We start from the raw sequence: 144179 nt of genomic DNA, 5'->3' as shown, positions 1-144179 counted from the left end.
TACCTTTTTGACATACAAATTGCATGCGACTGTAGCACAAAATGTTAGACCATTTTCCACCAGGTATCATTTCTGTACAGTCTCCTCTCCCTCCTGGACGATCAAACATCCAGTTGGTGTAACTCACAATATCTCCCCTGACCCACGAAAAATTGACATTACTTCTTTTCATTCCTATCCACGCCTCTTGGTACAATGTTTCGTTGGCAATAAGTCTGTTAAGAAAAAGGTTTTCCTCTTCATTGAGCACGGAAGCTAGATCACCATGATATCTTTGGCATGTCTCTTGAGCTGTATTAAAGTATTCAAAATTTTTGAAAACTCGGTAGCAATGAGAGCCATATGCTTTCCAAGTGTCACATTCTAAAAAAAATACAATCTTATGATAGTCGAAAAAGCAATTTTAAGTATCTATATTATAATACCCGTATACGTCTGTCCGTCCGTCCGTCAAATGGTAGCTTAGCTGCGCAGGTAGCGAGACGCACGCAATGCGGTATAAAAAGGACGGGCGAACGTGTAGATTTTTCCACGGGCTAACGACTAGTTATCCTCTATTGCGATAAAGGGTGTGAACTCATAACATACCGAAGTTTTTAAAGCAAGAGGAAAATTCACAACAACGTATTTTTTTCAAACAGACAGGCACTTCACAAATTACACAATAAATTACTATTTGGCAATTACCAGTTGCTTTACTGATGTCAAAAAAGCTTTTAATTCACAATCTGACACTCATAAATCTTGACTAGTTTTGGTAAAAAATGTTTTGTATATATTTCACTATAGAATTGTTTAAACACAATGTGAGTAAACGTCTCAGAAAAAATGTTAGTAGAAACATAATGTAATTAATTATCTGAGGACAGAGAAATAATTGTAAGAAATATTACTTTCTATGAACATAGGGTTGTTTGCGCTTGCTTTTTTTTCATTAGAACGTACAGAATATTAGACTTACCAATATGTGACGATGGTGTTGATTCTGACGAAGAAGATGTTGCATGTATTAAGTTCACTAACAACTTCCAACAGAATACCAGTAACAGAAAATTTCGCTTCTTCATGAGAACACTTTGTTTAACAATCTGTTGTGACTGAAATAAAAGTAGAAAGGTTTTTGAAAGAATAACAGAGGAGTAGTGATTTTCGTCATGTATAAAATATGGAGTTTAGACTATTTCTCCGTTAAAGCGAAATCAACATACGTCAGTAATTCAATAATTTAAAAAAATCCATGAAACGAAAGATAAACAAGCTAGGCTTTGCATGAAATGAGCATTTGAATTCATTTAAACATGTAAATTCATACCAATATTACATCATTTAACTACGAGGCTATGTTTTTGCTTGCTAACAACAATGTTTTCTAATGTAGCGAAATTACATTCAAAACATTATAACGATATGATAAACGATTCCATAAAATCATAAAATACAATATTCCACACAATATCGATGATAAAGAAAGTCATAACTTTATCTTCATCTATACTTTCACAATTTTTATTCTATAAATTTCAGCATAGGTTGCTAAAATCGTGTAGAGAAAAAAATGTTATACGAAGACGAAGAATTTTTTCACATTAATTATTTAAAAATATTCTAAATAATTTTTTCTTATCTTTTCCTCTAAACATAAAAATGCAAATTTTGTTTTTCATTAAAAGCTCTGCGTGTTTTTGTTTTGTTTTGTTTGTTTTTTCACTTAGCTATTTTCATCCCTTTTTTCATTTCATTTATCAAACTTGAAGAAAAATTAGCTATACTCCTTAATTATAATTTCTTTTATTTTTTATTCAAGCGCTGTAACGTTCAATCGAACTATTAACTAGTAAGTCTTCGTAAATAAAATCAAACGCTTTCTATTGCTGTGTTGATATCCTTTTGATAAGAAAGTTTAGGAATAAAATTCGTGCATATCCATACCTATATTTAAGTTAATATTTATCCACCCACATAAAATACACTTAAAAAATGTTTCAAAGAATGAAAAGGAAAGAACCGCTACTGCATCTGTGGGTGAAGAAGGAAGAAAGTGAAAACGATAAGAAATACACTGTATGTGCTACTATGCGTACCCTGCCCATGAGCGTTTTTATGCATGCATCTTTACTTAATTAAAAATGTTAATTTTTCAAAATATGACAACTGTTAAAAAGACAACGCAATAAAACTATTGTAGTTGTCAATAATTCTTTTCTAATCTAGTCACATAAAAATGTCGCTGAGTTGAATTTATTATATAGGAAGCTATAACACCCTTCTGCATTTATTGACATGCTGGGTTCTAAACGAAAAAGTTAATACATTGTCTCATCTGTTGGTGTTCTGTGGTCAGTTGTTCAACCAACTACAATCAAACCTCACCACCTGTATGAGATGGCCACCTGTCTTCGACGACCATATTTGGGACCCCCCTCCTCAAATGTGTTTTATGGTCATTTTGTTAGTCTATAAGACGACCACCTGTCTAACGCCACACGCCGTTGTTTTTAAGTCCCCAGAGTTCCTGTTTGACACAGATCTGACTGTAGATTCTACATCAGAATCCGACAGCCTATCGCTAGGCCATTGGTCAGTGATGGCAATACATAGTAACTTTTCAAAATATCACGTTTAATTAATTATTAACATGCTCAGTATTGCTGCTGACTAAAAATTTAGGGTATTAACATACAGTTCTTGCAGGCGCAAATTATTTTTCTGTGATGGAATATGATTTGTCGAAAAGTGTGATAGTTAAAAGTCGATTAAGCTCATTTACATCAATAGTTAGATCCAAAATATTATTACAATTTCATTATCTTTTGTTATTTATTCCCCTAAAAAATATTTGTTATTCTATTTGTAACTTTTTCTTGTTTTGTGTTTAATTTTGGATTTAGCTAGCTTATGCAGTAAACTTGAAACACTATTAAAGCGACTTACCATTTGAAAAATAGTATGACAACGTAGAGGTTGCAAACATCAATTGGTGTGATAATACACTGTTTTTAAAAGCATATTAATAAACAAGAAAGTAATTTTTATCAGTTAATTTTTTTCTTCAACACTGTGATTTTGTGAGATGGTAAAAAATTGTTTATTTTTACGTGGAATTAATTGGTTTAATAAATAAGACCGCAGCTGTTTTAGAAGATTTTTTTTATGTGTTATTCTATTTTATGCAGAACAGGATTTTGTAAAAATAAAGTCAAATGTGAACTTTCTTTACTTTTTTGAACTGCAGTTTAGGAATGATAATCATAATACTAGTTGAAGCTGAATTGAACCATAAGCTTGGCTTGAGCTATTCACTTAAATCAAGCAATACTGAAAATTATCTAATTGAAAAAATATGAAATGGATGTTCTAACTATATTTTATCATACAGTTAAATTTCTGATTTAGATGACTATATATGAAGTTAAGATTCTCATCAAAAATACCTGACATTTTTTAGACACAAAATGTTACATATATATAAATAATTATTTCTTCACACCTTTTCTCTATTTAATGTAGTATTACTTAATCTTTAGCATGAAGGTAAAAGACTTTACATCATAAACTTTGTTGATAGGGATGTCTAAATTTTAACCGAGGTTGTATACGCCTATTTTTTTTAAAGGAACTGAGTTAAATTTGCGCTCGTATTTAGCATGTTCTAACTTTTCGCAAAATCAGAACCTAAATATTCTTGTAAACAAAATTGCTACTAAGACAATATGTAAATACAAATTCTGACTGAACAATGAATTTTGGGTTGATTTATTGTCATAATTGTGTGAAAAAAATGAACAAAAAAATGACTTACATGATACCTTTAACATAGATGTTTTTTAACATCACATGTAGCTATATTTTCTAACAGATTACAGTAGTTGTAAATTGTTTAACAATTCACAAAACGACAACACAAAATGGCTATTGTTTGAAACCAATTTGAAAAAAGATGTTATATTACAAGCTTAATTTTCAAACGGGAATTCAACAATTTAGATCACTGCCGCATTGTAACTGAAGCAATTTCGTCTGTTCACTTGAAAATTTTTATTCTTTAAATGTTTGTTGAACGTCCATAATTATATATTTTTTATAAGAATATTTTTGCAAGATTATGCTTAAAACTTACAGTAAGGAATAAGTTTTAAACTTCACCAAAAGAGTATAGAAATTAATTTTCTTCAAGTTTTTACAGTTCGTTTAATTCTTTTTCACATGCTTACTCAAAACAGGTGCAATTTTCACATGTAATTGCTAGAATGACACTTATGATATGGCAAAACAAACAAGAATGGAAAAAGCAACATATTACATATTTTAACTACGTGTTAACAAAACAACCTTGTTTATGGAATTAGTTCCTCTACCTCACTCAGACCTCAGAGAAGGTTATTCCAACTTTGCGTTGTATGAGGATAAATTATGACATACACGCTTTTGATAATATAAGAAGTAAGTTTTGTATTTATTACACGTATAGGTTAGTTGATGAGTACCAATTGTTTTTTAAAAAAATTAATCGATATTTTTGTAGGAACATATATCACTGTGGTCAATAATTCTTTCTTAGGACAACTGAAGAACGTCCCAAAAATCTTATGCAGTGTCTTTTATCCTTTCTTCTTAGAACCACAAAATTAGGACATCAGCTGTATCTCCAATACGGTTACAAACGGCGAGTTATAACGTACTTTGGAAGTTTAACATGTCACCTCGAAGACTCGAGTCGACATGTGAAGCGGAGTCATTGTTATGTTCTAATCTGATTTTTACAACACGTATTAATTTAAAGGGGTAAACTTTCGTTCTATTTCCACATAATCTACTGAATAATCTACTACAATTTTTGCGTACCGACAAAACATAAACATTTGCACAGGATTCACTTTTGCGCTAAAATTTGATACGCCAATCTTAACGTCGATGATGTTACTAGATTAGAAAGTTAAGTACATCACAATTTTTTGAATTACCGTCTCCAATTTTTCCGTCTTTTTAAAAAGTAGTACAGACACAATGCCATCCTTTTCAACATCACACCAACTACGCAGGACAGAGTACAGCATTTAAAAGAGCGTAAAATGTTTGGAGCAAGATGGAGCATTAACACTCATCTGGTTTCTTGCCAGAGAGCTGGCAATTAAAATATTTATCTTGAAAAGACATTTTGACATTATGTGTGTTTAGCCAGTATCAATTAAGCTACCCACAGGTGACAAAAATGCAACTACTGCGTAGCGCTGATTTGGGATGCAAGAAAATTAAACCAGATCTGAAAGGTGATGCTTATTTCGTGATACTGTCAACTTATGGTTTTCCACGTATGGAGATGTGGCGGCTTTATTTTTGCATTTTACTGCTAACAACAATTAGTCGTTCAGTGCTAGACTGGTATCGGACAAAAGAAACATTCGTTCATTTCAAAATCTTTATCTACCAGACTATAAGTAGATAATGGCACACATAATGCTATACACCAATTCGACATAACGGCTACCATTTTTATCTGAAGAATTGAGCCGAGTTTAGGGTAAACAAACTGCTAGCTAGCTAGCCGCCAAGTAATGTTATTGTGATCTTAGGTAAGAACTTTGCTAATTGTGGTTACTGTTAAGTGTGCGAGCAAAGAGCATAATAAGCAACCTTAAGGCAAAGAAAATTTTGCTTCCTGTCAACTACCGCCATTGCATGTTTTGTGTTTCTTGTACCAATCGTTACTTAGCTTGGAATGCATAAAGAGAGTTAAACGTGAAATGATTTGTATTGAGCTCTTTAAAGATGGAGAACCAACCTGTAGTTATCCATTTCCATCATCAAAGTTTGGATATGATTTTAAGAAACCTATTCCTCAAAGGGAACAGTTTTGACAGAAGATTTGTGTTGAACGAGCAATCTATTCGCATATTAACCTTTCGCATTTATAAGTATGTTTTGCCTATCACCATACTTCAACATACAGTTCATATTGTTCGAATTCGACGTCATACCTTCTTTTTCCTATCACAACGAAATCGGAATAGTTAAGGTGGGAAAAATTACGCTGATTCCCAAACGATTTTTCTGTGGTCAGAATATCGACCGCGCTTTTTGGAAATCCTTGTTTTGAGCGCAAAAGGGCTACACTTACCCAACAGATTTGTGAAAAAAAGCTTTTTTTACCTCAATATTGTTTTCACCAAATAAAATGTAAACATTTATAATAATACATGTGTACTCACCTCCTTATTTATGTAACAATCTTAACCAAATAATATTTTTAACAAATGTGTGACCATAAATATAACCACCTTTTAATAATTTTTTCTATACCATTCATTATGAGAATGTGTGCACTAGATATTGCACATAGCAAATTAAATACTCAGGATCAAACTGAACCTTTCTATCCAAAAACCAAACAAAATGTAACAAACCAGTAATTCCCATCTGCATTTTAAAATTTGGTAAAATACTGATGATTTTGACTTAGGACAACACGGGCATGAAATGTCTGTCCAGGCTAGCGCCTATTATTGGAAACACCCTGTTTAAAATAAACCACACTTATTAACTTCAACATTTCTATGGTTTTTAAAAAATACACAAAAACTGATTTACTGCCTTAACTTTTATTGATCGTCCATATTTTAATGCTGGAATACTTGAACTGATGAAGCGAGGAACAGAAATCTTTTAAAACAACTGTCAAAACTTTATTTCACTTCATGATGCAGATGCAACACCTTTTTGGTCAGAGCCACTCAGAAGAAAAGTACTCAAGAGGTCCAATACCAGATTTACCGACTGTAAACCTAGTCTGATAATCTTTATGTAAGCTATAGCTATGTACCTCTTCTGTTATTTTAATAACTAGAACGTTTTGCGAGCTGTAAACAACCTAGCTTGTACTTTAACTCGTCTACCTTTTTTACGCGCCTATCCTCTCCATCATTTTATACTTCATGGCTACCTAACGACACTAACTACGTATTTAAATTCTTGTCAAAACGAACTTCGCTTTGTTTTATTTACCCTAAACTCGTCCTAGTCTTCTTTATTTACGCCTTCCGCTCTATGTTGGTGTATTCTGTTAAAAATATGTTTTTGGGAACAATAATCAGAGTTCAACGTTGTGATAATTCATATCTTGCTATGATCTGAAACTTGGATGATTAACCTTTAAGTAGCCACCATCTTTTTCATGGACATATTTAGGAGAATAGACGCCAATTGGTAGGTGGCAGGGAGGACTAGTGCAAATTATTACTAACTTTATGATAAAGATTCATTTCATTAGGATGCCCTAAAATAAAAATAGAAAATAGCTTTTTCCACTACTTCGTGAAATCAAAGAAGATTATTTTGAAAATTGGATGATGAATAGCTTTTAAATTGTGCATTTATCCTTATTATATATCTTAATTGGACAATAATTATCAGGAGAGACATTTAATCCATCCCTGATTATAATTTTTATAATAGGAGATCAAATGACGGTAACATACTTTATATCAGACAGATCTTTCAATAATAGGAATCGCTTTAAAGTCCTAATTTCTTTACCTCCCTAGAAGCATAGAAGTATAATTTATACCTCTATGCCATTTTTGAATGAAATGTCCAAAACCAACCCACACTCTTATATCCTTACACCCCATAGCAGGTTTTGAAGCAATACAAGCCATCTTGAGAAGAACCTCTACTCTCCATAGCGAGTAACTTTGTGAGATTCAGATGGTGTTCTGTATGAAGAGGTTTTACTGTGTTACAAAATGGTATTATCCCAACTTTTCGGGTCAAGATTTAATAGTGAAGTTATTCTTGGCGATAAAAGTGTTTGTGATGAGATAGTCAATTGTTACGTAAAGAAATGGTCACCTTCCTGGTATCATACAAAACATGATAATATATATTTTACAAAACGAATCAACTTTTTGAATCAGGAGTGACATTTTCGAATGGTTTTACTACTATAACGCAGGTGATAAAATATACTCTCTAACGAAAAAAAAAACTATATAATTTATAAAATTTATTTTATGCCATGGGTTAAAGTTTTCAGTATTCTTTGTAATTACTCGCGCAAATCAACACACAAGATGACTTGTGCAACTTTTAAGCCTAATTCCCATAAAGGAACAAATGAAACGTAGAAACTATGTTATTGTGGCCATCAGTTCAGCTTCGATTTTGTTCTCAAGTTGGAATTGCGTTCTTACTTGTGAGAAAGGTGTATGGTGCTGCACCATACACCTTCCTCGCAGTGCTGCACCATACACCTACCTCGCAGTGCTGCACCATACACCTTCCTCGCAGTGCTGCACCATACATCTTCCTCGTAGTGCAGCACCATACACCTACCTCGCAGTGCTGCACCATACACCTACCTCGCAGTGCTGCACCATACATCTTCTCGCAGTGCAGCACCGGTTACTTTTCTCTACTTACATCAAATACTCTGATAAACTGTTGAGTGTCGAAGTTCTGTTATATATTATTATGTAAACCAAAAGTTTGATACAAACTTACATATCAATACATAGCTCTAAAATTCTTTGCTTGTTTATGTTTTGTTAAGGAAAAACAGCAACCTGTACTTTCTTTGCATAATTATAAGGAAAACAACAGTTGACATATTTACAGGTGCAATAATATCATTTTGTTTTACTTAAAACGTCCTTTTTTAAAAAAACCTACCAATATTAAATGGATGACAAATTTTATTTAGCTTCTAACATCATTTTGATTTACCACGGTATACCAGATCTCTTTTGTACATCCATGAGAAAATATACCAGCTATAGATACTTAGATTGAAACAATTTTTAAGTAGAAAGACATGAATTAATCGAATATTGAGAATGTTATTTGTAACGAAATATAAAATATATCACGAAGCTTTTATAAAAGGAATTGTTAATACTTCATAGAATATTTTCATTGTAATGTAACATATGTAAAATTGTAAAATAATTCTCATAATGAACGGCTAAGTTACTTGGATACAAAATTACAAAATTTGATATTCTTTTTTTAAACCGGTTCTTCCCCAAAATTATTTTATAGCTGCTAGAGATGAGTAAGAAGATACTACCACTTTATATATGCTGGGAAAAATGTTTAAAACAATCTTTTACATTCCTCTTGTGCAAAAAAATTGAGAGATTGGACCTGTTAGCGAGAAAAAGCGATAGATTTCGCAGAACTTATTTCAAATATCTGTGTCGGTTGATTTACGATCTCACAGCTCCATAGCTACCTTTTTAATTTGAACTCCTAAAATTCACGCATAAAATATTGAAAAATTCATGCCCTAAAAAGGTTAATAAAACTTCTTGCATGCATTTAATTTCTCTTAAGTAAGAAAAGAACTCCTCCTACCTTGAATATGGAAATCCCCTCGTGAATTCACTTAATCCACACTAAGGTATCAACGTAACTTTTAAAACATTTTAACAGTGTCAAAGCAAAATGCCAAGAATTCCATCTCATAATATCAACCTATCGAAACTTTTGTAAACTTTTTTAAATTGCCGGCAATTACATAAAAATCGATTCTTCGCAAAAGTAAAAGAAATCACGAAAAAAATAAAACCTATTAAAAACTTACTTAAAAGGGTAAGTAAATCGCATCCAAATAAAGAAAATAACTTTTAAAAGTAATAAAAAGCCCCCATTGATTTATAGGGAAGGAACACACACTATGATGTCCTTCAGCAAAACATCATATTTGTATAACCGTAAAGAAAAAATAGAAACAAATTTAAATGCAAAAAAAAGCATGAAACAAACTCGTGAGAAAAGCTAAAACGCTATGTTTCAACAAAAATGTTAAGTTGATAAAAGAGAACAAAGAAAGAGCCACTATAGCGTGCAAATCATATCAACCCTACTAAAGGCTATGTTCCACTCCAGAAAATGTTCCTCCGAACGGAACGGACAGGAACAGAAAAGCTTCTGAGCATGCGTAGACCACGTGATTGGAAAGTTAGAATAGATTTTAATATTTTCTTTGCGTTGTGTGCGGAAACTTTCTTTAAAGGTATTAAAGCGTTTAAAAGACTGTGCACGCAGTTAGCGGCGTTGACGCAAAAGAAAACGACTTGGTACGTCCAATGGTAACCCGCCTAAGAGCGTTGAAACACTTGATTAAGGTGTAAGCCCTTATAAGGCTGTAACAGACCATACAACCTTAAGAAGCCTGTACACGCAGTTGACTGTGTTGTAAGGGCCTGGAGCAAAGGAGCGGCATGGTACGCTGTAGTCGACTAAGACTGGAAAGACAACACTGATGGCAATCTGCCTGAGCACGTGAAACCAAGTGATTTAGGTGTAAGACCCCCGGTCCTATCCCGTGGAAGAGAGAGGGGGGTTGCATAGCTCTGACACTTACTGAGTTTTCATATGTATCTATTGGACACCTGCCTCCCAAATTTTCTGCCTCTCAGAGCCTTAGATATTGGCTACTATTCAAAATTACCCCTCAAATTTCAATGAGATTTTTATAGGTGGTTAAATATACTAACTTCTCATAGGAACACGCTTAGAACTTTAAACTTACACTGTACGTTTTATTAAAAGGAATCGTTCTAGAAAATTTTGAGCAGAATTTTAAGACGTTATTTGGACAATTTTTAGGCTTCTGATGACCTCACAGAAACGTGATTCCATTTGGGAAAAGCATTTGACTGTATAAATAATATTATTTTTATTTTTCGCTGAAGTTTAACCGTATGGTTCAGTACAATCGGCCAATGGATATAAAAACAAAAAGCAAGATAATTGCTGTAATGCATGGGCCCAAACTTCAATGTCAGAACCACTTCTTTTTTTCTTTTCCTTTTAAATTACTTTTAAACAGCACCGTTTTAAATTTTGGAAAGACAACTGAAATAATTTTCTCTGAGCTTGACAAGAACAGGGCTTTTTCTTTTTAGCTCGGTGCGAAAAAGCTTAAGTTGATACTTTTCAGGTCCTGAAAAGCCTTAGGGAGGGGAGGAACGAATTAACCAAAAAAACTTCGTACATTTCTTTACTCGTGTCGCAATTTGAAAAAAGTAGCTACAATCCTAAACATAAATTGTTTTTGTCTATTTCTCAGAATGTTCAAACGGCATCACTTGACCAATACTCGACGGCCGGTAGACGACAGAAGTTTTACTTTTGCAGAGGTGTAGGCCGAGTAACTAACAACGAAAATGCGCTAGCTGCACTTTCCACAATGCCTGCATTATGGAACAATCCGCTGGAGAGCACGGAAGAATTAGAGTTAAGTGCCTAGTTGTTAAATGTTTAAAATATATAAAACTTGAGAAAAAGTTTAGTATTTTATTTATAAATTCGGCGGACTATTGTGTTTTATGGGTACTCAGAATGGGTGCAAAACATTAATGACAATTCAGAAATATTTGGAAAATTATTTCAAAATGTTATTCCTTGGTTGATGCGAGAGATCAGTTCTGAACGCGGTCCAAACTATTCTCTGGCGTATATTATTGTAGGCCAAAGGTTTTTGTCACCCTCTAACAATTTCGTCGCTTTGGGACTGACAACGTTTGGATCAATAAGGTATGTTTGCCGCTTTGTTAAGGTGACCCTAAGCAAGAAGCTCTGCGACGGAAAGCATTATTTTAAAAATCATCCTTCAAAGTTTAATAGAAAATATGAAATTTTACAAGCTCCTGACTTTGTAAAAAATGCGCTGGATCCAAAAAATTCGGATTTTAGTTAATAAATCAAAAGCAAAGGGGGTGGAGAGGTGGTGCGAGGGGGTGACGGCTACTTGAGCAAGATAGGTAATTAAAATCACTTTTCAATTTTATTAACTAATCTTTCTATTTTCAGCAATTTAAACATCAAATTTACATATTTCTAAATAACTCAACTAGCTACCAGCATGGATATACTTTTAGTATATCTACACTACCAGTCAAGTAACAGAAAAATAATTTTTTCTTTACAAGAATAAAATAACACGTAATTTCCCTAAAAGCAAACCAGCCACGTTCGCTTGCTGGTGCAATGATGGCTAAAGTAGGGGGGAGGGAGTTGAAAGAATTTCACCAATGCGTAGAAATTGTGTAATAGGGATATCCATGAACCACGAGTGCACAGTTTTTGTGCTTTTTAGGGCTTTTGCTCTGTACTTCATCTCCTTTAAGATTTTTGGATGTCTCAAATGTTGAAGTAAATCAGACAAGAATCACTAGCCTAAAATAAATAGAACAAAATGGGAACTCTGTTCTAAAAAATAAATTGTGCACCGAATCTACAATTAAACAACAATAACAAAAATAGCTAAATAGCTAAAAAATGGTTTTTTTTGGAACCAAAACAGCTTGCAAAGTTTTTAGCATGGTCATTTTCCAAACCAATCTTTATTACTGCCAAACTTCTTTCACTTTAACATTGAGATGCGAGGAAAACTTGTTTTGACTTTTCCCATAAATAATCTTTCTTTAAAATATATATATTTATATATGTACACAATTAATTCAGCTTATTAGATAAACGAATTCATTAAATGAGGCATTAATTGAAATTGACTTGTCGTCGGCGGCGTAGACGGCGTGTCGTTGGTTACTGACGGTAAATGAAACCCGTTGCCATACGACGTATGAGTATTATTAACATTACTGCTGTTGTCCAACAAACCTGTTTGCAGTCGTGTGTACGGGTTGTATGGGGTTCGTATTGAATAGTCGGTATTATGCTGACTCAGCAGATTATTGTGATTATTATTAAGCGTTTCTGCTTCATAATACGGAGCTGTGTTGGTGAAGTTGCCAAAAGAGAACGGGAATGACGATGTTGATGAAACAGGCAGAGTAAAATTATTGGAACCTTCCGATGATTTTGTGGATCCAGTTGCTATTAAAAAAAATGGTAATGATTATTTTTTGTTTTATTTAACAAAAATAAGAGAGGTTTGTATGAAAGTATTACCCACATTTTGATCTTTTTTTCTTTCCTATTTTTCCTTGATTGTTTGCCTTCCTTATTTTATCTGTATCACCACCTTCTTCGCTTCTTTTTTGTATTTTTTTCAGCTAAACGAAATTAATTTACTTTAGAGAGGTTTGTTCCGCTTTTATGAAGCTTAGACGACATGTAAAAATTTTTGTCACCTTTGCTCTCTGATTTTGAAACCACACTTGCACCACTCGCACGCTTAGTCCTGTTTCATTTGAAAGTTGCTCCCTCACCTAAATCAAAAAGTTGAGAATATATATCTATAAATATTTTCGATTACCTACGATTGGTATAAGCGAGGCATTTTTTGACTTGTTTACCTTTCTGCATGGCTTCGGAGTTACTTCAAAAGCTGCTTTAAAATCTTCTCTTTGCTGCGCTGTGAGAATCGTTCTTGGTCGTTTACAACCGTTCGCCGTGTCGAAATTTTTGTCGTCATATTTTGGACTTTTAGGACTTGTTGTCGACATGCTGTCAATTTCGTCACTGCTAAATACTTCAACTAAAACGTAAGGGATTAAAGTCAAGTATATTTTTTAGACATGGAGGAATTTTGTCGTCCGATCTATTAATCAGAAAAAAATTTCCAGATGTATACCTCTTTTTAATGTATTTGATTAAGAGGCTTACCGTTGCCATAGAGATGAATCCTGACTTTTTAGCAAAACAATATATTTGCTTTCATATAAACAGCAAAATCACAGCTTTATCAGCTTGTAATAGGTTTCGTCACAGTGGTTGATTTTTTTAGAAAGTAGATCATATTTTTTAGACATGCTGTCTGAAATATGTCATTGAATACAAACATAAGAGACATTTGGCTTAATAATTACACTGCGTGCTATCATTTATTTTCTAACATTGTAAAATTACCAGTTAATATTTTCATAGTCCTATCACGGGTCTCTACTAAAATATTTAGTGGGTAAACAACGCATAATAACTCCTATTATTATCGAGGCGTCCTATGGTGTTGATGGTGCAGTCTTATCGCATTTCTGTCGTCTTATCGGGTTAATCGTTTCATCCTATCGTGTTTTTTCGTGTTTGTCGCAATGCAAATTCAGGAATTTCATTGTCTTTTTGTATATACATTTTTTTTAATGAGAAACTAGGTAAAATAACTGTTTTATTATTTATTATAAAATTTAAGAGCTTTTGGAATTCATGACCAGTCATTTGTTAACAACAAATTTTAAAGCAATCAAAAACAATATTCGAAACAGTTTTAACCACTTCGACTAACACAAAATACACATTACCATCAAATTTTACCTAAATTCAAAAACATTTTCCCCACTTATACGAATCAATCAATCAATCAAGGCGATGATTAGCTTAGTCAGAGGCTTTCTTACATCAATACTTCATCAAAAACCCGACTCTGGGCGGGGTGGGGAGGATTATTAAATGAGGGCGCTAATAGGAAGTTATGCAATTTTAAATGGTGTTTTTAGCGTTCGAATGAAAACAAAAGCAAAAACGAAAATAAGAAATGATTGTGTAAGGAAAAAAAGTTTGTGTTTCTTATATTACCGAAAGCGGAAATAAGAATTCTTTAATTGTAGCATAATGATAGCGACCATGGAAAACTTCCCAAACACCGGAATTCCAAAAACCTTATTTGCTTTCAAAACGTATACGATCAAATTTTCATCATTTTGGTTCGATGAAGTTCAGTTCGGTGTGTTATATATGGGTATATGTTCAAGTAAGTACTTTGGAACACATTTTTCTTGTTTAAAAATCGAACGTAGAAGACGGTTAACAAACAACGAAAACAAGTAAATACACGCAAAACAAACAAACCATTGAAGAAGCAAATAAAAAATAAAAAATAAATAAGAAAATAAATACAAAAATAGATAAACATTTGTCGTAGAAGTGGAGCCAACTTACCGTCAGATTTTTGCTCAGCAACATTGAAATCCGCACTGCAGTATAATTTGTCTTCTTTTAAAATAAATTCGTCGCCTCTCTCTAAGCGATCACCACATTCGTCGCATTTAAAACAATTAACATGGTAGACGTTCTCAAGAGCTTTCATAACAAGCTCGTTCGGCGAAATGAGCTCTTGACAACCGCTGCATTTGCAACCATACAACCTAAATGAAAGTAAATGTGGTAGACGGACACATCTTGTCAACAATAATAAAATAAACAACAGCGACAAGGAAAACAACGCAACAATAGCAACAACAACAACGACAAACTAGCATCAACAATGAAAACAAAAACAACAATAACAACAAAAATGATGACGACGACAATAAACAACAAAAACAACAATAACAACAGCAAAAATGACAGCAAAAACAACATCAACAATAACAACAACAATAACAACAACAACAACAAATTTTACACTACAACTTCTTACTCTTCTGATGAGCAGTGAGACAAACGCATCTTCATCACACTCTACTAACAAATACAGTCTGGTTTGTCTTGAAACAGCTCAAACAAACTGATTTACACTTAGTCAATCTGTAAACATTTCTTCTTAAGTCTTAGTTCACACCTAAGTGATAATTTTCTTCGTTTTTTAACTTCTTAATGTGCAAAAAAAACAAGCCACATATAGCATATCTCAATCTTGTATTATCCAAAAACAAATAAACGTCGAGTTTTATTTGACAACACAAAAACAAAAAACGGCGGACGGATATGATGACGGAAGTGATTACCTGCCGTGTTCCGAAAAAGCGCCCTTCATGAAACGTATCAAGTTTTTTCCTGTACTTAAAACTGATGTCTGGATAAATAAATGTTCTATCCTCTTGGGTTTGGTTCATAATAAAAATGGTGTTGTGTCCCTTACAACCCACAAATATATTTGTATCTATATACAACTTCTTTCTCTATCTGTTTCTTTTTGTTTTCTTTCTTTTTTTCAAGTGCCTTTTTATGATAAATTTGCAAACTTCCATTTTTAAATAAAAAGGTTTTTCACAGAGCAAAAAAATTTTGAAGTTGTTTTTTATTTTATTTTATCGTTTTTAAAAAAGATATTTAAAATCTCTGTAAAAAACAAACTGACTGGTGGAAGTTTACGAAACCCTCCCAGTTAAAATGTTATAGCATGTTTACAGAACATTTCATAAACTGATTTAAAAACAATAACAATATAATATTCTTTTCATATGAAATCGGTTAATATGAAACATTCTTGCATTTGATTACCCAAAATTAATCTTGTAAAACCAGGAAAAAGTGGATACTTTAATGATGAAAAAACTTTAAAGAAAAAAAAAACAATAACATTAATAGTTGACTGGTATATTTTTAATAATTATTTCTCTTTTTTTATAAACTGATATAAAAATGAACACCAAAATGGAAACTGACGAATTTTTGTATAATTTTTTGTAGATTTTTTTGAGATTTTTTGTATAAAGTTTTTTATCACCAAAGTATTCACTTTCTCCTGCTTTGAAAATATTACTTTTGGGTAATCTAATGCAAGCAGATTTCCTATAAACCGATTTCATACACGAAAGCATAAAATAAAACAAAGTGTTTGATGCAGCTTTTCTTAGGACTTTCAAATACATGCTCAATCAGACAGACATACCTATTGTCTTAACTAAACTTAATTTAGTTCAGGATCCAATTAGGAAATTTTTTGAAATCAAGAAGGTGGGAGTTAAAACACTTTTGGCGGCAAATAGGATAATTAGAATGAATTCCAAGTTTCGCTTCCTCTTAATCAAGATATGTCATGACATTGCTTTTGTTATAGGCACATAAAATTTGGAAACAGTAAAGATATGCTAAACATAATTTTGCTAAACAACTTGTTATAACCTACGTATGGTTAATTAATAAATATTATGTACTTCTGGCAAAAGAAAAAGTCCCACACGTTATTAATGCAAGTACTGACTTTTTTAACGATCTCTCAGAAAATTTTTTTTTAAAGTTAAGGAAATAATCTGACATAATGTGAAAAAAATTTCAGTTTATAGAAGGAAATTAAACCGAACAATTATTTAGTTTATTTTTTAATGAATTTGAGCCTTAAAAATTATAAGTGTTATTTTTATATAAAAAAAGTGTAATGAAAAAATTCGGTACTTAGTCCTTGCAAGATTGTATCATTACCTGGACTCATGATCCATTCCCTAACACCAACGATTCTTTTGTTAACGCGACTGCTTTACCCAGGAAGGTATGAGCGAATGGCATATCGTGACTCAAAATATCTATCCAGTGAGCTGAGGCAGCTGTGATTGGTTAGTTTTTGTGTACTTAGGGCAACCGAAATTCTTTGTATATAAACAATTCAAGAGGCACATTAGGTATTTGCCCAGATTGACAATTTGTGTGTATTTTTATTGAACTGCGAACAAAAAGTTTTAGTCCTTGAAAGTGTTTAGAAAATTTCTTACCAGGGAAAAGCTCTCTGACTTCCTTGCTTGATTGAATAAAAAATTTTAGATAGATTTTCTTTCTTTTTTTCCTCTTTTTCTTTTTATACATTAAAACAAGAAGTGCAAAAAATAGATGAAAAGAAGTAAAAAGCTGTCAAACGAACATGTTAGATCAGTTGAGAAAAACTAAAAACAAACTCGATCTTCTCTGCTTAGATAAATAGCGGTGTCTAACAAAAGCTGCAATTGAAAAGAAAAACGAATAAATATTATACACTTCTCTACAGCTGAATTAATTGTTGGAAAGATTTTCTTTCAAGCTAGTTTTTAAAAATAGGTAAATAAAAGATCTTTGAAGCGTTGTTCGCTACCGATGTTTGTGTCTGACTGTTGACACAGTAGCAGATCGTAGGTCAACCAACTCAAACTGTTCAATGGCGGTGCGTCAAATACATAGCCAGATACTCGTATCTCTCCGTTGCTTAGCAATGGCAAACTAACAAAATAGATTTAAGCAAGAAAAATCGAGTTTGCTGTACTATTTATCGAGGTAAATGTATTTCCCATCAGGGGTCAAACTAAAAAAATAAAAACGGAATTTTGTTCGAAGATATTTTTTGGTTTCAAACTAACTTCAATATATCTGTTTTATCTATACCATAGATCCTATATTTTTTTCTTCTCCAAACCTTCTACAACTATATTTGGCACAAATTCGAAATTCTTCGATAGAAAGAAGGAGTTATGAGATGCCTTCGTAGAAATGTATAGGTATGGATCTAGACAAGTGAAATAGATTGTTTTTCAAACATCCTTACTGCGACAATAAAAAACAAATTTGTTTACGGAAACGCAAACAAGATGTTAACGGTCACTGGTAGTTGTTTTTCAAGTGGCGAGAAACATTTCCGATTTCGTCGGATAAATTGTGACTACGGCATTTATTAATTCCGTTGCTAATCGGTTGCGGTCAAGTCAATTTGATGCGGTGTTGTCCGGAAAAATAACATCGTTATGCTCATTAGGTGTAAGAGAACCAACGTAGAGAAACTTTATCTCGTAGAAACTTCGATAACTCACTCTTGCAAACACTAACGTTCTCAGGATTAATTAGTATTTAATACAAAACCAATTACACTCTTTTCAATTCGTTTTATACTGACAAACTTGATTATGCAGTTCACCAACGTAAAAAATTCTTAAAGCAGTTATCAGCGCGCACAGACAATACAGCCTCGTAATTGTGGTTTATCTTTTAGACAAGCTCGCAGACGATGAGTAATGCTGATGTCGGCAAAAAAATCATGGAGAAAAAGTTATTAGTGGTTAGTTATAAATAGAAATTTCCGCTTTCAAAAGTTTTAGCGTAACATGTAACCTAAAGAGTATTTAAATACAGGGTTTTCTAAGTACAGTGTTTTAAACAAGAGATAGGTCTTTCTGTATCATGCCAAAACTGTCTAAAGATAAAATGATAACATTGGTTTTCTTATTTCCAAGTTAATCTGACATAGAACTAGATTAAACAACCTCTGCTGATTAGGGTCTAATAAAATTAATTAAATTATATTAAATAATTAAATCGAATTAAGTCCCCAAAACTTAAAACATAAAATATTGTGTTGTTTTTTTTCGTTTGTTTTTCAAGATTGAATTTTGCTGTTTTTTAAACAGCAAATCTATAAATTTCTAGCAGGTCACAAGGAAATCAATTAAACGATTTTTAAATGTTCATAACAACGCATACAATACCAAGTAATTTATTGAAATTAGTATGTAGGAATTAACCAAAGTCGATAATTACTAAATTAATTCGTCACTTTTAGCAGTCAGGCCACGTGCAAAAAACAGTTTGCACTTGACCCACCGTAGAGTTTCATTGACAACTCAGTTTTTCCATCAGTTGGTTGAATTTTAGTTTATTTTGGTATTTTTAATCCGTGATAATATCTTTTTGTCAACCTAATTAGAATTGCGGTTTTAAAACTTTTTGTTTCCACACAGTGTAAACAGGAAAATTCTGCGTTATTTGTGTGGCCCAAAACAAACGTACATATTATTTAGGTTAAAGTTTTATCCTTATATTCACATCGTTTTTTTCTTGTTTGTTTTTCACTAGTTGTTTCAGTTCGTATTACGTGTTTATATACTATAGAATATACAGTGTGTTCTTCACATCTTCTCGTGATCTGTCCCTCTGTTCGTGTTTTACTTGGCTGTATATTTCTTTTCATACTTGGCTTTCCACCTGATTAAATAGACGAGTAGCAATTTTGCATTCAACTTTAATTCGATTTATTAACCGTTCTTACAAAAACTCTGAAAGTTTAGTTTGTTCTAAAAAAGTATTGTTAGCTTCGAGTTGATTTTACAGTCGTATAATATTTACTTGATATTTAAATGTTCCATGTAAACAAAACATGAATATTTACTCAAAATAAAGTGATCGAGAAAGTCACACATGAAAAAGTTTGTGTTTTGTCTTTTATACAAATATTGTCTTGCTTATTGCATGTCTGGTAAAACTGCCCGCTCTCTTTAAAAGAATATACATCTCCATGATAGATTCTTTTTTTAAACACGCACTTTTTCAAAGTTAGGACAAAAACATACATTTCTCGCACGCAAAGCAAATACCACATATTAGCAATGAGAACCATTGGAACCAATAGAAACCATAAACAGCCCCGCCCATTTATCACGTGATTGGTGTGTTTATTATTAAAATAACGCTTTTTAAAACAAGCCCTGTGAAAATAAAATCGTTCAACTTCCACCTGGAAGCAAATAGCTATAAAATGACGGCTTGATTGTTGGAGGATCCTGTTTTTACGTAGAATATGTTATTATTATCATTCGAACATAGGCTTATGATATCAACATGTGAAAGAAAACATAATCTATTTAGGCCATAAAAATAGATGATAAGTGATCTAACTTTTTGACTATTCTTTGAAGATTTTGTTTTTGATGAAAATTTGTTTAATCAGACAGCTTATCTGCATATTGTTCATTTATACTTTTGTTTGTTTGAAAGAAAAAAAACTGTGTTTTATTTTCCGACTGTAGAAATCGTTATACAGCAATCTTCTCAAACATTTGACCGCAAAACATCTGGTACTCTATCTAGTTCAAAATCTCTCATCATGCACTGCTGTAAGATTTTTGATCTAACATCCTATCAAAACATGCCTATCAAATTATTGTTTTTCCCACACTGCAAAAGCGCGAAATAACTCACCGCCTGTAATCATCTTTACAGTAATACTTCTTGTCTTTGGTAAAACAACCACCTATCAATTTTACAGCGCAGATGCAACATTTTAGACAATCCTCGTGCCAGTACTGCTCTCTGATTTTCAACAAGAACTTTTCAGTAATGTGTTTTTCGCATGCGTTGCATATCCGTGGTTTCACGTCCCCATAACCCTTTGAACTTGAATTCTCTTGATTCCCTTTAAAATGTAAGGTGAATAAAAAGCGATAAATGGAAAAGAAAGAGTAAAGAACTTATTTGCGTTACATTCTATATACTTTATATATACCTTAAATATACTTAATATATTTTTCACGCTGTAATGGTGAGCAAGCCTTACTCAGAAAACAGAAAGAACAAAGAGTGGAAAATAACACTTGCAAATAATAAAAACAAACAAAACGTGACGTCAGCATTTTACCTGATGGTTCCATCAAATTTAAAGCAGTTTCTTCTCTTTCCACAACCACTTCACCATTCATAATGACCTTGCTCTTTCCTGATGGTGATTTTTTTCTCTTCAAATTAAAACGTTAAAGGTTAAACAGTTTCTTTTACTTCTAATTACATGTGCATTCATTTCTCGTTCGTTTTTTTTTTGGTACTAATATAAAAATAATTGTAAAGTTGGTTTTGTTTTACTCTACGAAGTGATATACTAGGTAGTGTTGCAATATTCTGCTCAACTTAGGTGTTGCATTTTGCAACAAAAATTATACAATTGTGTTTTATTTATAATAATATTTAACATAGAGTCAACTTAAAGGTCTTTAGAAACTTGAAATTGTCAAAGCTGAAATAGATATAAAAAACAACAACAATAAAACAAAATCTAATTTCTTTGTGCTCTGAAAAACATTACAGAAAATTGTTTCGTGTGTTTTCACCAACTAAATATAGATTCTTTGTTTTCATCACTTTTCAAAAAAAAAAGTTTCCATAAGTATAATAAAAAAGAAGAAACGAAAAGATAGATTATGCAATAAACAGTTCAACTCTGTAACGTTTGTTTGCTAACAACATTAATGTCTGTATCATAACTTTTAGATCAAACAAAAATATAAATAGCTAACAGACACCACATCAACTAACAATTTCGAAACACATTTTCTGCTTCTTGTTTTTCTGCTTGCGGGATGTTAAGCTTCGCCATTGGACTAAACACTATAGGTGGTAATAACATTGATGACATCATAGCCTGATTAAAGAAGGGTGCAGGTAAAAATGTAAGATTTCTGATAGAGCTTTGTAAGTCGTCATCTCTGCACCTCGTCGCTGGATAAAGTATGCAGCACGAGGCTACACGTGGAAAACTATTAATAGCACGAAGATTAATACAACATAATTAAAAAAATCAAAAGATAAATATATATCATTAGAAAATAATCACAACAAAAAAGTCATTAGTCAATAATAAAATAAATGCTTAGAATTAAACTTAAAGAATAGTTGCATAAGAATCCACCCATAGCTGACCCAGTGTGACCCACCCCTAATAAGGAAAACCAACGTTTCATATTTTGGTATTAGATTAGAAATACTCAGCGTTGTATGTATTTTTTTTTTCATGTATTTTTCTTTAAACAGATCTTCAGCAAACAGTTTCATCCAGTTTTTCTCTCCAGTGTGCATTTCTCAAATGACTTTGCACAGACTAAATTGTTCAGTGACATACCACATTGTTTACGTCGATTCACTCTTTGTGGAGATAAATAACCTAACATCACATACCGTTTTTAATTGGATCGATATTTTAATCGCCAGATTAAGAAGTGCATTGTTTCCTGATTCCTGATCGATTAGGCTCGTTATAGACGAGTGCGCTCAATTTAAATAATAAGGATGTGCATTTACATATTTACTTATTTAAGCGACTGCAAACATTCACAAGATGGTACCTGAAGTAATGTAGTTATGTGAACGGCTGAACATCATACAAAATGTTCTTCCAATGACATTTGTTTTTGCATACGCCAATCAAAAAGAAGCAAAATTATCACCATGGTGAGGAAAATAAACAAAAGAATATAATTCACATTCGGATGTCTATCGCTTTGTTCTATTGTCTGAAAACTACAATGTATGATTAACACAAAGTGTTGCCGAAGTAACCTGATACTTTGGTGTATGACTTTTAATCAGATCATGTTACGCGCGAAAAGGCAGATAACAATCTTGGCAAACGTTATTTTTGCGATGAAAAAAAGAAATCTAAAAATGCTAATTAAGAAAATAAAAACATTTTATTACTGGTATTATTGTTTTATTAGATATGCACTGCAACCTCTACAATGTAATACACAAATAATAATGCTACTTCGTAAGGACATATCAACATTCCGTGACTTCACGATGGCACCCTTCTTTGCAGAGAATGAAAAAAATAATCTTAGACAGACGGTATGTAAAACAAATATAAGTAGCTATCAAAAGCAGGAGAATGAACGAATAATTTATGGATAACATTTTATGCAAGCTATCAGCGGGTGACTGATGCGTGATATTTCGTAACATCGTAATTACCAGATCATGACCACGATTAAGTAGGCGTTCTGATACGCAGTAATCGTCATAAAGAGTTTTATTTTACGCTTTGTATGATAACGGTGATAGATTGCGTAGGATTGTCTGACCTCGTCTGTTTGTTTGTCTCACATCAAAACAAATTAAATCAGATTTCTACTGCTTGTTTACTTGTGAGGAATCTGCGTTGATGGTCTTTAATGAAAAAAAACATGTTTAGCGAGATTTGAGTAATTTAATTTTTTGGATAAAACTGAATTAAGTCTTAGTTAATAAAAAATAAAACTCTCCATGACCGATGGCCACCTTCCTTTAACGTGGCGTTCTAAATCTCTTTTTTTCTTACTCGCGCGGATGCCCCACACACGAAACTCTACAAGTTTTTAACAAGTTTAAATATGTGATTATAGAATGTTGCTAAAAAATTAGCTACCAGTCAAAAAAACAAATAATCATTTTTCTGGAAAATAATCTTTTCTTTTCTTCCTGTGAGATCCAAATGCTGTGTTTCCAGGCCAGGTCGTTGACTAACTGCCTAACAATCTGGGCAGAAACAGGCTAAATAAGTCTTACAAGTAGTGAGGAAAGGAGGGCTCACCAAAAAAAAGAAAAAGAAAAGAAAATATTTAGAAATGAAAAAAAAAACACAAAATACATTTTTTTGATAAATTAAAACTGACGATCTTGAAGGCTTGCATGTCTTTTAAACGGCAACCATATATTATTGAAGGCAGCCAAGTGAGAACTTACCTCCCTCTAACAATTTGATTTCATATGAATGTATTTTTTTGAAAAACTTTTATTGGTTTTGAAGATTCCAAATTTAAAGTTTCCATTAAGTATGCAAAAATTATGATATCTCCCTGATGCTGAAAAGCAATTGCTGTTTTTAATGATAATTGCAATGATATTAGATATTAACATTCATTTCATTAAACCCCATATATCACATAAATGGCTAAAAACATATATACGTCATCATATCTTAGTAAAGCCATTTAATACAACACTTCACTTAGATCTGGGAGATGATGTCTGTCATGCATAAAGAAATTCGCTTTCGTTTTTAAATTATTTCTTTGAGTCTATTATGTTATAAAGAGGGCTAAGAATTTAATAAATGCATCTTGAAGGCGTTTATTGATAGCTATTATTATTATTGGAGCTAAAGAAAACATTTTAACCCATTTTCCAATATTTATAATATTAAAAATGTATGGACTACTGTATTTATTCTAAAAAATGCTGGCTAATAATACTTTTTTTCCTGTAAAATAATTTAAGAATGATTAATTACGTACAACTTTGAAAGGAACTGAGAACTGAACTGAAACTAAAATCTTACATATTTCGGCAAGCACCGAACTTTCGTATTGCCCCAACAAATTTAGAAGATATCTTTTTGAATTGCTCTAAATTAGAAGTACAAACCTGTTTTTCGATTTTTCGACCACATCCTACTTTGTTGAACGCTTTCACGTGTCCACGTGATTTAGCTGTCAATTTTCCGAAACGCTCAACCTCGATTAAACGACCTCCTTCAAATTGAAATTTAAGTAACCTCCCGGGCGCTTATATCGATTTTGGAATATTAAGCAGTTTTAAGATATTATATTATTGTATTGAATATTGTTTGAATTTTTTATAGTATGATTTTTATTGTTTACAAAAAGCATCTTGGTCCCCAGTGTGTGTTGCCTATGTCAAAGCCGCTAGCGCTTACTTTACGGCTAAACATGTCAATGTCAAAAAGGCAAAAGCCCCTGGGGACGAGGTTGTACAAAAAACGCATCTCTTGACCCCAACTCTTTATTTTATTTTTATTCATTTATAAATTCATTGAGATGACGAACAAAGTATTTAATTTATAAAACATCCAGTCAAATAACCTTTGCTTGTAATTAAATTGTTCCACCTCCCTCCTACATTTTCTAAACCACTACCACACCCAGCCGTTATTCCACTCCTGTTGTTTTCCTAGAATACACGCCGGCTGTAACGCTCAAGTATGCAGACACTTTTGAAGTTAAAATTAAATTTGATCGATGAACGACATAGTAGGGGAAATCGATGCAAAATATTTGTGACTTAAGCCGTGCAAAAATATAAAGCCTAGCAAGTCCTGGGGACGGGATTGCAATTTGTGCTAAATGCGTGAATCTTCGCATGCTTATTAATAATACTTTACTAAATATTTAAAGCTTTAGTTCCACTCCCCTGCTCAAGGGGACATAGCAACCAGATAAACATAGTTTCCAAAAATGGTAACATTATGCTATTTGTTGTTTTTCTTACTCTTTTCAAAAATAAAACAAAATTATTTACGAAATACTTACAATTTTGACACAAAAAAATGAAGAAAGAGGATGGCCAGCAAAATTTAATCATGAAACTCGTCGTTCACAATTCCAAAACAGCAACAACGAATCTAGTTTATTTCACATTTTCGATACTTCTGGCGTATTTATGATCTTTTTCAAAATTCCAACCCCAGTGGATCGGTTAAAGAAGGATCTTTCAATGATTGGACTAGGAGTATATAGGCCGTCCGTATCTCAACAGGATTTTGACCTTTTTTTTAAAAAAACAAGAAAATTCATCTTTATGAAAAAAATATTCTCTGTATTTATTAAAAATCGAACGAAATTATTAAAATGATCAATTTTACAATTAATGCTTTCGAAAAATCCTTGCAAATTTGCGTTTAACATTATAAAATTAATCGGGATATTTTTTATACATTCTTTTATATCTTGTGGAGAGTTTTTGAACTAGTTTTGTCATCTCAGATGCGATCTTTATTGCTTGTGGCTCACTAATTTTGAGATTTCCTAAAATTTTCCTCCTACAGTTTTCTATTTAAAAAATTTATGTTTGCCCTCTGAATTGGTGAAACTTTAAAACCTCGTAGCTCTGTACCAGTTTATATTATTATACTACATGTACTATTCCAACCTCGACCCCAGGCTCTTTGTCTCTTTTTTTATCTTGCCATTGGATAGATCTGAAGGGAGTCTGAGGCCTAAAATGTTTAGTATAGTATTATTAGTGTTATTAGTGAGTATTCTAAGATTTTTGTCACTGATTTTACCCCACTATATGGTGTGCGTGACAGAATATTTTTAAGTTAGAATAAAAGAAAATTGCTTGGCATTCAGATTTTACATCATTCATATATTAGTTGTTATATCATTTAATACGCATCAGATGTCATTGTATAGATCGTAGTGACTAAGCTGTTGGATTTTACAATATTTCAGTCATTCAAAAAATTCGCAAAAGAAAAAAAAGATCACAAAAAAAACAAAAGCAAACTTAGGGATAGAAACCAATGATCATCTCCCACAATAATTTACCTAGTGTCCATAACGTGCATCTATTTTTTGTTTTTCCATCCTGTTTTCCGCAATCTCAGAAAAAGGTCTGGGATCGAGTTTAAGATTTCCGCCTGTGATTTGCAAGTTTCTGTTTACCTGAAAACCAGCGTTTTCTGTCGAAACTAACTTTTCCTGTTAAGCTTGGTTTCCATTTGGCGTTAAATCGCGTTAAGTTTTTTAATGTTGACCTTAGATTTAATCATATTGAGTATTTAGTAGCGCGAGGAAGTTTCCATTACAAGTAAAATCAACGCTTTTTTAATTCATTACGTTGGTAAAGTGCGTCTAACAACATTTTATGAATTTTTATGAAGCGAAATAAAAAATAGGAAAAAAAAAAAATTGTCGAGATTTTAGGACCGTGCATTTTTTGCACAACGAGGGCAATATGGAGAATCTTCCAGAAGAATTAATATATAATCTTTTAAATATAAACTTTTTTGTCAGCCATTGTGAAAAAAATGTTTGTAGAAATGGCTTTTGCACACATAATATGCTTCATCCTTTAAAATTGTGTTCGCGCGAATTCGTGTAAATACTTTAATTGAAGAAACTTTCGCGAGAGAAACTTTCATTTTCGCGAAAGTTTATCTCGCGAAAATGTGCAAGTTTCTTCATTCGCGAAACTTTATCTCGCGAAAGTTTCCGAATTTCTTCATTCGCGAAAGTTTATCCAAAAAACTTCGCGAATTTTTTTAATTTCGCGAATTTTTTTTCTCGCGAAAGTTTCTCCAATTAAAGTAATAACTCCAAAAGCGCACCTTTTAAACGCAAATTAACATCAGATGGAAACCAAGCTTTAATAAGCTACGACATTTCTCCTTTGTAACGTAGGATATGGAAAAAACCTAACCCTATATTTAACCTTAGACCTTTTTGTCTCCTCTGACATAGCTGACTATTTAAACCAGCTGGAATCTTGAAGACAATTACAGCCTAATACTCACCTCAATTCGATGTAACAAAAACATGGTACCATCGATATAAGTGAGACAAATTTTGGATTAGCAAGAGCAAATCTTTGTAATTTCAGAAATATCGAACAGTATGTGGTCCCATTAAATTTAGTCATCTGATTCGCTTACCTTGAGAGTGCTAATTTCCTTGCAGGGGAGGGGTTAAATGTTAAATTTATATTGGAGTATTGTGTCCCACACAAATAGTTACGTTATATAATTAAGTCACAAAAATAAAATCCACAAAAGTAAGAATACATAGTGATAGCATCGAAAGCAGATTTTTTTTAGCGGGCTCCATACATTTACAGGTGTTTTTTATAAGAACCTATGAATTCGCCAAACGTTAAGAACATATTTAGCTACACTGTATTATGCCTGTCTTTTTAAATACGAAAAATTTATTCATTCTTCCAAAAAAATTATTCTCAGAAATGAATATCCTACAAACATGGGTAAAGCACAAAAAAAGTATCCGATAAAAAATGATTGCACACGATACCTACCTTCCAGTTCATGTCTGGTATTTTGTAAATCATACTACACTGTCTTTGAGGGTAATTTTGTATTGACGTCAATAATTGTCGTTACCAATAGTTACAGTAATTGTAATCATCATGGGGTATTTTGTTTTCATGGTAACATGTAATCGTGTCAACAAAGACGATGGTATTGCAGAGAGAAAACAAACGCAGCGGGATAGTCACGTGGTCATATAACGAGTTCCATTAGGAAACCACAGATTAAGAATTTGTAGGTCGTGACAACCCACTATGAAGAGAACACTCGTTAGTCTGAAAAAACAAACCCGTTACATCATTGGTTACACGCATAAGTTCCGCACCATGCTAGCTTAAAGTAATCAATTGCTCTGGGAAAAGGGGTCCGAGGGAAAACTGCGCAGAGCAATTTTAAGCACACAGACCACAAGTAATAACATAGAGAAGGTCAAAACATTAACATCTTGCAAATAAGGTGTCATAACAAACATAAAACAGCCTGCATATAGTGTGAGTGATGTCTGGACTAAAAAATAAAGAATAAAAACCCTATATAGGATATGTACAAAGGATCATATGAACAAAGGTTCTAAACTAAATTAACATTAAATATATTGCATCATTTCCTAAGTAAGAAATATTTGATTAAAAGTAATGTGACTCTCATGTCCAACTGGACTCGATTACTTTTGCAACCATCCAAGATTTGTTTTCACCTGGGATACATTTTTTTAGTCAGGATGGCATCTTGGCAAAAGTTACGACATATTTAAACCGAGAGTCTTGTACTTTCTACCAACTCCTAAATTATATTTAAATGCAATAAAAAAGAAAATTATCCTCAACATTCATTACAAAAAAATTCTTTATGAAAAAAAAAATTATCATTATTATTTTCCTCTGCTGAGCAGTCGTTAAAATTTACATCAACCAATGAGATTCTACAAACGGGATCCGTCAACCAATGAGATTTAAAGGATTGAGAGATTTCTCACATTCACTATCGTCTTATTAACACGAATGATAAAGTAAGGAAAAATCTTCACTTTTGCAGTTCATTGTTCTTTGAAAAAAACAGGGTGTCTGCTCAAAAGTTAACCTTGATTCGAAATTTCTTCCCTTTTCCTATATGGATGATGAACTAGCTGATTGTTAAGGAAGCTGAGACTTTTAAAATTAGTGATATTTTATAAAAAAGACAATATTTCCTCGACATTTTGCCTATATTTTCAAAATTCCAGACAAGTCCTAACATTTCTGACAGAGTGGACACCCTGTGTTTTGTTTTGGACGGATCCCATCCAAGCAAATAAACTCTATACATTACATGTTAACATCGTAGCAACGCTGAGAAAATTCTAAAAAAAACAGAGGTGAAAGGTGATCGAATTAAAAAAAGGTAGTGAAAGATGAACAAAGTATAGAAAGAACAGCAAATAAACAGTACAAAAACAGGTTTCTGCTGATGATATTACCTTTTAGCCTGATTGGCAAAGATGACACATAGATACGTGGAAAGTATAAAAATTGGAGAAGTTCTCTTAAAAATATTACAAAGAAATGAGCCGGAAAAATAATTATATCTTTGTTATGACAAAATATCGATTCTATAACCATCCAACGTAATAAAATTTCAATGGCTTTCACACCATTATGCATAAAAAAAACGGGCGTTAAAATTTCTTCTGAAGGGAGTGTTGATTTCCATCTGCTTATACATTCAATGTCGAATTTATAACTAAAAAAATTAAAAATTTTTAATCAAACCACAGCAGACGATTACTGGATTTCCGCGCGGCGATTTCTCTGCGAAACAATTTATTTTTCATAAGGTAAAAAGAAGTTCGCCATTACAGAAGTACAATGGAAAATATAAAATATTTTGCAGTATCAGTGATTGGAATGTAAAGAGTGATATTGTTGGTTTGTCCGGTCACAAATACAACATTTTTTTACGCAAATTCGACCAATAAAGCGTAAATTTATAGTCGCAAGAAAAAGTAGAAAGGTTGTGTTCCTTTTTTGCGAATGGAATATTTTGGAATAATAAAAAATAAACTTGGAAAAAAAAGAAATAAAAACTCGGCATCAACTCGCATCGTCGAACAAAAAGTGAAAAGAAAAATGATCATGATAAAACAGATAAATCGAAATATAAACACAATTTTCAAAAAAAATCGGACGTAATGGAAAATTACAAATTAAAACAAGCTGCCTGCATATAAATTTCTCCGAATTTTACCAAACGGTTCTTATGAAAAACGTATTGAGTTGCACAGATGTTTTCAAACATAAAATCAGAAGTACAGATCTGTGAAAAAGTTAGATACATAAAGAAATAATTATAAAGAAAAATAAGAAAGTAGAGATGAAAGATAAGAAACTTACGTTCATTACTTTGCTTTATTCTACATAATTATTTGGAAAGAAACCCTCCTATAAAAATAAAAATGAATGAACAAACAACACGACTAAATAAATAAGCAAATCAAACTTACAAATGAGTGATAATTACACACCTTTCCTCGACATTCACCAAGCCACCAATTCCCTTCATCATTTAGCACGCTAACTCTGTCACCCATCTACGCGAAAACAAAGAGTTGTCACATATACGAAAAACAAATCACTTTTAGAATGAACAATAACATCTCTTAGGACTAGCACGTAAACTGGGTATGACATAGAAATAACATTCGAATGCTATGAGAACTTAACTACCATAAAAACGTATCGAACAAATAATTTGACGACCGTGCAGAGTAAAAAGCAGGTGTTTGTTAAACATTCAGGCGTAGCAACACTATCTTTCATGAAATTGACAATAAAATAAGTATCCTCATTTTTCAAAATAATTCTAGGATTCAGGATGCCTGTTGTGAAAAAATGAAAATAATGAAAAGATACCTGAAACGAGAGTTCTTGAGGGTTGCGTGCCGCCCAGTTAAACTTTGCTATCATAACACGCTTCACAGCTCCTAAAAAAGTTAAGTAAGAAATTCGCCTGTCGTTATCACGATAATATAAAACTAGTCCTCAGGCCACTTACTTGCTACTCCTCTAGTTAGTTTAGTCGGTAAAGATGGAAAGCTGGTACCAAGAGAGTTGCTTTTGTAATACATTACCAAATCTGCTATAGATGGGAACTGTTTTGGATCAGTAAGAAAGAAACGATTGTTCGAATGTCCTATTTTGATGTGTTTCGTATCCACTTTATATCGGATGCTTATTGCAAGCCCCGGTTGATTCGGACTTTCTCGGATTAAAAATGCTCCGTCACCATAATTCACAAGAATTTGTGCCGCTTCATCACGTGATAAGACACCTGCATACCTAGAAATCATAAGATTAAAATAATAATCGCACTGGAAGGATCATTTTATGACAGAGTGACATAAAACGAAAATATTGAAAATATCTGATCAAAAGGCAGGACGTTCAAAAAACTACTGCATGTTTCTTTGTAAGTGGAATACATATTTCACAATATTTTATCAATATCGTCATCGTCAATTATATGAAAAAGCCGGTGAAGCATCGACCATATCCTCTTGCCATGTTTGAAATTGGTTTTAAGATGCTTAGCGGTAAAAATCAACACTTGCATGTTTCGAATAGTGTTTACTGAAATAGGAGTGTCTATTAGAGGGTGCGTCTGGTGTCTATTCGGTATTTAAGGGGATCTAATTGTGGAATACTTTCATCACTTCTAGATTTAAAAGTTTTAAGAGTTGGCCATCACACCGTAACTACTTACCACGGGTATTTCTTTAAATCAAGAGAGTTAGAAGATGGAAAATGGTCATTCGTTGGAAGCTTGCTCGAATCACTGGTAAAAAAAAGAAAATGTTTTTCACAATAACAAAACGTAAACAACATGTTTGTGGTCACAAGGATATTTGTTTTCTGTGTGGCAAATTTCAAACGGAAACCTATAAATATGATCAGTCTAGACGCCTGTTTCCTTGCCCACAAATCGAGACAATTTTCTGACGTTAGCTAAAGTGGGTTAACCTTGTAATTTGTGTGTGGTGAATAACTCAAAAGTCAAAATACAGTCCACGTCTGTTAATTCGAACACACAAGGGACCGAAATTCCTTCGAAATAAAGAACGTTCGAATTCAGCGACATTCGAATGAACGGATTTGTACTGTAATGTTATTATCGATCTTAAGCGTAAGGGAAAAACTATAGTAGGTAGAACACTTTCTTGAAATTAAAATAAAAATCTTGGTCCACTTAAAAACATTTACTTTAAATACCCCTAGCCGTTGACCAACTACATTCCGTTTTAATGTTGTACTTATAAGTAACGTATCTGCTCAAACGAGCGCTTAAAGCGCTCGCTAAATATCGAGACATTGAGAGGAGGCGCTTATTTGAGGAAGGTGCTATCAAAATATTGAAAAGATATTGAAAAAAAACCCTTAAATGTACAATTTATTATACTTATAAAAACATTTGTAAGACAGCACTAAAAAAATAAAAAGTTGAAAAAGTTGTATTATTTTTACTTTATTGAATAATTTTTTAACAAGCTCCCTCTCAGGGCTAACGGGGGCGCTGATTACGGGAGGCGCTCATTTCAATAAATTCGGTAGTTTTAGTGGTTAGCCTGAGTATATCTGTATTGGTATGTGTGTACAGGTTAAAATGTATTGAACACAGGCTAGCAGTATTCTAGTGTAACTATTTAGACGATAAGTGCCTCCTTAACTTGCGCAAATTCTCCTATTTTTAAAATAAGCATAAAAAAAACACATTTATATTTTGTTTTTATCAAAAAATTATTTGACAGTGAGGACAATTCTAAAAAATGATGCGACTATTTTACCCTCCAGGGGAAAAGTTTGCCTCCTGAAAAAATAAATAGAAGTAAAAAAAGGTATCTTCGTCACTGCAGCCAATGATAGAAAGGTAATTAAATTGCGCTAAAAACAGGCATGTAGTTGATCAGTGGACTACAGATAACAAGGAACAAAAAAAACACATAAGTGCAGGTGAGTTTGCAACATCTAACAACTTACTGTCTCTTCGGTTTGTCATTTGGCGATTCATGTTCTATGACAAATATAACTTATTACTGCTACATACACAACACTTCACGAGCATAAAGAACACACAATACAGACAGCCTCTGTAAAAGAAATTATCCAGAGGAATTGTAGTACTATATTGTGTTTTCCTTGTAGGTGCGTTACAATACAACCCCACGCCACGAGACAGTGCGAGATAGACGGCACACGATCTCACCTCTTCAACTTGCTTTGTTCATACTCATCTCTGCCAGCACGGCGTGTGGCTTAAGATTGAAAAAAATTTTAAAAAGAAAGAAAACAGATCCGTATTTAGAAAAATTACGTATTATGTTGTTTTTTTATAATTTAAACAGTGGCGTGACTTTACTTACTAAGAAATTCACATCAACAAAGAAGAAAATCTTACTTGTGGGATCTCTTGTTGGACGTTTGATGCCACACTTCGGACATTTAATTAAACACTCTTTGTGTATAAGAAGTCTGCAAACTAAAAGAGAAAAAAGTACAAAATATACAAATAAAAATAACAATATAAAATAACGGTTTGTCTGCAACATCTAACAGATCAAAAATAATCTCACTTACTGCTGCATTTATATCCTTGACTTATTTGCCCCCTAAAAATATAATATATATATCATAATATGTATAATGAACTATATGTATGTATGCAAAACAACATGATCGAAGAAAGGAAGAGATCTACCTCAATAGTTTTTTACACACGTGACAACATTGCGGAGATTCAAATGTTGTCAGTTCAAAATTATGATGATCTAAACAAGAACAGTGAAAACGAGTTGGAAAAATACAAAAGCTGCATTGAACTTGTTGTCTGAACCAGTCAGAACAATAAACCCCAACAAGTAGATTCCATAATGTAACGAAGTTCAAACTTACCCATCTTCCCTTGCCACTCTGTTAAAGAAACTGCTTCTCTAAATTTAAATACGTTACATGTGTAAAAACATTGCACCTAATGCCAGTGTAGCCAGTCTTGTAAGACCTTAAACTTCTAATTGACAAGGTATAAACATTGCTGAAGAGCAGTTAAAATAATAAAATGCGAACATAAATTCCGTGAATTTTGCCAACATTTGCGTTTTCTATTCGTAAAAGTAAATTACACACAAAAATTGTAGCAGACCCAAATAACATAGCGTAAAAATATCTGGTTTATTAATACCCGTATTTTGTTCAAAATAATAGCCACATCTTTGTGCTAAGTCTGCACTAAGTAGCGTTCCATGAACAACCAGCGATAATTTGAAGCTCGGAATATGAGTGAACTTGTGGATTTCTCACACAATAACGAATAGTATTAGTATAAAATAATACATCACAAAAAATAAGCATTTTTACTTACATGCACTTGGATAATTCTGATACCCAAGTTATTTTATCTTGTTGTGTTTTCGCATACATCGTGCAATTTTTGGCCTCACACACTACAAAAAAAAAGAAAAATATGCGGGACGTTAAAACAAGTACACTTTATATAAATTACGACTGAGAGATGCGATGATCAGTACATAATTTTAGCATACCTCCGTCATTTGTGTGAGCCTGGACAAACCAACCTTGACTAAACTGAAAATACAAAGATACATTTTTAGTATAAAAATATTATTTCTCTCCTTGGATTTCCGTTACTCGCTAAAGCTAAAAATAAATACCTAACTAAAAGGGGATCCTAAACAAGCGATTTTTCCAATTCGAAATTCTAGTATTTTAGTATTTAGTATTCTAACATTTCATTAAATTTTTAATCCATTATAGTTTAAATAGTGAAAGTAAACCTTAATTAAGAAATCAAAGAGCCAACCAATACTTCCAACTGCAGAAAAAACTTTTCAGTTCTCAACTCCTTAATTCTAACTAACACCCTGATTGACTAAGGACTAATCTTTATTAGGCGATTTTTCATCGCTGGCATTGCGGGTGATCTAATGAATAACAACAAATAGGGATACAATCGTGATTGTAACATCAAAATTGTAAATTATGAAAAGAAACTATAGGTAGAAATATTCACTGAATAAGAAGCATCAACACTAAGCAACAAAAAAGGAGAAGATAAGTGAAAATGACTTAGTGTGTCAATTTACTTTCAAGTTGTTAACGAGATGCCATATCTCATCAATTAACTTTTAGATTGATAACGAGATGCCATATCTCATCAATTTACTTTTAGATTGATAACGAGATGCCATATCTCATCAATTTAATTTCAAGTTGTTAACGAGATGCCACATCTCATCAATTTACTTTCAAGTTGTTAACGAGATGCCACATCTCATCAATTTACTTTCAAGTTGTTAACGAGATGCCACATCTCATCAATTTAATTTCAAGTTGTTAACGAGATGCCACATCTCATCAATTTACTTTCAAGTTATTAACGAGATGCCACATCTCATCAATTTACTTTCAAGTTGTTAACGAGATGCCACATCTCATCAATTTACTTTCAAGTTGTTAACGAGATGCCACATCTCATCAATTTACTTTCAAGTTGTTAACGAAATGCCACATCTTATCAATTTACTTTCAGATTGCTAACGAGATGCCACATCTCATCAATTTACTTACAAGTTGTTAACGAAATGCCACATCTTATCAATTTACTTTTAGATTATTAACGAGATGCCACATCTCATCAATTTACTTTCAAGTTGTTAACGAGATGCCACATCTCATCAATTTACTTTCAAGTTGTTAACGAGATGCCACATCTCATCAATTTACTTTCAAGTTGTTAACGAGATGCCACATCTCATCAATTTACTTTTAGATTATTAACGAGATGCCACATCTCATCAATTTACTTTCAAGTTGTTAACGAGATGCCACATCTCATCAATTTACTTTCAAGTTGTTAACGAGATGCCACATCTCATCAATTTACTTTCAAGTTGTTAACGAGATGCCACATCTCATCAATTTACTTTTAGATTATTAACGAGATGCCACATCTCATCAATTTACTTTCAAGTTGTTAACGAAATGCCACATCTCATCAATTTACTTTCAGATTGATAACGAGATGCCATATCTCATCAATTTACTTTTAGATTGATAACGAGATGCCATATCTCATCAATTTAATTTCAAGTTGTTAACGAGATGCCACATCTCATCAATTTACTTTCAAGTTGTTAACGAGATGCCACATCTCATCAATTTACTTTCAAGTTGTTAACGAGATGCCACATCTCATCAATTTAATTTCAAGTTGTTAACGAGATGCCACATCTCATCAATTTACTTTCAAGTTGTTAACGAGATGCCACATCTCATCAATTTACTTTCAAGTTGTTAACAAGATGCAACATCTCATCAATTTACTTTCAAGTTGTTAACGAGATGCCACATCTCATCAATTTACTTTCAAGTTGTTAACGAAATGCCACATCTTATCAATTTACTTTCAGATTGCTAACGAGATGCCACATCTCATCAATTTACTTACAAGTTGTTAACGAAATGCCACATCTTATCAATTTACTTTTAGATTATTAACGAGATGCCACATCTCATCAATTTACTTTCAAGTTGTTAACGAGATGCCACATCTCATCAATTTACTTTCAAGTTGTTAACGAGATGCCACATCTCATCAATTTACTTTCAAGTTGTTAACGAGATGCCACATCTCATCAATTTACTTTTAGATTATTAACGAGATGCCACATCTCATCAATTTACTTTCAAGTTGTTAACGAGATGCCACATCTCATCAATTTACTTTCAAGTTGTTAACGAGATGCCACATCTCATCAATTTACTTTCAAGTTGTTAACGAGATGCCACATCTCATCAATTTACTTTTAGATTATTAACGAGATGCCACATCTCATCAATTTACTTTCAAGTTGTTAACGAAATGCCACATCTCATCAATTTACTTTCAGATTGCTAACGAGATGCCACATCTCATCAATTTACTTTCAAGTTGTTAACGAAATGCCACATCTCATCAATTTACTTTCAGATTGCTAACGAGATGCCACATCTTATCAATTTACTTTTAGATTGTCAGTAAATATTACAACTGGTTAAATGGCGCAACTTACTTTTCCTCTTCCCGCTGGTGGAATGTCACCTATTTTAAATTTCTGAAGATCGAACACCTCTTTGACATCATATGTGTCTCCTCTACTCTTACAGAGCAGCATAGTGTGTTCAAATAAAAACACGAAGCGCCTAAAAAAATGGTATCGCCTTAAGAAGAGAAATTACGTTATCAAATAATAAAAAAATCACATAAAAGTCTAAGCAGTATCACAGAACGATACATAGTACATCTTTTAACGAGCTGATGACGTCACACGTTGCAATATGCTCATTAAAGCTTGTCTTTAATTAACATAAAAAAGGTTGAACAACTGTTTTACAACAACAGTCACCAATGCGACTTTATTGGAGAAACATTTGCATAACTAGGCGACATAAAAATGTTGCACAATAGGCGCAGATTTTATTGAAAACTAAGCTGTAGACAAAAGAAAGCAATCAACAATAAACATGTAGTTATGATAAACCTTTATCTACATGTACACAACATTTGTATAAACTATCTACGTGCGTCGCTAATATTTGTCTGCAGTTCCCAGTTCTAATGACCGCGGATCGAACCTCTCTCGCTGCCAGGAAGTAAATTCAATTAACAACATTTCAAGTATGGTACAATTTGCTGCACAATAAACCTACTTTAACATTTTTTTATCACTTGTATCAAACTTTACTTGTAATTCGCCATTCTTCACATGATGACCATATTGGATCGGTTTTTTCTAAACGAAAAGAGACAGCACATGACTATGAGTAAAAGGAGATATTATAAATATTATGCTAATTGGGAGCATAGGACCGGGCTTTTGAAGGTGTTTTTAAGGACGACGTTGTTTCAGTAAATACACGCACTAATTAAACGGCGTGCTTCAAGGGTCAGTTTTGCATCGGACAAGCAGATTATAGTGTTGGAAGGTCTGCCCAATGATGTTAAGGATATTGTAGTTGTATCTGGGTGCTTTAAGATTTTCGTTTGTTAGTGCACACATGAAAAGATAGAGTAGTACAAATTTAAACTTACTGCAAGATCGTATTTGACACTATAAAAAAAAAAAAAATGAGAAAGTATAATAAAAAACAATATGAAGAAAAATGTGTGAAAATATTGCTGAATACACTTTTAATAAATAAATGTTTTGAAAAAATTTTCTGGCATCATTAAATTGGTTGACATTGGTTGAAATTGGTGACATTTGTGGCCTTATTGTTAAGCCTAACACTTAAATTTGTTGATATGAACTCCTTATAACAAGAGTGATAAGACATATAAAAAATTTGTAAAGAACTATAAAATCAGCTGATTCTCAAAAAACATGAGATGTGACTGACCTGCTTTCTATTTGAGATATCAGTTTAACATTTTCTGCATCTCGTTTATATTCGTTAATATATCGTGCAACATCCTATAACAATGCAAGAAGCATGCATAAAGTACTGCTGAAAAACTGTCAAAAATACTGGCTACCAAGAAATATCTTACATCCATTGCCTCAAATGCTTTTTCTACAGACTTCTTTTCTTCGTGGCTGGCAGGTGTTTGTTTATTTAGATCCTGAAAAAGAAGAACATTTTTCTTTAATAGGCTACCAATTGAGAAATATTAAAGGCTATAACCGGGTAAAGATACAGTCAATGTACACTTTTTGCTTTGTCACGTGACCAAGAAAATAAGAGGGCGGTATAAGCGGGAAAATATCTTTTAGTTTTGCACACCCACCCACCCGCCTTTAGTGTGAGATTTTTTGAGTAAAATAATTATATTTCTTGTCTAGTCTGATTACTACACTTGTATCGCATATACGAAGGTTATACAGAGTTATTAAATTAAGTTATTTTTGACAACAAAAAAACTACATTATTCGCGACGTTTCGGATGTTCACACACCCATTTTCAAGCAATCAAAAACGTACAATGTTCTCCTAAATATATACAAGTTTAACAGCAACCATAGTTACAGATTAAATACATATATAGGTGAGACGTCGCGTCATCTTAAGGTTCGGGCAAGCGAGCACCTCGGAGTGTCTCCCTTAACAGGTAAGAAATCAACCTCATCTAATTGCACGGCAATTAAAGATCATCTTAAAGCCTGTCACACCACATCATCTCTTGACGATTTTACTATACTCTCTAGGGGTAACAACCGGTATTTGCTAGAGATTAAAGAGAGTTTGTTCATAATGCGGGATAGTCCCCAGTTGAATAACAACATTAGATCTGCTCCATTGTATTTATACAATTTGTATTTAATCTGTAACTATGGTTGCTGTTAAACTTGTATATATTTAGAAGAACATTGTACGTTTTTGATTGCTTGAAAATGGGTGTGTGAACATCCGAAACGTCGCGAATAATGTAGTTTTTTTGTTGTCAATTTACTAGCGTGATGATTCTTCATCATTGTATTTGTTAAGTTATTTTTGATTGAATAAATTAGAAAATAATTCAGTTTAAATAAATTGTAATGCAGACTCACCCTTAGTAGTAGTGGATATTTCAATATTCTTTGGAAAGGAACAACCAGTTGTTCTTGCAAGGGAAACTTCCGACATGCTTTCGCATTGCAACTCTAAATGAGAGAACACATCAGGTTATAAATACATTTTTACAAGTTAATTTACATGTTTTAAGATGACGTCATCATTCAGCCCATTAGATTTAAATTAGATAAAATATATACTTTGCTAAGGACATATTTACTTCACATATCAAAAGTACAATCACAGATACCTGCTGTCTTTATATATTAAATTTCTGTTTGAATTGTTAAAAAATTTCTTTGGGACCTTTTTCAATTCATTTTTTATTTTTTAATAACTTGTATTGGTCCTTTTTCTTTTCCCTGTCTTATTCCCTGATTCGTTTTTACAGCACGATGAATAAATCACCAACTTACTTCAACTTTATCTCGAAAAGTGCTTTCTTTAAATAATTCTATAGCCTAAAGGAAAAAAATTATTAGAAAGGAATATAACTGAAGATATATATCACAAGTTTAAAAATAGCACAGTGTTTCCAAAGCAAATGAAGTTCAATAAAGGGGATATTTTAGCTACTATAACAAATTTGGGCATTTTATGAGATCAATAAACTCAGTGAAAGCTTACATGTTGTTGTGCATCAGGTAGGTCTGTACAGTAAACTGCATATTGTAGAAATTGTTCTTTCTAAAAATATTTAGTATTACATCACAACCTTTTTCATAAAAAGCTTCATGATTTTCACCTATGTGTCGGTCTTAGACATTTGACACAAGGCCACGTAATGTAAGGGTAAGATTGTTCTCTTACTCCATCGTTACCCTAACTTTTAAATAGCAAGAAAAATTTTTCGTTAGCCAAGAGTATTAACATTTTATGAAAATATATGTTTAGGATTTACTTTCATCAGTAATCGTTACCCTATTTGTAGATTGTTACCCTATTGTTAATCTAACAACAAAATGGAGGCAACGAAAAATAATTAAACGTTAGATTAGGGGAAAAAAGCCCTTTCCCTCAAACGACAAAATTTCTTGGCCTGGGTACATCAATTCAGCTATATTGAAACAACTCAGTAGATTTTTTTATATATAATGGGAAAGTTAAGCAAAATTTCTAGGATTAAAATAAGGCAACAGGTTGTTTTGAAACTGGGTGTGATGTTATTTTTAAAAGAGTTTGCATAAAATCACTGTTTGCATAAAACACATGTGTATTGTATCCCAAACATTTGCTTGAGACATAAAACAACAAATATAACACTTCCAAAAAAACTTACATATTGTACAAAGGATTGTAAATTTAACTTGACATTAGTACTAGTTCTTCGAGTCGTCAGTTCCCGATTAAATGACTTATGAAGGAGGCATATTTTCTAAAAAGTGATAAAGTGACACATAAAAACAGTAGGCAAGTAGATGCGGTATAATACTCATGTGAGTATGATTAAAGAAAAAATACCTCTGTATTCATAAAAATTGTGTTTTTGTCGTGTGCAGACATGTACCCTTTTAATTGTTTGATGTACACCTAAAATATAAATTTTAATCTTTGTGAGAAATATCAGGGTGATTTGATCCATTCGCTCTGGTTGAGGGTACAGATTCTTCGCAAGGTGTCTTAAAGGACCACTAGCATGAAAATTTAAACAGATTCATTTTTTCAATGAAAAGCAAAAATGGTAGGAGATGTACACAATGGTCATTATTACAATTGTATCCTATAAAACTTTTACATTATAAGGTCCAACTTCCAAAGAAAGATTATTTATTATTATTATTATTATTTTGGTTGCATGCTTTCAAGGTCCAAGTTCAGATTTAATTTAAAAACACAATTTATATTATGAAGGAAAAATAAGCTTTAAATAAGAAAAAAAAAATTTTCCTTGATAACATTTTCCTACTTTCTTCTCAGTATTAATCAATATAACTTAATGTCTGAGAAAACAAGACACTATGAAGAGAACAAGAAATAACATTGCAAGTTAAGAAAAAATGTTCTTACATCGACCATGACATTCAAGGCTTCCAAGTAGCTATCTTCTGTTTGAATTATTTCATTAATTATGTGACTTCTTTTATCAGTGACTGGTGTTAACCCAGCCTACAAAACATGCGGACAATATACAACATAATGTGTCACAAGATAAAAACAAATCAGTGAAATCATGAGACATAATACCATTTAAGTCCTATACATTTAACAGACATGTTCAAAATTAAACTCCATTTAAGACCATGCTTAGTGGATTTTGCATTGGCATAACATGCATATCAGTGAAAAAAATCAGGAAGATTGTCTTTTTTATATAATTTTTCTGTTTGTAAATTTTAACTTATCCATGTATCTATTGCATACATTATAAAACTGGACTGTTGACTATTAATATTGTGCCATGGCATGCCTGTAGATATACAAAAGCTTTATATAGCATTTTAGATTGCATTAAAATATAAAATATATATGTAAAATTGTTTCAGATTGCTGTAGTAGTACATGGAGAATGCATTTTGCATCTTAGTTCATCATATTTACTGAAAAACACATAATCAACTTAATGGCTTAGTTTAACTGAATTTATTTAATATTGATTTTTCTTGCATGAATTTTTAAGGCCACATAATTGACATTTAATAAAAAGCTCAAACAAAGCAGACAGCACATGGACAAAAATGTAAGGTGGGACTTGACGATGTTAAAAATTGTAAACAAGCACTAAGAATGCTTCCACTTAAAAAGATACTAAGTTACCTTTTTAGTGCATTGGACAATATCGTCATATATTTTTTCCCCGATTTGAACATGATCATATATATTTTCTTCTTCATAATCATCATATGAATAATAGTTAGGCTCCTTTTTTTCCCTAACACAAATAAAATAAATTGACATTAAAATTAATGTTTATAACCCTGTTTCTTGGTTTTGTAGAGGAATTACTTGTACTTACAAAATTTCTGGTAATGTTCCATATATATCTTCTTCAGGAGCTGTTTTAAAGTTATCTGGAGGAAAGGGCCTGCATAGAAAGTTAACATGAACTTATCAACATCTAATTTTAAATCATACAATATTACATTTAATAAATCCAAGACCAAGATCAAAACATTCCAATATTAATTTTTCCTGGTCTTTATTTTCATTAAATCATTCACAGCATACCTACGTGTTAGCACTGATTCAATTAGTTTTTTGTTAAAAAATTCCAGGAGTTCCTCAGGATGCTTTTCCAATCCACGATTCCGAGCCTCGCTTATAGCTCTTTGTATTCTACCAACAGGTTTAAGCCACTGGGACATTTGCCCCTGTGAAGAAAGCAAACTCCATCGAGACATGTCTCGTTTGGTCACATGAAAAGTATATTTTCACTTTATATATTTTTTCTTAAAAATTACCATTATATCAAATGAAAATATAGTATTAATGAATTTGAACTTACTTTAATTTGCATAAGACTTTTGCTTCATATGTTTTTGACAGTAAGGATAATGTGTGAATAACCTATAGAGACAAAACACACGACACCTGCTCACATGCTGCATAATATATGACGCTTAGCGTAAATAGATGATGCAACGCCACACTGGTCAAACAATGTTATTTTAATAATTGATAACAAAAGACGACAAATGCTAAGTAGCTTAAAAAATCTTTGTTGATGATTACACTGTAGTAAGTTTAATTCCATTTCATCTTTATTTTTGGTATTGATAATACTTTTTTTTTTAAGCTTTAGTTTATTTTATGGCATCCCTAACAAAAAGAGGAATCACTGTGTTTTTTGCTATAAATTGCTACAAAGTTTTATGTATAGGCATTAAGAGAAAGACTGACATGCAAAGTTTAATTTACACAAAATCTCATAACATTTATGCAGGACAAAAGTGGGTGTGTGTGTGTGGTCAAACAAAAAAGTAACTTTATTGAGTTCAAATTGTAATCTTGGGTAAATATATTTATGTGTTAAAGAAATCTTTTTGGTTTGATTTCATAAAATTAAGACAATTGTCAGGTCTAACAATACTTACAGCTTGGAAATTGGATACATCATATAAATCATTCGCTGTAAATAGATCATCTTGATTAAGCTTAAACTCGTCAGAACATGCTCGCAAGAAGGCACGTATATTTCGTAGGCAGAGAAACTAGAAGAGGAATTAAAAAATGGATTATTTAAAGCCAATTTAATTTGGTGATTGGTTGAAATGAGGATAGTTTTCTTGATAACCAGTCACATTTAGTAAACGAAAAGTGTGCAAAAAGAAATATGTATTGTGTCCATCTATCATCAATTACTCTGAATTTAGCCAATTTGGATTTAACTTTTGCATATCTATATTATAATGCCCGTATACGTCTGTCTGTCCGTCCGTCCGTCCGTCACACAAAATGGTAGCTTAGCTGTAATATAGCGAGAAGCACGCAATGCGGTATAAAAAGGACGGGTGAACCCGTGGATTTTCCACTGGCTAACGACTTCCATATTATAATGCCTGTATACGTTTGTCACGCAAAATGGTAGCTTAGCTGCGACGGGCAAAGCCGTGGATTTTCCACGGGCTAACGACTAGTTTTGACAAAATTCACTAATTCGCTAAATTTCTTCCATGTTGAAATTGTAAAGTAATTCTGTTGCTATGAACAAAAACACACAGCTTTTCTAATTTGAATTTGTTAGCACTTACCCTTCATGTCATTATGCTATTGGATGTCAGTATAATAACTATTTCACAAAAATACCATGTAAATTTATTATTAATGTGACCAAACTTGCCATCAGTTTTGAAAATTTTGTGTCAGACTAGTAGTAGATTGAAATTGGTAATTAAGAAGAAATAATGTAGTAATGGAATTAAAAGGCATAACAGTTTTTTGATAACTGCCTGGGACCTAGCATTGTGTGCAAACTGTAGCCCTTGCAACCCTTTTGATTGTTCTACAATCTTAATTAACTTGGCTAAAAATGTCCTCTCTTTATATTATTTGTTTCATAATGAAAGGAAAGTCATTTCAAAAAAAAAATCATTTTTACAAGAAATTAATATTTTTAATGGTGGCCAAGAATCTAGAAAATATGGTGATGGTTGCCATTGTAAAGTTGATTTGTGGCAAAATGATATTTATGAAGGCAAATAATAATGAAGCCATTTTCTAACTATAAACAATGAAACTTCGTTTAAAGACATGTTGAATATAACCGAATTTATTGGGAACAATTAAAAAAATTCTTGTCACAGACACAATTCTAAGACTCAATAACAGGGTCCTAAATAGGGCCTCTTTTTGCAAAACTGAGGGAAGGTCTTACTTGCAAGAAAGAGAACTTAGGTATATACATGACCCTGAACTTCGATTTTAACAAACACAATTGTAGAGTTTGTAGCATATTGTTATTCAAGTTCTTTAGTTTTGCGAAGTGATGTCCATAGCACATATCTTTTTGGTGATAGGTTTTTAGACAACTCCAGTTATTGTATTTGATTTAATGACAAAAATTGTGGGGTGCCATTTTTTCACATACAGCCAGGAGTTTGAACCCTTGGTCAGAAAAATTGTGAGTAAAGTCATTATTAACCTTTGTAAGTACTTGTGGGACAATGTAAATTAAATTACGGAACGTTAAGTGTGGCTAATAACGATATTTAACATTTCAATGCTAAGGATGGATCATGAAATTCCTTACTAAATAATGTTTCGTTACAATCAATGATTTTTTTATTTTTTACTTATTTTTTTAATTAATTTTGAACTTTAATCTGTGAAAGACGATTATAAATATATAAAGCTTGAATTATAAATCACAAAAACGCTACTGAACGGAACATGTAAATATTTGCCGTATTCCTTCGACAAATGACATAAATAACACACATTTAAAATTTAACCTGAACAAAGTTTTTTGAAAGAACCCAATATGTGCTTTATTTTTTTCTCTCAATAACGGTTTTCTCACTCTCTCTAAAACACTGTTCTGGAGATCAATTTTTCTTTTGAATGTTATTCTAATCTATTTATTTCTTTGCAATCACATTGAGCATATTGAAATGATTTGTTTCTGGTAATAAAGCAGTATGGCAAGTTTCATTTTTGGTTGTTATTGACATGTATTTCACAACCTAGTGCCCAGGATTAAATTAATAAATGCTGTTTAAAACAGTAAAAAGTTTCTTTATTTTATATCCGCTACTTTCAAACAACAGGTGGCTACAAAAAATGTGAACAAAAATTAAAAAATACGAATATAAGACACAAGAAACTTTGTCCTCCATATTTCTTCTTGTTAATAATTTATTTATTTTAGCGTCAGAACTTTCGTTGATTTTGTTAACCTATTGTTAAATACATGAGTTATTCTTGCATGTCTTCTTCGCAAAATTTAATTAGCTCATGTGAACTGCGTGTGTCTCATTGATGTATTTAATTGCTAAAGTCGCCAAGAGATTACCAACAGAAAATAAATTTAATAAAAGATTTAAGTATCTATTGTTTATACTCACGAACGGTAATGTTAAACCAATCATTTATAAATGTTATGTTTTCTCTGATGTTCGTGTTTCATGGAAGCGTGCGTGCAATTTTATCTCTTTTCACAAAGCTAAATGTTTTATTTTGCACATAAAATGTACGTAATTCTTAAAGAATTGCGCAAACAACTTTCTTATAAAAGTCAGCGTTACAATTGGCCTCCGGGAAATGGAAACAAACGAAATAAAAACATTGTTTTAAAAAATATGCTGCGATGATAAAGAAATATTAGTTGGGTATGGATGTTGCAACTTAATTAATTATCCTTCAATTTTTATATTTTTTAGTATTTTTTTTTTTCAACAGAGGGTTTGTTTTCCCCCAATGTGAGTTTTGGATGATGTAGTATAAAAGTCTGGTTTGTCAATCAAGCCAAATGTTAACTGTCACCATGGTGACAAACCTAGCTGAGTAGTTAAATATTGTCAATCAAATTGTCAATCCCCTTTGGTTTATTATGCAATTTATTATGGGCGAGTGGATGTTGCTATAGCTCGAACAATGTGAGAGAAATTAGGGAGATGGCACACTGTGTGAACTGTTGGATGTTGCAGAGCGTTGTCTGGTAGATGGCAAACCCTAATTGGGTCTGCTAAGCTCAAAATAAGCAATAAATACTCTGGGACAGTCAGGGATAACCACAAATTGGGCTATCACGCCAAATTAGGATAATAGCTTAGTTAGGTGATTTTCCATGACTAGTTAGGAGATGTGTTTTCTTCTTTTATGATTATGTCATGAACACATCTGGTCACGCCATCTTTTTATGAGGTTTTGTTGCTCATTAAATCATCTTCGTTTGAGCAAAAAATTATATAGTTTGCTTTACGGGAGTAAAAATTATACATCAAAGTCTTTTAATCGGCTTATTAGACGAGAAATAGTCTATTTAGGCTATGCGCCACATGTTGAAAATATGCGCTCAGGAAATTTAGCCTTTTTTCAGAAGCAACCATGGCCATTAAACTAAAGAAGCCTTAACATAGCGCATGCGTTCCTAATCAAAACAAACTAAAGGCTATATCTTCTGCTGACAGCGCAAATAATAAAGAAAAATATATTTGGACCATCAAAAGGAGGTTCTATAGAATGTTTTTAGCTAATAAAATCATTGTGACTATGCAACAGAACAGTGATAGGCAGCAAAAACCATGTTCATAGCCTAATTAGGAGAGATAAATTGCCTAAATAGGCTATCATAGAATAATTTGCGGTTATCCTCCTTGACTGGAAGGACTTCCCATCTAGCCATGGCCGTTCCTGGAAATAATAGATAGAAATATCCCTCCATATTTGTGAGGCTAGTGACGTAAAATATGCACTTCTGTTTCTCTAGTGCAATTACATCTAGGTGTATTTGAAGACATTTGTTGGAGACATCTTCAAAATGGGAGACTGTGTCTGTCAAAACATATATGGCTATACAAGAGAGTTATAAATTAGCTACAAGGATCTTACCATATGCATATTAACATTATTAACTTTAGATACGTCCCTTATACTGTGCCTCTTTAACTGGTTTGCAACTTGACACAATATAACACCATCTCGAAGAGACTGAGCAAAATCAAACAAATCAACACTTTGTTCAAATGCCTTGCCGTTCACAGGTTCTATGCCAGTGGATCGTATCCATTCTTTTGCCATTTTCCATTCTAAATCGGTCATTTTGGAAATTATTGTATTATTTCCAATAATCTATCCAGCTATGCTAATCAAAAATCAATTCGTGTTTACTTCTGCGATTGAGAGGCTGTTTTGGCGGCCATCTTTGTGTGCAACCTTGCTCTTTTCCCCAATCTGGCGAGCCACAGTTTCAATAACAAGCGTCAAGAGAGTCTGGAAATTACATTCTTTCATGCAAGTTCGTACAGCGCCGTCCTCTCCGGGCGCCATATTCTTTTAAAAGGGGCCAACGAATGGCAAGCGGAGATTTGGGAGCGAAAAAATGTGGGGTGGCTTATGTAAGCATTGTTGCTGTGACGTCATATCAAGATTCTGTTTAAAGTTTATAAATTAAAATTACTCTTAACATTTCTTCCGGTTTTTGCATATTTCGAATGGCAAGAAATCAATTTCTGTCCATTTAGTTTCAGAATAGCTTTTAGTAACAGATAGGCGTCGTGTGGTCACACACAGTTTCATAGCTATCCCTTATGAAAACCCACTGTAAGGAGTAAAAAGATCTCGTTTGCATTATACAAAAGACATTAGGGCGACTTCCGCTGGAAATGATTTATATAATATAATCATCCCCTTGTTCTCTGCCTGTAAATATTATCTTCTCGCTGTTGTGAAATCTAATAATTTTGCAAAAGACCATAAAGCTATTACATCCAAGTCCAGTTAAGATTTTAAAGTTTTTTCCAGCTCGCCAAAAAATGTTAAAAGTTTTAGAGACATGATTTCCGATATTTGTTTCACTTTTTACAAATAAGCATAAGATTTTGTAAACGCAACAGAACGAGAGTGGGAAAAGAGAAAGCGGCATCTTGTTGTTTCGAATATACTGTTATTGCGCGTAATGTTAACTGCCAGATAATTTTTTGAGGGAAGGTTTGATGAGATTAAGAACTTACAGGACAAATTCTCGATCCTGCATGTAATTCTACCGCTAAAATAGATCATGTTTTGAATTATCAGACCATGATCCCAAAATTAAAGTCGCTATGGGGGGCACTCTTTAGTTTTCTCGAAATCACGGCTGTAAAAAATTGAAGTCCTCAAACACATTAAAACTAAAAGCATTAAATTAGTAGATCAGTTCGGTGGAAAGATAAAAGAACTTCTCGAAGGTTAAATTAATTATTAAAAATACACGATTGCATGGAAAATATGAACGAGAATATAATTAAAATATAATTAAAATCAATAACTTATATACAAATTAATTGGAAGTCTATTTACATGAGAAAAGTGTAAAGAGAAAGTCTAAAAGAAAAACAAAACAAAAATCTTAAAGTTTTGTTCCTTACGCTAAACACTTTCAACATTTGTAAGATGTTACTACCTAACTAAACGAAAATATATTTTATAAACTCAACTAAACACGTAAGTATAGCACAAAATTCCGACTTTTCTTGTACACAATGCACGAAATAAGTACGGTCGTTGAAATGCGAGAGAAAAAAGATGGAACATTGTTTGTTGGCCATTCTTTACTTGAATAATGGCTAGATAGGCACATACACTGCTCTGGTTAGCATTTTGTGAAACGAAAAAAAAAACCTGAAAAGCTGAAAAGTTTTCAGGGGACTCGCAACCAATATTCAAAAAATTGCGGCGACTTGTTAAAATCATATATGCTATATACAACACAATTAAACACTTAAAACGCGTCGCTTTAGTATCGAACAAACTTCTACGATACAACCTATTAAATATAGCTTAATATATTCCATTATAATAGTGATGTCTGCTTTGTATGTGCAAAACCGCCTGCAAGGTGTGTGGAAACCAGGTGTTTAATATATAACACCACAATAGTGATGTCTGCTTTGTATGTACAAAAACGTCTGCAAGGTAAATGTGTGTGTGGAAACCAGGTGTACTCGATTAAGATTTCACTTGCATGAAAGAGTATTTTGAAAGTGTTGACTGATCAAGTCGAATTAACTTGGTATCGATGACATTGCAGTCAATGAGCAGCATCTGCTGTTTATTTGCATCGTTGATGGATGAATCTAAAAAAATTAAATTAATAAACTAAATTCATAAGCAATAATTCAACTAGGTTTAACAGCGTGGGTACTTTTCATTTGGATGAGACTTACGAAGATAATTCCGTTCTCTTTTGACACAATAAAACTTGAATACCACACACACACTAAGAAAACAGTACTGCATACCATTAGAATGCGGGTGAAAAGCAGGTAGTATGAACGATACTTTAGGTCTCTGCGTTTGATTGTAATTGGTCGCTGGAAGTATTATGTAATCCTAAAAATAGACAATGACGTATGAGCTAACTACATAACGTTTACTAGATTTTTCTTTTACATCGAATCATAAAGAATTCATGAGATCTTAACCTTTAATAAGGATACTACATAGAACGTATCTGCTTTGCGGCTGATCGACTTTTGGATGGCTTGAACCAATCTAAAACACAGAAGCGTCAATGTTATAAGGTATTGAGCATTAATATTCTATTGAATCATAGTGATCCGATTAAAATCTAAATTATGCGTGGAAGCATAAGTGCGTATTATTAGTACCCTGCTATCGCAAACTTTTTCCTGAGTGGTGTCATCCCAAATTTCCCTATTTACGCGTGATCAAAGCTTTCACAAACAAATAACAGGTTAACTGTCAAAGCAGATCAACAAACCACTTACTGTTGTGATGTGTTGTTGATGACAGGATATCTGTTGGCTGGCATCACTTTCTTGTATTTTGCAGGCCTAGGAAAAGAAATAAATCTCCTGATACAATGCTTTTTAATTTTCTGCCTGTTCCTGACTTTTAACATAGAAAACCTTAAACAAATATTTCTCTAAATGAGGACTAAAGATATTCAGTTTACTAAAAATGTCCAGAAGCAGAGTATTCATTACAATGCACTTAAAATTATGAGGCCAAATAAGTTTGGCCTTAGGATGGGTTAAAAAAAACAGACGGGTCGACGATGTCATCAAAAAACTTAAAACTGCAATCTCTCTTCGAACTTTCATCAAAAGCACATGATCCTATACATTTTCTTGATCAGCGTTTAAATCTATACACTATTTGATAAGATCCCAGATATATATAACTTAAAATGTCTAGAAGCAGAACCAGTATATCTCCATATATTCGGCTTTGTTAAAAATAATCAATTAAAAAATAGTGGCATCAAAATTGCACAACATTGTAAAAAAACACAAAACCAAAGACATCGTAACCCAAAAAATTAGATCAAAATTAAAAAAAATATCTGAACATGAGATTTTATCAATCGTGATCACATTGTATAACTCCATATATTTACGCATTTTAACTACATACCTGATATTTTTAGTTGGTAAGAGAGGCCGTGGTGTTGGAAGATAACTACCATTACAGTTGCTTGGCTTTCGCTTAATTTTTTCATCTGTCATGTTGAGACTCTGAGAAGAAAAACAGTGGTTTAAAAATAGTTTACGAAAAAACTTCAATAAGTAGCACCACAAAAGTCCTTCATGGTTATAATTTTGCTTTAACAGAAACTCATTTTTTAAGGTCGACATCAATTTTAATCCAAATCTCAGTTTATTTTTAGAATTTCATTTTTATTACAGATCTGACGAAAAAAAATTATACTTACATTTCTTGGTCGAAACAGATTGTTTGTCTTTCGTTTGACATGTCTGCGTTTATTCAAACCCTTCACAAGACCTTGAAGTGCTTGATTGATTCTAAATATCAATGTTTTTGTAATCTGATTTGCTGTTCACTATATTACACAACCTTATAAACTGGAGCTGTTGTGAGTTTTCATTAGCAAGAAACCATATAAAACAGACACGTTTTAAAACTTTGATACATTTTTTCTACCCTTTAATCAACTATTGACTGAGATACCACGTTGAAAAATATTTGCTAATTCAAATACACAACGGCTCAAATATGTCTTTAAACTAAGTTAATTCAGGGAGTGAGAATTTTTATCTAGAAAAAATAACAGATTGTGATGTGTAAAATTTGTAATTTAAACTAACGAATGAAAGCAAGGGTTGGAATGTCTGAATACATCATTGAAATAGTACTCTAGTTAATGTATAATATGTAAACTTATATATCACCTGTTAAGATCTGTTTTGTTAAACTGTTCGCCACAGTCAATATCGGTATCCGAAAAACCAACATGTCTTGATAAATCTCTGCTTAAGGTGAAGTCCTTGCTACTTTTTTGTCTGATCTTGTAAACTTTAGACTTGCGTTTTTTGTTGAATACATCATTGAAATAGTATTTATTTGCGTTGTAATTGTTCTTGGAAAATGAGTAATCAAAGTTTTTGATGTTCGAGTTATCAAATTGAAGTAACGACCGACTTCTGTGGTGTGGCATCATTATATTTGGAGAGGAAATTGGAAGTTCGTTTTTATCATTTATCGCGGTAAATGGATTGAAGATAAATAACAAAACTATCGCAAACAGTAGCGTCGACTTTGTAGCTTGCTTTAGATAAGTTTTCTCTGGAACCAAACGAAGTGATGAGTTCTAAATGAAATGAAATGTTACGGTTATTATGACCAAATCTTTGGAGGATTTATACACTTCTGATCACATACTGTGTAAACATTTTCATAAGAAACTTTAGCTTTATTAAAAAACATTAAGGATTCAAAAAATGTGAAGGTTGACATCAACAGCCGTGTCACCTGCCTCCCTGATTGACAGGGTCATTTAGCATCAACTTAGTAATAACTCCCTCATCTCCCTAACGGTTGATGTCATCTGTAAACAATGCCTAAGTATAATTTTCATAATATAAAAAAGCATTTGATCAAAGGTATACCTCACACTCAAGGCTTTGAATTCTTTCTTTTAACTTTTCATTTTCTTCCCGAAGCTTTTTATTTAAGGCAGCCATTTGATTTACACGGCTTTCCAACTCAGTAACATGCTAAAATATAATAATGATATGCTGTAAACTGCTAAATTAGCAAAGGTTTCAAAGACATTTCCTTAAAATTGCAGAGTTTCCACCTGTTTTTTACGTTGTCTGGATAAACAAGCTGATTCACGATTTTTCATCATTCTCATTTGTCTTTTGTATGTTTTCAACTAAACACAAAGGACGTAAAAAATATTTAAGATAAACAACGCACAAACAAACAAACAAACAAACGAAGATAAAAAAAATCATCAAACATACTTCTGCTAAGTTTTGAGGCAATAAAGTTTCAGTTTTTACATTAGAAGGTCTTTTTGTGCCAGTCTAAAAAATGAATAAAGAATAACATAGTTTTTATTGATGTGTGCTATACCTCTGAAACACTAACTAAGTTTCCGGATTAAGTAAGATAGATAACAGAAGTTCAATTCCGACCTTCAACAATCATCAATATTTTTTAATATTTGCTGAAATCTGTTATGCTTTGCAACGACAGGAATATAAGAACTTTTGGTTTACATAAGGAATTATATATAATATATATATTTTCTTTCTTAAATTAATAACTTACCACAACCACATTGCCTTGAAGATTCGCTGGAGGTTTTACAGGAACAGTAGACACATAATATTGCCCATTTTCTAAGTAAAAAAATATTATCTGATTACAACACAAGCAATTTCCGTTCTTTTGGACTTATTACAAACAACTCCTTTCATTGATTTGGACTAATGTTGTTGTGATTGTCCAAAAATGCAACTAAACAATAGCAAGAAAAGTTGTGTTTATTATTATCTATATTATAATACACGTATAGTGTCTGTCTGTCACGTAAAATGGTACAGCAAGAAGGAACACGCATTTAATGTGGTATAAACAGGACCTGCGAACCTGTGGGTTTTACCACAAGCCACAGTCTAGTCTATTATATAAGACTATAAAATAAACAGTATCTCAAGAAATAGCATAAAAATCTTTAAAATTTTATGACTTAATTTTGTTTATCATTTTTTGACATAATATACAAAACTTGCTCAACAACAAAAAAACTCACCAAGTTTAATCATGTTAGAAGAAGAGAGAACTTTAGTTTCCTGGGTAACGAGAGATGTTGGTTGATTTGTCTTTCCATTGATCAATATCTTGTTATTTATTCCCACCCCAACACTTTTTACATGAACTGAATTTGTTGGCAGGATTGGAGAGGCGATTGGTGCAATTTTTGTCATTTTTGTTGTTGGATTAGCAGTTTGTGTGTTTGTCGTTAAAATATTTATTTTTTCATTTAAAATAATGTTTTCGTGTGTTTGAGGTGGTGGGGATAAAGGTTCCTCCTTAATGCATTTTTTCATTGTTATATCATCTTGTGTGATGATATTTTGCAGTTCAGTCTGAAACCAGCTATCGAGATCATCAGCTTGTAGAGGAGCTGTGTTTTTCTTGCCAAAGTCAAACTAAATATGCGAAAAACATATATAAAACAATCCTTTAAAAAAAATAATCAGGTGCAGTCTCAAATAAAAACATATAAAAACTGAACAGCCGTAACCTGGTCTGGGTTGAGGGAAGTCACTGGATTGATATTATAGTCTTCAAATCCATAGGGATCACCTTTCTCTAAAAAGTATACATAACCAAAATAAACAATCTCATTATGTATAAAATGCTAGGTAATTATGTGCAGTAAACAAGAAAGAAAAATTGATTTTATTGTACATATTGAGTATAAAAACTTTAAATTTTAAAAATATGCCAAACCTAAAAAAGTAAAGATTTTAAAAATCATTTTTCTGCATTAAGCCACAAAGTAGATTCACTACAATATCCTACGATGTCAGGAAAAAATGACATATTGATTGAAGGGATTAACAAGTTCATTTTGTCCAAATAAAAATACTGGATTTCAGGTTGCCATTATTTCCCAAGAGTTTCATCACAATTTTAGACCATAACAAATTTCATAACAATTGCTGTAAAGCAGGAAAATAAAGGGGAAACATTCCATTGACACAGTAAAAACACTTACTCAATTGCACACTCTAAAAACACGGATAGAAATGTGGCAAAAGTACAGCCCAAGTATTTAAGGTGTGGTTTGGGTGTTCTGCATTGGTCAACTTCTTATAAAGTCAACCAAAGTTTGGCATTCTGCATATGCAATCAGTGGGTATACCTGTGTGTGACGATGTGCTTACCTCTCTTGAAAAAGTCTGATTAAAAAAAATTCCAAGGGAGAAATTATCACATACATGGAGAAACCAACTAGGTAGCTAGTCACATCAAAAGTTGGTAACAAACGCTTAGGTCTGTTTTTAAGGTATTTCCTGGAATCGTCTTAGAATGAATTTGTGGTAGTCACTCCAATTTATGTTTTTGTATTCTTTTATATTGTCCCTGTCTATTGGTGTCACGATTTGTGAATGTTCACAAATTTTTCTATGTGGGTGTGCATTCAGAGAGGCAAGAAAAGAGACCACACAAGGCAAATTGGCTATCAACTTATCTGAGCCCTCTATACACAAAAGTCCAATTTAACGTTAAAAAAACAGAGGTACAAGCAATGACTGATGTACAGTACAGCATAAACTATCCTTGTTTAACTTCTTTAGCTGCAGGGTCTGATTAGCTGCAAGTTCTTTTTGATCAGACAGCATGACTTACTTAGTTCTGCGTTCAAGCACACAACGTCCACTGGAAATAGTGGCCTTGTGATCAAATCATAAAATTATATCATTATAATACACATAAAAGATGGTTTCACAGTACTGGAATCAGGACACTTAACATTGTGAGCGTGTATCATGTGCGGCACGAACAATCCACAATCCAATCATGACCATTATGATAGAAAAATTAAAAAAATGAAGCAATGGATCATGAATAAATTAAAAATATTAACAAAAGATGCGTATAATGTGAACATTTCAGCCATGACTTGGGGGTAATAAAATAAACAAATACGAAAATTGTTTTTCTTCTATATAAAATCAACAAACACGTGTTTCTTCTTTTACACTTTTAACTCTACCATCTTTAGTCCTAATGCCGTTCTAGTTAAACGGCACCGGAAGTCTAGCAAACAAAAACAAATATGGTGGCAATCTAACATATAATCTTATGTCTTTGTTTTTTTCACATTTAGAAGTTCTTTTGTAATATGTTTATATTAACGATAATCAAGTCAACAGCATTTTTTTGTAAGTTTTAAAATATATATCAAATTTTCGCACAGAATGTTAAACAGACGAGCTGCTTGTACGGTAAAAATAAATGAGGTGTTAAATACTTTTCTATTTTCAGCTTTCTCGCAATAAAAATCCCTATTAATAGGATATATACTTTCATTTTTTTAAGTATTGTTACGACGCAGTATTATTTTATTACTGTTGCAAACATAGCTAGATGTCTAAATTTATATACAAAACAGAGAAACGTTAACCTTTTAAAGCTTGGAAATAAATACACAAAAATTTCTGAGGATAGCATAAAGGTTTCAAGACAAGAAATATCTTTGGTTTACGTGAAATACGAAAAAATTAGTGCTAATACAGTTGCTTGTAGCTCTTTCCTCCTCTGTAAACATTTGCATGGCTAGATTTTTAGGTAAGTTAAGAACAATAGCGCAAGTGTAGAGACACAAAAATGAATTGGGTCATAGAAAAAAAAATTTTTATGTCTAGTTATTACTAACTGCAATGTCATTTTTTCACCTAATTTATAAGAATATTTAAAGACAGACATTATCATAAGAACACCTTACAAATATGAAGAAGCTCAACCAAAATTTTAAGCCTAGAAAGTTTTATTAATTAGCGCTTTTTTCGAGTCTGAGAAGTTAAAAAAAGGAAACACTTTAAGATTCTTCAATCAAAAACATAATAAGAACAGTTTTAAACTCTAGCCTTTAGACGTTCTTAGATAAAACAAATCCAATTCATGTTCTCATAAGGACTTTTTGCAGCAGATTTTTAAAATAGCTAATAAACTACTAAATCTGTATTGACTACCTGAAATTTTTGAAAATTAATGTACTTAGGGACCATCTACAAATTCTGTCTCCCAATATATCCGAATTGACACGAATTAATTCGTCTCCCTTACCGAATTTTACTGTTCTTTTAGACAATTTAATTCGTCTCAAGTTGATACTCAAGACGATTTTTTTTAAATCAGCTTAAATTTAAAAAAATAATGCGAGACGAAATGATTATTAACCAAAGTGAATTTCACTTCACCTATGCAGAAAGACTACGTTTTCCCATTATATGTATGGGAAGAAAAAAAGTTGTGTTTACACATAATTTTCTGCTATTTTTACGCTGGTGTGAACTTTCACTTCGCCTAGAACGCGTTAGAAGTATTAAAGGGACGAAGGGAAGTGCACTTCGACAAACAAAATTTTACGCCGGCCTACTATTCACGTCAGTGAAAAGAGTTTTCCGCTGCTACTAAAAACAAAACTATACTTCCGTGAACTATACATGCGTAAAATCAATTCTACAGTATAGTTTACAAAAAAATTAAAACCTAGCTTAGCTAATAAATAAACGTTGCAATTTTCACAGGTCTACGGCGAAAAAATTGAGCCGAATAAATTCGATTAGCCAAATTTTTCTAGCAATAATATCGTCTCGTATGAAATCAAACAGACGAATGTTATTCAACTTCGGAGACGATTTTTGACGAGCGGAATTGGCACAGAATTAGTAGATGACCCCTTATTAGTTCACCTCTTTAAATTTTTGAATTTCATGAACAACAAACTTTAGCTCTTTACAAACAGAAGATCCAAAATTTCTTTGTTTACTTTTATTTGGACAAAAAATGCTGTTAACTTTCACCTTATTAATAATGATTCATTTCAAAAATAATCAATAACAGAGACCTCATGTATAAAAGTTTTATAAATGAAGAAAAAAATATTCAAATTTGTAAACAATATCTCTTGAATAAACTTAAATAAATTTTAATAAATCATTAATCACTAGTCTTGCAAATTATGACACAAGTCAATTCTAAACTTGTGATGGCCGAAGCCACAGACCAATAAAAAATTCATATACAGTATCAACCACTTACACGATTTGGTTCTTTTTTAAAAGATGTAACATTGAAATTCATTTTTATTTTGTTAAATTCCTAAAACACATACTTTAACAGATTTCTCTTCGTCATTAAGTAAAAACCTAATGTTGCCCATTCTGAACTGCAAAGAAGAGAAGTTGAAATATGCAGAATGTGACACAAAGTCCATTGAGCGTTTCAATAGTGTCATCATAATTATTTTTCTAAGATACACTTGACTGTTTCCAACAAACCTTGTAAGCTAAATTATCTATGCGAAATTGACAACATTTGCATATTTTGTGTGTTTTTTTGTACCATATAGAGCATATGTAAAAGCAATACAAAATAGACAGCAGCTAAAGTGGATGTAATAGGTAAGATCAACTTTAGTAAAGAAATTGAGTGAAATTGAGGCAAGTAACAAGAAAACAAGACAGTATAGTACAGTAGTATAGACAGAAATACTCATATCAATAGTATATCCTATCAACTTCCAGAAGTATAGTTACCCACACTTTGGAAACCGAATATTTAGAAAAAGTGCAAAATAGTTTGGGACAAACGTAACAGAAAGCTTTTAGAAAAAGAAATGTAACATAAAGCGAACTTTTAGAAAAAGGAAAGATTTTAACCAATCTATTGCTTCCATCTGGGTTTGTGAAAAAGTAAATTACTTTAATTGCTGTGATCTGATTGGCTGATTTCGATCCTCTAATTATCTCTTTAACTAATAAATAGCCAAAGATTATTACAATCATTGGCCGTCGATGACAGTTGTAGCTATCGAAACGTAGCCTAGAATAAAATCACTTGTTTATGAGATGATAATTTTTTTATATATTCAATGACAATGACTGAACAGTAAGTGGTAATATTTTTAAAATAGAAAATATTTTTGATTAAAAAAAAATTATTTATATTTAATGGCGTTATTCTGTCATAACATTAAGGGATTGTAATGTTAAAAGATATATCATTATGGTTGCAATGTGGATAGCGAAAATCACGATGCATCGTGAAAGTCAACCTCACAATGGATCACAACTTTCACAATGCTAAAATATTTTACTATTGTGACAGCATTACAAATCATGCGAGACGTGCACCATTGGCGGTCCACAATGTGAGGTGTCCTGATTTCAGTACTGTAGCTGGTCCATGTTACCTTTTCGTGACAGGCAAAAAGATGCAGGGACTAACAGAAGAAAGGTGTCTTTAATCCATTTCTTTCTACGAAAACATTGTTAAGGCTTTAAACTATTATTAAGTGTAGATGGATAACTTGTGATTGACATATATTTATATAAATTGTGGCGCCGTAGATTAGTGGTTATAGCTCTCGTACTCTGTGCGGGAGACCGGGGTTCGATTCCTCTTGACGGCGATTCAACATGGGCGAGTGAATGTTACCATATCCCCGGGTTAACCCAAGCCATGTGAGGGAAATTGGGAAGATGGCACACTGTGTGGGCCGTTGGATGTTGCCGGGAGTTGTCTGGTAGAGCGCGGGCTCTAATTGGGTCTGCGTAGCTCAAAATGAGCATTAAATACTCTAGGACTCTCCATCTACGCCATGGCCCCTCCTGGAAATAATAGACAGGGTATATCCCTCGATATTTCTGAGGCTAGCCATGTAAAATATGCACATCTATCTATCTATCTAAAGTCGTTATGGTACTTTTGTGCGAAGAAACAGCCTGAAAAGGACCTCACTTTACCAAACACCAGCATGTTTTTACCTGCCACGCAAGGTAACTGTAAAAATGTAAACATTCCAAAAGGTCCATTGGCTCTGGCATTTGCGTTTAAGAAAAAAAGATGCTAGGATTTGATAAAAAGGTCTCCTTTGTGGATTGCTACACAAAAACATTGTTTGAGGTTTTAAACTATCACCAAGTGTATATTGATGCCTTCTAATTTGAAATCATTTTGTAACAATACCTTTTTTTCCTGTTACTCAGATGCCAGAGCTGAAAGAGCTTAGCTACAGTTGAAAGTGTAAACCAAACAAAAGAATTCATAATAATATAATAATAATAATAATAATAATAATAAATATTCAAAGTGGCTAGCCCAGAAAATCACAAAAACCTATAGTTAGTGGATTGTTTCCACTGGGGGCCACTAGAACAAAAAAGAAACAAAAAATGATAAACCTTAGACTGCCTCAGCTCAATCAAACATAGTAACATTTATAATCTGTGAAAATTGAAAAGAAAAAGAATAAAAAACAAAAATTAAAAAATTAAAAAGTGATCTCCATTAGAGTTTGCCAAATACATTGAAGATGGAAGTCTTAAACGAAAGCAGACTTTCACCACAGGTCACTTGGTCTGGAAGATTATTCCACACTTTTGCAGCTCTAAATGGGAAGGCTTTTTTGCCAAATTCCGTGTTGACCAAGGGAAGTGTGAACCTGTTTTTTGAAGCTCCTCTTGTTTGATGATTATGACAGTTTTTTGTCAAAAGGAATTTTGAGCGCATGTAATCAGGAGCAATGTGATTCATGGCTTTGAAAACTAATATGGCATCGTTTTTGATGAGTAAATTATTCATTGAATATTCCCTCTCTTTCCCAAGAAAGGTACGGACACATTCTAATCGTTTTTCTAGTTTTCCCAATCTACCTTGGGTGGCACAAGCCCATGCCGAGGAGCAGTAGTTGAAATATGGCATGACAAGTGCATTAATTAAAAGGTTTTTTGTGTGAGGTGTTAAACAGGATGCAATGGTTCTAATTTTAGAATATTTAATTAGTATTTTTCTATTTATGTCATTAATGTGCTTTTCCCATTGCATTTTTTGATCAAATGTTACCCCAAGATATTTAACTTTTTCGCTCCTCTTCAAAGGAATACCCATATAGTTGATAGTTTTGTTCTCAACTTTTTTTAACTGGCTATGGTTGCCGAAAAAGATTGTTTCAGTTTTGTCCGTATTAATAGTCATTTTGTTATTATTCAGCCAGAGGTCGACTTGCGAAAGTTCTAACTCGACCTGGGAGACAAGGGTATCCAAGTTTTTATGAGACGAAATAATTATTGTATCATCCGCATATAGATGGTGGTAGTTTGAATTGATGACAGATTTTAAGTCATCAATATACAAAAGAAAGAGCAGGGGCCCCAACACAGATCCCTGCGGCACCCCAAAAGCGTCTTCATGAAGCAGATCTGATCCTGTGTCGTTTACAAGAGTCAGCTGCATTCGGTCCGTTAAATAGGACTCGAACCAGTCAAAGGCAGCATCTCTGATGCCAAAACATCTGATACATTTTTTTGCTTTTGTACACTGTAGCTAGCTTTATAGCTCTGATGTAGCTAGCTAAATGACTTGACTGATTAACATAAAGTTAACAATCATTCAAATACTGAGTTATATCAACCTAGAATAAAAATCTCAGACCAGAAACGCTAAACAAGTAAACACGTGTAAGAATTAAGGCTTGAAAGAGAAATATTTAATATACCCCAATCGTTGGCGTCAAGCAGGTTATCTTCTAAGAAGTTCTTCTCAGATTTTGAGAATGCCATCATTTCTGAAACAGAAATCATTGTGAAATAAATCTTTTTGTTTTGCACCTCTCCTATCTTCTCTAGCCTTCTCTTTCTTCTTGTTCAGTCGGTTCTGCAGACGTAAACACTCAGCGATAAACAAGGAAGCCAATAAAATTCGGCCCCGGAAGAAAATTCCGGCGGGGGCTCGGGCTCATTCAGTTTTTTACTTTCCCCCAAAGAAGAGTGCGAAGCAGGAAACGATGGACAACATATCAAATAGATGTTCCAATGACGTTGTTTTTTATGCAACACATTGCTTTTCCTTATTCACACATAAAAAATGAGAAACATGTAAATAATGCACAAAAATATTAAAGATCATACAACAAGTAAATAACCTGCAATTTTGTTGGCCAACCTCCGCTTCTTATTGAAGAACACTTTTAATCGTGTAAAAAAAAGCTTTGCGCAAAAAAAAGTTCAGTAAGAAGGCACGGAAAACGAAGAAAGCTTTTAAGTCTTAAAAGTAACTATGAAACAAATACCTTGACAACGACATCAAAACTATTTCAAAACTTAAAACGAAAAGTTTAAACTTTAAACGAAAACTATAAAAAGCTATCGACTACTTACAATACAGGTTTTTAAATCATATATTAGTTGAATCGCACAACATCCGCACTTTTTCTAACCTTTTATAAAAGATTTATGGGGCTTGGTGATAAAAATATACTACGGTCTTCTTCCCGTTTAAAGCACTTTAGTTAACCCTTAAGATGCTATCTCATTCCCAGACCTTCTTTTTCGCTTTCTGGATATGAGTGCAGGCGCAGCGCAGCCACATATCAGAAAGCGAAAAAGAAGCCTCGGTGACGAGATTGCCTTAAGATACGCAATTCCATATTTATAGAATCTATGACATTATAATAACGCTAAAGATTTTTATAGTTTGGGAAAGATGGCTGGTCCTTTTTTATTTATCTTATTTTGCATTAAGTTGGATTTCGAATAAACTTTTTTTGAAAGAATTTCGAGAAAACTACGCATCTTTCTTTTATATGTTTCGATATATTCCACTAATGTCATCTTTAGTTTAAAATCTTTTGAATCAGATCTGTAAACCTACGGTATATTGGCTGGGGGAGCATCCTCCTTCTATTGTTTTTATTACAAGAAGTGATGCTCCAATTTCGTTCCCAGGACCAGCGCTGATGAGAGACAAAAAACCCTGGGAACGAGATTGGTAGTTCTTTAAATCTTTTCGTTTTATTCAACCAATTTCTGTAACACTTTGATAATGACAACAATAACTTTTAATATCTAAAAGTTATTTTAGTAACTAACTTCAATAACTAAGTTACTTTTGCTTGAGACCAACCTCGTTCCCGGCGCCCGTTGTCTCTTTTTTATAACCGAGACGGCGATGTCAGAAAAGATAAAAGATGACCTGAGGACAAGGTTGATGATATGTTACAGCCTCGTGCCCACAGCAGTTTCCTTATTTTCGCACACGATTTATTTTCGCGTGCTTGGCCTGCGCGAAAATAAAAAGGGCGGAAAAAAGGCCTATTATCGCGCACTAGGGTGCACGAAAATTAATCGGTGAGCGAAATAATGAAATTTCTATTATGGACTCAAAAAAGTCTAAAAATGTTGAATATCTTAGAAAAAATCTTGGTCAAAACCATCTTTTTAAGGTAGCCTAGTAGACAGGGAAAACCTATTAACACGAAGAAGCAATTTCTAGACAAAAAATGCATTCTTTTTGATGTTGTGTTATAAATCATACATATGCGAAGATCAGTGAAGAACTATAATATCTATATTTTGTGTCTCTGGAATTATCGGAGTATTACCAACATCCTGAGTTTTAGAAATAACCTGTGTCTGAGTCTCTGATATTACTTCTTGTTCTTGTGCTTCATCATCTTTCGCTGGTTGATCCGCTCCAATTTCTGATTCAGGAACATACTCAACATCAAAATCAGTTTCTTCATTCTGTTTTTCTTGCGTGACGATTTTGTCCCGTTCTATGTACTACCTTCGAATTGGGGATTGTCTGTAGTTCGTGCAGGTAACACGAGCTTCCAATTTTCCACCATAATTTATAAAATAATGGCAAAAACGGCTGATTTCTCGAGGAATATGTTCAATTATTTCATGATCAGTCAGCTTTTTTCGCACCTAATGGCATAGCGAATGGGTCACGAATATTGGCGAATTCTTGATGAATTTCCAGGTTTCGCCCCAACTTTGGTTTCAACAGTTCACGATAAACGACCAACGCCTCTCAAATACAAATTGTCAGAATCGACGGAGAGAGGATTTGTAAAATCTTTTAAAGAAACTCCAAATAAAAATCCTAACACAGATTTGGAAGCAGTGTCAATGAAAAAACGAGGACGTCCGACTTTACTTCCTGAGAAAATTGATCATAAGGTAATGGTAATGATTAGGTAAATAAGCTGTCATCAACTACAACATCATCATCGGTGTTGCAACGGGGATTATCGTAGCTAATGGTAGAACATTATTGAAAAAGAATGGTGGGTCAATTACATTAAGATTTAGGTGGTGTGAATCCGTTTCGAAACGACTTGGCTATGTCAAAAGAAAAGCAACGGCAGCTAAGCCTTTGATTGCACCTTATTATATAAAAGAGATTGGATTGGAATAGTACAGGCTCATTCAATTCCAGCTGACATGATTATCAATATCGATCAAACACCTCTTCCTTTTGTACTTATTAGCAAGTACACTCTTGAAAAAAAAGGAAGTTCCAGAGTTTCTGTGCTAGGGATGTCTGACTATCGCCAGATTACAGGTAACTTTGCAATAACTATGGCAGGTAATTTTTCACCTATTCAGCTGATATACGAAGGCAAGACCCACGTTGTCGGCCCAAATACAATTTCCCAGAAACATTTCACGTTACACAAACACCGATCAACTGGGCTGATAAAAATACTATATCGAAATGGTGAAGTAGATTCTCATTCCTTACATCAAACGAAAGCGAGAAGAACTAAATGTTCCAGATAAGCCTTGGTTGCTCATATGTGATGTCTTCAAAGGTTAATGGACCGACGCAGTCAATAAAGCTGTCAAAGATTCAAATGGTAAAATGGTTTCTGCTCCAAACAACTGGAGAAATTTCTTTCAATCACTCGATCTTACAGTTAACAAGAGCTGCAAAGATTTTTTTGCGGAAAACGAAGCGATGAAATCAATCCATGTAAATGTGCGTGTCTCTGTGTTAAAAACAATCCATGCGAAGTGGATTGTCAAATACTATGACTACGCAAGAAGTAAACCCGAAATTATCTTAAATGGTTGGAAAGAGTCTGGAATAATAGACAATCTATCGAGAAAAATTGCTTTGGACCCATTTTTACAACAATGACCTTGTTAATCACTTCTTATTTGTTATTGATTTAAAATCAAAGAAAAAAAAAACGTCATTGTCATAGTAAGTGTTCTTATTCCCTACCTTAAGAATTATAATTTTCAACAAATAAGAAGAATAAATGCACGAAACTTCACTGGTGTTTTCCAGTGTATGTTGACAGTATCAAACAGATCAATTTATGAAGGAAAATTATTCAGAAAAATGCAACTGACGACTCTAAATACATGTCTATAACAAATGTTGATATTAAGCGCGCAGTGTAAGGAAGATTAAAATAATAATAATCATAATAAAGTCACAAAAACCTATAGTGAGTGGATTGTTTCCACTGGGGGCCACTAGAACAAAAAAGAAACAAAAAATGATAAACCTTAGACTGCCTCAGCTCAATCAAACATAGTAACATTTATAATCTGTGAAAATTGAAAAGAAAAAGAATAAAAAACAAAAATTAAAAAATTAAAAAGTGATCTCCATTAGAGTTTGCCAAATACATTGAAGATGGAAGTCTTAAACGAAAGCAGACTTTCACCACAGGTCACTTGGTCTGGAAGATTATTCCACACTTTTGCAGCTCTAAATGGGAAGGCTTTTTTGCCAAATTCCGTGTTGACCAAGGGAAGTGTGAACCTGTTTTTTGAAGCTCCTCTTGTTTGATGGTTGTGGCAGTTTTTTGTCAAAAGGAATTTTAAGCGCATGGTAATCAGGAACAATGTGATTCATGGCTTTAAAAACTAATATATATTCAATTCAAAAATTCGCAGATATCATACATTTAGAACCTGACCTAAACATCTCAACTCAAGTTCCTTACTCTTTACAACAGAAATGAAAATATGATATTTTCATGTCTTCCTGACGATTGAAAAGGCTATTTTCAAAAGCACGTCGTCTCCCGACGCATATTTGAACGGATTGGTACAGGGTTACGGGACCTGACTTTTATTTTATTTGTACTCGCCTACCCAGGGAAAACGCGATCAAATCTATAGCAGGTTTTGTTTATTATTGTGTGGAAAATTAGTTTGGTAAATCAGATCAAAAGTGGAGTGTAAACAAAACGTAAAGCTGCACATAGAGATTCCAAAAGTTCAAACACATGTGGAAGCGAAGTTACTGTAGATTTGTTTTTATGAATGTTAACTTTTAATAGGAAAGTCAGCAATTGTCAGATTTTTAAAATATTCTAATATAAATGTCAGGGAATAGACAAGAGAAATGTCATAAACTCAACGTTTAGCTAGCCAGCTAGCCTAGTTATAGCTAGCTATAAATAGTCAGTCATTTTTAACCATATTGACTTATCTGACTGTAATAAAGAAATTAGCTAGCTATTTCATTATGAGACGAGTGTGCCGATAAGCCACATACGCCGTAAAAAGTGCAGGCATTTTCGGGCGAGTTCAGCGTTTTAAAAAAAATTCAGATATTTGCCCGAAAAAACCTGCATAATCCCGAACAATGCCCGAAAAAAAAAAGATTTACAACAAATGACTCTCCAAGAAATATTTAAAAAAGTATAAAAATTAAAATGAACTAACTATGTGGTAGCAAAGTGCTTAAAAGAACTGTTTTTATGATTTTTGATAAGATTTACTTGATAAATAACTTATATATAAACTTATTGACTCCTTTTCTTTAAGCGCATTCTTTCAAATGTTGTCCGCAATGTTTGTGTTACAAGGTGTTGCATTTTCGGGAATGTTCCGGGCGAGTTCAGGAAAGTGCGAGCGGTTTCAGCGGATTACCATCAATTTAATTTGAAAAGTCGCCCGAACTTGCCTGTATATATGCGGGCATTTGCGGTTTATTAGCACCCTTTTTGCACGAGGGTGCTGACTCACTGGAAATGCCACAAAAACCATGGGACTGTTGGACGACTTCCGGCGTTTTAAAAAAAACTTAAAATTTTGCCTGGAGAAACCGAAACAACATTTTTTTAAACATTTATCACCATGATGTATAATTTATTCTTTTAATGCAGTGGTATTGGAGGTTAGACTTAAATCTCTGGTTATGACTGAGGATTAGTTAAGAACGCATATATTTATATTAACATAAATGTCTGTCTTCTGTGTATTAACGAAGTCCTTAGATACTTTACAGTACAGCTACCGGGCCACTATAGCGCATTATTTGCATATCGGCACAAAATGGCATGATAAAGGTACCCAATACCAAATATAAACATAACAATAGACTAATAGTCATATATTCAACAGTGAAAAAAACTGTTTTTTATATCATTTATTTGATAAATATAACATAATCCCACAAAAAATAAACTGAGAGTACAACGACAAAATAGTACCTTCCTTATTCATGATAAAATTTAAATGAGAACAATGAGCCTCGCGCGCATTACATTTTGGGTCAGTTCCAGCGGTTTCGGAACAGGCCTAGACTTTTCCGGCCGATTCAGACGAAAACCTTGAAAAAACCCCGAAAAAACGCCCGGAGACGCCCTAACAGATATGGCGTTTTCGGCAAGTCGCCTCCTTGTATATATGCTCGTATCAAATTTGCATTTTTGTAGGTAAGGTAGAAAATTTCGAAGTTTGTCCCCACAAATAATTATATATAGCTAAATAGCTATATGGACCATGAATGCATGGAATCACAGTTCAATACTTTGCACAAGCACAAGTTATGAAATAAGCCCTTCTAAATCGAACACTCAGTCTCCATTTTTCCAAGGAATATTGGCTGTTCGTGCATCCTATAAAACAGCAGTTGTTGATCGCTTCCTCTTTTTCGCTGTAGTATCCATGTTTTTTCTACACTGATGTTTTCGTTACCTCCATTCTTGCACACCCACACACATCTTCTTGGGACAAAGCAGGAAAAACATGGCACTATGATGAGTGTATTGGACATGTGGCCATCTTGTCGGCAAATTTTTTTGAGGTCCCTATTTTATTGTAAAAACTAAGAGATATCATCAGAAAACATTATCCTAAACATTTTTATTGAAAACTAAAAATCAGAACATGTTCAAATGTTTTACTGAAATAGCAAGCTCACATTCGCAGAGACCCCATTGCAATTCATTCCACCATTCACTCAATCATAAAAGCACAGTCAAATTGACCACTGGCATCACCCAAAATTTAATCAATGAGGGAGAATAATATTTAGCTGCATTTCCATCGTAATGCTTTTTATAAATATATCAACAGATTTCTGACTATGAATAAGCAATCAAATTTCCGGGTTATTCTCTATGTATTAAATGTTTTAACTTACTGAAACCAGGCTTCTTTACAGCACCCAGTTACCTTGATTTTGTTTATAACAAACAGCCTTGCCTAGGCTTACTTTTTGATGGTGGTCATTTGTTCATGCAGTTAGTCGCTTTCTTATGGGGAAACTATTGTCTGTACATTTTGTTTTTGGAATTTTTCTTATATATATTGTAGTTCTTTATCTCTCCCTACTCTATTGCCTACTCTTCCCTGATTGAAAAATTGGCCATAATTATGGAACCCTGGTCATACATTTTAATAATTGGAATAGCACATGATAAACATTAATTATCATAATTAGTGGCCAAAAGGTAAAAAGATATATATACGATTCCTTTTTGTTGCTTTGTTTTACCCCTTGATTTATTTCCAAAAAGCAATTTAGCCAACTCCGCCTTTGTGCTCATAAAACGCAAACCCTTTTTTTTTGCGATAACCCAGTACTTGGCTGAGGGGGATCAAAGAAGTCGTTAAATATGGCGAAATATAAGAAATTAAAGTACCAGTATTTCCAGTTCTAGCAACTTTTAGATCTTTAAATTTTTAGGATGGTCATAACTTGTCCTGGACTTTAAAAAAATCAGAAAATGTACATGATATTTTTTTGCAATAAGGGTGATTGTGCGCCTTTAAACTTTGGGGGGCAATTTGTTTTGAGGGTAGTTAGAAAACCTTCAGAACCCTGGGGGATCACAGTTTTCATGTTTCCTCAAGTTATTCCTACGTAAGGGCAAGTAAATCGTCAGATAGTTATAGTGTAAATCGTAATTGTGATTAGTTATTTCTACAGCATATGCTCAGTATGTAGAAAATAAAATTTAAAACAACAACTTTCTAAATATTCATCACCTCAAAACTGGTAAAGTACAACCTTCATTGTGTGTTTGCTTGTAAGGTATATGATATTTACAAGAATCTTCAAAATTCTCTTTTGTAGTGTTGTTGTTTTTGTCTATCATCTATCACATTTTACATTTCTTTTACAGAACTACAAAAGTGAATGTTTCAGGAAGATGTCTATTAGAACCAACCCTAACTGGCCCCTTATGAAAAAAATAGACAGGGTATATCCTTGATATGTCAGGCTAGGCATGTAAAATATGCACATTGTCTAATATAAATAAAGTATTGGTCAATGCCTTGACTTAGAACCTGCTTTTAACTAGTTGCCAAAAGGTTTTGCTTGTGCTTAAGAGAAATAGCAGTCTCTAGTCAACAAATTCTTTTTAGACATGCTGCAGTCAAAAGGCATTTTTTGCAATCAAAGAAAACTGTTAAGTTTGAAGTATAATTATAAGGAGAAAACGAAAGTTTTCAATGGTTATGCATTGATATCAATATTGCTTGATTTCCTTTGTATTGTTTTTTTGTAGGGTGTGTTTATTCAAGGGTGATTTATTGAAGGGGTGTTTATTAATTGTTTTACATATAGATTTAACATGGGATAAAAGAAAAAACTTAATATATGCTTTTTCAATGCAATCTGTGCTTTCCTTTTCTTCCATATAAAAGAATAGCGTATGTGTGTAAAATAAAAATGCAGGTAGACAGCTATTTTTATTGCAATAAATCACAGTGATTTCAATAAGAAAACATTTTTTTTCTTTTTCTGTATTTTTTGCAGAGATTAAATATTTACAATGTTGGAGTTAATAAAATGTAAACTTATTTTCCCTGTGTGAGCTTATGATTTTTTAATTACTGTTTTGTTTTTAGTCTTGTATATAGATTTGTTTTCTAAATCTTTTGCACCGAGTGAAATCTTATTATTATAATTTTTACACAGGTGTAAAAACAGTAAATATTAAAAATTATAAATCTTGTTGGGTAAAAATGAGGATGTAGATGGATGAGGATGATGTCTATGCCCAGCAGCTGAAAGAAGTGTTCAATAGCTGTGATTTTGACGGCAAAGGTTATCTAATAAGAAATGAGTTGATTGATCTTTCACAAAAATTACAGCTTGGGGACCAAGTACCTGCTCTGCTGACTGAAGTTCTTGGTGATGAGTTTACGGAGGGAACAGTAAGACTAAGTTCTAATTTCATTTTCTGTATACTCCTAATTTAGCGAATAACAATTTATTTTAAAACACTTTTTTGTACCATTATTGATCTTTATTTTACCAAGTCATGGGTTTTTTATCTTTAACTTTTAGGTTACTTTTGAAGTATTTCGAGAAGCATTTGTTAATGTTCTTGCGAAAGCAATTGACACATTTGACGATACCACAGAAGATGATCGATCAGACTGGTCAGAATTTGAACAAGGTGTGATTTTTTTTAAAACTTAAGCTTTAGATTGTATACATGAGCCCCTATTTTCTTTTTTTGCTGCGTCCAATCAACTTAATTCGTATGTTTCTTATGGGTTTTAAAGTAAAGTTTGATTTTATCTTAACAAGATATGTGTATGTTATATGCTATATATTGCAACAGTTATAAAATCTTCTTCCATTGCATACTAAATGTTTCAAAAATTTCTTTTTTTTTTGTTAAAATTTTTAAAGCCTTCTAGTTCAAATAATGCTTTCCCCATAAAATCCCTCTTCTTATATGGTTTAAAAATCTTCTTTATAAAACCTTAACAATTCTACAATAAAAGGGTAAAAATCTTAGTGTAATTTATTTTACATTTATCTTGCCCTAAAGTAGTTTTTTTTTATTAAACCTGCTTTTATACTTCTCTTATGGTAATATATGTTTGCATTATTTTTCTTCCAATAGTTTCATATTATTAATTTTACTATGTTTTTTATGTGTAAAACTTCTTTTTTTTACCATTCTTTATTTCTTTAAAAGTTCTGTTTTTCCTTGAAAAGAGTCATTAATAAAATTTTTAAACAAAACAAAGCCAGTCAGATCTTTTACCCGACTAAGTTTCTAATTTGGAAAGTTTTTGTTCCTCAAGCAGGCTTTAATGCCAGGCAACCTTTTTAAATGTGTGATTAATATTGGATCTTATATTGATTTTTTTTGCTTAAAAGAACCTTATTCGAAACATCTATTTTTCTCCATGATTATTAAAAATTCTCATATGAAGGTGGAATTTCCAACTTGTCACTTATAAACTTATAACTTAAAAGACCTGTGTGGATATAAAAAAATAATTTTTCGTGAGGTGTACTAAGCAAACAATATGGAAGTATGGCAAAATGCTGAAAAAGATATTTAAATGCTCGCCAAGACCTATTTTCTTCATTTTTTTGTGGTGCAATCTTTTCCTTCCATTTATTACTTTCTTTGAAGTAAAGTTGCAGAAAAGCATGTTGCTTTATCAAAATATTACCACCTTACCTGTTTCGTTGAACCTAGCATATTGATTTTGTAGGTGAATCTACTTTGAAGTACTCAACGAATTTCAAAGACGAAAAATCTCACGATGACGATTTCAGTGTCTTTTTGCGAAAAAGTCCTGAGAAAACAGTAAGTGGTTCTCTTATGTTTTTTTTAAAATTTTTCTATAACCTGTCTTACACACCACTATTCATCGTATTTAGCCACATAAACTCCCTACAACGAGAAAGACCAGTACCCCAAACGATCCTCGCTCAAATAAATTACGAGAACAGTATAAGACATTGAGGTTACCATCTAAAGATGAAGTTGTAATCGAAGCAAGTGGGACTGTTGAGTCATTAGCGTCAACATATACACAAGGTGTGGTATAATGTGTGATTAGCAAAGTCACAAAATGGTTTATTATCTTTTTCTATTTTGTGCTTATAATATTGTAGACCAGCATTATGTAAAAATCTCTAAAAGTGAATGACATGAATTTATGTAAACAAACTTTTACAGAGCTGGTAGCAGGAACTGATGCGAAAGAACTTCAGAAAGTTTGGGATGATATAGCGGTTGGTGAATCCGGCTTCTTAAATCTGCTTCAGCTCTCCACTGTATGCGATCACATCGGCATGGGAAAGATGGCCGATGACGAAGTTGAACTTTTATTCTCTGAGCTAGACACCAATGGTGATGGTTTAGTGAGTTTTGACGAGTTTTTTAATGGTTTGTTTTCATCAAAGAATGGAGCCGCAACAGATGATGAAAGCGATGAGGAAGAGGGACTTGAAAGTATCAAAAGTATTTCATCAGTGAAGAGTTTAAAAGAATTAGTAAAAGAAAATGGTAGCATGCCTGTATCACCAAGAGGAAAGGTGTCCTGATATTTACTTTAGCTAGAGAGAATATTCAATATGTCCCTATTTTGTTATATATTTATTTTGTTATATTTTTTATAGCAATCAAGTGAGGTCAATAAACGCATAAGTATTGGTATGACTTTAATTCTTGTGTTGCATAATATTTTTCAATTGACTCTGCCTTTCTACTATAATAGTCATGTTCTATTTTACGATGAATAAATTTAGTTTAAAAACAGCTTGTATAATTGACAAAGGTCATCAATTTAGATCTATCAATTCACTGAATTTAGTATTTCTGATTTAGTGTTACTGTTACTGCCATGTATTACTTTTAGATATATTATCTTCACTGGATCCAAATAATTCAGGGTATGTACTTCACACGTAATGTCATCGATAGTATTTCTACGTAACTTTCAGCTCTTTTATTGTTTGCTTTTTTCTGCTAGGATTGTCGAACTTGCAAAAGTGAAGGAACATTTTAAGAAGAACAAAAATGTACATGGAGTTTTAAAGGTTTGATATGTTGAACTATATTGTTTTTATTTATTTCTCAAATGTTTATTATTTCAATGTTATTTAATGTTATTTTGTTTTTTAAATTTTAGGAGCTCACACCGGACGCTGACGGTAGAGTTCGCACGAAACATCTTTCGCGATTGTTTGAACGAATAGTTTCAGATAGTGGAGATAGTAAGTTTTTCAATTTTTTTATAGCGGAGATTTTTTCAAACTTTTTATAGTGGAGATTGTAGATTTTTAAACTTTTTATAGTGGAAGTTAGTAAGTTTTTTAAATCTTTTTGTAGTAAATTTTTATAGTTTTTAAGTCCTTTCGTCTTTAGATTCTTGTGTTTTCCACTGCTTAATCTGATTCGTTAATTTTCGATTTAGCAGGCGTAAACTGTATTTTCTTATTTTCAGCTATACACAAATCTCTACTTTATACTTACAAACAAGAAATCATCTATTTACGGTGAGTGTTGCTTTTATTGCTATTTTTTATCGCCTTTTTTTCAATCGCTATTTTTTCATGGCTCTTTTTTGTTCAAAAAAGTTGAATTTGGAACTCGGTAAAAAAAAATTAGTCACGCGTGCGAAATTTAGTCCCTTTTAAAGACTAAATTGCGGAAGTACTGTTAGGTTATAAAATATAAAATATAAGCGAACGAATTTAACAAATTCTCTTCTTTACTTAACAGCTACAACTTAAAATGTAAACTGAAAATATCTCACATTTTTACACCTTAATTTTTGAGCCTTTTTGGTTCCTAATAATATAAAAAAGGAATAAAAAAATTGTTAGAAATTGTAAGCGAAAACTTAGTCGGTAACAAATAAGTTGGATATAATTTTTTTATCACCAAACCAAAATGTAGTTCCTTTTACCGCCTTTTTACATGCAAAAAAAATACCGGTGCCGAACTATAAATAATTAATGAATTTTTAAGCGTAAAAAAGTTTTTGTTAAAATCATGCCGAAATTAATTTTGAAGCAACATTTTTGTTAAGAATTAATATTTTTACCATGGGTAAAATTTACTTCACCATGTGTAAAATTGATATAAAACGCTTTCTTTTTTTTACTCATTCTGCATAACCATCTTTAAAAAAAACTCCAAGAAAAAACATTACTTATACTTCGTGAATTTTTGTAGCATCCTGTTAACAGTGAATTGAAAAGTTGAATGAAACTCGAGAGCAGCTGTACAAAACATTGCGGCGTGTAAACGGGCTGCCATTCTCACCCTTCTCGGTTGGTTTTATTCAATTTTGACGGAGGCTTTTTTGATTAAATAAAAGTTTCTACAGAAATGTGTTGCAAACTAAGTTTACTGATATCTAATTGCTTTCGACAAAATGTTATTTTTCTTTTGCGGCTAACGTCGTAAATGATGTCTGTAACAACGTGTCAAAGTTTGCGCGAAAAGTTAACTTGCGAAGATAGAAGTAACCCTATTGAACGTGGGTTAGCTAACAATGAGAACGAGGCTCGTACTTCAAGTCCTCTGCAGCGAGGGTTGAGTCCTGATGTTTTAAAGAGAATTATAGAGGGTCATGAGAGTACTGAAATATTTGAAGAATGTTTCGAATCTCGCGATTATGATGAAAAAGCAGATTTGTTGGTTCATGAACTGACTAAATATATTTATAGGTTTGTATCTTTTTTTCACTGCTTAATCCGCTTTCATAATATGCGTTTCGTCTTTTAATTCGAGTATTTTGCAAATTAACAACTCGTTTGCGTTTTAGTGACCAAGTGGACACATCAAAAAATGAAGTAAATGTATTGAAAAACAACATCACAAAGTTGAGTGCTGATAATAACTCGCTCATACGCGAAGGAGAAGAACAAGTTCGTGAAAAAGAAGAAACACTTAAATATGAACTAAAGTAGGTCACTCTTTTTGTTGTGCTTGCTGCAGATTTTCTGTCATTCAGGGAAAATTATGGGAAGGTAGAAGAAACCTTGACCACTTAGGAAGATTTGAAAGATTATCATTCCGCTTAGAAAAACCAAGGAGATTTGTGAAATTCTCTAATAAAATGGAAACTTCCTACACATGACAAAATTCTTCAATCCCACCACCTTAGAAAGACAGGGATTTGGTCTAATAGATTAATTCTTTCCTAGCCTGGTTGAGGGGGACTTTCCTCCTTTGGAGGCATAGTTGTGGTGTATATGCTGTACTTACTACCGTTCTTTTATCGAAAAATGTGGTTATGTCTTTGATATGGTATTTTTAAATTCTCTTCATTCTATAAAATTGTCTTTTACTGTAGAAATCAAGCTGAAAGTTACGAGAACAAAATATCTTTGCGTGAGAAAGAATTGATGCAACAGCGTGAAGCCATGCTACAGAAGCACCAACAGCAAAATCAACTACTGGATAAAAAGTTGCAGGAAATGAAGAATGAAGATCTTCAAACTAAAAAGAAAATTAAAGAAGCTTCTGTAGTACGTTGACCTAAAAGATTTACTAATTCCATCATTTCGTTGTGTGGCTATTTCTATCTTTTCTGAATTAAAAATAAAAGGGCATTGTTTAAACGTGTTTTTTTCTGATTTGAACTTATTTCGAATAATCTAAAGTAAAAACAAAGAGTGCCTTGAGGCTAAAACACGTGAACAAAAATTAAAAATAATTAAAAATAATTTTTGCAAAGCAGGAAAAATGTCCAAACAGCAAACTTGTTTTAAATGTCACTTCAAAACTACACTGCAACAGCATACTTTTTATGGCTCCAAAAAATACAGGATTTAAGTATCACTTTCTTATGAAAAAGGTCTTTTGTTAAAATCTCAAACATTTTTTTTTTGTTGCTGGGATAAGGTACCTTAGCTACTGTATATAAAAAAAAAATTGATTCGTCCATGATGGACAAGGATCAATAATTTCGTGTTGTTGTTTACTCTTTCATGATGAAAAAAGGAAAATTAATATATTAAATAGAAGTTGATTTAAGTTTTTTCTTTCGTTTTTTGTTTTTCTTCGGATATGGCAGGTGTGCGATTCTGCATTCAATTCGAGTGTAAAGACATCAGATAAAGTTTTTTTTTATTTCTAAAGAGAACATTCTTTTAACATGATAAATATGTTGTCGCGCCAATTTCGTTTAGAAGTCGCGCACAGTCGTATTTTGCTTTGTAACGTAAGATTACTCGCATATTTTCAATGTCATCGTGATCCTCTCGCCGAAATGTCGTCCTTTATTGCATCTTTGTTTATATTTACAGGAAATCTTACGACTTGAAGAAAACTTAAAAGAAACAATTAACCAGCTTAACTTAGAACGAAAAAAATGTACATGTTTGGAGATGGAACTTAATAACACGACAGAATATAAACAAAAAGTAAATATTCGCGTAATTTATCTAATTTGACCTGTATTTAGCTGTTACGATGTTTTAACCTGTATTTAGCGGTGACGGTGTTTTTGAGTACACAGTTTCAACGACAGCTAATAGCTTCACTAGCCTTAAGCTTTGACGATATATATTTTTAGGTAAGCGAGTTAGAAAGAGAACGAAGGTCGATGAAAGATGCCCAAAACAAACAATCACTCAAAATAAAAGACTTAGAAAGTATAAACAAGGTAAGTCTCAATTGCCTCGATTGCCCACGAATAAAAAATTAACTTCAAAATTAACCATTGTACTTCTTTCAGGAATTACGTGACCGAAATGATGAATATTTGGCGCAGTTAGAGCAACTTTCATCTGCAGGATATAAAGTGGCCCGATCTTTGAACGGTTCTAAAGGAAGCGACGACATAACTCGAAATGGCTCGTATTTGTCGGATTATCTGAAGCCCAATATCGTGAAAAGACATTTTTCTAGCACGTCACACGATGACCAAGTTTTCTCGAATTCAGGTAAGAAATTTCATTTGTTTAAATTGCATGGTCGATATGTGGTCAGCCTCACTAATTTTAAGGGGTTGTACCGTGTCAGTCGTTTTCATTAGGGACCAGGCAGTTCTAGAGTGTTTACAAATTCTTTTTGAGATGCAGAAATGTCTAAATTTCTGAATTCTGCCAGGTAAACAACGACCTTATGTGGAAACGCGGGAGCTGTGGCAACTGTGTCACCGTTCTTTAGAGCAAGTAATGACTCCTCGTTAACGTAATTAGCTAGTAATTAGGGAAGAGAATAACATGTCTGATCATTACATATTTGAACGATTAAGAAAGCTTGTTTGTTTTTAATGTTTATGTTGTTTATTTTTTAATCGCGAATTTTTATTCTAGATATGGACGAGTGTCGTCTCAAAATAATCGAACAAGACACTGTCATAGCCGGCTTACGACGAGATCTTGAGACTGTGAATCGACTTCTTGATGAAAATACGTCGAACTTAAACGAACGACATCGTCGCGAAATCAGCCGCGTGACCGAAAAACATACGTCAGATATGTTGGAGATGAAAAATTTAATGACGATAGAATTAGACACGATGTCGAAGCATTATTCGAAGGAGAAAGAAAATCTAGTGACCGCTTTCGAGAGAAAAATGAACACGGAAAGACAAAACTTTCAGAATGAAAAACAAAGTTTAATAAGAGATTATGAAAGCGAGCGAACGCGATGGGATATTTCGTCTGACGCTGAGAATGAATATTCCTTTAAAAAGGAAAGACGTAAAATCGAGAATTCGTTTCGTGAGGAGAAAGAAGAACTAGGAATGACGTACCGGTCACAGCTAACCAAGTTAGAGGAAAAAGTTGTTATTTTAGAAACAGAAAAAGCTGAAATGGAGCTGAAATTTTTAAATGAAAAAGCTGAACTGGAACAAAAATTTCGCATCGAACGTGCAGAACTTCAGCAGAACGCGACGAGTTCGAATCGTGAAGTTAATAAATCTCAGAAATACATTGATAATTTAAAGATCGAACTGGAGAAAAAACATTTTGACAACGTCAAGGAAATAGAACGCCAATTTAAAAAGGATAAAGAAACTATGCTTGATAACATGGAGAATGAAGTTCAAAGTTTACGCAAGAAACATCAAAAAGAGATGAGCGATTTGAGAAAAAGTTTTTCATCGCAGGTAAGTGAAATGGAACAGTGTTTTAACAACGAACGCGCCAGCATGAGGGAGGGTTTTAATAGGGAAAAAACTGGAATGGAACAGAAATTTTTACGTGACCGAGCTGAATTAGAAGATGTCTTGAAACAGGAATATGAGCATCAATTGGCTTTACAGTTAGCAGATTTACGTAAAACGTCTGTGGAGGAGAGATCGATTATCGAGGAAGATCTTCGGCGGGAAAAATATGAACTATCGAAGAGTCTACAGCAAGAAAAATCGAACGCAGAACGCCAGGTGAAGCAATTAAAAACGCAGTTGGAACTCTCCTTTGCAGATGAAAAGGAGAGTTTAAAGGAACAATACGATCTCGAAAAATCTCTGCTTGAGCAGAAATACAAGCGAGAGATTTCAGAGTTGCAACAGGCATTTTCTGGTGGTGAAGCAGGCCTTAAAGGAAAAATGAAGGAAGACTTCCAAAACCTTATCAATAACTATAAAAGCGAGTGGGAAACATCGTATCGAAAAGAAAAAGTTGAACTCCAACAGAGTTACGCTCGAGAAAAAGCCGAATTAGAATTAAGTTGGCAGGTTGAAAAAACAACCATGGAGGAGAATTTTGCTGTGGAGAAGAGAGACCTTGAAAACATGTTTGAAGAAGAAAAGGAAGACCTATTGAATAAAACACAGAGACATCAAATGCAGATGGAGTTTGAATATAAGAAAGAGTTAGAAGCACTCAAAGATAATCGAGACAAAGAGTTTAAAGAACGGGTTAATAGAGAGACTGAACAATTAAGAAATTCCAACAATTTTCTTGAATCTGAACTCATCTCATTAAAGGAACAAAAGAAAGAACTAGATACGAAGAATCAGGTTTTAGAACTGAAGATACTGTCCATTAGCCAGGAAGCATCCGAGATAAGTGAATTTCACAATGAGAAAAAAATTTTAAGCAACAAAATTATTTCTTTAACAGAAGAGTTAGACATCTTAAAAACTGATAAAAATCAAGTTGAAGACGAGTTACAAAAATTAACTCGCGAGAAAGCAACCATTCTCGACAACAGCGTTCATGAGATTACTGAGCAACAAGAAACTATTACTCGCCTTCAAAGTGAAAACGAGGCTATGCAGGACAGGATTGATAAATTGTCAGTCGTTGAAAACGAGGCTGGCGAGTTAAAGTATGAAAACACAAAACTGTCTAAAGAAATTTGCGAAAAACAACGCGTTTTAAATTCTTTGCTGGAGGTAGGTATTTCGTCAACCCGATTTTCATGGCCGGGTTCTTACAAAGGGTAAATAAGTTGTACATAAACGTCATTTTAAATTTTGTCTTTTATCGGTGTATCTTTTTATTTATAAGGTTGAGAAGGATAACAAACTTTTGAACGAGAGTGTCCGAACTCTCGGCCTTCATGAACGCGAACTAGAGGCGGCTCTACAGGAAAAGGAGATTAAAATATGTCACATTGAAGACGAGGTTGAGCATTACAAGAAAATGTTGGAAAACATGGAGGAAATGTACACCAAGGAGTTCGATTCACAAAAAGAAAAGGTAAAATAATTTCCTTCTTGAGCCAAAATATTCAATCCAAAATTGCAAAAAAATCTTTTTCAGCGAAAAATCGACTGAAATTTTCATTTTCATAGAGTGATGTAAAGTTCTTCTTTTCTAGCTCAACTTGCAAACAACAGCTTTCACGACAGAAAAGTCTCGTTACCTCAGAGAAATCCAAGAGCTTAAAGATCAGCTCTACAGAGCTAGCGCTTCTAGCGATCGCGATTTAGCTTTGAAAGAAAAAGTTTTTAACGATGCGAAGGCTGAAGTGATTAACCTGAATAAAAAGGTAAGTGATGACGTCAGCATGTCGAGGATAACCCGCAAAGCCGTACGTAGATCTACGATGTATGACGTTTTTGTTGTCTGTGACGTGTTATAGCAAAACTGGAGACTATTTTTTGAAATAATTGTTATTATTATTCAGCTTTTAAAATTTGTTATGTTGTTGTTATTTGTTTACGTTGTTGTTTACTTTGTTTCAGTGTTGTTTTTGTCATCTTCAATGTTGGTGCAGTTGTAACTACCATCTTATTTCAAACATGGCGCATATAACACGTGATATTTTTTCCCATACAATCTTATATGCCATTATAACTTTTGCAATAAAAACTTCGAAGTTTAGTGAAATAGGGTGTCTGCCCTTGCACATCCACCACTCTTTCATAGCAGTTGTAAACGTGATGTAATATATGTTTAAATGTTTTATAATGATATTTTTGAGTCTTCTTCACAATCGCTTTAAATATGAAGAAGACTCAAAGATTGTGCGTGTTTTTCAAGAACGTAAAATATAGCAAAAAACCTAAAAAATCGGGAAACTGTGAAAGTGGTTTGAAAACCTTTTCGCCGACACGCTGTAAAAGCATCCTCCCGGGTCGTATTAAATTCGTTTTAATGAGCCTTCTTTTTCAATTGTTTAGCTCGAAGAAAAGTCTCGCAAAATCCGCTCCTTTGAAGATTCGTTAATGATTATGGAAGAAAAACTAAATGCAACTAAACAAGACAAGGATGAATTAGATAACCAAGTCAAAAGTTTGAAGATGTTATTGAATGAGAACAATATGAGGGCGAGAGATGAGGTGTGTCATCTGCAAAGCCTGATTTTAATTTGACACCGAAATCTAGTAAATTACGTCAAGAAATATATTTGTTAATGTTTTTTATAGAAAAAGAATATGATGTCAAAATCGATACGTTCTGACACGTTGGTTACCGATCTTTATCTCGAGAACGCGAATCTTATGAAACAAATCGCAGACGCTGAAAGCAACCTCGGTAATTCAAATAAACAAATACGTCAATTAACGGACCAGAAGAGAGCGTTACAGAGAGTAATTTCAAAGTTGTGTCATGCGCATGGAATAACAAACTTTACGTGAAATCACTTTCCTTGGTCACACTTTGACTAGATGAGCGGAGTAGTATTTTCTTGGTCGCACGAAAAAAAACGGTGCTTTATTGGATGATACAACTGCGTATGTTTTTTTAAAACGTCGGTTTAACCCGTAATAAACAATCACACAGCATCGTTAAACTGGACCATTACAATGTGTGCTACGAACTTAGCGTAAACATTTCATGTTACGCCAGAAGTTTCAAAGAGTCGAAGTTGTGGTGGTTTTTTTAAAATATAAATTGTTTATAGAAACATTAAATTTAATATATTTTTTATCCTTTATTTATCGCTATTTGTACATGAGTTATGGTGAAAAAAAGTTTTTCATCTTCCTAACAATTCTCATGTCATCATTATTAATCAGCGGGTTTAAATGAGATAGGTACACCTGACTTCCCACATATGTGGTGTTCTGTAAGACCAGACATTTTGCTGTCGTAAATTCTGACTTACTGTTGATAACAAATTTTCAAACAACGGACTCGCTTTTATTGGATTGTGGAAAACTAGTTCCGAAGAGTCGTATTTTAGGACTCTTGATCAGAATTTTTTAACCTTTTGAAATGACAATGTTTTCATAAAAAATTGAGGAGATTTGAGCAAATTCTCATATTTTCTAAAGAAATTAAGATTTGAGGAGAGGTAACGCAACGAGTGAAGAACAAGTTTGAGGAAATTTGAGGAAAAAATTGTCAAAAATTCTTTTATTGGAGAAGATTTGATAAGCATCAAAATTAGGGGTTTTGATGTGTGGAAGCCCTGCTAACACCCAGTGCCACAACAGAACACGTTCTCTTGCATATAAAAAAGCAACAAAAAAATGGGGTCGACGCAACCTGGTCCCCAGGCTCTTGTAGATCCTGAGCCCATTTGTAAGCCAAACTGTTATAAAAGGCCTAGAATCTTTGAGCCAGGAACATTTTTTTTTGTTACTTCGAAAGAGATTCCTGAGCAGATCTAAAATTGACAATCGAGCCAGCTATTTTTTTCCGTTACTGAAAAAAAATAAAAAATTGACGAAACAGCGATTACGCGCAAACATCCAAAAGCTTCTCGTAATATCGATAACAACATTAAAAAGATGGAAGGAAATAAAACACAATTTAAAAAATTAAAAACAAAGTATGAACATAAATATATATAATACAGGTTAAATAAAATTTATAAAAGTATATTAAAAATGACATCAAGGATTGATTCTATCCCAGGTGTGTATAGACGTTGACTTCGACTTCAAGCTGTTCATCTCGTAACGCACACTCCCTTCCGCGTTTTCTCGATCAATAAATCTTTGAATGGTAACTAAATGAAATAGATGAAAATGGGTGGTAAATTGACAATTATTAATGAAAAAATTTAGAGACTTAGAGTTTCTAAATATACACTGCTAATAAAATGGTAGACTCATACCAGCAGTTTGGTCATCCACAGGTGCCATGGCAACCATGATCCATCCTAGCACTGCACCAATGACGCGCAACAGATTAATCACTTTCCAAGTATTTAATTTCTCCATGTCTTTTTCGCTCCTAAAATATTTATTGTTAAAAATAAAAAAATGAGTTTTTTCGAACTGAATAACTAATATAGCAATAAAACGCGAAAAGGTCTATTAGTAAAGGGCGTTCCACTCAAATGTAACAATTACTGTTTCCGATTCTTTTTTCTTTTAAAAGGAAGAAATGAACTTTTTTTCAGTTGAACTTCGCAATCTTAAAACGGGGTGAAAAAGAAATTGCATCACATATTCGATATATTGCATATCATAAACGCTCAATCTAACGTCCTTATTTTAATTTCCACATTTTGGAGGTGGCAGCTAATCTGTGACGTGCAGCCAAGTTTTCTATAGCAACTGCACGAAAGTGAAGATAAATACAATAGGATCCTGGTATCTTCGAACCATAAAGGGGTAGACCGAAACATTCTTGTCTCTATATTAAAAATTAAAAAAAATTAAAAAATTTAATACATCATCTCATTAACCACCCCTGGTCGTTTATTCAAAAGTAGGGAAACATATAGTTACCATAATTGTCCATATTTCCCCACTCCTATAGCTGCTCTTATTGTGTATTTATATATTTTGCACATGGCAGTTAAGAATTCGTTCTTCAGTCACGTTTTAAAATAAACTTTTATTTGCTTATTTTTAATCCGAATTTACTTGGAAATTCAACAGAGAAAACTTATAGCAAATGCCAAATTTCCATGTTAGATAAACATTGAAATGTTTCAGAAAACTGTAACATTGTATGTCATATTATTCACGTACAATCATGATCAGTAACTAACTTACCACAAGTTTGGCAAATCTTTATACAAACTGATTCTGTCATCCAACTGTGCCAAACTCACTGAAAATACCAACGCTAATAAATATGCTAAAATAAATATTTATATATGGTATATTTCTTATATATGTTTTTATTTTCATATTTTGCAAGAAATTGAATGGAAAAGTGTTAATTCTAGCGAATTCCTTAAAATTTTTAAAAACCCGATTATCGCGTCATTTTACAAGTAATGGCAGGAATTTCGCTCATTTTTAGAGAAGTTACAACGAATAAGAAATTTAAAACAAAAATTAACAAAGTGACTTATTTGAGTATTTCATTATTTGAATGATATACAAACACACTGCTAGCAGAAAAACGTAGGAGAAAAATTTTGTGGCAGATGTAACAAATCTTAGGATTGGTTCACCGGATAACATCAGTGTAGCAACGACATTAGATCACCTACCTATCACTGCAAGAGCTCTTGAGGGTTTCGTCAGTAAACTGAGAAAAAACTGACTCCAACCAGAACTAACATTGACGTATCTAAACGACAAAAACTGTGGAACATGTATCTTAATTTAACACACGTGTATCTGGAAGGGGAGGAAGAGCCAGCAGTGAGGATTCCTGTTACTCTTACACTTAACTAGAATACCACTTAACTATTTTTGGGAAATATGATTGACTGATACTAATGTGTAAATACTCATTTTATAATTTTGAAGGAAGTAAGTTTTTAATTAAACGAGTTTTTGAATTACCAAAATTTTCATTTTTTAGTTTTTTCGCAGTAACATTTTTTGCAAACCACCAATCGGTAATTGGAAGATTATTTTTTTTAAAACATCCTTTTAAATAGATTCTTTTGAATTGCACAAGGTATACTACATGCGATCCTGTATCCACAAGAAGTTAAGTTTGGCTGCTACACCTAGAAACATATATGTTAAAATGTGTGTAGCACAGTCAATCCTGAAGAGAAGAAATCGACTTGGTAAGTAAAGTACCTGTCTAATATGGATACTGTCGAAAACGCCAATAAGAAATAGTATACTGAATGATACGGGATTGCCAAGTTGTAGTAATATTCCAGTAAAATTTTATTTCCTTTTCCAATAAGAGCATACACAAAAACACACTGAGATACTGCAAGACCTAAAAGTTAAAACAATATAGTCACTAATAAGAAGAAAATGAAGGGTTTTTTTATATATATAACTACAGTTCAAAAAAATGTCGGTTCTGCTAAAACTCTCAAACATGCTTTCCACATGAGAGAATAAATGAAGTACATACCAGCCAACAATCCGTGACCTATCATGGCCAAGCTTCGAAACGTCAGATGTATTTTCTACGATAAACAGGCGCATATTCTAAACTCGTGTTTATTTTTTATTTTCTAAGATCTTAATTATTAATACTCACAAGAACGAAATCTAAAGTCGTATAATTTTTATTCACATCAAGTAGTTGCAGAGCATAATCTGTGTTGTCACGTGACGTCTTAATTCGACTTTTATGTTCCCTTACAAAACCCTGACCATCTAAATATAATCTAAGCAACATTATACAAAGCTAGGAATTTTTACTATGTTTTTTAAAACAAAAAGAATTGCTACCCTTTAATGTAGGCATAATTCGTGAATAGGTATTTTTGCATTCTTTAAAATTTTCGTTCACTTTCACGAAATTTATTTGTGCACAAAATATTAGAAAACAAAAACAAACAAAAAAAGCCAAATTATTCTCCCTTTTAACATTTAAAAAATATAAAACCGCGGATAAGCGAAATTTTTGAAATCGCAAAAATGTGAAAAAAATTGTAAAATTGTGTATCTTTAAGTGAATCAATTTTTCACTAAAATTTCGATATCGTAGACAAAACGTTATCACATATACTTTGGCAGGATTTTAAGTCTTAAAATGTTTTTAGGACAAAAAGAACAAAAGACTGTTATTTTATTTTCATTTGAAACAAATACAATCTATTTCATACAATCCTAAAAAGGAGCAGTAGACAGCATATTTTGAAAAAAAACAGCGGGAATTTTATTTTTGCGGCTTGTACCTTTACGGGTAAGACTTATTTACCACCATTATCTCACGAATTAGATTGATCAGTTTCTAATGTAAACAAAATATTCAATTGGCTGAAATAATTCACTTGCCTTTTTTCTCTATAAACAAGATATCAGTTGGTTGACTTGGTAAAGATGAAGCTGCAGTGTGACCAAACGAATGCACCGAATGTAGTTTTGTTAGACTTTGGTTTACATCAGAAGGTTGAATAATATCCTCTTTATCCACTTCAAATATTTCGGAAACTAAAAAAAAAACTTTTTTTAAAACCAGTGCATTTGAGTACCAACGCTACAGTGGACGACCAGTCAAAAATAATATAGGTGATTCTTTATCATGGCAGATTCGTTTGTTCATTCTCTGTTGAGAATGAACAAACGGATGAGTGCCATGATAAAGAATCACCTATATTATACACCATCCGGATAAATTATCTGCGTGCATCACTAACATATTGCAGCAAGTAGTGTAGTGGGTTTGTCTGCGGCTCCAGTTCTAGGTACTGCGTATCGGCTCCGGTTCTAGGTACTGTGTATCGAATCCGGTTCACTGCCAGGCAGTATGTTAGTAATGCGCAAAGTAGGTCTTCCGCAATTTGAGTCAAAAACTAGTTTTTATCTGTACTGAGATTAATAGCAGTATGATAACAAATACATTCATATTGTTTAGTTTTTTAATGCAGAAATTAAGACTGATTATTTGCTTCACCTTCTCCATCACCTTCATAATTATTCTCATCTCCAGATGCAAATACAGTACTCCTGAAAAAAACAGATTTTCATATTAAAAATGGAGTTGTCTTTTACTCTGACATTTGGAAAATGACATTTTCACTTTGTTCACAATTCGTTTCATCAAATACAACTCCTGTTATTTTCACCTTGGTTTTTTCTTCTTTCTATGTTCTCTTGTTCCATGCGGACGTTTACCAGTTGGCGGTCGATCAACACTCATTGTCATCGGATCAGTTTCTGATCGTTCTAAATTGAGCATAATCATAACAAAAATCATCAATGTTATAATATATACATCAACATAACTACAATGGTTAACACATGCAAAACCCACAGTCATCAGTTATCGTAAACCCAGACATTGCTTTCATGTATCCTTAACACAAATATAGAAACTAGTCGTTAGCCCGTGGAAAATTTATGGGAGTTTGGCCGTCACAGCGAAGTCTAAATAACTATATTTATTCGTAGTAAGATTTCGTGTGTGGTTAACACGGTTACAAACAAATAGATAGACAAAGTTATTATTATAGAGATAAAAAAATGAATACTCAAATTTGAAGTTAAAACAAAAGATATCAGACCTCTACGTTGGCGAGCTTTTATTCGTCTTGTCCTAGAGTCATCTTGAGAGTTGTCAGAACCCATAGGACCAGGATAAAACTTTCCCTCCAAAGCCAGCACCTCTTCACTAACAGATCGCGGAAGGCGTTCTTGAGGTGATTTCGCCTTGCGTTGGGGACGTCTTCGTTCCAAGGTACCGTTTTCCTGGTTATCTGTGTCTATAAAAAAGTATTATTGAAGTTTAAGATATCTAACATGTGATGATAAAACGTTAAATTTAGTAAATTAATTAAAACAAACCACTTTCTATCTTCTTCTTTCTACTTTTTTTAGCAGGATTGTCTTCCAAAGTACTGTTGCCTTGAATTACGTCTAAAGACAGCCTGTCTCTACTTGAACGCACAGCTGATTTAATTTTTCTGGCTTCTCGCTCAATAGATGGCTCACTTGATTGATCATCATTTCTCTTTTGGTTATGTCTTTTTCTGGAAGAACTTTCAGTCTCTAAATACGCAGAATGGTGTTTGAACTTAATTTGCAGAAACAATCAACACAACTAAATTTATTAAGCAAAAGTCATGGTGAATTAACTTTTTTAACTTGTATAAATTTAACGTCACAGGTCTTATGGCACAATTGTTGCATATTTAGTTTTAAAAACAAAATTAACAACTTAAAATGTAAAATTCTTTTTATTAAAATTTTTGTTGTAATGTTCCAGGGCGTGGCACTACAGATGCAATATTTTTACTCAGACAGCTCAGGAAAAGTATTTAGGAAAGAGAAAGAATCTCTATTTTGCCTTTGTAGATTTAGAGAAAGCTTTTGATAGAGTGCCACGTAAAGTTATTTGGTGGGCTATGAGAAAATTAGGTGTGGATGAGTGGCTAGTTACGATGGTACAGTCTATGTACAGCAATGCTAGAAGTCGTGTCAGGATTAACGATTCACTTAGTGATGAATTTAGTGTAAATGTTGGTGTACATCAGGGTTCTGTACTTAGTCCTTTGTTGTTTGTTCTAGTCTTAGAAGCGCTGTCGATGGAGTTCAGAACAGGTTGTCCATGGGAGTTATTGTATGCAGATGATTTGGTTCTCATAGCAGAGTCGATGGAAGAATTAGTTGTAAAGTTTGAGAAGTGGAAGAAAGGACTAGAAGAGAAAGGGCTAAAGGTAAACACAGCAAAGTCTAAAGTCATGATTAGTAGCATTGCAGCCAAGCTTGACCTTGTAGTTGGAAAGTGGCCTTGTGGAGTTTGCAGGAAAGGGGTTGGTAGTAACTCAATTTTATGTCAGACTTGCAAGCATTGGGTACATAAGAAGTGCAGTAGTATTAGTGGAAGGTTAAGAGCTGACATTCAGTTTGTATGCAAGCGTTGCAAAGGTGAGATTTTAGAGAATGAAGTATTTCCAGCTTTAATGATGTACAACAGTGGCTCGTTAGAGATAGTTGAGAACATCTGTTACTTAGGTGATATGTTGGGCAGTAAAGGGGGTGTTGGAAGAAGTGTGACTTGCAGGATAGGTTTTGCTTGGAAAAAGTTCAGAGTTACTTCCTTTGTTGACTAGCAGAGTCCTGTCAATTGAGGTAAAAGGTAGGTTGTATGAGGTCTGTGTAAGAAGTGTTATGTTGTACGGTAGTGAGACATGGGCAGTGAAGCAGGAAGATCTTGACCGTTTAGAAAGGAATGATATGAGAATGGTTAGGTGAATGTGTAACGCCAGTCTGAGAGACAAAAAGAGTTCAGATGAGCTAAGAAGCAGGCTAAGTCTCCGTAGAATTAAAGATGTTATCCAGATAAGAAGATTGAATTGGCTGAGGCACTTGGAAAGAATGGAGGAGGATAATTGGGTAAGAAAGTGTAGAGACATGATAGTTCCTGGTGCAAAGCCCAGAGGCAGACCGAGAAAGACTTGGCAGGAGGTTATAAGGACAGACTTGATACAGAGGAAGTTGAGTTTAGATCTAACACAGTCTAGATCAGATTGGAAGAGGGTCATTAATAAACCCTGTCCAACCCATGCTAGCATGGAAAATGGACGTTAAGCCGAGAATGATGATGATGATGATGATGATGATTACAAGTATCCAGAATTAATCTTTATTACACTTTATTAGTGCCTATAAGTGGACTTTTTCATGGCCCATATACAACTAGTCCAAAACGACCTTGTTTTAGTGTGTTTGTACAAAAGAATATCAACAAATTAAATTTATAAACATAGGAAAGAATCTTTTGCCCTTATACTTTATGTATATATACAAGAAATGTTAAATTGAGGATTGTTACTCAACATTATTTTCTTATTTTTCCGACATTCTTGACATTTAGCAACAAAATTCCTAATATTATCCTGATTTTCCTAGCTATTTTCTGCCCAATTTTCACTTAATGGAACTTGATCCATCCTAAAAATTGTAAATTAATTACAGCATATCATTGATAGAACAGGCTGTGAAAAATTCTTTCAGAACAGTTCTGACATTAACTCTTACCAATATTGCAAAAAAAACAACAGCATACTACTTCAGACCGGAGCCTGAGATAATACAGGAACATAAAGGAAGTGTTTGTTTCCCAATTAAATTCACCAATTTTTATTCTTATGCGTTTTGTTTTATTTAAGAATCAGCACACAACTGCTTCAAATTTCAAACTGTCATTTTTCATGCTATGCTTACAATACAATCACTTTTAAAAAAAGTTCATCATAAATATCAAAATAAAAAAGTCTGTGTATAAATAGGAAACAAATAGTTTGATTTGCAAAACTAGATGTTGACAACTTAGTCTATTTTTTTAATGAAAATCACTCATTGTAAAACAGCAAGCTGAACATATACAACGATGGCAATGATTTATTATACAACCACCAGGTTATTTTTTGCACCAAATTAATCCATGGATAAGATTCAACATCTGACTGCTATCTAAGAATCTTTTAGCAAACCAGGGTTTTTTATTTATATTTTTTTGTTAGAAATTACAGGCAAGTAAATATAGATAAACTGATACCAGTAGAAAAGACCTTACCTAGCTCTGAATCAAAAGAATGCATCTTTTGTGTTGATTGCTGTAGTTTGTACTTCTCTAAAAAGACAAAATTCTCCTTGCTAAATATACACTCACAAATTTAAACTAATCTTGTTATTTTCACGTTACTAATCTTGTTATTTTTAAGTTTATATCCTCCACAAATAGCTATAGCCATTGCCTAAGTCCAATCTTCAGGATTGATAGTTATATATGTGCCAGTTCTCCAAACGATAGACATCCATTTAGTACAACAATTGTTTAGAATGGAATATAAATCAGCTCTTCTAAGCTGTGTAGCTGTTCCTTCCTTGTTGTAAACAGCATCTTGAGTTTGAACACTTTGGCTGGCCAGTTTGCAAACAGGATAGACCATTTCTAAGCTGGTCAGTGAAGCAAAACCTGTTAGTAAGCTGTACCTCCTGTTTGTAAATTAGGGAAACAATGCAATTCTGTTTCAAAAAGCTTCGAACCTGTTATAAAAAATTTCCTAATAAAAGAATAACACTTTTTTGAGTCTTTGTTAGGATTTTGGTGTTTTATTTTCTTTTTGTGAAAACACCACTGGTTGGGAAACTCTGTACTTCCAGATGGTTCCTCAAAAGCATAATCAATCTTTAAGGAAGAATATTCCTGACGCACATACAGAACTGCCTAAATATATAAAATAAAAGGCATACATAACAAGGCAAGTTTTGCAGGTTTCACACGCAAATAGCTGCACATTACAAAAAAGAAAATACATCGCACAAAACTTTATAATAGCTGTATTTTATTCTGCAATGACAAGAAAGAGTCCCACTGCAGCTTAAAAATTCTTGTTTTTAGTTCTGAAATAATGAGAAATCAACCCTATGCTGCTTAAAAATTGTTGCATTTCATTCTGAAATGACAAGAGAAGATTCCATTTTGAAATAACAAGAAAACAACCCTATGCAGCTTAAAAACCCTATACAGCTTTAAAATATCTGTATTTCGTACCAAAATAACGAAAAAAAATCATATGATGCTTAAAAATTGCTTTATTTTGTTCTAAAATAAAGAGAAAACTTAGAAATTGCCGTATTTAGTTCTGAAATGATCATATTTGTTGCTAAAGTTTATTAACAACCACCATACTTTGATCTGAAATGATGATATAAAAACAAACAAGCTTAAAAATGCTGTATTTAGTTCTGAAATTTCCTAAGGGAAGAGTCAAAAATCGATTTCAGGCCTTGCCATGAGCAAATAACCTCCCGCGTCAGAATGTCTACGCGAGCAATTTTGCTCGCCATATTTTTCGCTAAAAAAACTTTACATTTAGTCTCTTTTTCAGGAGAGGCGTGCGCCTTGGCACACACCTAAATTGTTTTGGGGGTGTGATTAAAACGTCCGCAACATTTCCAGTTTGCTCGGACATGTCCGTAGCTCGTTTTGAACTTTCGTCGGTTAAAACGTCCAATAGATTTCCGTCTTGGTCGAACACTTTTAGATCTCAGAATTATTGAATAGTCCTGGTCCTTTAAATCCACAAGCAAGCCTATTCATAGCCAACCTGACCATCCTAGCTAATTCAACGACTCCTGACTTAGTTAAAAAACTACGTAGACATAAATCTCTTTTGCCCGGCCCCTTCGTCGTTGGTAACCAGGTCTTACATAAGAAATCCAGCCATGCGGTTCTTAACTAATGCAGAGGTGAACGCCGACGGAGCACGGATGACGCAAGTCTGCAAAACTGCACTTACAGGCGGAACAGACAATTTATCATGGATTTAATTGTAGATAATTTCTTCATTTGATGAAACAATTGGAAACCATAGCAGGTCCAAATTTAATGGATTATTTTCTTTATGCTGCAACTGTTATTCAAACAATTTTAAAAACGAAACCCACATGCGGTATAATTTTTTTTCTGTATAAATGTTATGTACATGACATGTACCTTAAAAAGAGATTTTATTTATTAGTTTTATTTAAACCACGCGGATAAAGATTTTTTTTAATTTGAAAACAAAGCATATTTTTTCCTATTTGCTTGTTATGACCTGAAAAATAAACATTAAATACCATTTTGGACATGTAGAAAAGGAAGTTAAGATTGAGAGAGTCGCTATACCAGTAGACGCTCGATCATCGTGTTTGGGGTTCACGATTAAAAACGTCCCCCACTTTTCTACTGCAGAATAAATGCGCAACAAAGATTAACCTTAATGGCCGTATCTCACGTGTTTTATAAAATGGCGAATGAACTGTTGTACGATGGGTGAAAAATAATCACACCATATATCTTTTCAGTTTCACTTAAAAGACCAATCAATTCTTGAGAAAAATGTTTACACTTATCTCAAAATGTTAATTTTTAAGCAAGCAATAGAATGCATCTTTTGCGTTCCATATGTTTCGCCGTGCGAAGAGTAAACCCTCTATACGGCCTGGGCGCACTAACTATCTGTAAAAATAATCAAAGCAAATGAGATACCCTATCCTATACAAAGTTGGCATGTATTGGCCACTTCGCAAAACTGAATTGTTTTTTCTGTATATTTCTACTTAAGTTTTTTAACCTGCTAAAAAACACCTGCTTGCCCACATTGAATTGCTGCTAAGGGGAATCGAACCCTGATCTCCTGCACAAAGTACAAGAGTGATAACCACAAAACTATGGCGTCATTAGGGTTGGGTTACTTTTGTAGGAATTCCATTGTCCAGATACAAATAGAACGTGTTGGTCACGTACGTAGGTTACTTTTGTAGGAATTCTTACATATATTGCAGGGGGTTCCGCTTATTTAGCTATACAGCCCTTAAAATTAGCGTCGGCATTCGGCACTGCCGATGTGATTGCCGACGTAAAATGAGAAAATAACGTAGTTGCGTCGGCAAAAAAATTGCTGACGTAATTTTGTTGTAAAATTTTTATATATAAACAACAACTCATTTTAACCATCAACGAAGAAAAAAATTAACAAAGAATTAACTTTTATTTTGACGGACTTTTAAGAACATGTGCTCGTGTATATTTCTATCGAACCTGTTCATGTATTATAACCTTGTTTCTACTACCATTTTTTTGAAAAACAAACTTAAAGCCTTTGTGGTGGATTTTTATATCACATTTTCTTTGGCATAATATGAAAACTGGCATACATTTTTCTCAAGCTCCTTATCCTAAAAGAAACCAGGTCTCCACATGGGAATGCACACAGTATTCAGCGGGTGGTTAACTTCATTCGAAACTGACGGATGGAATAATTTCCTGAATTCACAAAAATAAAATAAAAAAGTAAACATGGTGAAAAAGAAAACAATGGTGAAAAATTTTACTACAAAAAAAATTGCTGACGCAATGCCGACGCAAATCAGTTGAAATGTATCCCACGTCGGCACTTTTATAATTCTAATTTTAAGGGCTGGCTATGCAATGGCAATTGAGTAAATAACTACCTGATATTTGCACTACTTGCGGGTGGAATAGCATCATAACACTGATTGAACCAATCACGGGCCAGTATTCAGGTTAAGCAGCCATTATGAAATGGTGTACAAATGCCGTAGTCATGTTTTTGTGGTGAAACCTTTATAAATACTGGATTTTTCAAGGAATTCTTTTTTTTTAGTCAAATCTTTAATATGTTTTAGACACTGCTTAATTTTTACCATTCTGGACATTTTAACGCTGTTTTGCTTGTAAATTCTGTTTAAGGTTGCTACTGTGAAGGTTTGACCGTGAAAAGTCCACTTTGTACCCCATCGAAGAGCAACGAAGGAGAACATTCCGACCGCATGAATATATCTACCTGGGTTGTTTGCACTATGACATTCTTCATTAACCTTGCGCAAACAGGACCTCATTTTTAATCAGGCTAGAGTATATAGCCAACAAAGTTGTAGTTGATAGCTAGGACCTGCAATAAATAATTATATATGGCTAGCTAGCTAAAGATTTTACCTAAAATTTTGCCTATTTTTTTTTTTTTTTGGTAGGAAGATAAACAGTTTCACACTAGCTATGGATTTGTAGACTGAAGGTCTGGCATACTCACAAAATTTTATTTCAAATTAACACGCAAATCCATGACAGTCAGAAAGAGTTTCTCAACCTGTAAACACTCAGTTGGTTATTAAATTGTAACCAATCAAATTAGACCCTAAAATTACGGGCCAGTTGTTAAATCCGTGCAGCTTCTGCTACCATACCGTAATGATCCGAACAAGCGCCCTGGGCACTTATTAAATTTTTAGATTGTTCGCATGGGCGCTTAATCGACGGGGGCATTTAAAAAATGGTGGGCGCTTATAAATTTTTTCTAATTGTGTACAAACGGTAATTTTCAATTTTGTTTTTTTCCCTGAAAAATAGAAAAAAAAATGTAACAAATTCTTTCTAGGGTTCTCAATATAAACAAGTAAAATTTTCAAATAAGCCCAGTTTCTCAAGGTAATTTTCGATTAAGCGTCCCCCTTTTATCAGGCGGGCGCTTATTCGAAGGGGCGCTTAAAAAGTGCTGGGCGCTTATTGAACTTTGAAAAATTGCCTGGGCGCTTATTCGAGGGGGCGCTTGAAAAAGCAATGCAACGGGAGACAGTGGCAGGAGCCGATATTAAATTATGTAAGCATTAATGCTGGTATTAAACCAATTTAGTACTAATTGAAACTGATTAAACTAATATTTTATTTATTCTCTAATGATATTACGTATTTCATTGGTGCTGTTTTTGTAAAGTCAGCCTTATTGTGCTTTACCTGTTTGACTATACCCCCGTCACATTCGTCAAATAAATAAATAAAAACGTACTACCAATGCCCCCCCTGCTCCTCTCCCGCAACTTCCACTTTCGATTCCATTTTGTTTTGTTGGTGGGGCGTTTTGGTCACTTCACCACCACTCTATCCACTCCTGCTTTAGTTTTGTTAAAGTTTTATTTTGTTGATATTCAAGTTTTTAGTCATCTGTTCCGTGTTGCTGACTTGTATCAAATTAAAAATCTGAGAATTCTAGGCGATTTCTCTAGCCTAGTAAAATAAACTTTCTGGGATATTAAAATGAATTTCTGTCACAGAAAAGCTTATATGCAAATAAATTTAATTTCCAAGTTATTTGGCTTTAAACTTGTATTTTAACAGATTGTAGATACGTTTTATTCTGCCATTGAGTGATTTTTTTTAAATAATTATAATCTTGGTGATTCTTTTAGCTAAGGAGAATAATATAAACCAATCATGCCATTTGATACAGGTGAGTGTTTGTATTTCTTATGATAAATAGATGCAGGGATCGAATTAATGTAAAATAAATGGCTTGCAACTTTTCAGGAGAGGCGTGCCATTGCACGACTCTTCTGAAAATAAATATTGAGTTTTCAAAATTAACCTATAAAAATCCATTTTGTAGCGTGCGATTGCAGCCCTCGAAATATTTTTTGGAGACTCGTCAGACAAATTGTCAGCCACATTTCCAGTTTGGTCAGACACTTTTAGATGTCAGAATTATTGATCCTTTACTGATCCTTTTAATCTCAAGTAAGCCTATTCATAGCTAACATGACCATCCTAGCTAATTCACAGACTCCTGATTTAGTTAAAAGAACTATGTGTAGACATAAATAACTTTTGCCTGGCCCCTTGGAACCAGGTCTTACACAAGAAATCCAGCCCTGTGGTTCTTAAATAATGCGGAGGAACGTTGACGGAGCATGGATAAAACAAGTCTGCAAAACTGCACTTACAGGCGGAACAGACATTTTATCATGGATTTAATCGTAGATAATTTCTTCATTTGACAAAACAATTGAAAACCATAGCAAGACCAATTTAAATAATTTCTTTCTTTATGCCGCAAGTGTTATTTTTATTCAAACAATTTTAAAAACAAAAGCCACCTGCGGTATAATTTTTTTCTGTTTAAATTTGGTTAAAATGTAGCTGAACCTCTTAATGAATTTTTAAAGTTAGATTTAAACCACATGTATAAAGATTTTTTAAATTTTTGCTTATTTGCTTGTGTTGACCTGAAAAATGAACAATAGATTTATGAAAACAACAGTATAGTCATGCATAGTATTTCGGACATGTAGAAAAGGAAGTTAAGATTGAGAGAGTCGCCTTACGTAGATGCTCGATCATCGTGTTTGTTCACAATTCAAAATGTCCCCCACTTTTCTACCGCAAAATCAATGCGCAACAAAGATTAATCTTGGAGCACGTATCGCATGCGTAACATCCTTTGCACGTTCGTTTCACATCGCACACCTACTTAAATATTCCTGAAAAAGACTGCTTTGCAGAACAACTGAACTAAAATTTGCATTTACTTATTTGCTTGAATTTACATTGTAGATTAAAGTTGTGGCATGCAAATAATGTCTTGACCGCTCACGAGTAGTTGCTGTTGTTGTTGTTTTTATTCTTTTGAGAAATTTTAATTCACGTTTTTGATGATAATTGGGTCGCAGTATTCAAAAAACGATTCGTATTTATTGAACTGCGCGAACCCTTATTTCGATCATTAAGATGATAGATAGATATGCATATTTTACATGGCTAGCCTCACAAATATCGAGGGATATACCCAGCCTATTATTTCCAGGGGGCATGGGTTAGATGGGGAGTGTAATGCTCATTTTGAGCTACAAAAAAACTTGTGAAAAATTTTGTTATAATAATAATAAAAAAGTGCTATGACCTAGTCTAGTGATGTGAATAGAGGCTTTTTCACGAGAGACGTGTGATAGCACGCACACACCTTCACACACATGCAAACTGATTTGCGCGTGCCATGTGATTAATCGCACACACAAATTAAATAGATAGTTTGATAAGTTAAATAGATAGTTTTAAATAAATTACAAGTCTTTGTTGTAAAAGAAAAAAAGAGATGTAAGTGAAAGAATAAATTAATGCTCTTTCCTTGATAACATGCGGTTCACTTGTTTTTGTAGTGCGCGGATTATGCCTTGATTACCAAGATGTACCTCACTTATTTTAGAATATCTAATATTTAACAACACAACCTAGTTTTAATAAGAAAGTAAACAATAATAAAATAAAACCACGCTAACAAAGCAAAGTCAAAAAATTATAAAAAACAACTAACAAAAGAATCTAGGAAGGAGGTTGGTTTACTGTGCGTTGGATAGAAGCAAAGTTGATTGTTAATTTCCTTCATTCCAAAATGGCAACCATTTATGTGGTGAGTGACTTTTACGATGGCGCGTATTTGTAGCCATGTGCCTATAAATAAGCAAGAAGAACTCAGTGGTTTGTTACACTTTTGTTATTTTTTTATTAGAAACAGTATAAAAGCGCAAGTATAATTATAATTTTTTTATAAATAACACACTGATGTCTTTTTACAGCAGTTTCTTAGGATCGCACGTTATCGCACACCTCATCTAGCTTAATCGAGTGATTAGCCGCACGCCAAACGAAATATTCCTGAAAAAGCCTGTTAATGTATACATTTATCTTGGATTTCTAGTATGTTTATAGAAGTTGAAAAATTTAAATAGCCCAATATATTTACTATGTTTAACATTTGCTTTGACGTCTATGTGGTCCTGAATTTACTCCATATTTTAAAAAAGCTGAAAATAATGTTGTAGCATTTTTCCTTCTCTTTGTTTTTCTTTTAAGGTGTTCCTCCTCCAAAGTCTAAATATTCCTATGCTGACCTTGGTTTTAATGTTTGTCCAAATAATGACAGTGATGATGATTATGACAATGATGATGACGAGTGGATTTGTTCGTCCAATGGTGACAATTTATTAGAAAAAATGAAAAACTGTCATGTTGAAGACCAAGATTCAATTAAGTGTTTAGTTCCATCCAAACGCATTATTAGGTATAATTTATCACGTTTTCAGTAATTAAATTTAAATTGGAAATTTAAATTCAAAATTTAATCTCTTTTTTTGACAGTTTGGCAAATAATATTATATTTATTTTTTAGGCTCTCGGCTCAAGACTGGTTAGATAAAATTGAAGACAAATATTTTGATGAGCGTGATGACTTAGTGCGGCAAACTGTGCAGACTGCATTGGATAACACAGATGATTGTTACTCATTCGTACTGCATGTCATTCACAAAGCATTTTTTGATTTATTTAGTAAAAGACTTCCAATCACTTTCCTCGCTTTAGACGAATTTTCAATATGGTTGGAACTAAAAGTAAGGAAATCTATTTTTAGCCTCAAATAAAAAAACAAATCTAAATATTTGGTTTGATTTTTAGTATTTTTGTGTATATTTCAAGTCGATATACTGCTTTTGCAAACCATTTTAGGAAAAATAATGTTACCGTTACTGTTTGCAACTTTACCTTTCATTGTTCTAAGATACTGAGTAAAAACGTATAAACACGTTCCTTATTCACTGGCCATTATTGTCAAGTGACATTTAAACACATTTTGAGGTGCTACTAGGTACACGTTGTAAAAGCTCCCTCACTAAAAAACTGTGATATAGGTTGGGAGAATTCAGACTTGATCAGTATTTTGAAAAAAAGTAAGTAAGTAAGTAAGTAAACATTTATTTACCTAAGAAATGAAAAAGTCCTTTCTAATTCATTGAAACAGTAAACAATGCAAAAATTGAATAGCTATCAATAGACATAGACTTAGTTAATGTCTCCTCCTCTTTTTTTCTCCAAGCTTGACTCTTGGTTCATGATCTTTTATGATATTGTGGTTCATGATCTTTTATGATATTGTGGATCATGATTTTCAAGTTACATCACACCCAGGGTGGTACACTATATATACATTAGTCTTTTGCTCCAAAGAAAACCAAATAAAAAAACCCATAAAAATGGCTACCACTACACACAACGTCTTCAAAATATTTTGCCAAGGTTTTGAACTTTGTGTTTCAAAAGAATATAATGGGTTTAGTTTTTGTAAGAATTTAATTTTTCAGATTCATCAGAGAAATCATCATCTGATCATTTATTTATGTAAGGGTTCTCAAAACCTGTGCAGGAAGTCACGGACTGATGGCTCCACTTCTATGACAGTACATATCAGCGAAAGAAAAATATTACTTCTGTGAATAAGCAACATCAAGTAGGGTCAAAATTTAGTGGTTTATGATTTAACACATTGACTTAATATATATCCCCCAATTTTGTTAAGGCCGAGGTTTGAAAAAATTATTTTGCGAATGACCGAATTGAATTAAATTTGTGAGAACATATTTTCGTGAATGGCAACAGTGGCAATTTAGCCTTTTTGCCTAAAGCCAAAAAAGTTGTAAGGAAAGGTTGTTCAGTAAGGGAAAAGTGTTAAAAGGATGGATGTGAGACCTGAAGGTTGCTAAGCAAGTTACCAGACCCATAACAATCTCACCACACCACAACTGTAGATAAGTAATATCAATTAGAATTATCACATAACATGTTTACATTGAAACAACTTAAATACATTACAAAATTCAAAGCAGTTCTTTGGCTACTTCAGTTTGCATTAAAACCATGATTTTATTTGTGATGGGAAATATATAACTAAAAAATGACGTATATACATTAGCAATCTGAATTACTATGTGTGGTAAACAGTACTTGATATACCCTTTTTCTCATAACAACGTTAGATATCACATAAATGAAAACATTATTCAGTGTTCCAAAAGAATAAAGCATCAAACCTAATAACAACCATGGTGTATTGTATTTATTGAAGGTGTAGATATAATTAGTAATTGAAATGGTAACCTCTGGAACTATAATGAACAAAACAAAGTTGATTATCATCCAGAAAGGAATGAAGTGATGATCTTTCCTTAAGATCCTCCTACCATTGTGGACTTCCGTATCCACTTTATTTATTTTGTACAACTTGTAATAAATATACCCGTAACAAATTAGAAATATCAGCAGAAGTATTCCGATGAAGGTTGGATAAATAACATGGTGTATGAATTCTTTTGGGTGAAAGTTGAAAATGTACTTTGAAGTAAATACAGTGATAGTTCCTATGAAGCCTGTCATCCATGTTGCAGTTATGGATAAGTTAATTTTCCGCCTGGTAATATACACTTCATATGTTATATTCAGCCAAACCTCTAGAAATCTTTCAATTGTTAAAAGCACCATTAATAAGACCCACACAACTGAGAAGCCTCCCATTTCCATCAAGGCGAAAACATCGTAAAGTATTACAAGGTCTTGAGTGAATGTTAGTTGATACACCATTGGAAATACGAATATGAGAAGTAAAACTTCTGCGATGTTCAAGTGAATAAGATAACGTTTTTGGTTGTGGTGAATTCTGTTTTGTGTGTAAACAAGCAGTCCAATTCCAATTATGTGGATTATGATAGAAATAAAAGCTATTGTGACAGTTAAACTAAATATGAAATAACGTAACCCTGACATCATTTCCACTCACATATTAGTATTGTTTCATATATTCATTCTATATGTGAGTTAGTCCAAGAGAAAAATTCATTGCATAAGAAAAATCTAACAACATCTATTTAATTAGTTTTATAATAACTTCTTTTTTATTTTTTTGTTTTGATATGGAATATTTTGCTATTGTTAGAATTTATTAGCTAAAAAGTTGCAACTTTATTCATTAATATTTTATACCATTCGCTAAAGATCCCACCTTCTTTTTATTTTTATCTTCTAGTTCTTTTTTTTACATTTTATGTGTCATATTTTTTTAAATATGATAGCGCTTAAATAGATAAATATATAATCAAAATATAATAAATAAATAATGCTTCATTAATTTTATTATATAATTATTGTTTTGTTGCATTATATATTAAATAAATATAAGAAATATAAGATAAACAATTTTAATTTTTAGAAGCAAAATGGTGAACATCTGCCTCAACCTTTATACAGTCACAAACGTCAAGCACTTGAATTTGTCTGTCGTGGTGGATACAACTACCTTGACAAAATAAACGCAACATTTCAATTAGATCAAGATGATAATACGTCATTGGCAGATGTCATACAGCTTGACAACCTAAAATGCAAAAAACTAAAAGAGACTGTTATCATTATATATACTTTGAAACTTCAGCATCAGTTTGAACAGGAAGAAGTGATGTTACCGTTGCTTGCAAGTGATTTAATTCAAGTTTTGGAAACATATATTGGTGATGATGAATACTTGCAACGTGATTATGTGTCCTTTCTTAACAAGCTTTGTGGAATGAAGGAATCTGATATTCAAAAAATGATTGTGTAAGCTTTTATTTTTTTATCAAAAACCTACAACTTTTAAGATTAAAGAAATGTTAAAAGGAAGGCAGGCATAGCTTAAAATTTTAACAATTCCTCATTTAATAGGTGACATTGTAAAAATTCTTTAGCTTTAATATTTTGGTTACCAAGTTACAATTTTTTATACGGTATGCAATCATTTTTTTTCCTATTTAGAGAAAAAGATTTAAAGGTTAAAGATTCATCAAAACTTCAACATAAAACGTTAACAAAGATTGCGGAAAAAGCTGTTAAAAGATATAATTTATCTCCAAGTAAAGATACAAGTTTTCATTTCTTTTTTTTTTTGTCAGCTGATATTGAATCCATTGTTCTTTTCTAGATGAATTTCCAAAGATCTTTGAAGCAAAAAATATTGCCAGCTTGCTCTACCTTATTAGAATGAGAATGAAAGAGGTTTGTAAATCTTATTTACCTTTTTGTGTGATACTTTTCTACATTGTTGATTAATTCTTGAGCTGATAAAATCCCTTACGGAAATCTTAATATGTGGGAAAAACATTTTAAATTGTTGCAATATTAATATTTTCTATGGAGAAGATTTTAAGATGCTATAAACAAAGCCAGAGTTTCAGCAACCTAAAACGGTTTCATTTATATCTCCAAAAGTAGCATTATTCAAAACTCTCTTCATTAATTGGAAGTCTGCTCAAATTTGATTATTTCAAACCTTTTTTCGAAGTTTTCTGGCTTAAAATTGGTGATTAAAGAGTGCATGCTATGTAAAATTGTTCATAAATACAATAAACACCAGATACAGTACATGTATACCAATAATTAACAATCACTGGTTCAAACATTTTACACTGTCATTGGCTACTAGAGCTAATGACAGTGTAAAAAGTAAAATCCAAAATCAACTAGGTATAACCCCATAAAAAGTATTTTGAGAAAGAGGGCAGAATTTCAAAGATCACAACCAGTTAAGAGCCCTTTTTCTATCTAAGTAACACACACTCCAAACTTATGAAAGTTCACTTTTCAATGTTTTTAGCGAACTTAGGATCTTGGGCTGCTAATTTTTGCTGACATTAACATTCCCCAATTTCACCATATTTGAGCTTTCTGGGTCGTAGAAAGTATTGTTTTATGATGCGGAGATTGTGGAAGGTGTGTTTTTGACATTGGTTACACCCAGGCAAAATAAAAGCTGGCCAAGTACTAATGTTGTTTGCCTATTTGAGCTAAAAATGGACAGTTTTCCCACTATTATTTCGATGGTTGTAGCTAAACAGTATAATGAATTACTTTTTATTGTCGCAAAAACTTAATACCTCAAACTTTGTTGTCTCTATAATAATAGCCGTCATCTGTCTATTTCTCTGTCTGTTACTGAGACACGAAATGCAGTATATAAAAGATGGGCGACCCCGTGGTTTTTTTAACAGGTTGACGACTAGTATTATTTAAGAACTCTATCATATTATGGTATAAAAGGTAGGTTTTACTTTTTTTAAAATAAAAGCATTTGCATCATCCTGTAAAGAACTAACATTTTTAGGAAAATACAAATGGTTCAGCCAGCGTCATTATGAAATGGGATAACTTAATTGAGGTATAGAAAAACTTCTCCAATTCATTATGACGCATACCATATATTTAAATGCTCAAGAGGCTACGATATCTCTTTTTTTTATCATAAATTTAATATATGTATACATTCAATAGATACATCTGTATAAATTGACAAAGACTAATTGTAAGTTTTGCTTTGTTTTTTTTTACGTATCTGTTATTGTTATTGTAGACAGCAGTTTCAGGAAAGCCGTTTTTACAAATGCAGCTCATATTAAAATTTTACGAGATGGATTTACTGGAATATGCAATCAACTGGGCAATCAGACTAAAACTTCATCCAAAGAATCTCCCTGTTGAAGTGAGACAAGAATTAAGTCAGTTTTCCAGGTATGTATAAACTGGTATATATGATATAAAAAATTTGACAGAAAGCCGTGAACATTCAACCATGCTTTTCTATAACTTGTATTAAATCTATGCATTGCATTATGTTTGTTAATCAGTCTACGATTTTGCGTCTTTCTTTGCTTCACCAAATAGGTGAGAATTATCCTTTTTTTATTTCCTTTATAGAGAATTTGAAAGAAATATGTCTTTGGAAAATGAGACAAATATGTCTTTAGAAGATGAATCAAGTGAACAAAAAATGGAGGATGATATCAGAGGTAGTAATTGTGGAACAGAAGACTGGGAGGCAGAGATAGAAGCTGGTACACCTCGTTCAGCATTTTCATTCTCACAAGGTTTTGTGAGTGAAGAGGATGTTTTGCAAGAGGAATATTACAATTTGAAGTTATCAAAAGATAACATACATATGATTGATACTGCAGAAAAGTTGAACAAAATCATGCCTATTTTATTTGTAGTAAGTACTATTAAAACAAGTTGGTTTTCTATGAAAGGGGGTGGAAAATTATCTAGAATTATCATTTTTTCAAAGATATAGGGCTTAAAACCTTCACTAATTATGCGAAATTATGACATCATCAAGTAGCTGTTTACCTAGCATAATTATAATAATTAAATACTAATATTTATGCAAACTGTTCATAACGTCTGTCTAAATGGCTTAAACATATTACCTCAGTAAAACTGGTAAATTTAATACCTCATCTAAAGCTAGTTTATAATATTAATTAGTGGAACTTCCAAAATCTAAAGAGAGAATTCAAATATGTCGAAACTATGTACAAAGTCCTAGATAACTTTTCAAGCTCTTTCATTTTAAAATTAACTGGGTTTATCATGTGAGGTGAGCTTCAAGTAATATAGTAAATAGTCTTGAAAATATTAAAATTTAGCTATCCTTAAATTCTTCTTATTTTTTACTTGTCTATACATCTGCTTTATATTACCTTCTATTTTAAGAGTGGAAAGGTAAACAGATGAGCTAAAAGTATAATTTGTTTAGAGTGGTCAAATTATTGGCTTTGATGCGGAATGGAAGCCAACTATGTGTAGAGCAGGTGAACAAGATCGGTATGTTAGACGTTGAGCTGTATAATTTTAAGAAAAAACACAAAAAATACTGCAAAAAAGTTGCGAAGAAGAGCAGTATGTAAAATTTTGATTGTTTATAAAAATAATTCCTGATGATATACTTTAATTATTACATCCTTTACATATTTAAAAAAATTAAATTATACTTGAAAAATCTGAATACCTAAAATTCTCAATTTTTTGGGGGTCTTGGATTTTGCAGATTCTCTCTGAAAATTGTTGCAAACTATCAAAAAACAAAGGAAAGGTGTGTGGTTATAATACCGCAGAAGATATACTTAAGTTGTACAATTTAGGTCTGTTGCATGTGAGCTTTTCACCAGGATTTTATGTTACAACTTGTTTCAGTGTATAATCCAGCGTTCTAAGTAGCCGCTAAACTAATTAAAATTTACTTCGAATTTCCTGATTTATTAGAGAGTTAATTATATTCACTACAAAATATAAGACTTATAGCCCATTTTATGCAAGTTGTACAGGAATAAGATTTCAATAATTCCTAAGACCACCCTAATGAAATTCCCATTTGAAATTTAACGGCCCTGTGTTTATTTCAATTCTTTTTATTCAGGGTGTCAATTCTTCAAGTAGCAACTCAGACGGATGTTTACATAATCGATTTGTTTACTTTGTATGTTGTGCATGGTTCCGAAGGTGTATTGGAACAATTTTTCTTCAAGTTTTTTACATCAACTCAGGTTGTAAAAGTAGGTGAGGTTATGTTGTTGAGACATTTTCTTTTTTAGTTACATGCAGCGAGATTATTACTGTTTTTTCGCCATAATACACCCTTAACCTGGAATTTGTAATAAACACTCCTCTTTGACAATTGGTGTTTGTTTCGAATTGGCAATTCTTTTTCAGTTAGTGTTAACTTGATTTAAAGTATGGTTTTCATGTTGTGTTGTATTAGCAATTTTTCTTGCTTTTTTTTAAACTGGCCTATATTTCAAATCTAGGGTCTTCCATAATAAGAAGTTTACGTCCTCTCAAATAGTTGCAAAACTGAATGATGATTTTTTGTTTCCTACATTCAGGTTATGGCATAACTGGCGACTTGAAGATTTTGATGGGCATGTACTTATGTGTAAAAGATTTTATATTACATTCACATAACCTGGTTGATCTTTGTGAGATAAGTGGAAAGGTAAGAATTGCTTTAAGTCTTAATTAAATGAATGTTTTTAGTTTAAAGGCTGGTTACCATTTAAGCGTTGTTGACTGCAATCAAATTACAAAAAACACGGCCGTCGTTAGCATCGCCAAAATTATATGTTTGATACGCTTAATTATTGTACACTGGCATACAAACATTGGAAGCAAGTAAAAACACTTTTAGGCGTCTCCGTAGTTTAAAAATTCAAATTTGATTTCTTTAGATTACGTCACATCCACAGGTGGCCCCATACTTATACGCTGCTAAAAAAGCAGCTCTAGATGAAAAGGGATTGAGTCTGTTGGTTAATCGAACACTGGGAAAGAGATTAAATAAAACATTCCAAGTGTCAGATTGGGAGAAACGTCCTTTGAGTCACCAACAAATTGAATATGCAGGTACTTAATATCCTACATTTTATGCAAAAGATACTTAGTATGGGCTAAAGGTATTTATTGATGTTTGAATTCAATTTTAGCTTTAGACGCTTACTGTTTGGTTGAAGTATATGCTCTCCTTCAACGTGTTGTAAAAGAAACAAAGATAGATGTCAATCTTACTGAAAATGTGAAGTTGAAATGGCTGAAACCAAAAAGATATGAAAAGTAATTGTGAATAACATTTGTATTGACACTCGGTTACGTTACCATACACTGGATGTTCTCTATTTTAAAGAGTATCAACTTTTTGTATTAGTTTTTGTATTAATTTTTGTGAAACGAAAATGGTGGTGTTGTGTGCCAGTATTAATCTAGAAAATGGCTCAAATTATTAAAAGAAAGTTATTAAAATGTATCAAGTTCACATTTGTTACCTCCATGATAGTTGGAAGATTAATCTCATGAAAACCAGGTTCATACTTAAAATTAAAATGTAATAGAATAACATAGTACTGAAATTTGATTGGTTATTCTGTTAATTATTCTTTTGTTTCAAAAGAGTTTTTCGTGCCGAAATATTAAAAGTTTTCTCATCTGTTTTCGTTTAAAGTAAAAAGTGAAAAATCTAGCTGTACTTTGATAACCCAATTGGTGTTATTTATGTAAAAGAAACTGAAGAAATTTCATTTTATTTATTTAGCAAACGTAAAGATAAATATGAAAAACGGACAGACAAAGAGAAGGTAAGAGTGCATATATTTTGAAACTTTTTAATTTTCATGTTTATCTTTTTTTGATATTCCAATTCTGAATACGCAAAAGGGTTTACTTCCTGTTTTTTAAACAAAGATCTTTTTATTATTTGGAATTTTTTTTATAACAATTTTTTGTTTTTTGTCTGGTGCTTGTGTCTGTTTTCGACAGATATTAACACAGCGAACCAAAAATGTATGCCGAACACGATGGTGACATTAAAATTCCATTAATTACGAGTTGATTACAAATTGATCTCAAAAGCAAAATCACTATTTTTTTGAAAACTACCGCAGAAAGCTATGACAAACGGAATAGTGGCATAAAATTGTTTGATATTTTCACGCCTAATATCGAATAAAAATTTTCTTTTGAACACTACCCAGCGTTTTTTTGTTTTAACAATTTTTTGTATCCCGTTGCTTTGGTAATCATGTTTGCTCGATTAACTTTACTGGTTGCAATTCATTTTATAACTTTGAAAGTGCTTACTTTTAGATTCCAGAAATTAAATCAATTTTCAAGGGACCACCACGTCCTTCGACTTCTCTAAAGGTGATATGCGATACAATGATGCAGGGGCTTGGTAGACAGTTACGTACATGTGGTGTAGACACCATCATATTAAGTAATGATCAGGATCACTCAACAGCTATACAGGTATAGAATAGTCTTTCAAACAGTTTTGATTTTATCTTTGCTGAGCGGAAAGTTAAATAAAACTGAAAAACAAAGTCGCTTTTTTTTTGTTTGTTTACCTTAAGGGAATTAATTTTCGCAAATTTTCTGAGTTTGCGAAAATTAGTCACCGCAAAAATTATTAAGAAATTCGCTATTCGTGAAAATTAATTCCAGGAAAATTTGGATTTTTTTTTTTTTTTTTGGATTTTTTTCTTTTAATTCACCTCAAACTCCATATAACCAAGACTACATCTAATATATATCTGAATTTCAACTTTAATTCTTTGTATTGTAGTCTAGATAAAGCGCTTGAAAAACAGTATAAATTGGGAAACAAAATGTCATTAAATTTTTTTTAGCGAAATGAAAAAATTTAATTCTCGCGCAATATCAGGACAACGTTGCAAAAATTAGTTTTAGTAAAAAAGAATTTTTATTTTCAAAAAATTTCTCGCAAACATTATTTTTTGCCAAAATAAATCCCCGCCAAAATAAACATTTTTTTGTATTCGCCAAATTTAATCTTCGCCAAATTTTTTTAAATTTATCATTCGCCAAATTAAATACTTGCCAAATTTTATCCACTTCAGGTAATTTAATTGTCTCAAGGTTTTTTTATTTTTCAGATTTCTCATAAAGAAAACCGAGCTATACTAACTCAAGGAAAGCCTTTTTTCATGGTAAGTGTGAACAATATTTTTTTATAGTAAGTGTGAATTAAATAATTTTACAGTTATTTAAATGTGAAAATCCTTAGTTTTCTCCTTCGTCGTCACTGCCGTCATCGGAAGATTCTATTGTCGACAGTGTCGAATGCATGACGTAAACGCCGGGTTCGGGTTTTTGCGATGTCGATTCTCCGTTCTCGTTCTTCTGTTGGGTAACAATTTTTGAAAATATCGAGTTCCAAGTTGCTTTTATTAATTGGTCATCTGAGTTTGAGGTATCTTTGTAGGTATAGCCCTCAAAAAAACCTTCGTTTGGTATTCCAACTTCATCATTGGTTGCACTCACTAAAATGTTGGTCTCAGGCTGAAGTCTATCCTCAATTGAAGACAAGTTATTTTCTGTATGATAATTTTCTGCATGAAAATTATTCGATATATTTTCCTGAGAATCGTGAGTACCTCGTAGATCTAGTAAGCCAATACTTTCTTCATTTAATGGCGTAGATTGTGACGTGTTTTCTTGTGATATGTTTTCTTCTTGCGCATGTGGACTTTCTTCCCTTATATCTAGCGTGTCGCTTTGCTGGTGAAATAACAAAAATTCCTGTCGATTTTTTTTGTTTTCTATTGACTTGTTTAACTCAGACAACATTGCATAGTTTCTTTTCTTTTCTCTCCATTCTTTTTTCGCGGCGTTTTGCTCGATTATTTCTTTCAACATCAAACCTAAGCCGGCAATCTCAGCTCTTGTTTGGATCATGGATTTGTAGTATTCCGTTTTAAATATTTTCATTGTTTTTGTGAGCTCTCTCACTTCTGATGAATTTGATACGTTTCTGATAACTCTCTTTTCTTTCTTCGCATTTACCTGAGCAAATTGATTTTCACTGTTCCCGGGGTGATGATCGTTTGGCTCGTCGTCCTCAATTTTTCCAAACTTTTGATCTAAGAAATGGTTAACACCATCCAGACCTTCTTTAATTTGTATAGTCATTCGTTTTAAATCATGACTTTCTGGTTGCGTGATATCGTCGTCGTAGTACAAACTTTCTGGCGCGCATTTTCGCGACACCCACTTGCGATGTCTTCGCAATATACGCGTGTTAATATCAGCTTCCAATGCGATAATTGATGCAGCTCTTTCCATAACTGCGTTTGCTTTCGCATTGTCGTAAACTCTTTGAAAAGTATCTGACATCAGAGCAATAAATAAATTCAAGCAGATAATTCCAGCGAAGAAGATGAAAGTTCCACACAAAAGCATAGCCATTTTGTTAGAGTGGGATTTAAGTTTATTAAAGTTAAAATCTCCCACAACCATTATTTGGAAAATGTTATAAACTAGCTCTCCTTCCTTTGTTGTGTACCCCTCCACATTGTACATCCCAAAAATTACCCAGAACGCTGCGATGTACGGCACAAAGAAATGCATCGACAAATGAAAAATCTTCAACGTATCCACAGTAACGTGACTCAACATGACAACAAACGGCCCTAACGTTTTAAACGGCCTTGCGTATTTTAGCATGCGTAACCATAGAAATATTAACATAATGGAACCCACTGCTCGCAAACTGTCATTCATCTCTTTCGTTTTTAAACGAACGTTACAAACTTGTAATATGACTGTGGCGCCCATCAGTGTGTAAGTTAGCCAATCAAAATAGTTCCATTTGTCACGTATGTACGAGGAAGTGTTCTCCAGCACGCTGACCATCTCTCGTTCTAGATAGGCCCTTTCTTCAGGCCATCTTGGATGCGCATACTGCAAGTCCTTCTCTAGTTCCACTTCTCTCCATTGTTTGTAGTTTTCATTTTTCTTCTTCGCTTTGTAAAATTCACGTGCTTCTGAACCAAACAAAACAAACAGTGAGACGACTGCGAGAACTTCTAGAAACACGCCCACGATTTCATTGTTACCTTTATAAATCTTGTTCGCGTCAGTAGGAATTGTACATAATCGTACTGTCCATAATATACTAAGTAATAAATTACAAATCCCGTAAAACCAAATGCCCCATTTACCCATTCTTTGCCATTGAACTTCTATAAGACGTTGAAAGACGGGATGAAGTAGCAATTGGAATTGTTTATATTCAACAGCTACTTCTAATGGTGATTTTGCGTGACACTCCTTCGCCTCTATCGGTGGTACAAGATAGTTTAAATAAAAGAATTGTTTTCGGTTGGCTCGATTAGTTTGGTAGAATTGGTCTAATGCTTGTAAGGCCTGAAAAATAGAAAGTTATATCGCTACTAAAGTATAGGTAGTTCAAATGGGCGAAGTTAATGGGGATGTTGCTAAGTTTCTTTAAAACTCTTAAAGTGGCAATAATAGTGCTTGTTGGGATAGCTTTAGATAAAAAGTGGCTCCTATTGTTTTAGTGCAACATTGTTTGCAAATTCATCTCTGATCAAAAAAGGAGTGGTATGTATATAAGATCTGAAAGGTAACCTGTGGTCGAACTTACTACGTTCGGCATCTTTTGGATCATTAAAACTATTGCACCCATCAGACTAACATCGTACACACCAGCTGGTGCCCCTTCTTCCACAAGTATTTGTGCAGTTGAAGAACGATCAAGCTCAGCGGCCAACTGTAGAGAAAAATCGAATAACTTGAAAAAACACCTACGACGGAGAGTGTACACGTCTGTATAAGATGCGTTATCATACCTGCAAGGGAGTTCTCTTTTTGTAGTCTTCATCGTTGATGTCAGCACCATATTGTAAAAGCATCTTTAAAGCTGCTGACGCATCTTTCTTTGCAGCAAAGTGAATCGGCGTCTGCTCTTCTCCGTACGTCCTGCAATTTATATCAGCGCCATTTAATAAGAGCAACTCCACCATTTCAGGATAATCAACTGCGCATGCAACATGCAGTGGAGTACGGCCATAATCATCAGGATGATTGACGTTCGAGCCTAAAATGATAGTTTTTTTGCGGTAGATGTTTTACTCCGAATACCTTTAGGGAGTTCTTTTTCGCAAAATTGTCAAAATCTCGCGAAAATCGCGAAACGTTATTGTTGGCGAAAATCAATATCTTCAAGATAATAAAAATAATACTTTTCTCAACTTTGCATCCTCTGCATCAACTTTGCATTTTTTACCTTACCCTACAGCACGATTTATCTCGACTTTGTACGCTTTGACTCAAGTATACACAATCACAACCCTATTCGCTTTATCTAAAGTTTACAAAATCTGCTACGACTTCACACTTCTTGTGTCAATTTTTAGCATGTTATCACAACCATGCTAAAATTTTATTCTGAAAGAACAGTAATTCTTCTTACCATGCGCTAGAAGAAACCGTGCAACGTCAGTGTGCCATGTTCTTGCCACTTCATGTAGTACAGACTGACCATATTTATCTACAGTGTTAATATCCACACCTGTATTTAGCATGTTTTCTAAGTATTCAAAATCAATCACCCGCTCCTCTGTGTCTTCTAGTCGTGATATTTTGATAAAATATTTGATTAAATCTTTCCCCTTTTCTTTATGCTCTATGCTTGCTCTGGTGTAATTCTTTCGTTTCCATTCCCCATTTTTTTCGTATTTATCGTGTCCATCTTCATCGTGTTGATCGTGCTGCTCCAGCAAACAGTCGCTGCACTCGTGTTTCTTCAACGCTAATGTTTCCGTCATCAACTGAAAATTCAGTTGTTCGTATTGTTTACGAAGGTTGCTTTTGAATCGTATCGTGTTCTTGAGTAGGTTCCATTTCTTCTTGGCAGTATCTTTTAACTCGACTATTTCTTCTACGCGAGGTGATTTTCGCAGCTTCTCCACCATTTCTAATGCTTCTTTTGTAAATTTTTGTAACGGAGCAACGCGTGCTTTTTTCCTCATGTTTTTTATGTTCTTGTATTTCTTAATTTTCTCTGTTAATTTATGGAAGACGTTTAAGTTATCTTTTTCAGCATGTATCCTGGTAAAAATATGCGCTTTCTATTGCGACCGATCTTTTTCATCCAAAGTGTTTGTTTTTTGTTTCTTTTCTCTCCCCTTAATACTTTTGTGTTGACTTTTTATATATCACCCAATTTACTTTCGTTCGCATTGGAAATATTTTGTTGGATTTAAAAATTTATATTTCAAATTCCCATTCGTGAATAATTTACACGGGATAAACTGTAACTAGGCAACGCATTTAAAACAACGAAATGTCGGATTGTTAAATTTAAATATTGATAAAAGCTCTAAACACAACTCTGAGAAAAGTTCATTGTGGCAGTAATATGCTGCCATTTTGATATTCCGAAAAAACTCTGGAAGTTTTTTGGAAGCCAGCAATTTTTCTTTCGTTCACATTTTAAATCGTTGTAATAAAAAGAATAGTAAATTCTCTCGACCCACCTGTTTGAAAATTAATATTTATTCACTTTAAATTAAATGTAAACTCGCCGAAAGGGGAATGTTATTCAACAAAAAAGGCATGCAATATTTGATGGATTATAACTCATGTTGCGTGGTGTACAATTATGCTAGATTTATGTCCGTAAGTCTGTCGTTTCTTGGTCGCTCACATAGTGAGAATTCGTAGGGACTTTTTAATCTTGGATGTTTTCAGTTAGTTTTCTCAGTGATTGGTCCTCTCTGAAGACGTTTTTTAAGGAAGACTGTACGTAAAAGGTGCCGTAGGGAGCAACTTTTATGTGAGGCAGGGGTGTGTATTAAGTTTAATATTCTGAGAAAGAAATTTTCATCCTCTAGAATGATTGTAATTAAATCCGTGTTGTTTTTTAGGGATGTAGGGGTGGTAATTTTTACTTGTCTTGTCGGTTTCAAGAACTTTTTTTCTAGACTAAGAATAGGCTAGAATTTTACGACTTCTCGTTTTTAACATTAAAGAAAGTGGATATTTTTTACATTTTGTTGGAGATTGACTTTTTTTTTAATATTTTTAATCACTCATAAGTTTTTATAAAGAAAATTATTTCTGATCTAAATCTTGTCTTTGAATTTGTGCAAATATAAATTGAAAAGATGAAAAATCCGTTTCTTTGAAAAAATGATGACGTCAGCATTAATTTTTATGGTTAGTTAGGTGCTATGCCAACTTTCATAATCATAGCATTTTTCCTTCTTAGATTCAACGGGGATGGTAAAATTATCCAAAATAGGGTTGAACAGTGCGACGAAACGATACTGTTATTTTTTACGCTCTTTTTTTAAAAAAAAGCGTTAATTTACAAAATTAAATGGGGGAAAGACTCCCTTGGCTCCCGTTTCAGGCTGCACTGGTAGCGTGTATAAAAAACAAACCTGATTTTTCTGAAATTTTGATTGGTTTTGTTTTAGTTACGAGGTCACGTGAGAGAGGGTATGTGTATGTGGGTACCTGAGGCTCCGTTAAAAGAACAAGTGAAAATGGTGTTCACAAAATACAACGTAGCACTGAAGAGTAAAGATATCTTGACTCGATGTTCGGTAAGTTGACTTGCTTACTTAGTAAGCTCTTAAATATCTATTTTCGACAACTGAGTATTAAATTAGCTAGCATTTTAAACAATGTGATTAGCTACAACTCCTAAAATAATTTGAAATAAAAAATAAGATAATGAAAAACTAGACTTAAAATATAATTTATTCCTAAAAAATTTTGAGCATATTTTTTAAAAAGTGAAAGGGCTTGGTTATCAGTTTCTTTACTTTTCGTACTAATATTTTAGCAAAATCTTTCAAAACATGAAATGGTTTTATGTTTTTTTGGTGTTTTTATATACAATCCGCTGAAATTATGAAATTTTAATATTGCATAAATTTGCACTCAAATGATACATTTTAAATATCCGTAAAATTTAAATTTATTTCAAGCTTTTTTTCTTGATACAAATAATTTTTTTTGATTTAAGTAACTTAAGGTAAGAAATTTTGTGATTTTTCGTTCCGATTTGAAAAATTTCTTCAACTGAAATATCCTAAAGTCAACTAGTCGCGAAAATTAATTTTTGCGAAAAAAAACAAGCTGAAATTGCTCAATTAGCAAAAACATGAACTGGTTGATAATGATGGGAAGATATCATTGAAAACATTTACAAATGTTAGTAAACTAAATTCTCATCATCATCAATTAAAATCACACCATGTACACTGTTACACTTTTGCTACCAATAGTTCAATTATTAGTCGTTTTTGCTTTCTTCCCATTCGCGAAAATTAGCACCCGATCGGTGAAAATTTCTTCTCGTGAAAATTACTTCTCTAAGGTATCCACAATTCAACACTCATTGCTATTTAAAGAATTAATTACAAAAAATCTGTAAGGGGGAGTCCAACAAAAAAATAAACTAAATCTCCTCAAATTTCGATTTGATAAAAACATTATATTATTTTAAGTCTACTTTGTCAAAACAAAGGGAAGAATTTGTTTATTTTTGATTTTGATTAATCAACAATTTTTAATGATCATTCAGTTTTGTCACCATTTAATTTGTTTGTTTTCCAACAAACACAGGTGCAGGTCAGCAATTTTTTAAATTATTCAGAAATGTTGAATTAACACAAGGTCAATTTGATACCTAATTATGACGTCATTTTTTAATGCAAAATTTGACATATCGAATTGAAGTTCTATTCCGTTTAAATTTTTTACGTTGAAAATGTAATTGATAAAAAACGGTTTATGTTTTGTGGTCGAAAGATTGTACTTTTTTAATGTAGCCTTTGACGTTCGTTTTAGCTGTTGTCGACGTCCTAGAGGGCACGTCAAACTTGGTGGTAGCATGATAAAGCGCTTTTGTCGGTTTCGAAGTGACGAGAATGATTTTAATCAGGAAAAGTTTCCCGAATTTCCCGTTTTGTTGATCTTATTCGCGAAAGTTTACTCGGTACAAACTTTTTGAATTGTCAATTCACTAAAATTAAAAAAATGTCTCTTGGTGAGCAATTCGAAAACTTTTCAATAACGAATCGCGATATTTTTTTATTAAAGTATTTCCGTCACTTGAGGCCGACAAAAATTTTATCATCTGTAAATTCGCGAAAATTCATTTAAAAAAATTTGTAAGGTTTGGAGTTTCGCGAAAGGTTTCTCCGGTAATGAAAATAATGACGAACGAATAGTCCAGGACAATACGAGCAAATGTTTAATTATTTAAAGTTTGTATCCTATATTATACCATCCTATATAATACCAACCTGAAAATTTAAAAAGAAAATCAGGGAAATTTAGGAAAAGGCGTATGGTTAGAAGGAAAATTCTTTAAGTTTCATGGAGAACCCATGTTTAGCTAACAATTATTTTTGTTTATTTCAGATGTGTAACTTTGAAGGATTTGAAAAAGTGCCGTCAGAGGAGTTGAAACAAGCGTATGATTTAAAATTCGACATTGGAGAATGTAAAATGCCGGAAACACAAGCCACCCCATCCGGTTTGGTTAACCTTTCGAATTTTACGCTGTACAACGGCGTCGAAATACAATTAGACTTCCTATCGACAAAAAAAGGTTCAGTTGAACAATTATTTCAGAAAGTAGACCAATTTTACATCTGTAGGAATTGTGGTAAACTATTCTGGGAAGGTTCTCATCATACCGCGGTTAGAAATAATTTCGCAGAACTGATCGATAAAAGAGAAGTCGATGAGAATTACTATGGGGCGCCAGGATAATCACTATATGTCAAATACTTAGTTTTTAGTCACAACTATTTTAAAAATGGCTTGTGCCGACTGCTACAAAACCGTGATAACTCTGCACATGAAGAGTTTTTCTACCAATCGAAATAAAAGAACATGGCTACCCCTTTTTTGGTTTAGTGGGTGTGGTTAAGGCTTTTTTAATACACGAGTATAATTTTGTGTCAGAAGCATTTATACTAATAGTCTTTAATATTTTTAAGTATAAAATTATTTTTATTTAATATTTTACTGAAAACTCATTTAGTGAGTAATTGAATTTCCGCGCCCGAAGGCGTAGGAAATTATTTAAAACCGTCGTTTTTTTCTTTCGGAGCATTTTTTGAGAAAAAATCGACCCTGGGATTTCACGTTTCTCTGAGTTTTAACTGACTAACTAACTAACCCTGTCCCAAATGGTCAATTGCAACGTCACAGATTTAAACTTCGTACCCAAGCTTCCTAAGTACTGGAAAGTCCTCTAAATGACGTTTCAGGCCAAAATTTGTATTTGTTTTCGACAAAATTTGGCACAGTTAACAAAAAAGTATGCTGATCATATTGGTTACATAATTTTATAATGTCACCTAAATGTCACTTTAGGCCAAAATTGGTCCAAAAATTGAAACTACTTTATTTTCAACAAAATTTGGCACACTTAACAAATAAAGTATGCTGAACATGATGGTGATATCAAAATTTTGATTTCTGGTTACCTAAATGTCATTTTAGGCCAAAATTGGTCCAAAAATTAAAACTACTTTATTTTCAACAAAAATTGACACAGTTAATAAAAAAAGTAGGCTGAAAATGATGGTCATATCAAAATTTTGATTTTTTGTCAATAAGCTGTATTTTTAGTTAGCAATTACTTTTAAAATATGAGTTTATTATGACACGTTTTGTTTTGTTTGCGTTTGTTTTAAGATATAATGTCACTTGTGTGCTTTATCTTCAGGGCTTCATGCACCAAACCTCTTTGAATGTTTGGCACGATAACATAACGAATTAGCAGGTTATCATCAAATATTTTGGTAGCGAGCGGAAATTCTTAGAGCCCCCAGGGCTTCTTGTTATTGTCTTCAATAGCGCCAGCCGCATTTTTTTTTTCGCTGCGAAAATTTCTTTCTATCCTAAAGTCAACTAGTCGCAGAAATTAATTTTTGCGAAAAAAACAAGCTGAAATTGCTCAATTAGCAAAAACATGAACTGGTTGATAATGATAAGTACTATCTCTTGTTTGATATCGACGCTTCAAAACATCGAATTTTCTGTTGTATTATAGAGATGCAGCTAAACAGGTTGAAAACTCAAAAATTAAGGAACGCCCGGATTTTTATTTATGCAATATAGAACTGCGTACTACAGAGTAGGACATTTTCACTACGGGTCAACCAAATAATGATAGAAATGACTGATGTACTGCGCTTTTAATTATTTTTCATTGACCAAAAGAGACTTTTTTTATGAGCAGCCCAGCTCATAAGGGTCGAGGTCTCAAATTAGGTGTTTAAACAACGCTTTAGTGTGCTCCAGAGAATTTTTTGTGTGTGTTGAATTAACTGCTGACGAACACTGTACAAAATGTTAGTCACTGGACCAAAAAATTGGTCACTTTTTATCGACTTTCTTTACCGAATAAGTAAGTATACTCGCGTTAAGACAGATCCTTAATAAGTAAGTGGGACTTACGCTAACTGAGACCAAATTCTTCAGTTCCTTGAACATCCCCACTGAATTAAACCGGAAAAGGTTCCCTTGGATGGGACGTTCGCTTAAGGGGCGATTTCTTAAGTCTTGTTAAGCAAAAAAATATGCTGAAGTTTTACTTTAATGTGAGTAGCAACTTTTTTTAAGATAGAATGTGAACCCTGAAATAAGCTTAAATGTGAACAAAAAACAACCTCGTATGCAGACGTTTAAACCTTGATGACAGAAACGAAACATTCTCATAAACGCCACAGCCTAGCATAAACACTTCAAATAGAAAAACAATGACAACTTAAATGTATTTCGTGTATTTCAGGGCTCGTCAGCATGCCTAGGACAAACGAAATATAGATTAAAAATATAGTTCGTTAAGCCTGACATGGACAGTCATAGTGCCGCTCCGGAAACCAGGTACCTATACCTATACCAAAATGCCTACAAATTTTGACAGGTTTGTTCAAAACTTTCTGACTAAAAATAGGTCAAGCCCACATAGGTTTGATTCTAGTTGACGTTAAAAGCCTCACAGGATAAGCTAGAGCCAAGACTGGGTAACACAGGTCAGGTCAACATAGGTTGATCCAATTCGCGTTATGAGAAAACAAGGAGGAATATTTCAATCTTCAGATTCCGGGTAAATTCGACAGAATTCGATTTCGATCCTCGGCATATTTTTACTAACTCGCGTGACAAGTTTAAATCCGCGCCTGCAAAAAGTTGGATCGAAAAAAGTGCAAACTAGTTTTCGAACAAATTGTACAGTCTTTTTACTGTGTTTATGTGTGGATAGATCGCAGAATGTTATGAGAATGCCGAAAATTCGCTTTAAAAGCAAAATTTCTAAAATTATGGATATGTGGGGCATTTTCTTCTCTTCCTTAAAAGTTAAACTTACAAGAATATTCGATTAATTTGGACATTTGCTGAGTGAGAGAAATATTTTCGGTCCTTTGAGAGTCCTACTTAACGCGCGTATACTGTGTATATTAAAACCTCTATGTAGCGTACATCCTTTAGAGCGGACACTTCTCTTCAACAGACACTTCTCCCTGGAACGGATGAAATGACGGTCAAACTCCCCTAACAAAACCTATATGTAGGATTCATCAATTATAGCAGACACCTCTGTACAACGAACACTTCTCCTTGGAACGGATAAAATGACGGTCAAACTCTCATAACAAAACCTCCATGTAGAGGACACTTTATAGCGGACACCTCTCTACAACCAACACCACTCCTTGAAACGGGTGAAATGACGGTCAAACTCTCATAACAAAACTTCTATATAGTATACATCATTTATAGCAGACACCTCTCTACAACGAAATCTTTTTTACATTCTTAAATAAAAGATAGCATATTTGAATTTGTCTTTAGGCTCCTTTTTTTTAAATCAGCCTACTGACACAATTCACGGTCGAGTTCACTACCCCTAACACCCGAGAACAGGTTTTCTAAGGAACATATTCCAATCTGGGAAGAATCCTATGTAGCTGACACATAGCCGATACTTATTAAGGTCCCGATGTGTCCCCTTATAAAGAGTTTTCACTGTTTAAAGTTTTGTGCAAGTTTCTAAGAAATTTTCTTGACATTTTTTTTCTGATAACGTACATTATTTGTCGGATCAAGTGTTTTGCCAGCCCTAAGAGTCACTCAAAATTTGGGTTAGGGCCTATAACATATTCGAAAATAGAAAAAGTTTGAAAGGTTGATTAACTTTGATGAGTTACCATGCGTAGATTTAAAATTAGAATTAAATGGTCGCCTTCTGCTTTTTTTTGAAACATATTTCCTAAGATAATTTCTCGTGTTTTCAAAGGCCTTCTTGTAACTAGTAGAACCCACATCAAGTTTTTATTTACATGAGAAAATTTCAACAATATTTGTCCTCGCATCGTTACTGCGAAAGGTTATGATCCGTTTCATCCACGTAAGCAAAAATAGCTGTTGTGCGCTGCTTTTAAAACCTAAATATTTTTTGTGTAGTTTTTTTTATTTCCATCGCCGCTATGTGGGGGTGGAATCTTTAAAATCGCCTGATGGAAGATAGATAGAGAGAGACAGCACAAAGCCCGGACCAATCTAAACAGAGAGTGTACTCTTCGTGTGGCCAGAACATTCCGCGTGCGGCAATGACTAAAAGTGCTTACATTTTGTTGGTCGCCCCTTGCTGGTCTCTTTGGTTTGTTTGGTGGTAGTAGCTTTATTGATGGGGAGCTAAGCACTACTTTTTAAATTCGTGTATTTTATCAGGTAAGAATTATTTTATATATAGCTAAGTGAGAAAGGTGTGCTGGCTAGCTAGCTATCTCAATTTTTGGTGCTGACATACCCTTTCATGAAATTACTTACTTGCTAGATAGCTATGGAGCTAGCTACACAAAATAGTGCTTTGATTAGAGTGCCTTTTTTTCTTAAAGAGCAAGCAACAAAAAACCTTTATCCTGTCTTGCGTAGTTCTTCCATGACTGGACACCGAACTAATGTTCTTATGGGGAAAAAGGGGGCTGAAAATGACTTCCAAATGACACTTTGTGGGACTACTTCTATCAGATAAAAAGATATATATATTCGCACAGGATTTTTTTATATTTTTTGCAGAAAAGTTGTCGAAAAGTGACAAAAGTTTATTGTTGCTTGCACTGAGCAGTCGGTGAACTGATAATTAACCTGTAACAATATATAGTTTTAGCCGATGCAGGATAATTAGGTGCTACGCCTAGCATAATTAGCTGTTAAAAGCTTCTTTGTGTTCTTTACAGATAACTGCGTCTTTTCCATGTTTCTTCTTGAAATCAGAATAGTTCTTTTGTTTAATAATATAGACGACATATGTACTGCTACCTACAGTAAAATTATATCTTTTTTGCAAAATCGTTTCTTGTTCTTTTTCTTGGTTTTAATTGAAGCACAACTTTATGTTGATCTATATAAATATAGATGGCTATGGGGAGATCGATAACAAAGAAAAGTGAAAATTTAAGTAAAAAGATATATATCGTAAAGTTGCTGTATAAGCGGCTAATTATACTGTACGCACCGTATATATAATTATTCTGCATAGATAAATAGAATGTCTGTATATTTTATATGGTTAGCCTTACAAATCCTGTCTATTATTTCCGGGAAAGGTCATAGCTTAGATAGGAAGTCCTAGTCCGGGGCTATGGTAGCATAATATTGAACTACCGCCAAGGGGAATCAAACCCCGTTCTCCCGCACAAAGTGCCAGAGTTATAACCACCAAGCTATGGCGCCATTGAAAACGGCTAACTATTCTGTTACTGGCTAATTATCAGTTCTCCTTGTGTCTAATTTGCTTGAAAATCTTTCTTGAGATCAACCCAAAGTATCACGAAATATACCTGTGCATCACATCGCATGGATTTTATCTTTGTAATAAATTCCCTTTTCAAATCAAAGAGGCAAAGAGAGGTTAAAAAAGAGACAATATTTAAACAACCTGGTTTTAACGCAAATTGTATTCTTGTTTCTTATTTTTAAAATGTACTTTCTTTTTCAGATCAGCTGTTATCAAACCATGCACCATCACCATTTTCAAAAAATTTTTAACAAGAGAGTAAATTTTGAAGTCCTAAATACTGAAATACTAATATGTATTTATTGCTGAATTAATAAACAATGAACTACTTCATCATTCAAATTGAGCTCGATCAGAAGTTATTATATTCGAATCGTCAAGTTTCTACATAGCAAGATTTGTATTCTGGAATTTCCAGAAATTTCCTGATCACTTTTAAAATTATCCAGTTAAAGTTTTAACTGTTATTTTAGAATACTTCATATAGCTATGTAAAATTTTTATTTTTTATTTATTGAGTTGTATTTTAACATTGCAGGTTAGTTAAAAAAATAGTTAAGAATCGTGATACTCGTGATTTGTTTACCCCATAATTCTCCGTTTTCAAGGTCTACCTTTAATTTCAAAATCTTTCAGGCTAATGACGGAAATCTTAAAGCCGCAGGCCTTCTTGTTTTTAATTAAATTCCCTTGAGCAAAAAAGTATTTTGATACCTCACATACTGTAACAAGCATTACAAATTTTTGAAACAAGATAACAGTCCTGTCCGGTTTGTAATTTATCACGGAAATTACATCTAGCATATAATTAATACAAGAAGTCGCTCTTGCTTTGTTGTGGTATGTAACTGGCATAATGGTAACCACTGCTACGGAAAACTTGCACGTCTTGACAGCTACACACATCTTATGATAGGTTCAACTTTCAACCAATGAAAACACGCTTTAAAAATATATCGTTGATCATGTTCTTTAATTAAGTTTTGTTTATGTTTTGTTGCGAAAGCAATTCGTTTTTCCTGTGAGGTTGTTGTTGTTGACAATAACTGATTTCTCCTGACAACAAAGTGTTGTAATTAATATAACTGTACTGCAAGTGCATGGGCAGATTGCGTAAAGCACGTTGTCGTTCCTCGTTGATTTGGTTAGATGAATACCTCGTTAATACCTTCCACCTAGCGACCTTGAAATTGATGTGCAGAGGAGATGTTCAGTGATTCAGGTTTTAATGCTAAAATTGCAACAATTATATTCACCACAAGTTGCAATTTTGAGTCAAATGGTCGCGAAGAATTTTAACTTAGTTAAAAATTTGCAAAAATCCTACTTTTGATTTCTGACGATTTCTTGCAAAGATAACGGTTAACTGATTAAGGGAGAGTGTTCTAACACGGACTTTCTTATAAAACAGGATGCCAATCAAACAGATTTGATTTAAAAATAAAATACCTTTGAAAAACTTTGCTTTTTTATTTTTCAGTTGTCATTTTGAAGTTCACTTTGTCAGAAATGTAAATAAAATTTACCTCTACCTTATAAACATAATTTCTATTAAAGGAATATCAGCTCTGCATGATTTAGACTAACAAATACCTTTGATGTTTCTGTATTTAAGTAACTGCAATTTTGTACAAGGTTATGTTTGTGATTTTTCTTAATTTTCTTTTTTTGAGTAAGTAGCGGAGATATGTAACAACATTTCATCAACTAGCTATATATCATGTCAATATTTGACATGTTTCGTAAGAAGGAAACAAAACTATTAACAACATCCTATGCTTTATAAAATTGTGATTTTCTTGTGAGTTGTTACGTTAGTTGCTAAAACGTTTTGGTCATATATAAACAGGAGTTTTACCACCGAATGCAGTAGCTCACAGGAAATTAATCATAACACATAAGAAAGTGATTTGTAAACATTCAAAAGTGAACTTATCTTTTTTGTTTATTGCAAAGTTGCCTACCTTAAGGAAGATTATGAACGAAGATTATGAATGAAAAATCATAAAGTAAAGGTGCCATATCTCATGAAATGTTATGAGAGAGAAAAAGAAGATTTTTCTTTGCAGTACGTATGAAGATATCCAGAAGCATGTGGTTCTTGCTGTGCACTCTACTCAGTTATTGACAGTGCCTTGAAGGTGATTCTTCGCATTTTTCGTATCAATATCTTCGTTTCTACAGATGTCATAAATGTTTGCTTTCTACTTTATATAAGAAATTTGTGACTGGGCCTACCTTATGTAAAACGGAGATTTTTCGCTGAATTTGGTGCGACAAATTTTAAATGTAAATATCGTAAAATATCTTGAAAAGAATTTGCGCTAAAGTATTTTACAGAATAAATGTATATGTTGCGGTAAATACAATGAGTTGGAAATTATGCATATTCTTCTTATGTATAAAGGTTAGGGTTAAGACTTTTTATAAAGCATAATAACCGGTTAATATGAAAATTAGCGAATTTATCACAATCCTCATAACATATACTTACATTTTAGGTCAACTAAAAAAAAAATACTGCCAAATTTTCATAAAAAAGGTAGTTATTATTATTAAAATTATTTACCCAGAATAGCTTATTCAGTTCTTATTGGTATTTCTATCAACAAGGGTCTTGCGCGAAGGGGGTCCTAGTGTATTGAAAGCTCCCATTTGAGCTACGTGTAAGCACTGCAATCGTTATTCCTGGACAACCGACTAAAATATTAATCTTCTGATTAATATTTTAGGCGGTTTCAACCCAATACCCTCCGCACTGGAAGCGAGAGTTATACCACAAGGCTAACAGTCGGTATCAAAATAATAAAAAGAGCTGCCCGAATATGGATATGGCTCGTGAACAGAGCATTTACCCTTGCAATCTTTTATTCTTTTGAAAATTAAAATAGAGCTCATGAGTTTAGTATGGAAATAGTGAAGAAATTTCCTCTGCACAGAAAGTTAGGCCAAAAAGCAGAGTTATCTAATAGATTCAGGATATGTGAACGAAAAAATTTTGTGCTGGAATACAAATTTTAATTTGTCCAATCGATGTTGCGGCCTTATATTGGAGGTTGTAAACTTAAAATTTTTGAAACAGTCATAATTTGAGCAGGATAAAATTTACCCCGTGCTTACACAAAGCCATGTTTTTCATTCGTGTTTTGATCCATTAATTTATTTTTAGCAGCTATAATGTTATTTTACTAACTGTTGATGCCAGTTATTAAGAATCGTATTATTTTCTCTTTACGAATAATTAAAAGAAATCATCTCATGGACGTGTTGCAATGATTTGGTGTAACTGCGAAATTAAAGTTACATTTTACGAGAAGAAAAAAACAACCCTGGCAACTTACATTTTGATGGCGACATTGCAACATTTCAAATTGACATCTGTCTTAAATTAAAACGTGTCCGACTGTTCCCCATCCTTCAAAATATTCCTTCTTTGCAGAAGTGACATAAGCGGGCATTTTTTGGAAATTTTCGTTTGTTTCAACCTTAGTTTTTTTTCCCCAAATTACGTCTTGCTTAAGGATGTTTCTCTGTAGATGTGACGGGAAAGGAAAGTTGAAAAGGTAAAAACAGTAAATGGCTTCAGAGCTGCTGAAAGCTATCGAGAAAGCCCAAACTATCACAAAGAAAGGTGTAATTCTTTTCACGGAACTCTGTTCTTTTTTCTTTGGAAAAATTGCTTGGTTAAAGATAGGATAGATTGATGGTTTTTAGCAAGAAGGTATAGATATATCAGCATAAGTCAACCCGCTTGTTCATGACATAATAATATTTGTATTATTCAATGACAGTGACCAGAAAGTGGTAATAATTGGGTTGTTATTTATTTTTCAATGTAACTTATTCATGTCATGCACACATCCAAAAAATAGGTTGCTTTATGATTGCCAAATTTAACGAACAAAATTAGATTAAATGTTTAGGACGTGCATTAGTGGGAGTGAAGTTGTTCGGTAGGAAAAATGAAGTTATCAAATAGTGTTTTTAGGTTTTTTCTTCAATAACGTAAGAATCTACGTTAACAAAGGTGAAGTTTGGTTTGCTGTGCGACATCGTAAGTTGTACCGAATTGTACGATGTTAAAACAATCAACAAGCAGTTAAAGTTGAACACCTAAAATTAAAAGAGATGTCCACGCATTTAGAAGAGATCAAAAAAGAAACCCGACACAGCGGCAAAGAACACAAAGCAAATTAATACAATTAGAAAAGAATTAAAGTAACTGAATATCCATTGGATTGCCTCCGTCAAATTTCTCAACCAAAGGAGGTATAGCAACAGGAATTTTCTATCTCTGAAACGAGATAAAGGAAAATGTGAAAAACTAGTCGTTAGCCCGTGGAAAAATCCACGGGTTCGCCCGTCATTTATATACCGCATTGCGTGCGTCCCGCGCAGCTAAGCTACCGTTTTGCGTGACAGACAAACGGACGGACAGACGTATACGGGTATTATAATATAGATAGCACTGTTTTTTTTTTAAACTAGGAAACTTTGAATTTGAAACTTTTTTTCAGTCTTTTTCAGAGTTAGACAGGCTATTAACGTAAATCGTCCACATACGTTTTGCATTTAGGAAATCTTCGGATTAAAAAAATTATTCCTAATCACTTCCTCAATCATTCTGAGAGGTAATCTGCTTTTCTACACATGGGAGGATAAATCCAAGTCTATCTGCCTTCCCTGCAATGTAAGATAACTGTAGCGTGAGAACATACTGACGGCTGGTTAATATTTTCACAGGATATTTTTGTTTTGTTTGTTTGTTTGTTTGTTTGTCCTTGTTTTTGTTAGTGTTAATGAAAATAATTGACTTAAAAATCTGCGCAAACAACATTTCATATCCTGCATTTAAATGTCAGATTTTTGTCATATGGAGAAAATAAAATGGCGGAGCGAGAAGGTGGTGGCCATATTAACAGCCATCGCACGTAACCACAAGTGACTGCATTAATACCGTTATATGTTTATGCTTACTCAATCGCGATTAACTTTTCTGTAACACCAGGAAAACAAAAAGGTCGCCGTCTTTTAATTTTGTCTGTGGTTGAACGCTGAAATTATTTCTATATATAATCAACCCTAAAATTAGTTTTTTTTTAGTTAATGGTTAAATTAATTGTCTAAAGGATATTGAAGAAACCACAGACGTGAACGCACGTTCACAAAATGTAATCAATTCTTTTAATTCTTTCCTTTATTTTCTTTCTTCTTTCCGGTCCGGTTTTGGATACTAAATAATATTCGCTCTATACATCCAAAATAAAAATCTGCGTCACCGAAATTGCTGTATTTCTCAAACTTTAAATTAATAAATACATTTCCAAATATAGTATAGTGCAGTTTTTTTACCATAATTGCAATGTTCTCCCCAGGGTTTCTTTTTCGCTTTGTAATATGTGGCTGCGCAAAAGAAAGTAGTTCGCGTTCGTTCGCGCCGGCATGCCTATACCGAAAGCGAAAAAAAGCTCTGGGAACGAGATTGACCCTAGTCGCAAAAACAAATCTAGCAAAACATAAAATATTTTACCGTTACTCGCAAATTTTTATAGGATATTTTTTGCGAATTTGGCCATTACATAAACCTTTTTCTTGGCCCAAATTTGCAAATTTGCAAAAATTCGGTAACTATTTGATATCAGGTTCGCAAAAAATAAGCTCTGAAAATATATTTTTTTGAAACCTTATTTTCCAAGTAAACATCAATTCTCAAAAATTAAAACTAGCAAAAGTTTATCCAGCATTATGACACGTGACTTGAATAACCTAAAATTACATCCCATATAAATTTTTGTGAACCAAGGCCTACTGAACCAAGGGACACTGTTTTCTTCATTTTGTAAACTTTAAAATTGAGTAACGCGTTAGAGAATTTAGAGTTTTGATTTTCACAAATTAGTTAAAACAGCCACAACAACCGTAGTGGGGTCTCCTATTGGTTCCTCAAATTTCAAAATAAATTCTTCGAACCCGTGAAGGAAACTAAAAAAAATGAAAATTTTACCGATTTATTCTTTTAGAAAAATTAGAAAAAGGTTTTAAGTTAGAAATTTTTTTTAAAACTTGTACATACTTGTATTTTGGGTCATAAAAAGTTCTTGTTTTTTTCTTTAAAAACGTTGTGATAGATTTACTACGCGGCCGAAACATTCGCAACATTAACATACTTTTGTACAAAGACCGTCCAAGAATATGTAAAAGATATTTCCATTTTAAAACTCAATAAATAAGAGAACGCTCCTCAGTACAATATTGTAGACTAGTCGTTAGCCGTGGATAATTCCACAGGTTTACCCTCCTTTATATACCGTATTTCGTGTGTTTCTCTATTGGAGGTACCATTTTGCGCAGAGGGAATACGCCATTATTAAAGAGACTAGCCGTTAACCCGTGGGAAAATCCACAGGGTTGCTCGTCCTTTATATATCGTATTTCATGTTTCCGTAACAAAAAAAACAAGCAGACGCACGAACAGACAGACAGGATACGGCTATTATTAAAGAGATGTTTCAACTAAAATCTGTTGGAAGAAATATATAAGTGCCTGAAGCAAATAACTTTGCGGTCGTCTAGAAACTCCTCCTGGATTTTGCTCATTTCCTGAAGAATATTCCACAGTAGACGATTTCGCAATAAAAACAGTGTTACTTTTCAAAATAACTCTCCCTGGGAACAGTACAATTAAAATTTGATCTCCACTCTAGGAATTAATCACAGCGGTAAGCTGAGTATCTCTCAAATTATTTAATGCGTAGTACTAATTGCTAATCTTATGTAAGCATGTTTTTAATTAGTTTTATTAACGAGTTTTGGGCCCATTATATTGTAACGGAGGGTACTGAGTGGTTAGATTTGTATTTTTCATATTCACCGCAACCAAATCATACGATTTTTTTTTTGAATTTTAAATTTGACTTCAACTCTTCAATAGACATGTATATGCCTGTATATAGCGAGCATGCTACGAAAAAAAGGAATTTTGTGGCAAATAAGAATTGTAACGCTTGCATATAATGTTATAATTAGCTTATTTTGTGTGTTCAAGGCTGTTATAACCAAAATATACTTTTCCGTTGTCGAGCAAAGCTTTTAGAGAATAAATAGGCGTTTTGCGTGAAGTAGAAGGAAGCAACTAATAGCTACTCAAATAATCAATTAATCTTGCAGTTCAAAATGGCGGATATGAAGCTTTTTTTTTTTTAAAGGATAAAAAGCACTTTACACTTATTTGTCGTGACACACTTGAGTGGTGTGCTTGTGATTCCAAAGATGGTTAATATCACAATTTCTGTTGATTTAAACGTTCAGCAGTGGGGTGAAAATTAAACAGCGTTGGATTAAGGTGTAACGTAACACTTTCCACATTTCTAAAGACAACGAATCGTCTCTCTTTAAATTACTTTTTAAGTATTCTAACAAAACAAGTGCGCTAGCTATCAAGCAACCCGAGCTAAATGAAATTACTAATTCTAAGAGAAGTTGCAAGTCTGCTCTAAAACGCTTATATTTAATTGTTTATATTTTTCTTTGTTCTATCTACCACAAGACTGACAGTAGACAGGAAAATAGGCATTTGTAATGAAATGGAAGACAGGAAAATAGGCAACGAATTAATTATTTCGAATGCACAATTTTGCGGAATAAAGTTCGCTATTAATTATTTGAAAGTACGTAGCTAATTGGCGATTACCTTGTTTTTATTCGTGGGAAAATACGATGTTTTCAACGAAGCAAATGAAATAGTAGTTTGAAATAAAAAAAACGCACTATACTGGCTCGACATTTACCTATTGTGACTAAATAAAAATATTCCACTTTCTATGATTATATATTACCTTTTACCATCTTTATTAATATTTATTAAAATTTGTAATTTTTTTATTCTTTTTGATCATAAAAATGAAGGAAGCAAAATAATTGGAACTTTCTGAATACCAGGTATCTTTTCAGTTTTTACCATCAGCGCAGATCGAACAATTGCTGACTCTTTATTACACATGCCGACAAAATTTTTTCGCGACGATGAGAAATTTAATGTCACAACATAAAAACAACATGTAATGTACAGTTTGGTAGTGGACCTTCCTTAAAAAATAATATCAATAAAACGCCAAAGTAATAGATTTAAGAGATTTAACTTTCGAGTAAAAACACCTTGCTTTTTATAAATTCTCACACTCACACTAGCAGGCTCATTATGTTGTCAGATATTTGGTGTAGATAGTCGACCATTTTTTACCATGGGTGATACCAATATGAACAATTTTCTTCATCAAAACCAATTCGTGCAATACATATAAAAAATTCTGATACCATGATCCTCCAACCTCGTTCTCAGGGCATGTCAACTTTTAAGACTCGTGTAGCAAGTTTAGCCAATGATCCTGGGGGGGGGGGGTATCACTTAATTTTATTTTTCAGGTAGCAATTTTTCTCTTTTTTGATGATTTCAATTTTTTTAGTTGATAGGTGTGTTAGTGACACGTACAACTCATCAACCTTACTGTCAATCACTTACGACACTATCCACCTCATTAAAAATGACTAACAGATATATATTCTGTCATTAAATGATCATTAATTTGCACACTTACTGCGCCCACTAAATTTATTACGCCAAAATTATGATTAGTCAAGTTTGTGTCAAAATCCTAATATGTGTGAATATCTTTTTATTATTATTAAAAACAATCTACGACACAACCTTGAAATAACGAGAGTGAAAAATCCAAGTTGTTTACATCGCTAACCTTGTTTTTAGAGCATTTTGCCTTTATAATACCGCCATGACGACTACCCCACAATCCCATCGAAATTATATAGAAACAAGATATCAAATTTTCGCCGTTCGTACCTACAAGGAGTTCTTCTGTACCAGTTATATATAATTTGAAGTCGTCAATACTTACTAAGAATTTTATTTGGTCTTATTTCGGATATTTGGTTAGGTTCGAATCCTGACAATGTGCTAATTGTTATATGGCCATTTTCTTAAAATTTTTGAGTCTTTGTGGACCCAACGTGTACTATTCCGTAGAGCACACATGTTAGAAAGTGCAACTGGCGTAAACAAACGCTGTTTACCTAACCTATGAATCTTTTTGCACGTTTGGAAATGCAATGTTCTTAATTATGACATTTAATAAGCGAATTAGCTATTCTCTGTTTACTATATTTTTATTTACAACGTAAGTTTATCATTAACATAAGATGAACGCTGCCAAATATTGCGTCATTTATTTTAGTTCCTTATTTTTGTCAACATGTTTTCGCACGTCACACAAAAATTATTATGAAACGAAAATAGCTTTCTGAACAAAGCACAAAAAACGACTCTAATAAAATCAAATTGAGATATTTATACCATTAATAGTCCTCGAGATACGATTCACTCAGGTTCAACACCCTTAAAAAGACAAATTCGTTTTGTTTCGTTCATGCTGGCGTGAATTAAATTTCTATTACAAAAACAAAAAAGCGGGTGAAAAGTTGCTGTAGCTTTAAACTATATCTAAAGATGAACTCGAGTTGCAAAAAGGGAAGATCTGGATGGATATCGGCAGTTCGCTAAAATTTATGTTTGCGAATACAAAAATTTCTGAATTCAATTTAGCCAAATATTTTAGTCGTATTTTAGCCGCTTAAATATTCTTTCTAGCGCTGTTAGCAGAAGCATGACCAAGGAGTTTTAATTTCCTGAACCCGCCTTCCTCGTTTAGTTGACAGAAAAGCACTGAAGATCATGTAACAAGCTTTCTTAATTAACTATTAACATTAAAAACTCGAATAGACTTGCAAACACGATAGTCTGACTGGAAATTCATAAATATTGCAATTAACCAAAGGGAATTCCTGTATGAACCAGACATGAGCAAAGTTGCATAATATTGTGGTGAAATAAGTACCCAAAATTGACTAATTTTTCTCAATTTATGTTGCAAAAAATTCGCTTTGTGCTAACTCAGCATTCCAGTGGTGAATATTTGACTCATTTTTTCGTTGATATTTCAAAATGACATTAGGTACAATCCAAGCTCATTAGAACGACACGTACTCTTCAATCGGATATTATCTGATCAAATTACTGTAACGTAATTAGGTTTTTTTGCTAAAAAAATTTTCTACGTACTATTCTTTCCGTTGACAATTTGAACTTAGATTCTGTACAATTTATGACGAGTTTATAAGTTTTAAACCTCTGACCCTTTTTTTTACATCTGCATTATAATTTGATCATTTTTTATTTTATTTTATTTTTTGGATGTTTTCTAATTTTATTTTTTCCTCAAGTTTAAAAATAAAGCTAAAGTATGCTAAAATGTTTTGCGAATGTTTTTTTTGAAATTGGAAATTTAATTCGTTTGGCTGGAAATAATTTTTTTCATATAACAACAAGGAAATAATATATATAATAATAAAAATGGCAAGGCTAGAATTCTTTTTTCCTTAAAAGTACAACAAGATCTTGCGCTGAATCTATTGTTGCAATTTTGCTAAACTTGCTCATACTTTTAAGGTTTGAGGTCAGAATGTAAGAAAAAAAGGGGGAAATTCTCAAGCTGAAGTCAAATTTCTTGCTGCTTATAAAAATAATGCAGGCTTGTCATTACGCCAAGTTTCTTTTTAATTTTAACCTTGCTACCCTAATAGTATTTCTGTAGTATGAAAATTTTGATTACAAATTTCACTCCAACCTTTATCCTGGTTCAGAAAAAAAAAGAAAATAATATTTTTAACAAAGTATATTTCTGTTTTAAATCCCTGACAATATTTTTACCTTTGGAGAAAGGACAAAAAAACCATGAATGTGGAATGGCGAATATTACAACAAATGAATAAAATAATTTATCAATATAAAGAAGATGAAGTAAACATACAAAGAGTAAAAAAAAAGTGATAAAAACATCTAAAAATAAATCACAATTAACTTCAATTACTGATTGGTGTTTAACAATAACATATTTGTGCCATTGAAACAAAAAATTCAAACGTAGGTTAGTTTCGATTTAAAACAAGGACAGAGAACAGCTTCAAACTTATGGTAAGTTTTTATACTCTGTGTTTTTTACCAAAAGATTCGTCATTCCACCTTTCGTTTTTTGTTACTCTATTTTTCATGTTCGTCCCTTTGTTTTTGCAACGGTTTTCCGGCAAATTTTGTTCACCGGAAGGAAAAGGATACCGGACAACAGAAAAATGGGAACCCCGGTAACCAATTGTTTACTATCTTAAAGTTCTTCTTTAATGTTTAAACTTGTGCAAGATTTGGATGAGAAATAAAATATTTCCAAGGCCCTTTAACGAACTTCAATGCGATAAGACAAAAGAATATGCGAGGCGCTGGGGAAAATGAGTGTGATAGTCAGTTAATTATCAATTGGCGATGATTAAACATAATTATGATTTAACAATATTCATGTCACAGCTTGTGCTAGCATTTCTCATTTTCAAGGTAGTAACTTTTATCCTGGCAAAAAATGGTAGATTTCAAATAAGAGTGATCCGATTTAAGGAGAATTTTTATTGCTTGCCCACTGCCGTTGACTTCTGCGTTATTTTAGGAAAATTTTGCGACGTGAAACTAATTAGTGAGATTTGATATTAGGATTGTAAGTTTGAAAGGAAATTTTTTACGTGTTCTGACTTAATTAACCAGGATATGACGTCAACAGAATCTTAAAGACGTCTTTTTCACGACGCAAGAATGTCATGTGTCGATGAAGTGTGCCTAAATGGCACTTGTCGTATTTTCCATGTTACCAGGAGAGAGTCATTGTCATTGAGAGTACAACTTATTTTGACAATTAGAAGTTTCGCTAAATTTAACCTGAACGCAGATATGACGTCATCATAGGGGGCAATTTCGAAACAATGAAAATTCCCTGAATGATGATATTGCAGTTTTTTTGAACGATCTCAAATCGACAGATGAAATAAGTTTTAAAAAAAATGACTAAGAAGTGATGAGGAAACTCACAGTACCACCCACCAAAAGAAAGGGTGACGAGTGAGCGAAGTATTTGAAGTCAAATATGATCATTAATTGATCACGTTAACTTCCCCTTTCAGTGACTTTGACGTATCACGAATTTGTTCTTTTAGTAGTTCTAATTACAGCCCGTCTCTTTTTTTATTAACATTCTGTTTGTTTAAATTAACCTTGGTTAACCATGGGTTAACAGAGCTCGTCAACTCGCGTGTTGCGATATGCTAACTAACTACGGAGGCGTGCGGTCAGTAACTTGTATTATTTAACATCCATCGCTTCATTGTGATCACATTACTGCAAACGGCTAGTTACCAAACTTAATGCGTGGTTGCACACACCGTATATAAATACGTATCATTATATTAGCATCATTTAATCAGCGTGAGAGGTTCAAGGAAGAAGTACCTTCAAAAAAATGGCTTACTATACAGACGTTTTATCACTCTTTCCATACTTACATCAAGAAGTGACTGCACGTGGTACAATTTGCTCTCATGGGTAATTTCCCTCTTTTATTTTCTTTATTCTTTTTTATACTTTACTATTTTTATATTTTTGTAAATACTGTTTTAACACTCTGGGCAGGTGTGCTTAATTCGTAATTGGGAGACTTAAATTAAAAATTCCTACACTTTTTCATTCAGTTAGAAATAAGGGTCTTCACTTTTAAAGGACTGTTCAAAGAAATTAATTGACTCAAGACGTGACTCAAGATGCTAACTTCTTGATGTAGTTGAGCCATCCCTCAATTTCCTTATCGTCAACATGTACTGTCGGTGCTGTGTTATGAGGGTAATAGGGCAGGCTCATAAATATTGTGCAGGATGTTGGATAATATCCTGACGCAATCTTTAGTTTTAAATTGATTATTCAAAGAAATGTCAATTGATGATGTAGTTGATGATAATACAACTTGACTTTTGACTTCAGGGTTTGTTTAAGTAACACTCCTTAAGACATTCATCTAAAGGACGCCTGCTATAATTTTAATACGACATGAGTTGGGATTGAGTCGAAACTGTTGTAAGATAATTATCAAAAAGTTCATAGATATATAGGGCTTAAAAACAGATAAGTTAGACTGCTTAGGATGACAAATCAAATTTTAATTGAAAAAAGCTACTTCGTTTTGATACAGAAGTTCCGTCCTATTCTCGATCACCGATTCTTGTTGTAGTTAAGTAAACGTATCATGGAATCACCAGATACAATAGTGAACAATTAACCAAATCAAATCTATGATACCCGCGGAGTGTCTGCGAATTAAAGATAGTAGCTTCGAATAGCGATGAGCGAATTCACGTGGATTTTTTGTGAATAAATAATTTTAAAATTCATTTAAAATTTTTACGGAATTTCGCAGTCAGACGATTATATAATGTGGCTAGCTAATATAGCAAATTAAAATTGCGAGACATAAAATAGAATTTTTAATGACAACAAAGGATAATCAAAGTTGAAACAAAACATTGTAATATATTGTTGCATTAAATTACATCAAACGGATATTAATAAAAACCATCTGTAATTGGTAGCTAAAGGCTTCCAGTTATGTCCCCACATTCAATTTTATTTGGCGCGTTTTAATTATGCATAATTTATGCGGCCGCCTAATAAATGTGCTTATTAAAACTAAATATTTGAAGGGCATACATTCAAGCAAACTTTGCAACACATCTTAAACGAATAAAATTCTTTTTTATGACAAAATGAAAAACCCTTAGTTTATTTGCTTATCTGAAGTTTATATTTTCTCTGTTTCTGCTTGAATTATTAAAAAAAAATAAAAAATAACTGAGCAAATACAAATTTGATTATATGCGAGACGATGTTTTTAATTATCTCTCTCATTCTTTCCTTGTTACAACACTCGTTACGGTTTGCTCGCTTACCAAGGTGTTATGTAAGAAATTTCAATGATGTAACAATTACTTTTTTTATTTCTACGATTCTTTTTTAAACATTGTGGCTTTTCTAGTAGTTATCAGAAAAACTATAGTGTCTTGACCTTTTATTAACGAAAAAAAAATATCATTCGATGTAGCTAGCATCACCATCATTTTATTGTTCTGACGAAATTTTAGAAAATATAGTAAAACACATATCAAAAAATCCGATGTCGGTCACGAATAAATCAAAATATAGGAAAAAGGACTTAGATTATAAAATTTGGTTAAAATGATTCTATTTCATTTTATGGTGCTTACTGTGAAGTTGAGTAACCCTTCAATGTCATCACTTAGATTGCGCTGATCATATTAACAAATTAAAAATTGCATCATTTGTCAGATAAATATACTTGTACAGTACAATATTTCCGTTAAAATTGTAAGACTGCATGTTTTTTTTGTTGGCAACACTAAACTTTGAACGTTTTCCTTCCTGAAAGCCTACAAAAGTCGCTTAGTAGCTAAATTCCCGTGGAAGAATCCACTGAATCTCACAATAAACCGATGTAACGGATACCAAACAAAGACATACAACACAGTAATTTGAATTTTCAAACTATTTGTATTAGCTAGCTATAGTAACCTATAGCATGCCTTATTTTATTAAGGCATTGTATATTTTGAGCAACCTCGATCCCACGGCTTTTTTCTCTTTTTGCCATCCCGTTTTGAAAATTCGCTTAGATGTTCAGAAGATATGAAAATATTATTTTTATATGACTTCGCAAGATAACACTACATTAACTTGTGTAATGCATTCAGAAAAATTAAAAAAAAAGTTATATCTAATTTTACTATTTCAACGTTTTAAAACGTTTTTTTCAAATATCCTGTATTTTAACATGAAGGCATAAAAGAAGTCTTTTATACCTCCATAATCTTAAATGGTGTAAATTCATTTCACAGTGACACGTTCAGACTGGCCTAAGTTTTTGACTATCAAGAAAAACTTAACGACCACAATAATTCCCTTGTGTTTTCCTTAATCTAAAATGGAAATTTTCTTTACAAATTTGATTTTCTTGGAATATAGAACATACTCAATGTGGTCACACCCCTGGATAAAAGTAGGTTGCTCAATTCTCCGACTGATGTTGACAGTCTTGTGACGCATAACCGCGATGTATCGCCCCTTGAACATGTGACACGTGGGCAGATAAGCCGCTTGCTTCTCTCTGCATGTGATTAGCTACCACAAAGACAGGACCGTGTGCAACAATCTTGCAACGTTTTCCTGTCAGAGCTCTAATTATTTCCGTTGTGGAGTATTTTTAAGACCGTCTCTATTGTGCAAATGTTGTTTTCTGGAGTAAACTATATAATTCTTTAAATATCTAAAAATATAATTTTAGAAACATTTCGATATGAATTGTTACCAGACAAGCCTGGGCACAATTAATTTTTTTTTCTAACGGTCCTGTCTTCGATCGTAAAATCACTCATAGCGTTTTAAATGTAACAATAAAAAAGCAAATTAAAATCTGAGTATCAACTGATACTTGTTGAAAGATTGCAACATATGTGGAAAGTTAATTCGTCGCTACAAACCACGGATAATTTATCCGGCAATAAAATCAGTTGAGTAGTGGTAGTTGGTTGAACATAGCCATAGCAAAAGAACATCAAAAACTTATTTTTCTCTCGCGGTATTGATAATCAACCCATTAAAAACCCATTTGTCACGCTCCTGTCTCAGCTGAAGAAATATCATTCGGCAAATTACACTCATTTCTATAAGAAGATTTTTATAAGAACAATAAGGTTGGGAATAAATGAAAAATAAAAATGTCGTAAGAACAATAACAAGGTTGAAATTTTACCGATTGAAAACACAACAAACAAGGAGAAATAATTTTCGCAGGATTGTTTTTTAAAATTTAGCTTGTATATGCTTAGAATTTAGATCGCAAAAATTTATGAAACGAATAAATAAAAAATGCTCAAAATATAGAAATACACTAAGAACAATTTCAGTCTGAAGATCTGATAAAACAACAGCAGGCTGAAGCCAAATTTACTGGTTTTTAAGAGTGCATCATTGAAAAGTATTTTAGATACACAGGCTGACTGTTCTTATTAAAAAGTTTAAAAAATGTCATTGAGACATGCTTAGAAATTAAAGAACAAATAACCTTTATAAGAAGGAAAGTTATTTTTAAAACAAACCCTCCTAGATATAAAGCTATTAAAAGAACGATAGGTCTATCATAAGCTTACATTCTGCCAAATTGCAATTAGTTGTCATCATATTTGATACAATTACTTTTAAAAATCCATTAAATGTAACCTGGTCGCCAAACAAAGCAACCTTATTCCCAATCCATTCTCTTTTTATGCATAATATTTCGCGACATCAAATATTGGAACGAAATACTTTTTTTGCATCATTTTATTTATTATATAACTGCTTAGTGAATAACTAATAAAATTATTTTTGTTAAATAAAAATGATTTATGATATTTAGACAAACGTTTATCAGAATATAATAGTTGAATTTTTTTCCCCTTAAATAATTTTCGTGCTTTTAGGCACAACATGTCCATTTCGCAAGCACCAGTCGTCATTAAAAAGTGGATAACTATTGTTATTATTCTCCACGCTGCATGCCATTGATTTTAGGGTTTTGCACTAAAATTGGTTATTATTAAATTAATTAAAAAATATGTAAACAATACAAAATTGCTCTCAAAATTAACTAATAATATTATATATTATGTTACCGCAGTTGTATAAGATCGCACGACTGCATTCTTTATCAAGATAGACCAATTTTAATCAATTGTTTATATCAATTAACATAATTATGTTATCAGAAAAAAAAATTGATATCATCTTTGTTGATATGGCATAGGAAGCTTGCTTTTGATATCATCTTGTAACAAGTTTTTGATTTTTGTGGAAGCATAATATCTAATAGTGTTCCACAGCTCCGCAAACGTTCTTAAAAGCGTCAATAATGCGTCACTATTATCAATGTCAACTTTAGTAAAGCATGAGCAATACAATAGTGCAGACGGGGGATGAGGAAGTGTAAATATCAGCAAGGAAGTAACTCATATAACACAATACAATTCTAAAAAAAAATATGCCACACTAAGCATCCATTAAAATTCACTTTCGCTTTAAAAAAGGTATAAACAATGACTCAGAATTTCTTTGTTTTAGGTAATAATCAGAAAGTAAATAAAAACATTCACCTTTAGATTGCATATTTTTTTATGGCTTGAATAGCATGAATTTGCGACCTCATAACTAAGACTAGCTGTAAGTCCTGCTTGAACAGATAAAGAAAGTAATAAAAAGAATAATGCGCTGAAATGAGCTTAAACGACGTATTAACTATAAACCCAATCTAAGCAGAAAATGACCAGGAAGAAAAAAATATCACACTTTACTTCCTTTGTACTTTCAGTTTATTTGCCTTAAATGGTAATTAGGTAAATTTGCCTTACTTACTTACTAAAAGGCTCGTATTAATATAATCAATCTAAAAATGAGCGAGGTAATATTGATATATTTAGACAGTTTAATGGCATTTCTCAGGAAGTAACAAACGATATGTCGAGATAGGAAAGTAACATACACAAACATAAAAGTCGCTCTCTTTTAAACGTTAATAATAGCCAATAATTAAGGACAGCTATTGTCTCATCAATTAGCAAGTCATTTACTAATATGTCCATTAATTGTGTTTATCAATATAAAGAGGAAACGAACTTGCCTAAACGGAAATTTCAGAATGTTCATTTGCAGACTTTTTGGTAAATTTTTGTAAGATTTTGTTAAATTTTTGTTAGATTTTTTGGTAAATTTTGGTTGTTTCATGGTAAATTTATGTCCATATAGAATAAACAAATTCGATTGCGAAGGAATAAAACGTCTTTCTTTAGCAGCCGATAACTAGGGGAATGGCAATATTAGAAATTGCTCGATAAGATATGGGGATACCAAAAATCTTCCATAATACTTTTTCTACATATATATAACTACCGTAAAACTTTAAATTTCCGAATATTCAAATTCGCAAATACTTAAATTACAAATTGGTAAATTTCTAGGAAAATTAGAAAATTTTATCGGTCGATTATTTTAATGAGTTAAAATTAACAATTATTTAAAAAAATGAAGAAAGAACGGTGGAATCGGAAACAAGATTAAATGGTTTCCGTATATCAAAGCAAACTGACTTCATACATTACTTATGGAACACTGAAGTAGCTACCTTTTATAACATATTTTCTCCAACAAGTTCATATATTTTATTTTTTTTTTGGCAAACTGTACGAATCTTACCATATTCGTAAAAATTATCTGCGCGAAAGTAAATTTTGGCGAATTCACTAAAAAATATTTACTGAGAATAATTGTCGCGAATTTTGTTTTAAATATTTTTTCTCTTGTTTTAATTTTCATTTGTTCTGTGATATGAGCAAGTTTAATTAAAGGATAACTTGCAAGGGGTAAAAAGTTAAAATTATTACTTTTTAAAAAACACTTAAATTGGTTCATTCGTGAAAAAAAATCTTTGCGAAATATATGTTTTTTAGTCCCGAAAGTCTTTTTTTACCTTGCGAAAATAAATTATTCAACTTATGGTATTTTATCCACTGGCAATTCCAGATACATGCAACTTTTCGATGTTGTCGATTGCATTGCGTAAGTATAAATAAACAATCCTTCACCTCCCCCTGATAATTTGCTAAAGCTTAAAGAAAGCCACTTAAGCGTAATTTAGCAACATATTTGAGCGGAAAATTGCAATTCTTTAGATACGGAAACTTAATAAAGATGAAAAAATTCTTAAAAAAAGAGTGTAATCTAGAACACAAGGGTGATAATTATCTTCAATTATATCTTCTTTTTTCACTGCGAGTCTTGTTGAGCAACAAACAAACAAAATAACATATCCATATGTTGTAACAGGTGACAAAAATTGTCATAAAGAGACTCATATTTGTTTTACCAACAAATCAAGGCGTGTGTATGTGTCTGGATTAGCGTATTGTGTAACAAGAGAATGTGATTTATCAAGTCACGATAATTATTAGAGTTATTAATCTCTTTTGATTTCTCTCTTTCTTCACACAAATTAACGAGTGTTTAACGAGGAAACGAAGTTTCTCAAAGTACTTTAGTATCTAGGTGTTTAAAGTTATAACAAACACTAAAAGTCGCCTTATTGTAACCATCATTGTAACCATCAAAAGCTACCTGCTTTTCTCCTTAAACGAATTTTAATAAGGGGTTTGATAACTCCACGTTATGTGGTCAACATTTGAATTTGCTTCTCAAAACTAGCTGCATCAAATTTGAATACTGATTTTCTACTTAAAATTGACATTTTAGCATTTTGGAAGTTTTCCATATCATCAAATTTAACCACAGGTAATAAAAAATACCCTGACCCTTGAAAATGTTATGTAATAGTTTTTCTTGAGTGTCAAGTTTAAGCCCCCAAAGAATCTAAAAAACCTATTAAGGTGCATCTAAGTACCTCTTCTGCGTTGAAGCGGTATTTGACACTGTTGATGTTAGTGTATGACATTTGGTTAATGGCAAGTAAAGGTTACTGTACGTGTTGAAAGGAACTGGAAATATATTGTCAAACTTTGTCTGTTGTTAAATCATTATTAACACATCCTGCAAAAAATTTCCTTTGCATCAAACAAAAAAGTACACGTATAATTTCTTCTTTCCTATCACAAACAGGAAACGAGTTCGATGCTATTTTTATTTCTGTTGCGAACAAGACAAACCGCTTATTTGCATTGGTTCGTTGCACACATTAATAAAATGGTGTGATGAATAATCTATTTTAACCTCTCAATGTCTTACTTCATATAAGGCGAAGTAGTTACATAACAGACGTTGACCGCAACAAGTTAACAAGAACGACATGGTTAGATGATTTCAACAAATGCTATAAATTTCTTTTATTAATGACCGTAAGCGTGGGTTGTGTATCTATCGAATTATATCTTTGACTGTTCTAGCTACCTACCAACAATGCCGTCTTGGAGTTAATTACTCCATTAAAAGAAATTTCTATCAACAATTAATATTAATGGATCCTTAACGAGCTGCATATTATATTTTATTAACCCTTACAAAAGGACATTTCCCCACTTGTCAAAGTCATTCGATTTGAAAAGGTGGTGACAGACACAGTGACTGAAAATTCGGTTCAGGTGTTTTTATTCTCAAACATGGAGTTTTATCAATGTGAAATGTAAGTTCTTCTTCAATTTTATCAACTTCTTTTTCAATCTTAAGTCATAGTATTCCTAATATAATCAAGTTCTTACGTGTCCGACATTCTAATACGGATAAGTCGACTCGGAAGCGTAGGATATTATCTATACTTATCAGACTCTATTCAAAATGAATGATAAGAGGAGGTACAATTAATGACTTCAGTTGATATCACTGTATTTATCAATATTGCTGATAACATCTAGAAAAAGGGGATTTCACGTATTAGCGTACGTTATATCGATAAAGATACAAAATACTTTAGTGATTCGTACGAGTACAATTTTGCAGAACTTAATGTAGGAAAAATAATTTCCCCTAACATGTCATCAATTTTCCAAAAGGACATTAACAGTTAAATCTTCACTAAGTTAACACACGGAGTGAAGAAAATATCTTGCATAAAATAGATAACAAGGTTGCTATGGAATAATTGATGATTAGATTTGGGGAGATATTTCTTTTTAAATGACTATTATAATTCGACTATTGTTTACCAGCTGAACATCAATTTGTTTATATATATAAAGAAACAAAAAACCACAAGTCATTGTTTTCAGAGGGTGGGTAATTAGAAGATTTCTACACATATTATTTAAATTGGGGTAGGTTTTTAGTTTTAATGCATTGTTATATAATCGTGTCCAAATAAAAATTGATGAGTAATAACGTATTTTTCACAAGTTCATAAAAAACATATTTTATTTGGCAAGTTTTACAACAATCTAATTAACTAAGCTATTTATAAACTTTGTTTACTATTTTAGTAAAATATTTTTTTCAAATATACACAAGTGATGTAAAGTCGTACCCAGACTCCAAAATGTTTACGCCCGTCATAAATGTCGTTAAATTACTACAATGGGGCGCATAGTAAGCGTTTTTTAAATTAACACCTGTCAAAAAGTAATTATATTTAGAAGAAGTCTGGAAAAGAGGTTTGTGCTTTCCTTAGATTTTTGTGATAAAATTTAAATGAAACAACTTCAATGCCAGATCTTCACCAATACAGATGGGAAAAATATAGCTGTATACAAATTAATGATCTAATAATGACGTATTACGGAGCTTATATAAAAGCAGTTAAAAGCTTTGGCACAATTTAGCTAGTCTCTTTTAAAAAAAATAGATTAACTTTCAATTAGAATTAGCCACCATACATTGCGCCACATTGTCACTTGATAACAATTTCGTGTAATTTTAACACGATAACGAAATAACTCAAAAACAACAAATGTTTTAAAACAGACTCAACATTGTTAATACTTGGTAAGAAAAAAATTCCGAAATAGATCGGGAAAATAACATTGGAATGTATAAATATAACTTTTGTTTGATGATAAGGAAATGGTCTATTTCAACAAGTGGTATTTTAATGAGTTATATTCATTAACCACTCTTACGCGGAAATTGGTTAATTAATCGCTCATAACATTAACTTGTCCATACACTTCAATGTCTGCTAGATTATTAGCCGAAAAATTACCAGGTTTATTTGAAAATTTTAAAAATTGATGACTTTTAGATTACTTTCCAACTTGAAATAGATGTTTCGTAAGTTTTTTTGTGAATACATGCACATATGCAGCCTAATAAAACAAAATCCAAAGTTGTTTAACACGCACGTTTGTTTTGCAATGCAAATCGATAAAATTTAGATTGTTATCGATAAAGAATTACAGATATTATCATTTGCGCCAGACTTTATCGTACACTTTCAGTGTATATTCAAAGTACAGTAGCCGATAATTGTTTGAAGTTAGAAAAATCAATCGACCATAGCAAAAGTTTAATTTATTTTTTTCTTCTATTTGGCAATCATAGATCTGAAATCATTTATCGAGTAATTAAATAACGCAACCTTATTGTGCGGTTACTGTTCTTTAAAGCAAAATTTGAAAGTGCGGACAGCTGACACGTGCCCTTGTGATTTTAAATAATTGTCGACAACAATGACGTATGATTAAACCGTCATTTGTCGCTTTTTCAAAAGTAATCCAAAATCTTTTTTTCTTTCTTATAATTTCTAAACTGTGATTTCCATTCATTGTGCCCCTTAAGCCAATCAGTGCGTAGATCAGTATTTAATAAGCCAATCAAATTTTATCACGTGACCTCTATTCAGCACGCTTTTTTAAGTCTTCATGAATGAAGTCATGTGGGATATTTTATTCAAAAACTGCTACCGCTGTGCAAGGAAGTAGTGAAGTGAAAAATTTAAAATTCAGCGGTAAGATAATTTAGCATCGCGTAATTTTTCTAATTTTAAATATGTTTACGCTTATTTTTATCTATCTTTTTGCTGTACATTTTGCTGAAAGAGAATATTTAAAATATCTTTCATTTGTTTAGATCTCAACAACAACAATCACAGCAACCGTTAACACTAACAAGTGCAGATTCATTTCGTATACCACTGCGACGAAAAAACATGTATGAGCAGTCCTTAGATTTGGAAAGTTTCCAGTCATATTTACATCAGCATACAGAAAATGAAGCTAAGTTTTATGATGACTTCTTTAACATCGCAGCAACGCATGACTGGAAAGCGTCAAAGCGACTCCAAGGACTTCCAACACCTCCAATGACGCCTGATAAAAGCAGGTTTCAATTTGAAACATCGCAAAATGTGCAACAGCAACAATATCATCAAACTTCAGGTGATTATTTTTCATAATTTTTCTAATTTTTGGAATATATGTTTACTTGCACAATTTTTTGTATGAAAAGGTTTAGTTTAATAAAATATTATAAAAAAAACGTTATTTCAATGTTAGCTAAAAAGTCGAGGAGACTAAAACTTTTAAATGGATAATTTGGTATCACGTTTATTATCAAAAAAAATTTTCAAAAAAATATTTTAACATTTTCCTTGACATTATATTTATTAATTAATTTTTATTAGGATTACAAGTTGTACCAGAAGGCAATAATTGGTTTCAAGAGGATGAGCGACACCATGAAGGTAAATATATTTTTTTAAATTTTTGTTTATTTGTCGTTTGAGATTATGATATGGTTACTACACAGTAACAAATGGCCGCTGCTTTAAAGACAGGTGCTAAAATACCGCAGAACAATAGAAAAGTGTTAACGATCGACCTATTGAGCAAAGAAATAATTAGAAGGATATTAATGGCGTGAAGGGCGGAACTTGTTGTCTAGATCCCTCAGGAATATTAACATAACAAACTCAGCTGATTCGCTTATTTCACGTCATCCCAATACACAACGTGTTTTTCTAATCAACTTTAATTAAAATACAAGTCAAATTTTTTCTTTGAAAATTCTGATATAAATACTATCTATAAAAAATTGACAGCACACGTGTACTGTGCTCCCAAGGGACTTAGTCCAATACATAGCGGCACGCTAATCTTTACCTGATATTTTTTAAGTTTGTACTTATATGCCTTAGCCCAAAAACAAAATAGTAATTCCTTTTTTAAATTTGGTGAACATTTAAAATAAATAGTAAACAATCGCCACTACTAAAGATTGATCCGAAAGATCCGGAAATCGAAAAATAGAATTCCTAAAGCGCTATTCTTACATGAGTGAATTCCGAAACGACGAAAGTGATCTGGATGCGGAAGGAAGCTTCGCTTCGCTTTTTTGCTTATAAACAAAATATTTTAAAACTTTAAAATTATTCAGAAGTTTTTAAAAGCAAAATCTTTAATTTTCTAACATCTGCTGTTGTCACTTAACTTGACAATTAATTAGCTAAATCACCAAATGGAGTGGCCAGCCATACATTTAAACTCTGAAAAAAACGTCTAATGTGTTTATGGGAAAAAAAGTTAAACATGCTAGGTTACCGGTGTTTTGAGTAAAACAACAGGTCAAACAGATCACCATTTGCATGATCCTGCGTATGATTGGTGTTTTTTTCTCACAACTACCGTGCAAAGTATGATATGTCGTAAAACATAAGATTAAATTTGTATTTTACCTCTTTTAGCTTATCTGTCCGGATACGATTTACAAGATGTCCGCTGCAACAAAACACAGCTGAATTTGCAGCAGTTTGAAACACCGGATTGTATTTTGTCACCGGTTAGTCCTCAACAAGTACAACAACAACAACAGCAACAACACCACCACCTTAAAAGGTCCTATCCATTCAACAATTATGCTAACACCTATCAACCAATGCAATCGCCCAATCACATTATCAATTCACCAAACCATATGAACGCCCGCCATTTTTCAAATGATTTTATCATTAATAACCCCGCTATGCGCTCAAGCGAGGAGAATTAT

At 32.8% G+C, this 144179-nt stretch overlaps 9 protein-coding genes across 20 annotated transcripts in view; 3 read left to right on the top strand and 6 right to left on the bottom strand.

Moving 5' to 3' along the window:
- LOC130612769 (uncharacterized) overlaps window positions 1-3452 on the bottom strand; it is a 5063-nt gene extending 1611 nt beyond the window's left edge. Inside the window, exons 1-3 of one of the 3 annotated variants that reach the window (XM_057434127.1) lie at window positions 2932-3452; window positions 962-1097; window positions 4-363 (exon numbers count right to left, since the gene is read on the bottom strand). In XM_057434127.1, the coding sequence (XP_057290110.1) occupies window positions 4-363; window positions 962-1097; window positions 2932-2934 (499 nt within the window). In that variant the 5' untranslated portion in view covers window positions 2935-3452. Of the gene's footprint in view, window positions 1-3; window positions 364-961; window positions 1098-1208; window positions 1536-2931 lie in introns of those variants that run through there. The other 2 variants (XM_057434129.1, XM_057434128.1) reach the window with 2 other exon arrangements.
- Window positions 3453-11757: 8305 nt separating this feature from the next.
- On the bottom strand, window positions 11758-21182 carry LOC130612286 (LIM homeobox transcription factor 1-beta-like). Of its 3 annotated transcripts, XM_057433594.1 has the most exons (7): window positions 20990-21182; window positions 20554-20767; window positions 14839-15044; window positions 13260-13441; window positions 13095-13172; window positions 12917-13016; window positions 11758-12837 (listed from the first exon to the last, which is right to left on the bottom strand). In XM_057433594.1, exons 1-7 carry the CDS (start codon window positions 21048-21050, stop codon window positions 12470-12472), a joined length of 1209 nt encoding a protein of 402 aa, XP_057289577.1. In that variant the 5' UTR covers window positions 21051-21182; the 3' UTR covers window positions 11758-12469. The 3 variants fall into 3 exon arrangements, with proteins under 3 accessions (XP_057289577.1, XP_057289579.1, XP_057289578.1); XM_057433596.1 differs by lacking the exons at window positions 20554-20767; window positions 20990-21182 and adding an exon at window positions 17044-17298 and having other exon boundaries at window positions 11759-12837; XM_057433595.1 differs by lacking the exons at window positions 20554-20767; window positions 20990-21182 and adding an exon at window positions 15320-16089 and having other exon boundaries at window positions 11759-12837.
- Window positions 21183-28372: 7190 nt separating this feature from the next.
- Window positions 28373-47973, bottom strand: LOC130613362 (proto-oncogene vav-like). Of its 3 annotated transcripts, none has more exons than XM_057434721.1 (29): window positions 47506-47973; window positions 43551-43667; window positions 42962-43023; window positions 42473-42541; window positions 42274-42388; window positions 41527-41625; window positions 40981-41049; window positions 40799-40894; window positions 40147-40206; window positions 39936-39980; window positions 39516-39608; window positions 38519-38590; window positions 38368-38441; window positions 38060-38078; window positions 37678-37760; window positions 37041-37170; window positions 34512-34554; window positions 34331-34412; window positions 33865-33902; window positions 33671-33740; window positions 33550-33581; window positions 33371-33451; window positions 33179-33227; window positions 31682-31753; window positions 30974-31257; window positions 30832-30902; window positions 30444-30509; window positions 30313-30360; window positions 28373-29662 (listed from the first exon to the last, which is right to left on the bottom strand). In XM_057434721.1, exons 1-28 carry the CDS (start codon window positions 47713-47715, stop codon window positions 30328-30330), a joined length of 2334 nt encoding a protein of 777 aa, XP_057290704.1. In that variant the 5' UTR covers window positions 47716-47973; the 3' UTR covers window positions 28373-29662; window positions 30313-30327. The 3 variants fall into 3 exon arrangements, with proteins under 3 accessions (XP_057290704.1, XP_057290705.1, XP_057290706.1); XM_057434722.1 differs by lacking the exon at window positions 33179-33227 and adding an exon at window positions 32953-32986 and having other exon boundaries at window positions 47506-47971; XM_057434723.1 differs by lacking the exons at window positions 42962-43023; window positions 43551-43667; window positions 47506-47973 and adding an exon at window positions 42685-42919.
- An 866-nt stretch (window positions 47974-48839) lies between these two features.
- On the bottom strand, window positions 48840-61409 carry LOC130613364 (cyclic AMP-dependent transcription factor ATF-6 alpha-like). The gene is made up of 14 exons (XM_057434724.1): window positions 61163-61409; window positions 54176-54243; window positions 53681-54080; window positions 53197-53267; window positions 52887-52949; window positions 52718-52795; window positions 52527-52634; window positions 51810-52228; window positions 51332-51422; window positions 51034-51134; window positions 50385-50450; window positions 50079-50148; window positions 49896-49986; window positions 48840-49730 (listed from the first exon to the last, which is right to left on the bottom strand). The coding sequence occupies exons 1-14, from the start codon at window positions 61245-61247 to the stop codon at window positions 49603-49605; spliced, it is 1839 nt and encodes a 612-aa protein (XP_057290707.1). The 5' UTR covers window positions 61248-61409; the 3' UTR covers window positions 48840-49602.
- Window positions 61410-69615: 8206 nt separating this feature from the next.
- LOC130662337 (ninein-like protein) lies at window positions 69616-80824 on the top strand. 3 transcript variants are annotated; one of them, XM_057461175.1, is made up of 20 exons: window positions 69616-69869; window positions 70003-70114; window positions 71175-71269; window positions 71344-71503; window positions 71645-72003; window positions 72088-72121; window positions 72327-72360; window positions 72441-72507; window positions 72600-72684; window positions 72915-72966; window positions 74244-74384; window positions 74775-74949; window positions 75730-75846; window positions 75999-76088; window positions 76161-76368; window positions 76744-78776; window positions 78892-79083; window positions 79205-79375; window positions 80010-80168; window positions 80256-80824. In XM_057461175.1, the coding sequence occupies exons 1-20, from the start codon at window positions 69690-69692 to the stop codon at window positions 80466-80468; spliced, it is 4677 nt and encodes a 1558-aa protein (XP_057317158.1). In that variant the 5' UTR covers window positions 69616-69689; the 3' UTR covers window positions 80469-80824. The 3 variants fall into 3 exon arrangements, with proteins under 3 accessions (XP_057317158.1, XP_057317160.1, XP_057317159.1); XM_057461177.1 differs by having other exon boundaries at window positions 69617-69869; window positions 76744-77543; XM_057461176.1 differs by lacking the exons at window positions 69616-69869; window positions 70003-70114; window positions 71175-71269; ... (5 more) ...; window positions 72600-72684; window positions 72915-72966 and adding an exon at window positions 73681-74145.
- Window positions 80825-81573: 749 nt separating this feature from the next.
- Window positions 81574-89993, bottom strand: LOC130662339 (transmembrane protein 237B-like). Its single transcript, XM_057461178.1, has 13 exons — window positions 89179-89993; window positions 86445-86648; window positions 86165-86362; window positions 85727-85826; window positions 85555-85607; window positions 84936-85091; window positions 84193-84311; window positions 84064-84118; window positions 83775-83922; window positions 83231-83310; window positions 82785-82869; window positions 81896-82014; window positions 81574-81787 (listed from the first exon to the last, which is right to left on the bottom strand). Exons 1-13 carry the CDS (start codon window positions 89201-89203, stop codon window positions 81672-81674), a joined length of 1458 nt encoding a protein of 485 aa, XP_057317161.1. The 5' UTR covers window positions 89204-89993; the 3' UTR covers window positions 81574-81671.
- A 4359-nt stretch (window positions 89994-94352) lies between these two features.
- LOC130662502 (exonuclease mut-7 homolog) lies at window positions 94353-114999 on the top strand. 3 transcript variants are annotated; one of them, XM_057461386.1, is made up of 19 exons: window positions 94353-94399; window positions 96796-97003; window positions 97112-97331; window positions 99977-100362; window positions 100558-100655; window positions 100724-100797; window positions 101903-101956; window positions 102149-102306; window positions 102493-102784; window positions 103331-103398; window positions 103991-104130; window positions 104457-104566; window positions 104799-104973; window positions 105054-105180; window positions 105656-105698; window positions 106207-106368; window positions 107016-107069; window positions 112368-112496; window positions 114325-114999. In XM_057461386.1, the coding sequence occupies exons 1-19, from the start codon at window positions 94384-94386 to the stop codon at window positions 114676-114678; spliced, it is 2868 nt and encodes a 955-aa protein (XP_057317369.1). In that variant the 5' UTR covers window positions 94353-94383; the 3' UTR covers window positions 114679-114999. The 3 variants fall into 3 exon arrangements, with proteins under 3 accessions (XP_057317369.1, XP_057317368.1, XP_057317370.1); XM_057461385.1 differs by lacking the exon at window positions 94353-94399 and adding an exon at window positions 94408-94683; XM_057461387.1 differs by lacking the exon at window positions 94353-94399 and adding an exon at window positions 94556-96352.
- Window positions 107048-111160, bottom strand: LOC130662503 (uncharacterized). Of its 2 annotated transcripts, XM_057461388.1 has the most exons (4): window positions 110357-111160; window positions 109734-109981; window positions 109529-109654; window positions 107048-109287 (listed from the first exon to the last, which is right to left on the bottom strand). In XM_057461388.1, the coding sequence occupies exons 1-4, from the start codon at window positions 110913-110915 to the stop codon at window positions 107143-107145; spliced, it is 3078 nt and encodes a 1025-aa protein (XP_057317371.1). In that variant the 5' UTR covers window positions 110916-111160; the 3' UTR covers window positions 107048-107142. The 2 variants fall into 2 exon arrangements, with proteins under 2 accessions (XP_057317371.1, XP_057317372.1); XM_057461389.1 differs by lacking the exon at window positions 109529-109654.
- Window positions 115000-142047: 27048 nt separating the features above from the next.
- LOC130662297 (basic-leucine zipper transcription factor A-like) overlaps window positions 142048-144179 on the top strand; it is a 3251-nt gene continuing 1119 nt past the window's right edge. The window contains exons 1-4 of the mRNA XM_057461119.1: window positions 142048-142143; window positions 142266-142573; window positions 142819-142878; window positions 143878-144179. The exon at window positions 143878-144179 is cut by the window's right edge and continues 1119 nt beyond it. Coding sequence (XP_057317102.1) covers window positions 142345-142573; window positions 142819-142878; window positions 143878-144179 — 591 coding nt within the window. The 5' untranslated portion in view covers window positions 142048-142143; window positions 142266-142344. The remainder of the gene's footprint in view (window positions 142144-142265; window positions 142574-142818; window positions 142879-143877) is intronic.

This window comes from Hydractinia symbiolongicarpus, chromosome 10, assembly GCF_029227915.1.
Source record: "Hydractinia symbiolongicarpus strain clone_291-10 chromosome 10, HSymV2.1, whole genome shotgun sequence".
Classification (NCBI taxonomy): domain Eukaryota; kingdom Metazoa; phylum Cnidaria; class Hydrozoa; order Anthoathecata; family Hydractiniidae; genus Hydractinia; species Hydractinia symbiolongicarpus.
Note: the sequence above shows the minus strand (reverse complement) of the source record. Positions and strands in the feature narration are given on the sequence as shown.

Excerpts from the sequence above, each read along its gene's own strand:
- LOC130613364 (XM_057434724.1), bottom strand. The coding sequence starts at position 61,247 with ATGATTTCTGTTTCAGAAATGATGGCATTCTCAAAATCTGAGAAGAAC. Across the intron at positions 54,244-61,162 it reads GCTTGACGCCAACGATTGGG|AGAAAGGTGATCCCTATGGA; the intron begins GTATATTAAATA and ends TATACTTTTTAG. Across the intron at positions 52,796-52,886 it reads TGCCTCAAAACTTAGCAGAA|TTGAAAACATACAAAAGACA; the intron begins GTATGTTTGATG and ends CTTTGTGTTTAG.
- LOC130662337 (XM_057461175.1), top strand. The coding sequence starts at position 69,690 with ATGGATGAGGATGATGTCTATGCCCAGCAGCTGAAAGAAGTGTTCAAT. Across the intron at positions 74,950-75,729 it reads AAATTAAAGAAGCTTCTGTA|GAAATCTTACGACTTGAAGA; the intron begins GTACGTTGACCT and ends TTATATTTACAG. Across the intron at positions 80,169-80,255 it reads ATATGAGGGCGAGAGATGAG|AAAAAGAATATGATGTCAAA; the intron begins GTGTGTCATCTG and ends TGTTTTTTATAG.
- LOC130613362 (XM_057434721.1), bottom strand. The coding sequence starts at position 47,715 with ATGACCGATTTAGAATGGAAAATGGCAAAAGAATGGATACGATCCACT. Across the intron at positions 39,981-40,146 it reads TACCTGATGCACAACAACAT|GCTATAGAATTATTTAAAGA; the intron begins GTAAGCTTTCAC and ends TTTTTCCTTTAG. Across the intron at positions 33,228-33,370 it reads TCCAACAAGAGATCCCACAA|CCACACGCCGTGCTGGCAGA; the intron begins GTAAGATTTTCT and ends TTCAATCTTAAG.
- LOC130662503 (XM_057461388.1), bottom strand. The coding sequence starts at position 110,915 with ATGAGGAAAAAAGCACGCGTTGCTCCGTTACAAAAATTTACAAAAGAA. Across the intron at positions 109,982-110,356 it reads ACGGTTTCTTCTAGCGCATG|GCTCGAACGTCAATCATCCT; the intron begins GTAAGAAGAATT and ends CTATCATTTTAG. Across the intron at positions 109,288-109,528 it reads TCCAAAAGATGCCGAACGTA|GCCTTACAAGCATTAGACCA; the intron begins GTAAGTTCGACC and ends TCTATTTTTCAG.
- LOC130612286 (XM_057433594.1), bottom strand. The coding sequence starts at position 21,050 with ATGAATGGTGAAGTGGTTGTGGAAAGAGAAGAAACTGCTTTAAATTTG. Across the intron at positions 20,768-20,989 it reads AAATTTGATGGAACCATCAG|GGAATCAAGAGAATTCAAGT; the intron begins GTAAAATGCTGA and ends TACATTTTAAAG. Across the intron at positions 13,442-14,838 it reads TGCTGAGCAAAAATCTGACG|TTGAAGTATTTAGCAGTGAC; the intron begins GTAAGTTGGCTC and ends CTTACGTTTTAG.
- LOC130662502 (XM_057461385.1), top strand. The coding sequence starts at position 94,458 with ATGGCTTGCAACTTTTCAGGAGAGGCGTGCCATTGCACGACTCTTCTG. Across the intron at positions 100,798-101,902 it reads TTAGAATGAGAATGAAAGAG|GAAAATACAAATGGTTCAGC; the intron begins GTTTGTAAATCT and ends TAACATTTTTAG. Across the intron at positions 105,181-105,655 it reads AAACCAAAAAGATATGAAAA|CAAACGTAAAGATAAATATG; the intron begins GTAATTGTGAAT and ends TTATTTATTTAG.
- LOC130662339 (XM_057461178.1), bottom strand. The coding sequence starts at position 89,203 with ATGCATTCTTTTGATTCAGAGCTAG. Across the intron at positions 84,119-84,192 it reads CGACTTTAGATTTCGTTCTT|AAAATACATCTGACGTTTCG; the intron begins GTGAGTATTAAT and ends TGTTTATCGTAG. Across the intron at positions 82,015-82,784 it reads AAAGATTTGCCAAACTTGTG|GAGCGAAAAAGACATGGAGA; the intron begins GTAAGTTAGTTA and ends TAAATATTTTAG.